The sequence below is a fragment of the Dromiciops gliroides genome, chromosome 4 (assembly GCF_019393635.1).
Source record: "Dromiciops gliroides isolate mDroGli1 chromosome 4, mDroGli1.pri, whole genome shotgun sequence".
In the NCBI taxonomy this organism is placed as follows: domain Eukaryota; kingdom Metazoa; phylum Chordata; class Mammalia; order Microbiotheria; family Microbiotheriidae; genus Dromiciops; species Dromiciops gliroides.
The window spans coordinates 234,815,727-234,956,799 of NC_057864.1; the positions used below are offsets into that span (position 1 = coordinate 234,815,727).

Genomic DNA, 141,073 nt, shown 5'->3' on the forward strand with positions numbered 1-141,073 from the left:
AAGAATTCAAGTACTGTGGAGCCCCAGTCAGGATAGCACAAGATCTAGCAGCTTCTACATTAAAGGACCGGAGGGCATGGAATATGATATTCCAAATGGCAAAGGAAATTGGATTACAACCAAGAATCACCTACCCAGCAAAACTCAGCATTATCTTTCAGTGGAAAAAATGGGACTTTAATGAAAAAGAAGACTTTCAGATATTTGTGATGAAAAGACCTGAACTGAATGGCAAATTTGACTTTCAAATACAAGACCCTAGAGAACCATAAAAAAAAATTTTGGAGCTGGGGGACATACCTGGGGTCATACAGTAGGCAACTGTCTTGTGTCTGAGGCCAGGTTTTGGCTAGGATCCCCCTGAATCCAGGGGTGATGATTTGTCCACTGTGTCACTTAGCTAGATGATAACATCTTTCTTTTTTTTTTTTTTTTAGTGAGGCAATTGGGGTTAAGTAACTTGCCCAGGGTCACACAGCTAGTAAGTGTTAAGTATCTGAGGCTGGATTTGAATTCAGGCCCTCCTGACTCCAGGGCCGGTGCTCTATCCACTGTGCCACCTAGCTGCCCCAATGATAACATCTTTAGGGTTAAACTGAGGGGCGAAGGGAATTCATTGGGGGAGGGGGAAGGGCAGAAGCAAAATCCTACATGAAAGTAACAGGAAAAGGCTTATGGAGTAGAGGAAGAGATGGGAGAGCAGGGCAGTAAATGAATTTTACACTCATCAGAAAAGGCTCAAAGATCTTAAATTCATCAGAGCTGCCTCAAGGAGGGAACAATGTACACACTCAATTGGGTGGAATAATCTCTATAACCCTGCAGGAAAATAGGAGGGGAAAGGGATAAAGAGAGAGGGGCAAAAGAAGGAAGGGCAGAGTGGGGGAGGGGACAGACAGAAGCAAATCCCTTTTGAAGAGTGATAGGATGAAAGAAGATGGATAATAGAATAAATATCATGGGGAAGGGAATAGGATGGAAGGGAAACAGTTAACAATAGTAATCATGAAAAAGAGAAAAGGGGGAAAAATTGCACAAAAAATATTTATAGCAACTCTTGTGGAGGCTAAGAATTGAGAATCAAGGGAATGTCCATCAATTGAGGAATGATGGGAAAAGCCGTGTTATATGATTGTAGTGGAATGGACTTGTACTACAGGAAATGACAAACAGGATGATCCCCGAAAAACCTTGAAAGACTAATGAACATTGATGTATAGTGAAGTGAACAGAGCTGAGAGGACATTGTGCATAGTGTCAGCAGTATTGTTCAATGAGTAATTGTGAATGACTTAACTACTCTCAGCAGTACTCTAAGCAGATTATTATCCAAGACAATCCCAAGGAACTAATGAGGAAGCTTACTATGCACCCCTATAGAAAGGACTGATAAAAAGAACACTTGTGGATTGTACATATATAACCTGGTTGTGATCTTGTGGAGGGTGGAGGAAAGGGAGGGAGGGAGGGAAAAAAATTAAAAAAAAAAAAAGAATTCATGTCAGGTTCTGACCTTCTAGTGCATCTCCTCTCTGCCAAAAGGTGTTTCATCCTCAGTCTTTTGAACCTACAATTTGTCAGAGTTCTGAAGTCTTCCAGATACTTGCCTTCACATGATTGCTACAGTCATCATGTACATTGTTTTCATGGCTCTGCATCGTGAAAAGAGACTCCATGTGTCTTCTTATATCCTCTGACCACAATAACCTGCATGATGATTATATGACCTCAACATATAGCTGGGCCTTGCTCAGAGTTATAGGACAGACCAGGGGTAGCCTGGTTAGCCCCTTATGAGTTAGTTTAGGCAAATTGGAAAGTGGGAAGATAAAAGTATGTTACTCAGAGTCAGAACCATGTGGGAGGAAGAAAGTGTCTGACAAGAGAGTCAGCAATAAGGTCATAACACAAAAGTTAACCAGGACCATAAAAACCATCTAGTCAACCTCCTCATTTTGCAGGTAAAGAAGCTGAGGCCCAGAGGAGCCAAGTAAACCTGCAACCACATCCTCAGACTCCCAATCCAGTTGTGGCAAGATATGTCCAGCTTTTCTCTTGGCTGTCCCAGACCTTGAGAAACCAGGACAATTCCTGAGTTGGTAGTCAAGGAAGTTAAGGAACAGCCAGGCATATTGGTCATATTGGTCCAGCTCTCTGCTTTTTTGTACCATGTTACATATATCATCAACTTTACTCTTTCTCTAATAATTTTTAAGGGGATGAAGACAGGGCCTAGGATTAAATTGATCTAGGGAACTCCCAACTGAGAGAGTTCTTATCAATGCAGGTCTCCATCTGCTTGGCAATTGATACATTAGTCTTAGAATTGCCTGGAGCACTGAGAAGCTAAGTGATTCACCAGGGTCATTGAGCCAATATGTGTCAGATTTGTTTTTGTTTTTGTTTTTGTTTTAAGTGAGGCAATTGGTGTTAAGTGACTTGCCCAGGGTCACACAGCTAGTAAATGTTAAGTGTCTCAGGCCGGATTTGAACCCAGGTTAGACGTAGGATTTGAACCTAATTTTCCTGACTTCAAGATCAGCTTTCTATCCACTCTGCCAAGCTGTTTTCCAATGACTCTATAAAACCTTTGCTAAACCTTCAACAGTGGCTCAGAATTGGCAGGGAAAAAAAGAGCCTTTAATCCAGTAAAGGGTTAATTAGATCAGGAAACTCTAGGAATTGGAGGCAGGTGATGGCCCCTAGGATGGATCATGTTAAAGGACTTCATGGACCTGGGGACATTTGGAGCCTTGTATTTTTCCCTTATAGTAAGACTATGGTATAAGCTTTTCTGTGGAATCCTTTGGTGGTATAGACACTTTCCCAGATTGTTTTTGTTTGTTTGTTTGTTTTAGTGAGGCAATTGGGGTTAAGTGACTTGCCCAGGGTCACACAGCTAGTAAGTGTTAAGCGTCTGAGGCTGGATTTGAACTCAGGTACTCCTGACTCCAGGGCCGGTGCTCTATCCACTGCGCCATCTAGCTGCCCCCAGATTGTTTTTAAGTGCATAAAATAAAATCACTTATGTTGAAATAAAGTTATCTATATAAATATTGATAATTTTATTATTTCGTTATAATTGGTATATATGTGATAAAACAAATTGTGGTGCATTAGTGTGTTATATGTGTGTTATATACATATATGTGGCCTTCTCATGGCGGAACTGTTTCCACTAACAGGAGAAGGGGCAAAGGCAAGTCACTGGCGCCTTAAAACCAGTCGCTTCTGGCAGGTGGGGCTCGTTAGCCTTGGCAGGCAACCCGCCTAGGGGAAGGAAACACTGCTTTTAAACCTCCACTGCCTTGAAGCTATACCCATATGTGGGAAAGGGTTTGGGAGTTAACCCCGAGGAAAAATCAGGAGTCGGAGTCCCTAAGGCAGTTGGATGTTGGACATCACATCCCTCTGGCAACTCCTGTGGCGGCACTGGTGCCAGACTGTATTGGCTCTGCTTCTCCTTTAGATCCACCAATGTCGAGGAGAGAGAAAACCTGCTGCATGGGCAACAGCTTGTTTTCCATATTGATCTGCCCAGGCCAGCACCCTGGAGAGTACACTCCAGCTACTCCTCATGGGGTAGATACAACACAGGATGCGGCAGTGACTGGTTATAAGTCACTCAGGAGCTTCGGCTCCCATATCAGACTGCACAACCACACTGTGGCCTGTGGCTCTTCAAGGCGCTGATCCATAGTTGTCCGTGACTGATGGAGGCCTACTATACTATGTATATATATGTATATAACAAGTTCATGGACCCCTCCAGGATAAAGACCTCTGCTTTACAGGATGATTGTTAGGATTAGGTATTAGTTAGGATAACTTTAGGGATAGCAACCCCAAAATTTATCTCTTACCCTAACTTTGGGGGTTGCTATCCCTAAAGTTATCCTAACTAATACCTAATCCTAACATCATCCTATAAAGCAGACATTGAATAGGAAAGCCGCTGGAACTAGAGTTGGAACTCACACATGCTTGTCAGTTTAAATTCTGCTACTATCTCAATATGTGACCTTGGGCAAGTCATTTATCCATCCATTTTATGGATCTCAGTTTCCTCATTAGCAAAATAAAGAGGTTGGACTAGATAGCCTATAAATTCTCTTCTAGCTCTAGAAATTTATCATTCTCTAATTAGAGTTAAAAATATAGTCAGATAGAAGGTTGTGTGAGAAAATAATGGGATTTGGCCGATACTCAAAGGCCCACCTGGAGATTAATCTAAACTGATTGAATTAAGTGAGAGTGATTGACTTTGCAGATTAGCCTACTTCAAGTTAATTAGATTGTAACCATACCTGGATGGCCCTTAAGGAGGTATTGTTCTCAGAAGCTAAGGACTTTGAACTCAGCTCAAGACCACCTTCAAGTCCAGTGAACCAATGGATTTGGATGATGCCTACAATCAGCTTGAAGCAGTGTGTAAGGACCGCCTCTGTTCCGCACTTATATAAAAAGCTTCCACACTCAGTTTGAGGGACGGTTTGTGGTTGAAGCAGGCTGGTGGTGGAGGACTTGAGGAAGAACCAGACCAGACTGGAACTCTAGGCTAGATAGGTCTTTTCTTAACTCCATGTGCTCTCTCTCTTTTTTTTTTCCTAATACCTAGTATGCTTTAATAAATGCTTAATGCCCAAAGACTGGTGCTAAAGCTTCTAATTTAAGGCAACCACACATTAGATTTTTTAGACAACACATTTAGATTTTAAACATCACAGTTGGTTGGGTCTTTCTATCTCTCTCCCTCTTAATGGCTCATTTCCTTATTAAGTTTCTATCCAGGTTCAAAGTATGAGGTATGAGTATAGCTAGAATTTTAGCCCCTTACAGTAGCAAACCTAGGACATATAGAATTGGACACAAATAGTCACAAATGATTCTAAGTCTTAATAATAATAATAAATATTTATATGTTATAATACATGGTTTATTTTGTATTTATTATTTTTATTTGTGATTATATGTTATATTTATTATATAATGAATTATATATGATATAACATAGAATAATATTTAAAATAAGACATTTACAACCTAAAATTTATATTATTACATAATTATATTGCAATATAACATATTACATATGAATAATATTGTATAATAATAAATAATAAATTTGAAATAACATTTAAAGATACAGGTTTTGGTTTACATATAATTCAAGTGGTATCATGGTGGTTATAGCAAAAGGGACTGAATCTGTCTCTCTACCCTTCCTCCAACTGGCTGGAGGGGATATCAGAATGAAGGAGTCAGGTAAAGTTGGGAATTCAGGATTTTCCCCTGGCAGTGCTTCAGGGAAGCACCTGCTGTGGACTAGGTTCTGGTAGTCTCAGAAACCCCTGTTGTTTCTGTGTCTGTTGATCTAGACGATCATATCTCTTCCCATATCTCTCCCCATATCTCGTGCACACTCTGCCACACCATGAGGTCATACCACCTGCTTTCCTCATTTTCTGTTGCAAAGGCATTATGCCCAGTCTTTAGCTCCTCAGTTTCCTAATGGCTTATCAGGAAGCCTTTATTCGTATATTGAAATAAAAATACAATAAAGCATGGATAATATTACATTCCAGAGCTAAGTCAGTATAAATTCCAAAAGATTCACAGTAAAAAATGCTGTCCACATCCAGAAAGAAAAATGATGAATTCTGAGTGCAGATTGAAGCATACTTTTTTCACTTTATTTTTCTTGCTTTTTTTTCCCATGACTTCATATGTATAATTGATATCATATTGCTTGTCTCTCAATTGTAAGGGGAGGGGGCTGGAGGGAGAGAGAATTTTCAACTCAAATTTTTAAAAATTAAAATAAATTATATTTTAAAAATAACTAAGTCAATATGTAGCTCATGGGGATCTTTCTGTACTGTTTAGTGGCTGCCATTTCTGTTTGAGTTTGCTATGACTTTTGTAAGGAATCATCTGGTCATTTATAATATGGTAAATATAGATAGATAGATGATAGATCGATAGATCGATAGATAGAACCCCCATAAACCAAAATTCTTGGTGGAGGAAGGTCTTCATTAATTTTTAAGAGTGTAAAGGGGTAAGTTTGAGAACTATTGTTCTAGTCTAATTTCCTCATTTACAAAGAAGGAAAGTGAGGCTTAGGGAGATTAAATGATTTTTCTGGAGGTTACCCTGCAAGTTAATGACAGAACTGGGAGCAGAACTAAAGTGTCATTCTCAGACTAGTGCTCTTTCCCTATACCAAGAAGCCTCTCGAACAGGGGTGAGAGAGAGATGGTAGAAAGAACACAAAAACAGATATCAGTACAGAGAGAGATGTTTTATATGTGTGTGTGTGTGTATGTATGTATGTATGCATATATGTGTATATACATATATAATATATATGTGTGTATATATATGTATGTATATATATATTTTTTTAAACCCTCCTTAAATATTCTATGTAGTCTAAAAGAATCCATCATTTGCCTGAGAAAAGAATAATCCAAATGTAACTACAAGATCACCCCAATAAACAGAAACAGAGCAAAGGACTCCAGAGCAGGAAATGTGGACCTGTCTAAGACAAAGGCATGAGAGGGAATTAGACATCAAGGAACAGAACTGAATGGAATTTGATCTAGGGGGCAGCTAGGTGGAGCAGTGAATAAAGCACCAGCCCTGGATTCAGGAGGACCTAAGTTCAAACCTGGCCTCAGACACTTGACACTAGCTGTGTGACCCTGGACAAGTCACTTAACCCTCATTGCCGTCCCCTCAAAAAAAAAGTCGTCTGGGGCAGCTAGATGGCACAGTGGATAGAGCACCGGCCCTGGAGTCAGGAGTACCTGAGTTCAAATCCGGCCTCAGACACCTAACACTTACTAGCTGTGTGACCCTGGGCAAGTCACTTAACCCCAATTGCCTCACTAAAAAAAAAAAAAGTCATCTAAGGGGAAGGGGAAGGAGTGAAAAATGGGTGACGGAGATGAAGAAGGACCTAGCATGGAGTCCCTTGGAGAGGCAATGAGGTGTCAAATGACTATTCAAATAAAATGGAACTAAATACTGTATAATTATAATAACCAAGTTTGGCCACAGAACACTAATTACTTGATTTATTTATTAACTAATTAATACCTCTCTCTCCTTTCATTGAAAAGGTAGGGGACTATAGATATAGAATATTGCAAGTACTTTTAGACATGGCTGATGCATTGCCTAGTTTTGCTGAACTTAAAAAAATCTTTGTCATAAGGGAAGACAAACTAAGTATGGGAGAAGAAAGGGGAGGAGCATAACTGGAAATAAATATAAAGCAAAAGACATAAATAAATGTTTTTATCACTTTTTTTTTAAATAAGGAAGTTAAGACTTGGATTTAGCAGTTGAAACTTGAACTCAAATAAAAAGTACCTCAATTCACTTAAAGTCTAGGTGGCTAAAGGAATTCATCTTTGGAATGTAAAACATATTCCCCCTAAATTTTGAAGCCAGATTCCTGAGTTCAGCTGTGTAATGCTGGATTCTGAGACTAAGTAGAATTCTTATACTTTTCCTACCAAGGACATTGAGATTTTCACATTGTATTAAAGCAGATTTAGCACTCTTTAAAAACAAAACAAACTAAAACCTAAGGAAGTATAACCCACCCTTTCTGTCAAAGCGAATTGCCAAAACTCAAAGACCAAACGGGAGCTGATCACATTCGAGTTTATTAAATCACCTTGGTTCAGGGGCTGATGGATAGGAAAATCCAAGAGAATTTGGACAATGAAGAGAGACTCAAGCTGATGAGTCCTCCAGATACCAAATAACTGTGACCCTCCAAGAACCCTAGGAACCAGACAAGACAAGGGACTGTGGTGATATGGGTTATCTAGTTCCTGATCTCTTCTAAAGATCAAAATGGTTAAAATAGACCACCTGACAAATAAAATTCCATAGAAAGTCAATCCCTTTTCTATCTCTTAGTGGTAGTGATGCTGGGTAGTGTCAAAGGATTGACCTGAGCCTCACTAGAGGAGGCCAGAGCTTTGAGTGGAGGGATATATAGGGAGAATATTACAGGGAAAGGACATGTAGTGGGGGAAGAGGCACAGAGAACTAAGATGGGAGAGGGAACATTTCAGGGCTAGGAGAGGAGAAGACTCCAGGGTAGGAGATCCATTGTTCCTATTCACCTCATAGGAGTGATGAGGGATAGAATACCCATCTCTCTGTGCATGCATGTGTGTATGTGATGGGAATAGGCCTGTTATTGAATGGCAGAGAGGCAAGGGGATAGACAAAATGACCTTTAGAGATCTGCTAGACCTGGGGTTTAGTAGATAGCTCCTGCTATAACCAACTCTGTGTCTTTCTCTCTGAAGGGCTGGAGAATGGAGGTATGGAGACCATCATTCAGAGATCCTGTTTACTACTAGAGGCATAAAAAGGTGGGGTACACTATATGGAAACACTGTTCTCAATGAGAGGAGGGTCTAGGTAAGAATAAGGTAGGGCCAGAGTCTTGTTCCGATTCCGGATGTCCTGGGAGATCTGGGCCAGGCAATTTTGGAAGGCAGCAATACTTTGCCTGGGGGCCTCTTCTGTAAAATGTTCATCTGGATATGTGCCCAGGGGCCTCTGGGAGAAAAAGAACAAAGAATCAGGAAAATGGACAAGGAGTGGCAGAGGGAGACAGAGACAAGGATAGGGAGAGATGGGAACAGAAAGGAAAACCGGGAAATGTTAAGGCAGGAATCAGGAAGAAGGGAGAAGGACAAGGATAGGTAAGGAAGAGTTAGGGACAAAAGAAGAGAGAAGGGAAAGACAAGGATGGAGTTATTGATAGGAACAAACTGGTACCCTGCGCCTCACCAAACATACCTCCCACAACACAGGGCCACAAACAAAACATGTACCTGGTCCTTGGGTTCTTGGCTGACCAGCCAGAAGAGAAGGAGATTATTACAAGAGATGTTCACTTCAGGTATGGTATCCAGGTAACTCTTAAGGGTGGTTGTACCCTTGGTTTGGGGCGGAGGGTTCCTCATGGATGATGGAGCATTGGGCATCCAGGCTCCAAAGTCATGCTGTAGAGAAATGGATTGAGCAGGATGAAAAGGATAGAGAAACCAGTGGCAGCAGAAGAAGAAGAAGAAGAAGAAGGAGGAGGAGGAGGAGAAGAAGAAAGAAGAAGATTTTTCCCTAATCACATTGGGAGAGTAGGTCAAGAAAAGGGTTAGGGAGGGGAAAGGATAGGGTAAGTGGGAGTAGTGGGTCAGGGGCCCAGTTCATACCTCCCCACTCTTCCTACCCAGCATCTACAGCTGGGTGAAGTGAGTCATTTAGGTAATGAGGAATCATCCTGGCAGGAGATGTTATTGGGAAAGGTCCCAGAAATGGTCTGTCATGCGGAGGAACCAGAAGCCCCACCCAGACTCCTGTCCCTCCCCTGATGCCTAGCAATAAATCTCTCAATGCAGCCTCAGCCCCAGTCACCACCCAATTCTGACCCCAGCCCCGAACCTAACCCCACCCTGATCACCACCCAGCCTCAATCTCCACCCCAGTCCTGACATCCCCAGAGTCTCATGGCCCCAAACTCTGACCCATGTGTGGCCTGACTCTTCTCCAAGGTCTCTCACCTGCCCACTATTGACAGCTGCATGCTGAGCAGAGCAGTTGAAGATGATGGCAGTGAGGAATTTCACCAGCTCTTCAGTGGTGCTCAGACAGCTTGGGAAACCTGGGGTCAGGAAACAAGTGATGAAAGAACAGGATATTGGGGAGGGAGGGACTTGTAACTTATGGTCATACAGATGGGATGTATCAGAAATTGGATTCTATCCCAAGTTTCCCTGCCTCTGGGTCCAATACCCAAGCCACTATAGTACCCTGCCCCTCTTAAAAATCACCTGATCTAACTCTTTTACAGACATGAAAACTAAGCCCAAGAGGGGATAAGTGACTTGCAAGACATCTGTCCAGAAGTAGGAAAAAGCAAAGACAGAATTAAAACTCAGGGCTGATGACTCCATTTTCAGGGTCCAGTAGCTAAATACATGAATATAATAAATAATTAAATAATTGAATAAGGCCTTTAATATCATTCAGACTCAGAGGATGCAGGAGGCATCATGGACTAGAGTGGTTAAGAGGTTTCTCAGAAGAGTCCTAAGTTCTAAAAGGTAGAGAGCATTTGGACAGCAAGAGGTGTCCAAATACCCCAAGAGGAAGGGTATTTTGGTTTCAGGGGAGGGGAAGAGACTAGGGAAGAGTGTGAGCCAAAAAAAGTAAAGAAGGAGGAACAAACATGAAGTGTCCGGGGTGGGGGTGAGGGGGTTGGAATGACTCAATTAGAATGAAAGGTTGAAGGACACTGTGAGAGATCAGGTTGGAGAGGAAAACCAGGCCCAGAGTATAGAGGACCTTGAATGCCAGGCTCCTTAAATTTATTCCATAAGCATTGAGAAATACTAGAATAAAATTTAAAGTGGGAAGAGACGTTAGAAATTATCTAGTCCAGCCCTTTTATTTTACAGAGGAGAAAATTAGTTCTAAAGTATCTGAGTGACTTGTCCAAGGTCACACAGGTAGTAAATACCATGTTGTTGTTCAGTCATGTATAACTTTTCATAAATCCATTTAGAGTTTTCTTGGCTAAGATACTAGAGTGGCTTGCCATTTCCTTCTTCAACTCATTTTACAGAAAAGTACCCAGAGTCACACAGCTAGTAAGTGTCTGAGGCTAGATTTGAACTAGCTACCCAGTAAATAGTATGCCCAGAACTTGAACCCAAGTTCATTACAACATTACAACATGCTGCCTGGAAAATGATAAGAGAGGAAATATTTTGGGAAGAATAATCTGGAATTAAAAATAGCACTAAGCTATATCACCCCTACCCATTCAAATGACGAAGGTGATAAAAAATGAAAACAGACAAGATAGACTGTTCCTTATAGATATTCACTGTTAATAGAGATGTAAACTTGTCCAACCAATCTGAAAAACAATTTGAAATTACATGAAAAAAGCCAATAACTGTTTATATTTGATCTAGCAATGCCATTACTGGGTTTATCCCCATAGGAAGTCAGTGAGAAAAAGAAAGTCACATGTACCAAAATATTCACAGCAGCAAAAAGTACCCCCCCCAAAAGCTTAATATGCTTTTAATATGGGCACTGATATGCCCATTGATAAGGGAATGACTAAATAAACGATGGCATATGAATGTGATGAAATATTATTGTGCCATAAAGAATGACAATCATGAAAAATTCAGAAAAACCCAAGAAGACTTATATAAACAATATACAACAAATAAAGCAGGGAAAAAGGATAACCCCAATGATGTAAATAAAGGTAACCCTAAAAGACAAAGTAATTCAGATCAAACAAAGTGGTCAATGTTGATTTCAGATGACTAAGGTTGAAATAAACGACAAGAGCCAAATTATATGTTCTCTCACCATAAATATATTGCATAGCTTTCTTTAGCATTTTTTTAAGGGAAAGATTTTATTAGGACTTGAGGCTTGGAGAGGTTGCTAATTGGGAAATAATTGCTATGTCAAAATAAAACGCATCTATTTGTTAAAAAGAGTAATCTGGCTATGGTATGAAGCCTCTTGCAATAACCCTAATTCCAAGATGATGCAATGAGGGTGACAGTGATACTAAAAAGGGAAGGGAATGAGGGACATTTCAAAGGAAGAATTAGTAGGGTTTGGTAACTAGTTGGAAATGATGCTCAAGGAAGAGGGAGAAGGATGAATCACAGATGACTTGAGATTTCAAACCTGGACTACTAAAAAATTAGTGGTGCCACTTATGGTGACAAGGAAGTTTGGAAAAAGAAGCTAGTTTGGCAAGGAAATAGGCTCTTTCAAACATGTTGAGTTGAAGATAATGGAATAGGAAGTTTGGTAAACGTCATATAGCTTTCAAGTGGCAGGGCTGGTCTTCAGATGATCTTTTTACTACACCTACCTACCAGATATAGAAGTAGTTTCATGGTAGTTAAATGATAGTTCGGTGGATCTATTCTATAAAGGATGGACGAGAAGAGACCACAGGCAAGAGTCTGTGGACAACCATAGGTTGCTGGAAGGAGAAGGAAAAGGAAGGAAACAAAAGGGTGGAGAACTAGGAAAGTACTTTTCAAGCCCAGGGAGGAGACAAAGAAAGGGTAGAACAAAGAAGGCACTTGAAAAGCCAAGGAAGAAACATTTAAAAGGAGAGGATGGTTTTTATTAAACTGAATAGCAACCGAAACCTAACCATTGGATTTTGTGATTGGGAGGTCCCCCCTGACTTTTGAAAAAGGTTCAGTGGAATGTTATGGGTAGAAACCAGCTTGCTAGGGATTAAGAAGTCCATCAAAAGGTTTTAGAGTTGAAAAGCATGCCAGAGATTTTCAAATCCTTCATTTTATAGATAAAGTAATTTACCCACAGGTAAAAAGCTAAGATTGACTCTATCCATTATGCCATATTGCTGGTAAATAATAAGGAAATAAGAAGCAGCAGGTATAGACGCCTTATTTAAGAGGGCATAGTAACGGAGGCAGTGAAATATCCCAGAAAGAATACTGGACAAAGATTCAGGAGACTTCCATCTCAGCTACCAGTTAGCTATGCGACAAAGAAGAGGTTTTGTTTCGTTTTATTTTAGGATTTGAAGACCTTGGAGCATTTGAAGGCAGGAGACTAATCAGTGGCAAAGAAAATACTGCAGTTGAGGAAGAGAGGATGATCAATAGACGAAGTCCTCTCCTGGAGAGAGGAATGGATTGGATTTAGAGCACTGGTGGAGAGCTTAGCCTTGGCAAAGATGGCTACAGCATCCTAAGAGAGGAGAAGAGGGGGGCAGCTAGGTGGCACATTGGATAAAGCACCAGCCCTGGATTCAGGAGGACCTGAGTTCAAATCCAACCTATGACACTTGACACTTACCAGCTGTGTGACCCTGGGCAAGTCACTTAACCCTCAATGCCCCCCACATACAAAAAAACAAGCAAACAAACAAACAAAAAAGAGAGGAGAAGAGACTAGACAGAAATACAGTAGGGTGGGAATGAAGATAGATGAAGAGCTCCCACTGGTAAGACTCAACCTTAGTAATGGAGGAGACCAGATCTGCAGAGACTGAGAAAGGAGCAGTGAGATTCAGGCTAGAGGAGAGAAGGGAAAATCTGAAACAAATACTCTGGGATGTATGCCAGGGAATCAAAGAAAGATGGATGAAAGGACTGACAGAGGCAAAGTTAATTCTGTCTTACATTTTTTCTCATTTCATGTGGGGTTCCTATTCTCTGCAGCAACAAAGCTGTAAATTCCTAAAGGCAGGACCCTGTCTTACACTTTCATTTCCCCTAAATCCAGGAACTGTTGAACTGAAATAAAGGGACAATGATACCATCAGAGTTAGGGACAGGAATAGGTCATAGATTGGGGATAAGAATAGGGTCAGAGTATATAGGTATAAAGTATGGTGAGTATAAGGACAGGAAAAAGGTCAGAATTATAGACAGTAGTAGGGTCAGGGTTAAAGACAGAAGAATAGGATCAAGTTAAGAGAGAAAAGTATGGTTAGGGACATCTATGTGGCCAAGATCAAGTTTGTGGTTATATTTTAGGCCTTGGATAAAGCCTCTAGAGGTGTGGTATGAATGGGAACTACCTGAACTTTTCCTGCTCAGGAATGCCTGGGCAAAAATTTCGCCCACCCAGGCCTGGAGTTCTGAATCCCGTTGCACAAAGATATCACTGGGGTAGTAGCAATTCACAATTTCATTGACAAAGCTAAATAAGAAGGAAAATAATAAGAGCTAGCATGTATATAGTACTCTAAGGTTTGCATATCACTTAATAAATGTTATCTCATTTTATCTTCACAACAACCCTGGTAGATAGGTGCTATACTTAATGCCCATTTTACAAATAAGGAAACAAAGGCAGGTGTAGGTTAAATGATTCACCTAAGGTGATATAGCTAATAAGTATCTGAGGCAAAATTTGAACTCAGGTCTTCCTGACTCTAGGTCCAGCATCTATCCAATACAATGCCTACCTGCCTAGAAGAACAGTTGGATTCCCCTACATACTACCATCTTTAGTCCTAAAACCCTTACCTTGTAAACCCCTTGTTATCCATTCTCCTACCTTCAAGGATCATCCCCCACCCCCAGGACAGAGGGACTTGGTTCTCTGACTCTCAGTTCACCTAAGGGGAAAGAAAGACTTAAAGATAATCCATCCCAATGGCCAGGACCTCCCATGATCTGGCTGTTCCCTTACTTCTCAATGGCTTCCCATATCTTCATGCCATCATCTCGGTAGTAGTAGTTGGGGATGTACTGGACCCCCCGGGCCTTCAGGTTGTCTGGGAGGCAGAACATGGTGTAGGTGAAATGTGCTAGGCCTGTACTCATCAGGTATAAGAGGCCTGGCCTCCCAATAGATGTAACCTAAGAAGTAATCACAGGTTATGTTCCTTCTTCCTCGAAGGAAAAGCATCATCCCCAGGCTCCCCAGATTTAGGGATAGGGTTAGGAAAAGATAAGTGAAAGGTTAAGAATAGAAATATCAAAAGAGAAAAGGTTAGGAGGACTAGGGATGGGTATAAGGAAATAGTATTGAGTTTGTAGCCAACACCACACAATAGGAAAGTGTTTGGTTTGATACTGATCTTTGGGTCAGAAATGGGATTTTCTGAGGGATGATTATCAGCAAAGGAGTTATGATTTAGTGGAGGGGCACTCTGGGAATTTGCAAATGAATATGGTTTCACATTTTGTTGTTAGTAACAAAGTGAGTTTAGGATTCTGTGACAGAGTCCCTGGAAACTAACCAACAGGCAGTCGATTTGTGAGTTCAACAGGACTACATAAGGGAGATCCCAACCCTCAGGAAGCCCAAACCCATACCTTGTCCACCAGACCTTCAGGGTTCAGCAGGGTGGCCCTGGCAATGGTGTTCACTTGGAGTGTGTATCTTGTGTGAGGGAGCAGGAGCTAGGCACGGGCACAGATTTGTAAATGAGATGGGTAGAATTCAAATTCACCCATCTATGCCCCCATACAGGCTTGAGTCAAGCTTGTCTCCCCCAGACCTACCTTGTAGATAGGGTGGCAGAGAGGAAGCTGGCGCAGGGTAGCCATGGCAAAAGCCTCACAGAGGAGATGTGTACAGAGGAAATGAGTATTGTTCTCATGAATGAGGAACTCTGAGTTTCTCACCCAGGTCTTAGCCAAGAGCCAGTCCCATTCTGAGTCACTGGGCAAGAATATTGGGGTATCTGGACCAGGGGTCTGGCTGAGCTGGGAGGAAGGATTGGAGGGAGGGTATTGAGTATGACTCAGAAACAGAGATGATCTCTAATTTCTGTCTCTAGTCCTTTCCCATTCCTTTAGCTTCCTTTAACCTCTCAAGCTTTGACTTCACCATCCACTATTACCCCCTCTACCCCTTCTTTCATGTCCCCCGTTTCTCCTTCCCTTCTTCCAGGCCCCCCTTCCCTTCCTTCAGCCCCTCCGTGGCCTAGACCCTCCCCATGGATCAAACCCAAGGAAGGTTCACCTGGATGGCCAAGGGTAAAAGAGCACCCTGAGGGTTGAGCCAAAGCAGGCAGAGTGGGGCAGCCACATACTGGGGCCTGCCATTCAGATGGCCCACAGGAGCGTCCCCAAGTATCCAGTAATCGGCCAGGAAAATCGATCCCTTCTGGTTAACACATAGCACACATGGAGAATCAGAGCAAGAGCTTTCCCTAGTTTCCCGCCACTTCCCCTACTCCACTTTTCAACTGACTTCCTCCAAACTCCTGCCCCTAAATGCCTCCAGTCTAATCTAGCCTACCTCTTTACTTCCTTAGCCTTCCCATCCACTTTGTATCTGCAAGACTCCCCATTTCCATCAGGCTCCAGTTTGTCTCTCTCTGCTCTCCATCTCCCCGAAAGCCTCTGGAATTCCTTCCCCTGCTTGGGGCCTCAGAGATTCCCCAACAATAAAGATCTACATTCTGATGACTTCACTCTACCAGCAATGCCAGGAATGTGACCTAATGGATTCCCAAATTCTGACTATGAATAAACTACTGAACTACTCCAAAGGCTCCTGGGTGCATCTTGGCTCTTACTTGCTTCCTTATACTGATCCACTGATCACTCTCATGAGACAGTGCTGCCTTATGGTGTCATATTTCAAACTTTCCAACCCTAACCCTGACTCCATCCTTATCCCTTAACTAAATCTAACTATTTTATTTTTTCCCTAAATCTAACTCTTAATCTAGTTCTAACCCTCTATTCCTACCCCCTAACCTCAATACCAGTCTTTCCCTCATATTAACTTTCCCTTCTCTTATCTGATCCCAGACCCTACTCTTAATAATAATACTTGCAAAGTGCTTTCTATATTTTATCTCATTTGATTCTAACAATAACCCTGGAAGGTAGGGTTAACTATTAACTCCATTTTACAGATAAGGAAACTGGTATGTATGAGGCACACAGAGATTAAATAACTTGCCTTGGGCTATAGAGCTAGTAAGTGTCTGGGGTAGGATTTGAACTCAGATCTTCTTTGACTCCAAATCCAGCACTCTATTCCCTAACTCTAAATCACATTTATATATAGCATTTTTAAGGTTTACCACAGTCTTTTCCTCAGAATCAGCCTGTAAATTAGATCCTAGCTTCTTAAACTGTGGGTTGTGACCCCATATGGGGTTGTGTAACTGAATGTGAAAAATTTGACAACAGTCAAAAGATTATGTATACCTACTTTATATACGTAAAAGTTTCTCAGAGGAAAAGGGGTCAGGAGTGGGAAAATTTTAGGAAGCCCTGAATTAGATAATATAATTATTATTCATCCTATTTTACAAATGAAGAACAGCTGATAAGATGGAGATCTGGGGTTTAGATCCAACCCACATCTCCTGATTCTCCTATCTATATAGTTACAGCCCATTAGACTGAATCAATCTGCCTTGTCCAAGAAGCTATTAAAACCAAACCAAACCAAAACAAAACAAAACAAAAAACCTCTCACATTAATATTTTAGGATTTACAAAGCACATTCTTTGAGGTAGGTATTGCATATATTCTCATTTTAAGAATAAGAAAACTGAAGCGCTGGAGGGTGGTCTATCCAAGGTCCCACAACAATTAAGTGTCAGAACAAGAACTTGAACCTAAGACTTCTCTGACTCAGGTCAAGTACTTTTTCCCCCATTCCAGAGGTGGAAAACATGACTCCAGCTGGGCACATTGAGGCTGGCTGCAAGTGGAAGCCTGAACCACATTAAAATATAATTGTGGGGAGTGGCTAGGTGGCGCAGTGGATAAAGCACCAGCCCTGGATTCAGGAGTACCTGAGTTCAAATCCAGCCTCAGACACTTAACACTAGCTGTGTGACCCTGGGGAAGTCACTTGACCCCCATTGTCCTGCTAAAAATATATATAATTGGGAAATATTTAACAAAATAAATAAGAATACAATAGAATGTGGATAATGGTAATATGTGGTTTTTCTAAGTCAATATGCAGCCAGGGATCTTTACTAGTAGCTTCCTTCTATTTAAGGTTTTTTTTTGTGTGTGGGGGGGGGGGCAATGGGGGTTAAGTGACTTGCCCAGGGTCACACAGCCAGTAAAGTGTCAAGTGTCTGAGGCCGGATTTGAACTCAGGAACTCCTGAATCCAGGGCCGGTGCTTTATCCACTGCGCCATCTAGCCGCCCCCCCTATTTAAGTTTGATACCATCTCCATATGCCCCACTGCACTCCAAGTGGCATGGTATGGAAGGACATTGGGGTCTAACAATGTTGTCTTTAAAAATGAAGGGGAGAGCCCCATATATCCCTAGTTTTACTTTCCTCTATGAATGCATGTGTCTAGATCCCTCTGGCCTACTAAAGTGTTTGGTCTGTGGCACCTCTTGGGATAAGGAGTTCTGTAACTGTATTGGTGAAGGAGATCTTCCTTCAGTCTTATCAATTACAAGGTATGTTTTTAAAAACTATGTCCACTTCTTCAACTATTTGTGTTTGTATCTCTCTGTCTCTGTCTCTGTCTCTCTTCTGTCTCTGTCATCTCTTTCTCTTCTCTCTCTCCTTTGTTTCTCTCTCTTTAGATAGCTATCTCTAAGATTGAAGGAAAAAGGAATGGCAGAGGATGGGGTGGATAGATAGTATCATGGAAACAACAAACAGGAACTTGGATAGGCTTCAAGAGATAGTGGGAGGTAAAGAGGCCTGGTGTGCATGGGTTCAGACAACTGAACAACAACAATCTATTTCTCTATCTAGATATCTCTCTCTCTCTCATTCTATTTAGAAATTTACTCTATCTTTCACTAGATATCTATTTCACCAACTAGGATAAGAGAGATTTATCTTGTGGCTGTGGATGGCTTCTTTACTGATGAAGTAGTATGCTATAGTAAATAGAGCACTAGACTTGGAAGTAGAAAGACCTATAAGTTCAAATCCCACCTTAGGTACTTACTAACCATGTGATGCTATACAAGTTACTTAACTTCTCTACCTCTCAAGTTTCTAAATCTGCAAAATGATTGGGATGGACTCTAAGATCATTTCCAGCTCAAAATCTATCATCCTATGATAGAGGGGTAGGGGGAACTGAAGAATGAAGCCACTTTCTTCCCATAGGTTTTGAGCTTATTCACTTTCACTCCCCGCCCCCCCCCCCCCATCAAAAGATCCTTTAATTTATCTTCAGAGCTGTCCAAATTCCTTCTTCTGGAGTTACAGTGCCCAGAACTATTTGAGGAAATTGAACTAGATTACCTCTAAGACCCCTTCCTGTTCTAAATACAGTGATTCTATGGTTATAGAAGCAATCACGTATTTTTTTGTCCCTATCCCAGATCCAAACCCAAAGCTTAATCCTTTTTTGCTCACACCCAACTAGATTATCTCCAATCCTAACTTCTCTCTTCCTAGGCCTCCCCTTACTTCCAATCCTATTGCCTACCTTATCTGTGGCACATTTTTTCCCTCTCCATCCCTCCTTCTCCATAAACCTCTCCTTAACTCTCTCCTCCATAATCCTAACTCTTTCCCTCACCCCATCTCCCCTTGGTAGCCCCAGACCAGGCTCAGTCCTGGAGGATGGCCCTAGCCATCCCTTGCCTCCAGCTCAGCCTGCAGACAGGTGCTGGGACCTAGGGAGGGAGCCACCATGGGGTCAGTGACAGGGAAGTTGCTGGGAAGGCTGGACAGTCGATGGATCATGACAGGATTCACGCCATTCAGGTATTGGTAGCCAAAGAAGTGATCCTCTTTCCAATGCTCTGTCACATACTCTGTAGATTGAGAAAGGTAGGAAAGTCATTTCTTCTAATTCCCTGGATACACAGGATAGCTAACTCCCCTCTACCTAATTTTCCAATGTAGGAAGTGGGGGAGCTGGAACTGCAGTTGAACCCAGTCCTCCTGACTCCCAGGAAAAGACCCCCTCCATTTCCATTGCCTTTCCCTTTTCTCCAACCACAAAATGCATAGATTAAGAATGTTCCTCAGTCTCCTTCTTCCCCATTCTATGGCTGGGAGGGGAGGGTGTCAGAGGAGACTGTTGATGCTATACCTGGGTCTCTGAAGGTGCCAGGAGACATGGATGTCTCTATGAGGCCAAGTGACTGGTTGGATTAATGGATCTAAGAGGACTTAAGGGTGAGTATAAGGAGCTGGAACACTTCCCCCATTCCTCACCAAGAGGGAAGCCTGAGGCAGGAAAAAGGGGAAGGAAGTTGGCTTCTCAAGGGCCTAGTGGAGCTAGGAAATTCTTAATACAGAACCTAGGATCTTTCCCAGACAAAAAGAAGCAGGAGACAGAGAACAAAGCCAGAGAGAGAATGAGACGTAGGCAGAAATTGAGCTTTACCATCAGACTCTCCCCAGTATCCCTTCCTCACCTGAGGTAGGTGTCTTGTGACAACAGAAGACCTTTCTCATGTCATCCAGCTTCTTCCAAGAGCCCTTTCGGTCTAAGAGACCACGGAGCTTCATGCCCAAGGACCTAAAAATGAGCAGATGTAAGTAGAATGTCAAGGTCTCTGCCCATGGCAGAGAGGGGAGAATAGGAAGTAGGACAGTCACCAGGAAGCAGAAGCTTTGGGGAAGTTATGAATAGACTAGAGTGTGGTCCTGGTAAGCTCTAAGAAGGGTATTCTCTAAATTATTATGTCACCCTCTCCCTGCTGTGGTATCTAAAATAGCACCAGTTTTGTTATTGTGCAGACATATTGTGAGACTAAGGAAGAGACTGAGGGTCAGAGAGAAGGAGACTGAAGGAAGGAGTGGAGAATAAGGGAGAGAGAAATGAGACTAAGGGAAAGAGAGGAGGGAGGCACAAGGACAGAGAAAGGAGAGAGTAAAAATAGAGAAGGGGAGATTGAGGAAAAGGCATGAGATACTGAAAGATAGAGAGAAGAGAGTGAAGGAGGGAGAGAGGAGGGATACTGAGGGACAGAGAGAAGGGAGACTCAGGGACAACGAAGAGGAAATCTGAGGAACAGGAAGGCTGAGAAATGGGGGTGGGGGTGTTGAAGCAATAAACTTAGAAGGTAGATTGAAAGTGGTGTGGTTTAACTATCACCGCTAAGTAATTGCATCTGCTGGAGGCACTATGGGATGGTGGGAAGAACACTGATTCAGGAGTCAGAGGACAGAGGCTCACATCTCACTTATGATGCTTATTACCTGATGTGTCAGTACTATGATGCCTACTCCTTGGGTCTCAGTTTCCTCACCCCTAAGAGAGTAAGGGATTGGCTTCCAAGTACCCTCCAGATCTAGAGTCTATGACTCTCCAATGTCCAGCTGTTATGTCTCCTGTTCTTCAGTCCCAGATTTCCAAATTCACCAACTAGATAACTCCTGACATTTCAAAATCATTTATGCTTCCTTATCTACTCATTCTCTAAACCTGCTCCTTCTTCTGACTTTCCAATTTCTAGGGAAGTTATTGACAGCACTGTACAATCCTGTCAGAATAATCTTCCTTATCCCCACTGCATTACTCTGACTTGATTCCATTTAACTGCTCAAAAACCTGAAATGGCTCTCCAGTGGACTATCGAATTAGTCTGGTATTCTCCACAATTGCCCCCAACCTGCCTTTCCAGCTTTATGTTTCACTTATTCCTTATGGGGAGGTGGATGGAGTAATAGAAAAAGTGGAAAGACCTGTATGACATCCTGGGCAAATCAACCTTTCCCAACCTCAGTTTCTTCTTCTGTAAAATGAGGGTAAAGTTAGCAACTCCCTCACAGAGTTGTTGTGATACGTTAAAATAACATTTGTAAAATACCTTTCAAATCATAAGGTTTTAGAGAAACTCTAGTTATTTTTGTCACACAAACTTTTTTCATTCAAATTGATCTCTTCATGGACCCTTGAAAACACCTGGGCTTCCTGCCTCCAATGTTACCCATGCCATTCCTTCCTTACTGTCCCGATCATCTGGAATGCTTCTCTGTCTTCTCCCCATCTACCCAAATCCCATTTGAACTCTCCAGATCTAATTTGCTTTATTCCTTGGACTCAATTTTTCTTTTTTGCAGGGCAATTGGGCTTAAGTGACTTGCCCAGGGTCACACAGCTAGTAAGTGTTAAGTGTCTGAGGTCGGATTTGAACTCAGGTACTCCTGAATCCAGGGTCGGTGCTCTATCTCCACTGCACCATCTAGCTGCCCCCTTGGACTCAATTTTTAAATCTTGTCTCCATACCTTTGCACAGGCTGCCTTCACCCTCCAATTGTCTAGAATTTCCCACCTCCTCCACTGGGATTCTTCCAAATCTTAGCTCCATCTCAAGTTCAGCTGATGTACCTCTTCCTAAGGAAAGCCTTGCCAGTTCTCCTCCCTCCCTTCCTCCCCAACCCCAGCATGTAATCTCTCTCCCTCCTTAAATTACTTGGTACTTTATTATCTGTATACACGTCACACCCTCCAAGCCTAAGTCCTTGGGAGCAGGGACTTTTCAGTTGTGTTATTTCCCCAGTCTCTGGCCCAGAATCTTGTTTGTTTTGGGGTTTGGTTTTTTTGTTTGTTTGTTTTGGTTATCTTTTCTTTCTTTGTTTTTTAACCAGAGCTTTAATTTCAATCATATAATGAGCTCACAATGAGGGAACTTCCACTCCCAATGCAGATCTGCATCTGCTCTGCAATTCAGTCTTAGAGAGCTACTGGGAACTCTGAAAGGTTCAGTGATCTGTCCAGGCTATAGGTGTCCCTAACTCTGAGGCTGCTATCCCACACTGCTTCATTCCTTTCACCTAGGCTTAATTCATCCTTGATAAATTGAATGGAATTGTGACCTCTCTTGCTGGCTTGAGCTGTTATCTAAACCTCATGCTGTTAACTTTTCATGTGTGCAGGTGTCCCCAACAAGACTGTGAGTTTGAGAGCAGGTATTCAGAATTATATTTCTGTCACACACAAAGCACTTAGTACATTGCTTTGCATTTGACACACCTTCAGTAAATATCATTTGATTTGATTTTGTTTTGGAGGAAAAGAAGGAGGACTGAGGCTTAGAGGTGAAGGTAGGGGCCCATAGAGAGACTAAAGATCTGGATTGGAATCTCTCCTCATACACACCACTAGCAAGTTAGAGGTTAAGCTTTCTTTGTCTTTAGTGGCTTCTGAGGTCCCTTACAACTCTAAATAAATAAATAAGAACAGAGGAAAGTAAGACTGAGGGAGAGAGAGACAGAGTCAGAGAGAAATAAGGTGTCCCACAGCCAAGATGGCAGAGTAGAAAGAAATAATCCAATTAACACCCCCCTACACACAGAATAATCTTCCTCATCCCCACTGCATCACATTAAGCTCCTTTCCAAAAATCTAGAAAACACCAAACTGAGTTCTGATTTGTAAATCTATGATGAGAAAAAAATAATAATTTTTGAAGCCCTTGTCAGCATGGGGAGATAGAGAGGTCTGGGGACACTGGGAATGGGATCTAGCTAGTAATCGCAACTTGAAGCATTCTAACTCTGAAACTGAAAGAATGTCAGCTGGTCCATTAAAGTAGGAGTCCCATATCTGGCACATAGGAACCTGACCTTATGCAAAGAACAGAAATAGTTGCCTACTATCCAGGATAACACATTACAGGGTCGCAGATCCAGTAGGGGACTGAGGAAGGGACCTCAGGGTCATTGAACTGGGCTGTGTACTGAGTGAGGAGCCAAGTACAGAAGCAGCTGTGTGACTCTGACCAAGGGATCAGAGTTGGGTCTCAGATCCAGCTACCAGACCAGTCTGAAACCTGATGTGGAATGGCCAGGGCAGGAAGCCCAAACCAAAATGGAGCCTGTGATACTGTCCCTCTGAACCCTAGGAAGTTTCCAGCTGGCTGATGATGGACGAGTCCAGCAGCAATCTACTGAAGCTCCGGCCAGGGGCAAGTCCATAGTTGTGTTGCTCAGACCCAAAACTAGGTTAAGAACTTGCAGATCTCAGACCAGGAGGGTCTGGATCAGACCACTTTGACCACAGTGCAAACTTAGAGATCTCCAGCCTGAGTTGTCTTTGAGATCCTTGAGATTTCAACACTTAACACCCTAGGAAAGCAATAGCAGGACCAAAAAGGACACAAAACAAGATCAAGCCATAGGCCTAGACATTTCCTCTAGAAGTATAAAGAACCTGGCCCTAAAACAAAGTCCAAAGACAGGAAATAAAAATGAAAGAATGAGAAAACAAAACAAAACAAAAATCCCACCAGGAACCCTCAAGACACACACTCAGAAGAGAATGACCCCTCCACATCTACAAAGCCGCAGATAGAAATACAATTTGGATATAAATTCAACTAGAATTCCTAGAAGCAAGAGGATTTTTTTAACAGCTAAAATTGACTTCCTGGATTCAGAAGGACCTGAGTTCAAATCCGACTTCAGACACTTAACACTTACTAGCTGTGTGACCCTGGGCAAGTCACCGTAACCCCCACTGCCCCACAAAAAAAAAAGGGGGCAGCTAGGTGGCACAGTGGATAGAGCACCAGCCCTGGAGTCAGGAGTACCTGAGTTCAAATCTGGCCTCAGACACTTAACACTTACTAGCTGTGTGACCCTGGGCAAGTCACTTAACCCCAATTGCCTCACTAAAAAAAAAAAAAGATATGGACTTGCAAGTAAGAATAACTTACCCAGGGGGCAGCTAGGTGGTGCAGTGGATAAAGCACTGGCCCTGGATTCAGGAGGACCTTAGTTCAAATCCAGCCTCAGACACTTGACACTTACTAGCTGTGTGACCCTGGGCAAGTCACTCAACCCTCATTGCCCCACAAAAAAAAAAAGAATAACTTACCCAGCAAAATTGAGTATAATCCTAAAGGGGAAAAAATGGATTTTTAACAAGATAGAGAACTTCTGAGCATTCCTAATGAAAAGAATGGAGTTGAATAGAAATTTTGAAATACAAATACAGGAATCAACATAAAAGGGTAAATATGAGTGAACAATCATAACAGACAAAACAAGAATGAGAGGGGAGGGGGAGGAAACAGGTATTCCCTCTATCATTATCAGAGATCACAGAGGAAGTTTAATAAGACTCTAACAGGACCTAGGAGTGGTGGGGTTTTTTTGTTTTGATGATCTTAGAAGAAAGGAAAAGGTGGCAGAAAAGAATACATGGGGGTAGGAAACAGAAGATGGGGGAGGGAATTATCTTACATAATTTGAGTGTGCAAATAGATTATACAAACAAGGAGGAAGGAGTGGAGGAAGAGATGACACGTGAACCTCACTTTCATTTTAACTGCTCAAAGGAGGGAAGATTTGATACACATATATACACAGATGGATGAAGAAATACATTTCACTTAATAGAGAAACAGGAGGGAAAGGGGAGAAAGGAGAGGAAGAAAAAGAGGAAGAGATTAGTCCTAAGTAAAACAAACTATAGCCAAGGAGTGTGGATCAAGAAGAGGGGTTTTAAATAAAGGATAAGAGCCTCTGATTGGGCTTTAGGTCAGGGGAGCAAAAGAAGATTGTACAAAATCTAGAGGATTGTGCTGAGCCCACTCCTCTTCCATGACCTTCTTTCTTATAAACAGTAAGAAAGAAACTCTGATCAATGCCATTTCCAACTTTTCATGACTCCTTTGTGGGGTTTTCTTGGCAAAAATACTGGAGCAGTTTGCCACCCCCATCTCCTATGGATGAGGAAATTGAGGCAAAGTCAGGCTCACACAGCTAATAAATATCTGAGGCTGAAAAATAAATGATAGATAAACAAATTAAATAAATGAATGAATGAACAAATGAATGAATGAATGAGTAAATGAATAAATAAATAGATAAATATCTGAGGCTGGATTTTAACTCAAGAAGATGAGTCTTCCTGACTCCAGGTCATCACTCTATCAGTTGTACTACCTAGCTGTCCCTAATCAATCTGCCCCTGATCAATGTAATGCCTAAATACAATTCCAGAGAACACAAGATGCCATCCACCTCCCAACAGAGGGGTGTGGGTTCAGGGGGAAAATTGAGACAGATATATGAACATATATATATATGTACACACACGTATATGTTGAGACAGATATATGAACATGGATATGTATATATATGTGTGTATATACACGTCTATCTATATATACTAATATATACTATACATACACATATACACACACATATGACAATACATATATATATGTGTGTGTATATATGTATATGTATGTGGACAGGGCCAATCCAGGAATTTATTTTTCTTTGCTATTGTGTTTTTAACAAAGGCTTTGTGTTTTGTTTTTTCTTTTTCAATGGAAGAGGAGGCAGGAGGAATTGGGAAGGAGAGAAGGTGGATTTTTTTGTTCATTGAAAAAACTAAAATTAAGTTTAACAAAAGAGATAAAGGTAGCTAAGAAAATAGGGAGGGGGAAGACATCAAGACCCAAAAAGATTGAGGGGCAATATGAAGAGAAAGCAGAACAGAGAGAACAATTGAGAGGAAAAAAGAAGAGAAATTGAGGGAACAGAAAGAGGAAAGACAGAAGGGCAGAGAGAAAACTGAGGGACAGAAAGAGAGAGAAACTGAGTGAGGAAGCAAAAGGAAATTGAAGGAAGACTGGAAAAAGAGGTGCCAAGGGAGAGGGAGGTTGTTGACTGAAGAATGCTGATGAGGGAACTAAAGCCTCACGCAGGTATAGCATTGGAGAGTAGAGAGGCCGTCTTGGTGAACGAGTATCGGATATTTGGCTCCATGTGTAACAGGGATGGGATGTCTATCTTCGAGGGGAAGCCTGGCAGGTAACGATTCCCACTTCTGTGAATGTCCCAGAGTGGGAAGAGGAAGAGGCAGAAAGAGAAATGATGAAGTCAGAAGGGTCTGTATATCCCCACAATCCTTTCTATTTCACCCCCTTCCCATTATTTCTGGAACTCCTCTTTCATCTCTACTCTAACTCTGTATCCCCCTATCTGGAGGCCAGTGTCACATCTCTACCTGAGACATCCTGCCCCCAATCTCCAATCAATGCCATCCCTCCCCTCTTTCCCAATTTGGCTCATCTCCAAATCCCTCCCTACCTGGTCCCACCCTGCTTTGATCACTGCTTTGCTCTGAGCCCCTCAGTGCTCATACTCCAACATCATCCCACTATAATTAACTCTGTGACTCTATCTAGAACCTCGCCATGACTCCTAGCTTCCATATTAGAAGAATTTACTAAGGGAAAGAGACCAAGTCTTCTCCTTCCTCTGTATGCTCTAAAGGGATTCAGTAGAGGATTCATTCTAGGACTAGCTACTAATAGACCCTCCTTTTCTACTGTCACATTCCACCAGCCCTGCTACTGGCCCTTTTACCTGGAACCCTGGTCGGCAGAGGGTGTCATCTTGGTCAAAGCAAATTTCCTGTCTGATTCCATTTCCTCAAAGCTGTTGACATCCAACATTCTGGGAAAGCCAGGGGCATAGATTTTCCAACTGTCCAGAAAAGGGAAAAAAAAATGGGTAAGAGGTTAAGGGTCAAAGTTAAGATAAAGAGGAGTCTTAGCATTTTCAGACTCATCCCATCCCAAAACATATCAAAACCCGTGTTCTGTGTACTCTACTCCTGGCATTAATGAAGACTAAGGCTCCAGGGTAGTCAAGAGACTGTGACCACAACCCATCAGATGAAGACCCCATTTTCCTTCCCCTGAACAAGTTTTGCCCATGAAAGGACTGGGCATTTAGATCAGAGTAATAGTTGGGGATGACCTCCTGACTTTGGCTTCAAAGTGAGAGTCAGGAGTCTGTAATAGGGCTCGGGTGGGTTTGGCTCAGACTTGAGGCTGACATTTCAGCCAAGATCTGTGTTAGGATCGAGATATGCAAAGATCAGGGGTAGGTTTCAATGTCAGAGTTGAGTTTGGATTCAATTAGGAACTGAGGTCAGAATCAACATTGTGCTCTCACCGATAACACTCTTGTCTGGCTCTGAGCTCCTTTTTCCGATGATCCAAGAGCAAAGGAAGGGAGTCATAGCAGATGATTTTTCCTGAAGGGGGTAGATAGCAGATATCAAGAACTTCAAGTCAATTCTAGTTCCTGAAGTTAAGATTTTCCTCACTTCGAACTTGAACATGAAGACCAAACCATAGCACTATCTCTCTAATCCCCAAAGTGACCAGCCCTTTCTTCAAGCTTATCTCTATCCTTAACCCTCATCCACCATCGCAGCTGCAGTCTTAAATGGCTTATTTCGCAGAGGATCCGAAAAGGGCCTCACACATGTCAGGTAGATGAGCTCTTAGCAACCATGTGGTCCAAGTCCCTCTTTTTTTTCCCAGGCCCAGGGAGAATTAGTAACTTGTCTAAGATCACATTCATATGGCTCATTTAGCAACTTGGCCTGAGCTTATAGAATTCTACAGAATAAGATCCACTTTGAAAACATCATAGAACTTCTCACTGGATGTACAATACTCATGTCATTAAACCCTCTACAAAAGAACAGGCCATCTCCACCTGCTGAAGCTTTATTTTATGCCAGAAAAGCGCAAAAGGTAGGGCAGAATATAGAAGAGCCAAACAGAATGAGGGATACAGCCTAACCCTCCACCTTTTCCCTCTTTAGGAGTGAATATTGCCCAAGTGTGATCAGGGGTGTTCTGGAAGCAGGGCCAAACCTAACTTTTGGGAGAGGATTGTTCAGTTTTCATTGTAAGCCTTTATACCTCACGAATCTGAGATCCCTCTAAATCCGGGCTTAATTTAATGTTCTTGTTGGTTGTCTAGATTTAAGAGAGTATTAATAAAGCAGATTCAATTTACATTATTCTCCTGCCTTGTAGGGAAGCTGGATATCTACCTATCTTCTCATTAGTAAAAGATTAAAAATGTCCTTTCTGAAGATGTTTCCTCTGGGACCCAGAGTTTCTAACTCTTCTAACTCTAATCAAGAATGATTTTGATTTCGTGAACTTTGTCCCTTTTCCCTAAACTAATGTTTCAACCAATCGACCAACTTATTAAGGGCCTCCCTTAATATGCTACTCCCTGTTTCAGGAGACAGAGATACAAAAATGAAAGTGTTCCTGCTTTCAAGGAGCTGAAATTCAATTGAGAGAGACAACCTATATACAAACATACATATACATATATGTGTAGAGAGTGTGTATATATGTGTGTGTGTGAATGTATGTAGGTATATACCAAATAAATTTAAAATAAAACCCTTAGGGGAGGAAGGGTACTAGTATTTAGGGGAATCAGGAAAGAGTTATGTCTGTTATGTAGAAGGTAGTGCTTGAATAGAACCTTGAAAGAGAGAGTGGGTTCTAAGAGGCTGTGAGGAGGGAGGAGACTGTCAGTACAGAGGAACAAATAGAAGGTGGAGGGCCACGTTTAAAAGGCCTGTCCCACTTAACTATAATGTATGGGAAGAGGTGCATGGGTAATGAGGAAAGGTAGATTGGGAGGCACTTAAAAATGATCTCTTAGCTGCCAAATCCAATAGCCTTTTCTTAATTCTCCTGCAGCTATTGACACTGTTGATCATTCTCTCCTCCTATTTTCTCTCTAGGTTTTTGGGACACCACTCTCTCCTGGTTCTCCCACTATCTGCTGATTCTTCTCCGTCTCCTTTGCTGGATCCAGGTCAGGCCCTCTAATCGTACGGGTCCCAAAGCTCTCTTCTCTTCTCCCTCTTATACTACTTCACTTGATGATCTAATCAGCTCTCATGAATTTAATTACTATTTCTATGCTGATGATTCACACATATCTACCTATCCTGCCCCCGTTTCTCTGATGATCTCCAATCTCACATCTTCAACTGCCTATTAGATATCTCAAAATGGATGTCCGGTGGACGTCTTCAACTCAACATGTCCCAAACTGAATTGATTATCTTTCCCCCTAAGCCCATCTCCCCTCCCACCTTGCTTGTTATTGTAGAAGGCAACGCCATCCTCCCAGTCCCTCAGGCTCAGAACCTAGAAGTCATTCTGGATTCCTCACTTTTTCTCACTGAATCTCACCCCCCCCCCCCAACCCCGGCCACATCCAATCTGTTGCCAAGGCCTGTTGATGCTACCTTTGCAAAATCTCTGGAACCTACTGTCCTCTGATACCGGGACAACTCTGGTTCAGATCCTCAATCACCTTACACCTGGGCTATCCTAATAGCCTGCAGATGGGTCAGCCTGTCCTGTCTCTCCCCACTCCATTCAGCCACTTAAAATTATTTTCCTAAAGCTTAGGTCTTGTCTGTACTCAATAAAACCCCGCGGTTCCTTATTCGTAGCCCTTTGCCCCTTCCTACCTTTCCATTCTTCTTACACCTTACTCCTTGACATGTACTCTTGAATACAATGACCCTGATCTTTATGCTCTTCCGAGAAGGAGACATACAGAGTCTCAGCTCCCTGAATTTTTTCTGCCTGTCACCCATGCCTGGAATGCTTTTCTTCTTCCTCTATGCCTGCTAGCTCTCCTGGTTTTAATAAAGTCCCAGATAGAATTTTCCCTTCTATAGGAAGCCTTTCCCAGTCTCTCTTAACTCTAGTGCCTTCTCCCTTTTATTTCCAATTTTCCCTGTATATAGTTCATTTGTACATATTTGTTTCTTGTCTTCCCCAGTAGATTGAGGGCAGAGACAATCTTTTGACTTTTTTTGAATCCCCATTGCATAGTGCCTAGCACATAGTAGGTACTTAATAAATGTTTAGCGATTAATTGATTGATTAAAATTAAAAGTCATACAGAGGTTATATTTTATCCTGGAAACAATTGGGAGCCACTGCGTTTTTAATGAGTAGGGGAGTGATATGATGAGACCTGAGTTTAAGGAAAATCTCCTGTCTCTCTAAGAACCCTAACCCTAGTTTCCCCTCCTTCTCTTTGCTCACCTGTGCCAGGTCGAAGCTCCACTGTGCAGTAACCCTCAATCCACTGGTAGCAGGGAAAGCAGGTGACCACTCCACCGGGGTCAGTGACTGTGATATAGCTGCAATACCAAGAGTCTTTGGGGAAGAAGGAATATCGTTCTTTGTGTAACCGAACTAGAAGGAGTTCCCCAAGCTCACAGGAGCTGTTTACCTTGTATTTATGGACCTAAGGGAAGTAAGTGGTCAAGAAAATCAGGATCAGAGACTATGTTCAGAATGAGGCCAGGCACAGTCAAGAACAAGATTAGTATAGAGTAGATGGGGGTTCAGACACAACAACGATGTTAAGAGCAAAGTAAGCAATCATAGATATGGTAGAGGAGCCAAGCTAGGCATAAAGTTAAAACTAGGAGCCGGGTTAGATAAGCAGTAAACTTTTAGAGCCAAGGATGGTTTGAGAATTATTTCCATAGAAAATTGTATTAAAAACTTAGAGAAATCCTCCTCCCCTTTCCTCGCACCACCACCACCAATCCAACCTGAGCCCTCGGTACTTACAGCCCCTGGGGTGAAGTCTCTGCCAATATGATCCAACAGCTGCTTGGGGCTCTCAGCATCTGTGCCAACCAGAGTGACAGAGATGGAATCCAGGGTCCCAGCCAGGAAGTAGGAGCCTGTGGCCACCCGAACTCGATATACCACCATGATTCAAGGAGAGCTTGGAGGCAGAAAGCAGGATGGATTGTGTCTGGGTTTAGAAATAGGGATGGGGATAGGACTGATGTTGGGGTTTGTTTTGAAGTAAGGATTAAGATTGGGATTTGAATGAGATTCCTTTGAGTGCTCGGAGAAGAGGTGCACTTGGATTTTGAAGTCTGTCTCACTTCTTGAGTGCTGTCGGGATGAGTACTCCACACCCACTTATTCAATTTCCTGACACCTGTTTTGCTCTCTGCCTCCCAGAGGGAGTGCCCACCCCATTATGGGCCGGGTGGTGATGGTTATCAGTGAAATGACAGGGCCAGGGAGGCCGTGTCTTGATGTGAGACATCCAGGACCTACAATGAGGTGTGAGGGGGTGAGAGAGAGAAAGAAAAGAGACAGAAACAGAGAGAAAGACAGAGGAGAGCAGACCCGAGGAAAGCAGATGAGGGGAGAGGAAAGGACTGCAGGAAGGAGGAGAGGAGGGGAGGGGGGGGGGGAAGGAGAGAGAAAAACAGAAATGAAACTCCGATCAGAACACACAGGCTCAGACCTGCATGGTGAGAAACATTGTCATAGAACTATGGGGTTGGAATGGAGTTCGTCTGGTCCACCCCCTTTAATTTTATAAATACCCAAGAGAAAGAAACTGGATCTCCTGGTAAACCTTGTGATGCTCTAACCAGCTCCCCAGGAGGTCCTATGCTCATACTTTCCCCTCCCCTCATCTTCTGGGCTCCTCCACGCTTCCCTCCAGGTACTCTCGTGGAGGAAGCCCAAATGTCATTGAAATCTCAGGACGCCAGAATTGGAAGGAACCCTAAAGATCTAGAACAATCTCCTTTTCTTGAAGCCCAGAGAGGTTGGGATGCGTACAGGCTAGTAATGACAGAGTTTGCACTTGGTCTCGGGCCCTAATCCTAACCGCCGGTTCTTTCCCTTACACCCCGCCTCAAGCCGGCGTGTTGCTAATCTTAGCGTCTCCCGGGGTTCTGACGCCAGTAGGATAAATGAACCCGCAAGAGATCTGCAGAGACCAGCAAAGGAGAGGAGCACTAATTGGTTTGCAGCGGCCTCTTCTGGCCGTGCGTGGCGCTGCAACCTCGTTTCATGGGCTTTAGGCCCTCGCTGGGAGTTCGCCTTTTGAGCTCCATAGGGCTCGGCCCCAGGCAGGGGCGCACAGCGTCTGCGCTTGAGTGAGCATCGTGTTGGAGAGATCTCCTGATAGGTAGTATGCAGAGTCCTGCAGAGAGAGGCACAGTGGGAACAAGAATACAGACACTCGTCACAAGACCCAGTGTCCCGCGCAGGCGCAATCCTTCGTTTGCTTCTCCCTTTCGCCGCTTCTTTGTAGGCAAATCGACGCAGGCGCAGCCTCTAGTATTCTTCTGGCAGAAACTTTCCTCAGGGCCCGGATAGCTCAGTCGGTAGAGCATCAGACTTTTAATCTGAGGGTCCAGGGTTCAAGTCCCTGTTCGGGCGCACTTTTTAGATGTATTTATTAGCTTAACCCAAGGCCTTTTGTTTTTATTACTTCATATAGAAAATGGTAAAAATTAAAACTTTAAGGTTAATAATTTTTAAAAAGCATTCATTTTATCTTTCCCCCTCCTACCCTCTGCAAAAAAAAATAAAATAGAAAAACAAAATTAAACATAGTGGAGCAAACCAGATTTTTGTGGATGTGTATTTCAAAGCAATTCTTTTTTTCTTTTTAGGAAAGTGCACGTCTGAGGAGCATATTGTCATTGAGAGGAAAAGCCCTTGGCTTGTCTCCGAAATAGAGGAAGAAATGGAGAGAGGGGAGAGCGGGAGAGGAGGAGAAGGGGATAGGGGGAGAGGAGGAGAGGGGAAGAGAGGGAGATGGGGAAAAAAGGAAGGGAAAGAGGGAAATAAAGAAGAAGGAGAGGTGGGGGAGAAAGAACAAGACAAAGTAACTGTAAAAGAGATCTAGGAAAGCTTGTTCCCGAAGGTGGTTCCATGGTGTAATGGTTAGCACTCTGGACTCTGAATCCAGCGATCCGAGTTCAAATCTCGGTGGAACCTACTTTTTTTTTTTTACACGGCTTTACGGTTCGTTCAAAAAAGATTCCCCCCCCACATTCTAAATTTCAAAATATGATTTTCCTTTCAACAAAAATCTTTGAAATCATTTCAATTGAACTGAACTGCATTTAAATTTAAATGACTACCTGGAAGGAACCAGTTTCTTGAAGAATTTTAAAATTTGACTATGTTTGGGTGATTGAGAGGAATGTGAAACGTAAAACTGGGTTTGGGGATTTTTTTAATTTAAGAAATTTGTCACAAATAACTGCACGCAAAGACGATGGATTCCAAACAAGCATTTATTGATTGCCTACTGTATACCAGACCCTCGGGATATAAATACAATGAAATAATCCCTACTTTCAGAGTTTACATTCTAACCTGGGGATAAGTATATATATATAAACACTTATAAAATAAATTAAAATAAATACAAAGTAGTTAATTTTAAGGAGGTTTGGAAGGACGGGCACTTGTAATTGAAGGGATAAGGAAAGGACTGAGTTGTTTTAAAGGAAGATAGTGATTCAATGGGCAATGGGATGGGAACCTTTTCAAGAATGGAGGAAACCAGTACACAGAGAGGAGATCCCTCGGACCTATCACAAAGCCCTGGAGAATAAATAACACACCAGAACGTTGGAAAAATAGTACAGCTATTGGGATGAAAAATGAAAGCTTTTAGATTTTAAACTAGAGACAAGAGAGAGCTGTGGGAGGTGATTGAATAAGGAAGTAACATGATCAGATTTTCACATAGCAATCTACTCTGGGATTACTCTCCCAATTTGTACACCCAACTCCTGATCTGAGGTTCCCAAAGTGTGACTGCCACTTCCAGGCCTAGGAGTGGCTCTGTGGGGCCCTGTAACTCTTTAGCCACCATCAGTATGTTTCTCTTTAACAGTTTCTAGGTAGAATAAATTAGCTTTTAGTAAGAAGTTGATATACAACTTTCCTCCCAAAGCCTAGAACTCTCTAGTGTGGCAGATACCCTATAAAGAGAACATCTGTACCAAAGGAATAACAGAATGCCTGGGATGCTGCAGGAAGTCTTTTCTCCCTTCATAGAATCCTTAAAAAGTTCCCCTTAGATTCAGCTCTCTGCTTCGTGAAATTGCACTAGATCAGGTTTGACAGGAATCCGTAGCAGAGAGTACAGGTAGACACAGCAGCAAAGCCTATAGAAGAGTAAGCCCTGGTGAAAGCAAAGTCTCTTTTGCTTGCAGAACACAGTGTCCCAGCTTCTGAATCAGTTCCCTGCTGGGATGGCTCATGAAGGATGCTTCTCAAGGTTGGCTTAGCTGCTGCTACCTCTGCCATGGAATTTGGTCAAAGGTCATAATTTGCAGAGACCTGCTCTTCACAGCTTAGCAGGGGATTGATGCCCGACCTTCCAACCCCCAGCCTAGATATCAAATTCCAGAAAGAGTCAGCCCCGTTGAGCAAGGGAGCAAAGGATTCCTATGAAGATTTCATTCACTGAAGCTAACTTGATGGGGACTCTGAGAAGAGAGAAAAGATCTCCTTGGAGTTCTTGGGGTATCTTTGAAGTATTATGGCTTCCAATATATAAGCCCCTATCCCATGTGATCCCTCTCATATCAATCAATCAGTTAATATCAATTAGCTTTTACAAAGAGATATTTACTAAGAAGGTAAAGCAAGAACAGAAAGAAGTTGCAGAAACAAAACATTTCCCCAAGCCAGGATCTTTATCTTAGCACAAGATCACTGAGGACAGTAAGCTCAAGCTTATAAGTAGTTGATACAGAAGATTGGCCCCAATGTGGAGCACACACTTTTTGGGGGGGGTGAGGTTAAGTGACTTGCCCAGGGTCAGTCATACAGCTAGTAAGTGTCAAGTGTCTGAGGTCGAATTTGAACTCAGGTCTTCCTGAATCCAGGGCCTGTGCTTTATCCATTGCGCCACCTAGCTGCCCCCACACTCTCTTTTTTACCCCTGCATGTTGACCTTCTGGGGAGGAAAGAGAGATCATGAACTTATTATACTTGTGAGGCACATGCTTATATAACACATTAAAAAAAAAAAAAGGAGTACCTCTAATTTCCTGGATCCAGGAGATCTTTTGGAATTTGATGTCTAGGCTAGTGGGGGGAGGGGGAGGAGGGGAGAGATGCCAATCCCTTGCTAGGCTGTGAAGAGCAGGTCACATCTAGAAAGCCATACCTTGTTCTGAGTTTACATTTAAAGGACAGTGATAATCTGGGATACATCCAGAGGAGGGGACCAGAATAAAGAAATAATATGAGAATTGATTGAAGGAACTGGAAATATTTAACCCAAAGGAGATATATTGGTGATTCAATAGTTGTCTTCGAGTATTTGAGGAAGAAATCTTGTGGAAAAGGGATTAGATTTACTCCGCTAGGCCCTTAAAGGGCCTGGTGAGAGGCAATGGTAAGAAGTTAAAATGAAGCAAATTAGTACTAAAGGCAAGTCTTTCTTTTTCTCTAAATTTTGTATAAATTGTAAAAAATATTTTCCTGTATTTCCTTCCTGCTCTAAACCTCATGAAGCCTTTATCACCTCGTGCTTGATTGCAAGCTCCTTTGATAGGGACCGGGGCAGATTAATATGTGGAGATGATCTGGTGCGGGACAGTGTATTACTATCCACTACCATAACGTGCCTCATATGGGCAGAGTGAGCCTAGAAGTCAGAGTTTGGAGCAACGAATTATTGAAGTTCTGGAAAGTAATATGAGCCCCAATAGTTCTTCACAGCAGAGTAAAGGAATCGGGTACTCTCGGACAATGAAATAAATGAAATAATTCAGTTAGCAAAATTGTACTCGACTTGGCAGCGGTGGGATTCGAACCCACGCCTCCGAGGAGACTGGAGCCTAAATCCAGCGCCTTAGACCGCTCGGCCACGCTACCTGCCTACACGCCAATGCTTCTTGCTGACTTCCTAGAGATATGCCAGGAGGTTTGCACCAGGAAAAATCAGTGTTGTAAGAGTGTCTTTTTATCCTTGATATTATTAAGTAATCTAAGTCACGGCTGTGACTAAGAAGCCGAAGAGGGAAGGGGACCTAAACAACCGAATCCCTGAGTCCCGGAAGTAAAGAAGGAAAAAGGAAAAAAAAACAGACATGCTCAAGAGCTTGTAAATTAAACCAATTTATTGGGAGGGGCGGAACGCAAAGAGATAAACTGGAGGAAGGGGTTATACCGCACACGGCCCCGGGGAGGAGACACAGGAAGACACCACCCCAGCGTGCCTGCGTCGCCGCGGGGAGGACTGGGGAGCCGGGAGAATCCTGGAGACCCAGAGCGCGACAGCTTCCCACGCCAACGTCGTCTACACCCGCGACCGACCAACCGACAGACGGACGTGTTCAGACAGACAGATACACGCAGACCTGCTCACAGACACACGTAGCCACGCAGACAGGCAGACGTGCGCAGACTCACGCACACCTCACACTACAAGCAGACACACGCAGACGTGCGCAGACACCACACACATCCTACACACACACCAACACACACACAGACACCCTACACTAACACATCACCTACACACGGACACACACCACCTACACCGACACAAAGGGATACAGAAACCACACACACACACACACACACACACACACACACACACACGCGCGCCTTCTTAGGTCGCCGCCCCCGCTCAAGTTGGACTCTGCTCCGCCCACCCCCTTCCTCTCTTGTTTCCCCTCTTCCTTCTTCCTTCGAGGTCTCTTTCCCTCCCTCTTGCCCACTGTCCCATAGGTGGCGATGGTGGCGGCTGTAGGGCGCGAGCTGCAGAGGCTCGGCAGGTGGCTCTGTGGCGCAATGGATAGCGCATTGGACTTCTAGTGACGAGAAAGCAATTCAAAGGTTGTGGGTTCGAATCCCACCAGAGTCGCTTTGTTTTTTCCCCCCTCTTTTCCCTTTGGTCTTTGACAGGCAGGGAGGGTGAGGAACCTGGAGGCCTATTAATATGTTCTCCTACTCCCTCCCATCTTCCCCTCCGCTCTCCTCCCGCCCGTCCTTTCTCCATCTCCGGGTTTCTCCGTGCAGCTTTATCTCTCTCTTTACTTACCTGTCAGCTCGCAGCGCCACCCGGCCGGGGGAGAGGGGGGGGGGGGGGAAGGCCGAGGGGAAAGGACGTCGGGAGAAAGGGAGTCGATCACCTCTTTATTCTATGCACTAGGGGGACCGGGAGGGCGAGGGCCGGGCGGGCGGAGGAGAAGCGGTGGAAAAGACTCAACCTTGGGACTTGGAGGGGTTGATGGGGAGAAGAGGAACGGGAAAGAGAGGGACGAAGGGGAAATATATATTTATATAGATACTATATATATAATATATATATAAACAAGAATCTCAAGACAACCACAGCACCCACTATCCCTCTCCGCCCTCTCCCCACCCTGCGCCTCCTCTCCCCAGGCAGCTCGCCTTCACGCCCCTGGATGCCTGGGTCCAGAGAAGGATGGATGCACCTAGACACGAACCCCTCCCTCGCCCTTGAAAACGGAGTCTTTTCTCTTTCTGTCTCTCCTTCTCTCTCTCGCCCTACCCTTCCCACCACTTTCCCGCACCCCTCTACTCCCGGCCCCACCCCTGGCCCCCATCGCCCTGCCCCTCTCCCCAAAAAGCTCAGGGCCAAGGTCTCCAGAAGGCGGGTGGCGGGGCAGGAGGGGACTTGCTGCCCGGTGGTGCCCTCTCTTGTCTCTGAGGCGGGCGCAGTCCTGTGTGGGGCGCCCGTGAGCCCAGGTTCCTCGGCCAGGTCCTGCTGAGCGTCGGGGACCAGGAGGAGCTGGGGCTGGTGGGGGGCAGGAGAGGGTGGTGGTGGGCAGGGGTAGGCATCGAGTTTGGCGGCAGGGCGGCGGGGTCCAGCGTGGGGAGAGGAGGCGGGCAACGGGGCTCCCCAGCGCCGGTCTCGGGCCGGCTCAGCTTGGGCCGGAGGTAGCTGTGGAGGGTGGAGAGGAGCTGGGCTCGGGCTGCCGGGCTGGCTTCGTGGACGTAGGCTGCCAGGCGGAGGAGGCACTCGCGGAAGCCGGACAGGTAGCAGCTGGTCAACGCCTCGGAGTCCTGGGTGGGGGATCGGGGGGTGCCTGGAGTCGGGGACGGGGGGAGCAAGGGAGAGGGGGAATCAGGGCAGGGAAACAGTGTAAGTATAGGGGGAAAGACACAGGGTGGGGGGACGCGTAGTGACGTGAGAATGGGGAGGCAGAAGGGGAACAAGGAGACACGGGAGTGGAGAGAACGAGGCCGACGCCGGCACAGAGATGATGGGGGCGGGGGGGACACCGCAGGGAGACAAATGGAGGCATGCAGACAGATGTGAGGTGCATGCAGAAAGATATGCGGTGCATGCAGACAGATGAAGATGCATGGAGATAGGGACGCGCGGAAACAAGACAAAGAAGAGAACCGAGGCCATAGAAGCGGGCGGTAGGGTGGGGAAAAGATGCCGAGAAGCGTGGGTAAGATGAAGAAGGAGAGATCGACAACAATGGTATTGGGCCAAGGAAATAAACGGGGCATAGAGCCGTAGGGAGGAGACCGAGAGAAAGGGGCGTAGGATCAAGGAGTAGGGAAAACCAGATGGACAGCGCAGGGCATCAGGACACCAGCGGATCGATGGCAGTGAAACACATAGAGACCGCGAGGGCGAGACACAGAGACAGACACACATGTGCGTTATTATCTTCACGAAATGCACCTTGAAGGGGGGAGCTCTTGGGGACACACCACCTTCCCACCCTTCAGGCCTTACTTTCCCCTCTAAGCTCTTCTGCCTCCACCCCACTCCCCACCTCCACCCCCACCCCCTTTTTGCTCTCCTCTCCTCTGTTTCTGCCCCATTCCATCCCGCTCTGCCCTCCCCGCTCCCGGAACCCTGGCCCAGCGCGTTGTACCCGTTGTACCCGGGGGCTCGGCCCGGCTCCGGTCCCTCAAGTAGCCTACGGCGAACTCCAGGATCTCAGCTTTCTCCACCTTCGGGTTCCGGAGATTCTAGAGGCAGGATGGAGCAAGAGGAGAGAAACGGGGAGGAGAAAGAGAGGGGGGAAAGTGGGAGGGGGAAGAGAGAAGCGGGGCCCAGGAACGGGGATTCATTCCACCGGGGTGATCTTCACTGCAGCAGAGCACAGTGGAGCAGTGGGGCGGGGGGGAGGGTGGGGGGGGGGAAGTAGGAGAGGAGAAGGGAAGGGACGCGCGAAGGGGGCGGGGGAGGTCCAGATTCCAGAACTCGGGGTGGGGGGGACTCAGGTCACTGAGACACTGATTTTTCTGGGGCGGGCTGGGGGACAGGATTAAATAGATTTCCCAAAGGAAGGAAGGGAAAGTGACAAGACCAGGACCATAAGGCCTGGTGGCTGGCTACTGAGGAAACTGGGAATTGGGGGGACACAAGTTGGGGTTCCTTGAGGGTCTCGGAGGATGGACATCTGGGTCCCTAGGAGATCTCGAAGGCTGGGGGACCAGACCTTTAGGTCCTTGGAAGTCTCAAGTGCTAGGATTAATGATCGGACCCATCGAACCCTGAAGGTTTTTGAGGCCAGGGCTAGGAACAAGACACCTGGGTCCCTTGAGGATCTTGGATTTTGAGGGTCTGGATGCCTGGGACTCTAAGGGGATAGGGGCTGAGGAAGGGAAGGCGACTTCACTAACCTGGTCCCGTGTCCTCTCCAGTAACAGCAGTCTAAGCTCCTCTAGGCTCCGATTGATGCGATCCCGGCGCCGCTTCTCCACTAGTGGCTTAAGCATCTGTGGGTGGGAAAGGGGGAAGGCCGGACCGAGCCATACCCGAGACTCAACTACAGACCTGCTGCCCCAACTACCCCCTCCGAAACTCCTCGGGGCCCAGCGGCCTTCCCACCTTACTAAATAACTAGTCCCATTATCCCATGCCCCTAGGCTCTCTATGCCCTGTCCACCTGCCTCCCCAAAGTCTCTCCCATTATGAGTCCAGGACTCGGGAGTCTGGCTCCTTCCTGGCTCCCATTCCCCCTACCTCTGCGCTTTCACCCCACTCTTTACTTTCCCCACCTTCTCTCTTGCCCAGTCTCCTCCATGGCTCCCTGCCTTATTTTTGAATTTCCTTTCTATATTTTCATCTTCATGTTTCTAGCTTTCCCTTCTCTTTTGTCTGCGCCCCCCACCTCTTTTTTCCTTTGGTTCTGCGTCTCTATTTTTTTTACCCCTCCATCTTTCTATTTTTCAACATGTCTTTCTGTCTCCCTGTTCCTATCTTCCTCCGTCTGTCTTTTCCTTCCTTAAAATGGTGATATTTTCTTCCTCTTCCTCCATCTCTCTCTACCACTCTTTCCCCTTTTCTTTACTCCGTATGTCTCCATCAATCAGGCAGCAAGAATTTGTTCTGTGCACAACACTTTTTCTCCCTCTATTTTTCTTTCTGATTTATTGCCTTTAGCAGGACTCCCCTCTCCCCGGTCTCTCCTTCTCTTCGATCTTTCTCTAAAACTTATTCCTAGTTTCCCATCGCCCACCTCCCTGATCCCAATCCCTCTTCTCACCCGGGCTCTCTACCCACCACCTCTGTCCCCTAGCCATCGTCCTTTTCTCTCTTTCCTCTCTATCCTCTGGCTTTGATTTTTTCCCCCTCGTTCTCCCCTCACCCCAATTCTCTGGCCTTCCTAGGGATTCTCACGTCTTACCTTGTGTTCCCCTTTCTATAACCCTCTGCTCTTCCTTTCCTTCCTCTCTTTGTCCTCTGTCCTCTTTTCCACCTCCATTACTTAACCGCAGTCTCTATGACCACGACCACCTTGCCTTCTCTTTTGGATCTTTCTGGCTCCTCCCCCCAAAAAGTTCCCTCAAAGTGAAGAACTTTTCCTCTGTCTCTCCTCCATTTGTTTTTCTCACTGCTTGTGTACCTCCTCTTCCCTCCACCGCCCCCTTACCTTGGGACTATCCCTGTTCTCTGCTCGATCCCGGGTCACCATCTCGCTTCTGGACCTTGGAATGAAGCTGGTCAGTGCCCACCCAGTGCTTTATATTAAGACCGAGGGTCCCTGGACACCGCCTCCCTCCAGTACCGCCTCCAGGACCCCATCCTTCTTCCCCCGCCCCTTCCACAGCTTATAGCGCCAGGCCAGGTGTGAACAACCAGCTCAAGACCCCCCCGGACTAAGGACACGAGGCTACCGGAAGGAGAAGGTGTGAGGAAGGGGAGGCAAACGGAGCTGAAAGGGAAAGCTTGTTGGGGACTGGTGTTTCCCCCAAGAGAATTTATGAGGGTAGGGTAGGGTTAGGTTAGAATCAGAGTCCTGGTTTCACAAATAGGACCCAGCGTGGAGTTATGGTTGCAGTGAAGGAAGGGTATTAGCAAGTACCATTATTATTGTCTCATCCTTTTTGGATGGAGTTCAAAAATAAAAGGACACGTCTCAATTCTGCTTTATTTTTTATTCTCAATCCTGCTATTATTCTTTTCTATTTAACCGTAGTGGTGCTCAGGGGAGAGGCAGCTTGCTGTAGTGGCTAGACAACCGACCTACAAACCCCAAGACTGTGCCTTCAAGTTCCCTCTCCTAGGCAATAGGATCTGTGTCAGTCACTATGTGGTCGGGTCATCCTCAAAGGTCATACATTGCAGAGAAAGTTCTCCTGGTAATAGAGAATTTCTCCTTTATTGGTGAAATCACAAGCCCAGCTCTTCTTTTTTATGTAGGCTGGTATGGATAGAGAAAGACCTGAATTCAAGTCCTGCCCATACTGGCTATGGGATCCTGAACGGAACAACTGGATTCTGCTCTAATGTGGTAGGGGGAATTTCTTAGTTGGAAGCTCCTGACACACACACATTAATACTTATGTGTATGTTAATATATTTCACATAATAACACTTCACGTTTCTGTAGCAATAGTCTCCCAACAACCCTGTGAAGTAGGTAATTTAAGTATTCTTATATTCATTTGCAGATGAGTGAATCGAGATGAGGGAACAGTGTCTAGGTGAAGATAGTGGTGGGTGCCACCTTCCCATGACCTTCCACCTGGGCCCAGGAGTACAAGCAGCCATACTGACCCTGATACAAAATGAACCCTTCCTTTTTCCTCGTCCTTCACTCCAGCCTTTTCTGGTACCTGTTCTTTAGTCTTGGAAAAACCTTACCCTTTCCTTGCTCCCCTTCCTTTAATATCTTTCTCTAGATCTTTTACTGAAAGTTCACATTTAAGATAATGCATTCTAGTTCACAAATAAGATGTCTCCAAATTACAGCTTCCCAATTCCATCCCGAAAAAATATCTTGCTTGTTTTCCCACTAGCAAGCCACCCTCCTCATTTACATGATTTTCACAGGACAGGTATGTGTTCTTGGACCCAACTGGGTTGGTGAAGACCCACTCTGGGTATGAGGTGAGAGAAGCAGTGCTTATGTCCTTACTGTCTAACCCATTGTACCCAAACTGTAAGCTCCATCAGGGCTTACCTGAACCTGTCTTACCTCTTCATGTGCTTAATAAATGCTGGCTGAATTTTATCCCAAACCTTTAAGATGGTATCAGAAGGAGGGACTGTCTTGCCCTTTCAATACACACATACCACTGGTAAGGATAGGAATAATAGCAGCTAAGATTTATATGCCAGGGCTTTACAATTATTATTTCCTTCAAGCCTTACAACTCACTTAGGGGACAGGTGCTATTTTCCCATTTTACAGATAAAAAAACTGAGAGAAGATCTAGAGCGCTAGTAAGTGTCTGAGGGCAGATTTGAATTCTGATCTTCCTGATTCTACCTGGCACCAAGATAGAAAGGTAAGACAAAACATATAGAATATCAGAGCTGAAGGAGATCTGACAGCTAGATCTGAGAGATCTAGTTCAGTCTGATCATTTTATACATGAAGAAACTGCCCCCCTCCAAAAGGGGCAGTGACTTGGCTAAAGTCACATAGTTCGTAAATGGAACAACCAGAAGTCAACAGAGGTTGACTGCCAGTTCAAAACCTTTCTGACTACCTTACCTTAGCCATTCAAACCAACTTTGTCCAAAAAAGAAAAATTTTGTTTTCTCCAAATAATTTATTTGCTCTTGTGGAAAGATAAAAGGAGAAGAAGAGACAGACAAACACAGATAAACAAAGAAATAGATTCAGAAAGAGAGGAAGAGAAATGTAAAGAGAAAGCCTGTTTTGCCCAGAACCCTCCTAGTGTTCTGGTAGGCTCCACAGCCTTGTAAATTCTGCAAAGAGCATCAATTTGGCCTCTTGAAAACATCTCAGCCAGTATAATCAGGGTGGGGTGCTCTCATGACTACAGGCTCAGACTCCCCAGTGAGGCCAAATGGGACTGCACAGATGTTAAGGGGGGACACGGCTGAAGCCTGAGACCCTCCCCGCCTCCCTGGGAATTTGGATCAGGTTTGTGGTTTCCTTTTCACCAGGCCTTGGTAGAGGAGGGAAAGGCTGTTCACAACGAGGTGTGGGCCCAACCCCTGGCCATATGGGGTGGCCTTAATGACCCAGAGCAGCGGGGTTGGGAGCAGGGGGCCAGGAAAGGGACCCTCCTCTCTCTCCCACCACACTTCATCAGTCCCTTCCCATACCAGTAGGCCACTTTTCAAAGTGCCCAGAAGGCTCTCTCTTTCTGCAGCCTAAGATCCAGTCCTGACTTGTGCTCAGTCAGGTCCTACCTATCAGCTGGGTTCCTCCTAAAAGGCATGTAGTCAAGATCAGAGTACCTACTGTCACCTCAATTCTAACCTTAACTTTGACATGTTACAACCCCAAATGTATATCCTATGTACAGTTTGCTTTGTATACATTTGTTTGCAAACAGTCTCCCCCATTAGATTGTAAGCTCCTTGAGGGCAGGAACTGTTTTTTGCTTCTTTCTGTATCCCTAGCACTTAGCATAGTGTCTAGGACTTAAGTGTTTATTGAATGAATGAAGCACCTCTCAAACCCCTAGCCCTTCTGTCAGGAAGTCCTGGACCCAGACCTAGCCTGTGGATCTCCTCCAACCTAGGTGTCACTGGAGGAACTTTGGGATCATTTACTTATGTAAGCAGCAGGTAGGCACTTGGTTTATTGGTAGGCAACTGGCTTCTATCCTAAAGGAGAGCTAGCTTTAGTTCTGCCCAGAATATCATCTTTGATCTCTTTTGTAAAAATTTTAAGTATCAACAAACCTATATTTTTAAATGAAAGCCAATCTTCTATCAGGCTCTTGAAAAAGAAGAATGCCCTTTTAACCAGTATATTGTATTGGGCAGAGCACCAAACATGGAGTCTGGAAGTATTGGTTAGAATTCCACCTCAGTAAGAGTTGTGTGACCCTGGGAAAATCAATTACCCTCTCTGAGTCTCAGTCTCTTCATTTGTTAAATGGAGATAGTAACTGCAACCAACTTTATAGGATTGCTGTGAAATAATAAATGTCTTGTGGGCAGCTAGGTGGATAAAACACCAGCCCTGGATTCAGGAGGACCTGAGTTCAAATCTGGCCTCTGACACTTGACACTAGCTGTGTGACCCTCAGCAAGTCATTTAACCCTCATTGCCCTGCAAAAAAAAAATAATAATAATGTAATCTTATGCTGTCTTGTGGAGGGGGGGATGGAGAACAATTTGGAATCCAAAATCTTATAAAAATAAATGTTGAAAACTATCTTTACATGTAACTGGGGTGAAAATACTATTGATTGGGGGGGAAAAACAAATGAAAAATAAATAAATGTGACCTTAAAGCCCTACAATAAAAATCAGCTGCTATCATTAACCTCTTCCTCCCTACATTTTTGACTGTGGCTCTTTTTCTCTTCCATCTCTTTCCCACCCTCGCCCCATGCCTTCCTCAGGTGCAATTCTGAGAAAATTCCTTCTCCTCTGATCCCTAGCAAGAGAGCAACTGGGCGGGGGTGGGGAGGGGTGAAGAAAGAGTGAGAGGAAGGTGATTAGGAGAGTGGGCACAGGGTGCAAAGGAACAGTTGACTTGACTGGGGCAGTCAAGCAGGAGTTTTGCCCAGACAAGGGGGGGGGGGTTTCCTCATTATTCCTTTTCTAGGGATTTTTCTCTGAATCTCTTTTCTCTCCTCTCCTTCCTCTATATCTCCTTTTCATCTCAACTCTCTCTGCATTTTTGCCTCAGTCTCCCATTTCCTTTTTCTCTCTTTGCGTTGTGGGTATCTTTCTATCTCCCCTCTTTCTCCTCTCTTTGTTTTCTCTCCAGGTATCTATCTATCTCCCAGCCCCTCTCTCCCAGGCTCTCAGCCTTTGGCTTCCCTGGGAAGGTTGTTGACACAGAGAAGTTATTGACACCTTCCCTACCCCCTGCTTTCTAGGCCTCTTTGATCCTGCACGCGCCTGGGCCCCAGGCCCACGGGCCAGATGTAGCAGCCACTTGTGGGAGCACAGCATGCATGCCTGTGTGGGGAAAGGAAGAGTTAGGAGGATCTGGGAGCAGAGACACCCTGGCCAAGGAGCATATTCTCTTTGTATTTCTGTCTCCATCAGCTTGTTTCTCTCTTTGTGACTATGTCTCTTTCTTTCCTATGTGTTTCTTTCACACAGACTGTCTTCTCTGCTGCTGCTACTTCCTACACTCCCCTTTCCATGCCGTGAGAACAGTTTATTTGGGCAGTTAGGTGTGAAACAGGAGGTCCTTGAACGAAGGGTGGCAGGGAGAAAGAATGGAGGGGGAGGTCACCAAATGGGGGACAAACAAATGGGGCAAACTAGTTGGAGAGAAAGGAAAGGTAGAATGAGAGAAAGGGAAGGAGCCCAATAGAACAAAAATAGAAACAGAAAAATGGAAACTGGGTTAGGCAAGACGAGCCATAAGACCTGACTGAGGTCTTCTGGGAAGGAACCCACAGACTGAGGCCACAGGAAACCAAACAGGAGCTGGACCTGGAGCCTCCTCCCTGATCCCGGACAGTGGAGGCCTGATTGAGTGGCTTCAGGGTCCTGGCTCCAGACTCTGAACTCTGGGACTGCCTTTAGCCAATCCATCTCCCTTTGGTCTCTCCCTGCAGAGCCAAGATAGAAAAGAGTCATTTAGCTCCAGCAGGGATAAGGTAGAAAAACCTCACTGAGGTCAGTGAGGGGTTAGGGAGTGACTAATGGGGTATGGACGGTCTCTGAGGTTCCTTTCAAGCCCCGAGATGCCTATCCACAGTTCTGGATTTCTGCCTCAATCGGCTTGCACGCAAAACACTGTGGATATATTGAAGCCTTTCTGGCTCCCAGACACCTGGTGGGTGTCTTTGGCTACTGGGGAGAAGGAGGAGGGGAGGGGAGGGCTGTAAGCTCGTGTCCTCCACGCGTAGGGCCCTGCGGGGCGGAAACAGAGCACAGCTGGTCAGGTGTCAGCGATTTCCACCCCCTAGCTGTGCAGCAACTATAGGCTTTAATTCCCAGGCCTAGCTGCTCCTCCTGCTTCGGCTCTTCAAAGGAAAGGAGATGTAAGGCTAGGGGGACCTTTTTCTCTGTCCCTAGAATCCTGTCTTCCCTGAAAGTCTTGGGAGCTGGGAAGGTAAGGGGTGGGGGTGCTAGGGGATGGGAACCTATATAGATTTAGCACCACATCCTTAAATGCTGACAGAATAAGTGCTCCCCCCTACCCTGTCATATGGGAATAATCCCCCCATCCCTCCTTCCCCATGATTCTCCATCCTTCTCTCTGGTTCTCTATGATCTCCCCTAAACTCTCTGTGGTCGCTCCTTCCTGTGGGATCCCACAGGACTAAGAGGCCTAAGAGGGGATAGAGCAAGGAGATGAAAGAAATAGTCCTCTCCACTGAGGCCAGTGGGCTGGGGTGGGAAGAATTCGCATCTCTATAGCAACCCCATTTTTTCTCATCTTACATTCAAATGAATGGGGATGCTTAGAGAGGTAAAGGTGACTTGTCTTGTGGTCAGTGAGCTAGTAGGTGGCTCCATGAAAATATTTTGGGGGCACATAAAAACACAATCACTGGGGCAGCTAGGTGGCGCAGTGGATAGAGCACTGGCCCTGGATTCAGGAGTACCTGAGTTCAGATCCGGCCTCAGACACTTAACACTTACTAGCTGTGTGACCCTGGGCAAGTCACTTAACCCCAATTGCCTCACTAAAAAAAACAAAAAACAAAAACAAAAAACCCCCCCACAATCACTGAGGCAGTAATGAGGGCAGAGGAGAATTCCAGCTGAGGCCTAGATACTCTCCCCTTCAAATCCCTCCCCACCCCCCATTGCAGTCCCCTATTATACTCTGGTGTGGACACAGTTCTGGACTGCCTTTCTTGGTCCTCTATCCCATCCCTTCCATGGGGAAGGGTCTGAAAGTTCAGAATTGGGAGATGGGAGTTTAGGATTTGGGTGCCTTAGATTGCAGGGGCTGGTACAGGAGGGCAAAGGCTCATTGGAACCCAAGGGATGAGACTGACCATGGGGGAGGGGAACCCAATGCTCAGTGGCCATACCCCTTTGAAGAAGGGTTTCCCACGGTCTGAGGGAGATCAAAGTCAAGGAGACAGCAACACTGGTGGGGTGCAGAGAGGAAATAGGGATCTGTAAGAATGTAAACAAAGTGATGGTCTGAAGACAGGGCAAGGGATTGTTTGGAGACCTTATATTCAAGATATTAGTAAGGTAGAAATGTAGATTCTGAAAGGAGGTACCACTTAATTGGAGAATACATAAAGCTAATATAATGAATTTCAAAGTTTACATAGCACTTTACAAATATCTTATTTTACCCTCACAACAACCCTGGGTTGTAAAGTACTGGTTTTTTTCCCTATTTTTTAGATGAGGAAACTGAGGCAGGCAGTGTTAAGAGGAGACTTGCCCATGATTACACATATATTGAGGACTGTTCAAATTCAAACTCAGGTCTTGCTAACTACAGGTCCAGTGACCTATCAACTTCTCCACCTAACTGCCTAAAATAAAGGTAAATATCCAAATTTTCAAAAGAGGGAATAGGGTATAATTTGGAAACTAAAAGACCTAAAAGTTTAATATTAGATTCTGGCAAAATTTTAGAACATTATTAAAAGGATTGTTTACAAGCATTTAGAAACAGAAGCAGTGATCACTAAAAGCCAGCTTCATTAAAGGTCATTAAAGGTTATTAAACCTCTGGACAGGTTTAATAAAGTGGTAGATCAGAGTTTATCTTTAATAATAACCTACTAAGGTTAGCAGCTTGGCAAAAAGCTCGCATTCTTAAGAATCTCATTCCTTCCAATGCATGAGTGAAGAATCTTTCTCAACTCTACAGCTTGCAAAGACAAAGCCAGAAATCTTTTTGAAAAGAATATTGCACCAGTTTTGCACTTATCTGGCATGGACGTGACTATAGTCAAGACGTTATGGACAAGTCACAAGGCTGCTACAATTGATGGAAAATTATAGACAAGTTCTTTTGTTATTGTTGTTATTGTTGTTGGGTTTGTTCCCTTCCTCCACCTCCCCCCTCAAATGCTCTGCTTTACTCCCTGGACAGTTTCTCACCAGATGTCTTAATGCCTAGTAAATACTCTCAATCCTGTCCATATCAAACCTCTTTCTAAATCCTGAACCATAATTATATCAACTTTGATCCTGGAGTCCTTCTATTCTTCTATGGGTTCAGCTACCACTCCTATAATTATTTTTAAAATTATTATAAAAAAATAGCAATCTTTTCCTACGATTCTCCTATTTGTATTGCCTGCCCAATGACACAGGGACTGATCTGTGTTCCTAGTGTTTAGCACATGGTAAGTACTTACTTAATATAATTAATCAACTAATTAATTAGTTCTCTCATGTGATCTTTGAGGACAGGCTGGACCAGTATGGACCAGGTTACAATTAGGTGGATCAGGTCTGATTCCCAATTAGAGGCATGTATATATAGTGATAGACCTCAGGGATCTGTCCTTGGTCCTGTGTTGTTCAATATTTGTAATGATGACTTAGATGCATATCAAATTTATAGCAGTTATAAAGCTGAGAATAGCTAACACTTTTGTTTTTGTTGTTGGGGGGGAGGGCAAGGTAATGAGGGTTAAGTGACTTGCCTAAGGTCACACAGCTAGTAAGTGTCAAGTGTCTGAGGCCGAATTTGAACTCAGGTCCTCCTGAATCCAGGGCCAGTGCTTTATCCACTGCACCACCTAGCTGCCCCATAGCTAATACTTTTAATGACAGAATTAGAACCCAGAATTATCTTGATAGCCCAAATCCAATAAAATGAAATCAGACCAATCTGCATTGGTAAAGAGACTTTCTTCAGTGAGAGATCTCTGTACCAGAGATATCACAAATCCAGCCCCTCCCCACCCAAATAGTAAAACTTAGATTCAGAAAATCTGCCACATATACAAAAACAGGCACCATGAAAAAGACTGGGGTGAAAGGCAGAAGGCTATAAAAAATCTGCGTAGATATTGTCAATACAGACAAAAAAGCCAATGCCATTTTATATTGCATCAAGCAAGTCATACCTTTTAGACCCGGGAAATAATTCCTCTGTAGACTGCATTGGTTAGGCCATATTTGAAGTGTTGTGCTCAGTTCTGGGGGCCATATTTTAGGAAGGAGAGAAATCAGTATGTTAGGATGAGAACTGATTGAAGAGATGATTTAGGGGAAACATGATAGCTGTCTTCGAAAAGTTGAAAGGCCGTCATGTGGTAGTAGAAAGGGTAAACTTGGTCAGCTTTTCCACAAAAGATTCCAAGTTGGAGGCGGGAAAGTTCTTAAGAATTACAGCTGTGTAAGAGTTGAAAGGGGCTTTCTCAAGCCATCAAGATGGTTTCCCCACACTGGAAGATTTCAAACTGACGCTGGATAACCACTTCTGAACTTTGTAGAAGTGGGTTCCTGTTCAGGTCCAGGTTGAACTAGAGAGATTCTGAATTCTTTCCAACCCTGATATTCTAAGGTTCTGATAAGATGGGTCGAGGAACTAGGAAAGTTTCCTCCTTTGTAAAAATTAATGGGATGGGGCAGCTAGGTGGCGCAGTGGACAAAGCACTGGTCCCGGATTCAGGAGGACCTGAGTTCAAATCCGGCCTCAGATACTTGACACTTACTGGCTGTGTGACCCTGGGCAGGTCACTTAACCCTCATTGCCCCACTAAAAAAAAAAAAAATTAATGGGATGTACAAAAATATGTATAGCACCTCTTTTTTTGTAGTGGCAAAGAGGTGTTCATCAACTGGGGAATGGCCAAACAAATTGTGGTATATGAATGTAACACGATATGTAATATTGGGACTTTTTTTTTAAACGAGGAAAGGGATGGTTTCAGAGAAACCTGGGGAGGTTAATATGAACATATGCAAAGTGAAGTGGAGAGAAATAGAACAATTTATGCAATAAAATCATTGTAAAGACAGACAACTTTAAAAGACTTAAGAAATCTGATCAGTGAAATGATCAACCATGATTTCTGAGGACTGATGCTGCAACATGCTATCTACTTCTAGATAGAGAGATGATGGACTCAGGATTCAGAATGAGATATATGCATTTTTGTCCAAGGCCAATTTAGGAATTTGCATTGCTTTACCATGCATATTTGTTACAAGGCTTTCTTTTTCTTTTTGCAAGAATACAGAGAGAAGGGGCAGCTAGGTGGCACAGTGGAAAGAGCACCAGTTCTGGAGTCAGTAGTACCTGAGTTCGAATCCGTCCTCAGACACTTGACACTTACTAGCTGTGTGACCCTGGGCAAGTCACTTAACCCCAATTGCCTCACTTAAAAAAAAAAGAATACAGAGAGAGTTGGGAGGGTAAACAATTTTGTTAATTGAAAAACATTAATTAAAAAAAGAGAAACACTAGATTTGAATTCAGAAGACCTGGATTCAAGTCTCTGTTACTTTTTACCTGTGTAACATGGGCAAATCACTGAACTTCATTCCTTAGTTCTTCCTCTGTGCAAGTATAAGGGTGAGACTAGATAGCACTGGTGTCCTTCCCAGCTTTAAATGAGTGATCCTTCTGGCAGAGAGGGAGGGGACTAGGGGAGCAAAATATTGTATTTATTTAGTGACTCTATAGGCTGGTTTTGGGGTAACTAGGATCTGTATGGAAATTACTGTGTGTTTTTTTAAAACGGCATCGATAAAAACATTAATACCTTTTGACTGGCTGAAGTATCAACATACCTCGAGGCTGCCGGGAGGAAGGCTCAGAGAAAGCATTGTACAAAGAAAGGTAGATTCAGGGATGGAGGTGCCCAAACGATTTAAATTGTCTGAAGTCTAAAGGACGTTCCAAGTGTACGATAAGAGTAAGAGACATCAAAGCAGAGCGCCTGTTATTTCCAAAACATCCTATAGACGCTGTGAGCAGGATTCGAACCTGCGCGGGGAAACCCCATTGGATTTCGAGTCCAACGCCTTAACCACTCGGCCATCACAGCTTAGCAGCTAGTTTTTTCTTCCCATCAATACCAACCTATCAATGCATCCTTTTTCCCCTCACCCCTATTTTACCTTAAGTTTCATTTTTTTCCCCCAGTGCCTCTTTTGGGGATCTCTGCACAAGCATCCCAGGTTTCTCTCACCTACTGAAATCCAGGCACCTGTGGTCCCCTCCCAGCTCCATCCTAAATGCTTTACAGATGCCTGTGCCTACCCACCGTTTTTAGTGCTTTCCCGCGTCTCCATCCATCCTCACGACGTTCCCTGGGCAACGAGGGACCACTAGAGGGGAAACAGGGGGGCGGGCGCGCGCGCGCCCCCCCCCCCACACACACGCACACACACGCACGCACACGCCATGATGTTGCCATGACAACGGAGAGCCTCGGAAGAAAGGCAGCTCGGGAGTCTGCATCTAGCCCTTCACTTGCGGCTGTCTCTCTCACTAGGGCCGGGAGTGTGATTCCTATACGTTTAGTTTCTGAGGTCCCAGACACAAGGAAGTAAAAAGAGCAGAACTTGGCACAAATGAACTGACTCACCCATCCGAGCGGGGAGCCCCTGCCCATCTCAAGCTGAGTAGGAGTGTGCGCAATTACTGCAGCAAAAAAACAGATGCAGCGCGGCTGGGATTCGAACCCAAAGAGCTGTTGTTTTTTAAGCAGGCGCATACAAGTTATAGAGGGGGAAAATGATTTTGCGGATTGGATGGTTAGGGTACCTGGAGAGCTCGAGAGAGAGGGGTCAAGGGCTCCGGGGAGCCTAAATGTGCCTTGCACACGGTTGGCATCCATTCAACGAGTGGAATAACTAGGCCAACCGGTCCTCTCCAAAGCTCCTCTCTGTAGGGGAGAGCTCCATTGTCAGTTTGAGACATGGGGTCATGTACTTCCACTCCCTCCCCAATATTCCTGCTTTTCGGTGACTCCAGCAACTATCATATTAAAAGAGAACCCCATCCTCCCTCCCTGCTCTCAGGCTCACATCACAGGCTGCAGCCTCAAAAATTCTGAGTTCCCCTTTTTGGGGCAGGGTCCCCTAGTCCTCAGCCTACCCCAGTCTTCTCCATAGCAGGTGTCAATTCTGAGAGTGTGGATGATAGTGGTGGTGTCAAGCACTGGTGTAGTTTTCATGTTTGGGTGATTCAAAGAAAAAGATGGCCCAGCATTGGGGTTATTAGATAATAGACCTAGAATCTGGGAGGCTCCTCTGCTTTACAATGGAGAGCCAAACCCTGTGAAGGAGTTAAACCTGAGAGTCCAGATCCTGTTAGGAAAGGAAGAGAGGCTACTTGAGGACAGGCCTCCTCACCAGCCTCTGGCTGCTTGCAATTATCCACCAGAGGCTGAGCAAATAGGCCAGCTTCTAGTCACCTGAGTGTTTGTGCTTAGTGTGGTGGGGGTGAGGGTGAGGTGGGAGACTTAAGATGAAGGTTGTAGTCTCAGTACTGACCCTCACTAGCTGTTACCTTGAGCAAATCACTCCCTGGGTCTCAGTTTCTACCTCCGGAAAAGGGGGGTGGGTGAGGACAGGAGGGGGAAATGGGAAGAATTTCAGGGTCCTTCCTGTTTCAGTAATCTGTGAGCCTATGAATCTATGAATATTAGGATGTGGAATCCAGTCTTTTTCACATACCCCTTCCCACAGCTAATTGGTTTCTTCTTTATGTAGCTGTATAGACAAGCCCCAGACAGCCCTGGATTGATGCACCTCTGCACACACCCGTTCCCCAATTAGATTATAATCTTGAAATTATCTGCCTGGTAGATACTTAAATGTTTGTCCAATTGAAGACTAATAGCATGACAACAGAAACACCCTGGTTCCCAACAGACTTCATGCCACAATGTCTAGTTACAGGTTTTCTGTTTTATATCAAAAGAGACAGACATGACTATCAAAAACACAAAAATATCACTAAGGGGATGGGGGGATGGGGCACAGTTGAAGACACCTGGGTCCCACCCTAAGGGGCGGCAGCACCAGGGACCCATAGTCCTCTACTCTCCCCAACACAAGGGAGCTAGGGATCTGGATACCTTGGGCCTGCTTGGGCCTCAGGTACTCATTCCCTGATGCCTAACCCCTCCCCATCCCCCACCAACAGTGGGGGATGGGGAGGGAATCAGGCCTTTGAGGAAAAGACCAAGGGAGAGTTCCCCAATAAATAAGTAGTTAAGAGTTCCCACACCTGAAGCAGCAATCAGTCTTCCTGCTCAGCTGGAATTTAGAAAGATATCCTACTCTTTAAGTAGGATTTATTCCTTTGTCAGTGGAATTGTCTCCAATGGGATGAAGAGGGAGACCTCTTTTTGGCTGGTCCCTAAGAAGCCCCAACCGCTTACCCTCGGCTGTCCCTTAGGAAGAGGCAGAACTGTGATTGTTCAATTAGAAAGGGCCAAAATTCAGGGTTATCTGTCCCTGGATGCCTGAAAGGCAAAAGCAAATCTCCTGTTGTCTTGAGGATGAAGCTTTTCATTTGTTCTTTCCCCTATTGCAATGACAGAGGTAAGGCCAAGACTCTCTCGATGGCCCGAGATGAGTGTTTAGCTGGTGGTTTTCAGAGCAGGTAATTCCAAAGTAGGTAGCTCCCCACCTTGTTCCTCTTCATTCATGGCTGTGTCTGGGGAGGGCCCACCACCATCCTCCTCCATTGGCTCCAGCCCCAGTCCATCCAGCTCAGGGAAGAGTGTGTCATTTGAATACTGGGGATCTGGTGTGCTGCTGCCACAATCTACACAAGCCTGGGGAGGGAAGAAGACAGTGTCAGGACCTCCCAAAACCTCTCTCACTAGTCCCCTTCACTTCCCACTTCTAGAGGTGTTACCTCTTCTCCCTAAGACTCTCTTGTGCCCTAACCCCTCTTTCTCACCATCACATCCAGGGCCTGGGGCAGCTGGCCTTTCCGCACCCAGGCATGCACAGCACCCAGCTCTCTACGTTGCTCTTCTGAAAACCGGGGCTGTTGCTTTTGCATGGCACGGAGCCTCTCTCGGTCCTGTTGCAGAACTGAAGCCATATCCCTATAAGAACGGGAAAGGATAGACAGAGGGAGGTTGAAAGTGTAAGGTACAGAAGCAGACTCGCTCATACCATCTGGTATTTAGAAATATGTGAGCATCTCCTCCCTCGAGGACTTAACTCTCTCTCTACCATAAAATTCCACTTGCCCCTGTCCTCACCATCCTCTAACTTTTCCCTCTTCCTTTATTCCTTTCTCCTCAACTCCTCCCTTTTCTGGGACTGACCCTCCTCTTTTTGCTGTGCCCAGGTGTCTTACCTGGAGGGCACTTGATAAGTCATCATGACCCTATGGTCAGCATTAGCCATGAGTAGCCAGATGGGATCCTGCAGAACATACTTAATGACCTGCTCCCCAGGTCCTGCCCCTGGGTCCACTCCAACCTGGGCCCCTGTTGGCTCAGCCTCAGAGGAGTCTATACTCCCAAAGTACTTGCTGGTGTGGCTGCTTTGGCTGCTGCCTGAGGAAAAGAGGAAAAGAAAAGTCAGAGAAGTCAAGTCTTCCTGTCTTAAAAGGGAAAAAAAAAAGAGAACAAGTGACTTCAGGAGAAAGTGGAGGGATGTGGTTGAGGGAGCCATGATTGTTCATTTTAAAGTAAGACGATCAGATGATGCCTCCCTCCTAAAAAAGGACTCCAAGGAAAAGGCCCCAGTACTCACGGGTGATGCTTGCTGAGGTGCTCCCACCACGGGAGCCAGAGCCAGAAGCCAGGGAGCCCGACACAGCTGAGCCAGTGCCAGATCTGGAGTCCTCCTGAAGCAACAGTTCCAGCAGGTCACTGGAGCCTGACAGTGCATCCTGATTAGAGGAGTCATTCATCTCCACCTAAGTAGTTGTGGAGAGGAGACCAGGGATCAGAGGCTCAGGCTTGGTGAGGGCATGGATCAAGTTCTTCCCCTTCATGCCTGTCCTCTCCTCCCTGAATACTCAAGTAACGCCAAAGTCAGTAACCCCTTCAACAATACTGCAGCATTGGTGACACATGGACAAAAAGAGAAACAGTCCATGACCTTGAGGAATTGACACTTTACCATCTACCTCCTCCAGATTCTGAGGCTAAGCAGAAAAGATAAAAGGACAAGAAACAAATGGGAGAAAAGAGGAGGGAGGCAGGGGTAGGAAACAGAGAGGAGAGTGAGTGAGTGAGTGAATGTGTGTGTGTGTGTGTGTGTGTGTGTGTGTGTGCATGAGAGAGAGAGAGAGAGAGAGAGAGAGAGAGAATGAACACTACAGGGAAAGACAGACTGACATGAGAGTAGAAGAGAAAAAATGGAAGGGGATGGAAAACAAGAAACAGCCATAGACAGACCCAAAGACCCAAACAAGTTAGTGACAAGCAGGGAGATGGAAACACTAGAAAGGGATATGGCAAAGAGGAAAATCTGTGGGAGATTGAAGATGCTTACCAGTCCAGTCTCTGGCTGTGTAGCCTCTTCTCCTGGAGCAGGTGGCCTGGAATTGCTCCCAGTTTCCCCAACTGCTCCCCCTTCCCCCCAGGTAGTTTCCTCAAGCTGCAGCAGATTCAGTTGGAGTGGGGAACTGCACCGTGAGTTGAACAGGGGTGAATCAGGGCACTCAGGGGGGCTAGGTGGCATAGGAGGTAATATTGGGGAAGGTGTACAGGCTGCTGGAGTGAGAGGCCTATCTGATAGAGCCTGAGGAACCCCACAGGGGTAACTGGTGGGGGGAGAAGGGAACAGATAGTTGGGTAGGACCAAGGCCACCATAGGAGTTACCAAAGGGGAAGAAAAGGGTGGGGATGGAGTAGGAGCTGAAGGTTGGGGGCAACCTCTGGATGAAAAAATAGGTAGTGGGTAGGTTTGCACCACTGTTGGGAAAGCAGCAGATGTGGGTGGGTTGGGTTGAGAGGGCCATGGAGTGTTGGGAGGTGTTGGGGAAGTATGAGAGCTATAGCCAGGGGTCTCAGTCAGAGGAAGCTGATGGTGCCTTGAACGTTTGGCTTTTGATTTGCCATGATGGCGTCGGCCAGGAGGAGTGGGACCATGGCAGCAGCCTGTGAAAGGGCAAGAGAGAGCAAGGTTAGCAGACTCTTTGGTAAATGCCCCCTCACCCACTACTACCAGCACAATGACCATTGATATAGCACATGGTGGTTTACAAAGCACTTTCCTCACAATAGCCCAGTGCAGTTGGAACTTCAAGTATTGGGTTTTACAAATGGAAAAACTGGAGCTAAGAGGGATTAAATGTCCTTCCCTGGGTCACAAAATGAGTAAGTAGTGGAATCAATATGTGGATGCTGGTCTCCTGGCTTGAAGTTCAGTGTTTTTTCCACTATAACCCACTGCCATTAGTCTGACAAGCTGGAGCCATCAAAAAGCAGCCAGGACACAACCCAACTTAGAGAAGGTCCAAAGAAACATCACTTTTCAGTCTAGATGGGTGAGAGGAGCAGTTCTAGGGAAATGAGGGGCTGAATTAGAAGAAGGCTTCAGGAAAAGAATTACAGCAGGCAGGGAAGAGAGGCATGAATGAGGATTCATTAATGTGTGTTTTAAAATTATTGCTGTAACTGTATTTTGTAAATTAATTGATTGCTCTTTATATATTAATGGCTATTACACCAGTTTTGGCAGTAAGCATTTATTAATAAATATTATATATTAGTAAAATATTGACCGCATGTCTCCCTAACTTCTCATGGTCTCAGTTCTTCATAGCTACATTGTCCTAAGAGGAAGAGTTCACACATTCAGAGCCAAAAGAGGCCTGATCTTAGCACAACCAAGGGTTTGATCTTCTTTTGATAGAGGCGGGTCATTATCCATTGATCAAAGCTAATTGGTTAGCATCATTCAATTCCATTGGTTGACATGACTTGAGGGTGGTCTAAATTAAAATGAACTCTACAGATGACATAAGGGAAGAGTATGCAAAAGTCCAGTATTTAGGTGTGGTTTGATCCCAGCAGTTCACTGAGCTAGACAAAAGAATCAATCTCCATTTCTTTTGTTCCCTGGGATTTGTCCCTACAAGATTTGCTGAAGTTCCTCAAGAAATGGACTTTCTGGGGGGGGGGGGGGAGGAGGAGAGAGGAGAAAGGACTGAAACTGATCTCTGGGTCCCCCCAAGAAATTCATTATTAGTAATTATTTTCTCACATTAAGAACTAGTAAGAATTGTGAGGTGTAAAATGGATAATTTTTATTACATTAAATTGAAAAGTTTTTGTACAAATAAAACCAATGTAGCAAAGATTAGAAGGAAAGCAGAAAATTGGGGGGGAAATTTTATAGACAGTTTCTCAGATAAAGGTCTCATATCTCAAATATATAGAGAATTTTGTCAAATTTATAAGAATATGAGTCATTCTCCAGTTGATAAATGGTCAAGGATATGAACAGGCAGTTTTTGGTTAAAGAAATCAAAGCTATATTTTGGTTATATGAAAAAATGCCCTAAAACACTATTGTGAAGGAATATTATTGTGCCAAAAGAAATGATGAGCTAATTAATTTAGGAAACCAATGATGAGCTAATTAATTTAGAAAAGACTTGCAGGAAATAATGAATAGTGAAATTAGCAAAAACAAGTGAACACTGTATACAGTAACAGCAATATTGTTCAAAGACAACTGAACACAAGTAGTACATATACCTTCTTCTTAGTTTTCCTCTACTAATAAAAATCCTTCCATTATCTCCTGCTGTAGCCTAGGATCCTTCTCTAATTGAATAAGCAGGAGAGGGACTGGGAGTGGGGCTGCTCTCTTTCCTCAAACCACACGTTCTCACAAGTTGGGGTTCTATCCTCTCCTCCAAATCCATCTAACACCTTTCTTCTTATCCTGGGCTAATCTATCTCTCTTCCCAACCCTACCACCCTTTAGTTCCAATGAACATGAAGTTATGTCATGCTTCCTAGGGCTGAAGGCACTGTAGGCAACATTACCATCTCCTCTTTCTGGGATGAATTCAAGAATTGGTAGTAGGGTGAGGCCTAGGGGTGAAATTACCTCTATTGACAGGGGGTGAAGGTCCCATGGAAGGGGTATCAAAGACACGGAGTCTGCTGAGATCCCTAAATCGGGTGAGGAAGGCCTGCTCCTCTTTCTGTGTATGAAGTGACAGTACAGCTTTGGTCAATCCCACAGGGCGGTAGGCATCAGGAGTGGGGTCAGGAATGGCCATTGTTGGACTGGGAGCTGGACCAGAGGTCAGGCCAGGTAACTCCTCCATCATGACAATATCTGTAAGAGGTCAAAAAAGTAGAGGAAAAGAGTTAAAACAGGATTCCTGCCTCATACATTCGTTCACCATTTTGCCTTTGCCCTCTCTACTCATTTCTCAAACGTCCCAGTCCCCTCAACTTCTGCTCATCCTTCCTTACTCCATAGGGCTCTCCTTTCCAAGACAATATCCTAGTTCCTTTTTTATCCACAAAAAGCCTGACTTTCCCTCCCACAAACATTTCAGTCTGAGTGTTTATATTGGTCATATGTGGGACAATGAACCTTGGGTCCAGCCCCATGGAGGAGGGTTTCTCCCCTGTGCAGAGCTCTCTAGGGAAAAAGAATGTTCTGGCTCATTCTAGCAGTTTCTATCCTATGGAGGTCTCCTTAAAGCATCATTTTTTCCACCTCACTATGGGGTTATACATGCTTTTCCAGTCATCACTGGAGGAGACCCTGGCATCATCATCATCCTGTTATCTTCTCTCCAGTTCTAGTCACTGTTACTTCTCTGATCTTTGATCTCCCTGCTCTTCTATTCCAACAGTTTTAATAAATTCATGAAGAAAGAGAACAGTAAACAAAATGGGGAAGGGGCAGAGATTAGGAGGAGAGAAAAACCACAAAGAAGCAGCCATAGCATACAGAGTAAACTTCTGGGGCTGAAAGGTGGAAAAACTCTGTAAACTGATAAGAAAATAAGAGTAAGGATTAACGGAAAGGTTTAAAAAAGGCAGAAAGTTTGGGGGAAATGCCAGTAAGGACCCCAAAAGGTTCCCGTTCCAATAAATTGATCCAGAATTGTATTATTGTTTATCAGAACACATGGGGCTGAAAGAGGAAAAACAGAAGGGCAAATACTCCACTCCCAAAGTATTAGAACCTAGAGCTTTCCCAGACAACCCATGGCTCTAGCCCACCCCCTTCAATACCCCACACCCCCCATACCCGACTCCGGGGGCTTCTTGTCTCCTACATGGACGATAGTAGAGCTGAAGCTACACTGACTGGTGATGGATACCACACTCTCCGCCTTATTGGCAAGAGCGAGTGGGGTCAGTGGACTTCCTACCACTGGCTCCTTCTGGAGGGGGGCCCCCTCCCGAGACAGCTCTTCTGGCGGATCTGTGCAGAGAGACAAGCACCAGTTAGGAGGTGCAATGGGATGCAAGTGAGTATGGGAAAGGGAAAGGCATTGATGGAAGAAGACAACAAGGAACTAGGGAGCAGAACCCAAAACAGAAATATAGAGGGACCACCAATAGGGTTGGAGGCAGTGTGGGAAAACCACCTCCATGAATGTATAGGGAAGCAAAAAGAAGCAGACCACACAGAAAGAAAATTGCATCAAGGAACAGAAAGGGAAGGAGCAAGGAAACAAAGAAAAAAGATGGCCACAGATCAGAGAGAATGTACTGCTAAGAAAAGAGGAAGAAAAGGGAGAGAGACTGACATGAAGTCAGGACAGGGTGGGTGAGTAGGGTTAGTGGAAGATGAAAAGAGAAACGAAGAGTCCCATGTTGGGGAGGCTGGGGAAGGGAAGAGAATGGTTAGAGACCCCAGGAAAGGCAAAGCTGAGGTATGTGGCTTCTTTACCTTTCTTGGGTGCTCCAGAGCTCTGGCCTGCCTTCTGTCGGTCATCATCAGAGGTGGAGGATGCCGTGTGGGAGGAGGCACATTTCCTCTTCACTGTATTAGGGACATTACAGCTCTCCAGGTAACTAAGGGGATGGAGAAAGAAAATAAACCAAGCTGGAGTTGTGTGTGGAGAGGAGGGAGTATGGTAAATGGACAACATAATATAATGATATAAGGATAACAGAGTGAGAGATAGGGACAGGAAAAGGAAAGCCATCGTGGGGGAGTTAGAAGCATTGAGAGATGTAGTGTCATACCGGATAATGCTGTCCAAACAATTGATCTGCTGGTAGGAACAATTGGATGGTTCTTTTCTCTCTGAATCCTCAGGGGTAGTATTGACCACAAGAGGCCGAACATGGTTCAGTCCAGGAGCTGGTTCCGAGGGTCTGCCTGGGAGGTCCCTGGTCTTGAAAGAATCTGGAGCTGAGAACAGCAAAAGTAGAAAATTATGGTAGGTGTGACTGTTCCTTTGGTATAGTCCCTCTTTGATTTCTGGGCCCCGACCTCCCAAGCCTAGCCATTTTCTCACCTGAGCATGGGGGCCAGTTGGGTTGGGACCGAGAATCAATGAAAAGCTGCTGACCCTGGTGCTTCACAAGATGTACATCTTTACAGATCTGCTGGAATGTCACCTGGAGGGGAGAACCATAGAACTGGGATTATTTGGGGTACACCAAGAAAGAATACAGTAGAGAGAGAAGACAGTGACACAGAGACAGGCAACCAAAGAGAGGCAGCTAGTGAGAAAAAAGACCAGGAGATAGAAAGAGGGAGTGGCCAAATGACAATGGTAACACTGATTATTTTATTATTATCCATTCTCATCATCACCATCACCACCACCACCACCATCATCACCATCATCAACATGCTAGGAGCAGGGAGGGCACTCACAGGAACAGGGGGCCCAGGATGATCAGTGTCTCCACCATTGCTGTCGCTGGATGAGCCAGGACTCAAAAAGGGACCAGGAGAGGTGGGAGGGCCTAATCCACACATCCCTGTGGGACTCACACTATGGACTGGCTGGGGAGGAAAAAGAGAAGTAATGAGAAAGCTTAAAACTTCCAAAGCCAGAGGGATTCAAAGCCTGAAGCAGCCCTCCCATTATAGTTCTATCTATTTCCTCTCACCTGTAACAGTAGTCGATGGATCTGTTCTGAGAGGTCCTGGATGTCTGGGTCCATAGCTCTTGAGGGGACTGGGACAGGGGCTGGGGGAGTGAATACATCCTCATTTAAGGGAGCCCTGGGGAGGGGTAAACAGAAAATCAATCTACTGGAGGAAATACAAGTTTGAAGATAAATACTATATACTTTATATATAAAATGCATACACACACACAATAAATGGCGATCAGGCACATATTAGGAAGGATTTGAGTCCACACAAGAGCCTGGGCACAGAGGTAGGAGATGTTTAGAGAACAGCAAGTTGTTTGGCCAGTGCACAGAGTATGTGAAGAAGAGTAATGTGCAATCATCATGGAAAAGATAAAGTAGATACAGGATGTAAAGGACTTTACAGATGAAGAACCTCTGTTCAAACCAATGTATTTGTACTTAACCCTATAGGCAATTTGGATGAGGGTCTGAATTATGGTGGCTATGGTCTAAGTATTGAGAAGGGGATGGATGCAAGAGATGTTGTAGAGGTAGAAACAAGAACACTTAGCAAATAATCAGATGTGCAGGGAGAGAGAATGAGTTAAGAAAGAGGAGTTAAGTATGACTCCTAGACTGAGAATGACAGTACCCTTGACAGAAGTATGGAAATTAGGAGGAAGAGTAGATTAAGGGGAGAGATAATGAGTGCTGTTTTGGACACAATGAGTTGGAGATGCATTAGTAGAGTTTCAGATAGAGCTGTCCAACATCCATGTTACTGAAGCAAGATTGAGGTCCAGGAAAGACATAATAGATTTAAGAGTCATCTTACATCAAATTAAAGTTGAATTCAGGTGAACTGCTGAGATTAATTGAAACAACATAGAAAGAAGAGGGAAGGACCAAAGATTGGGGTCTGTGTATACCAAGGAGTAGAAATGTCAGATAACAGGAATTACTCAGGATTGACAGACAGAAAGGAATGAGGGGTTACAGGACAATGCAACAAGAGATTCAAGAGAAGTCACCATAAAGTTGAACTGGTAGACTAAAGGCTAGTGCAGGGATGACAGCCTAGAGAAGCAGTGATGAGTACTGGTTAGAAGTTGTGGGGAGGATGGAAAGTAGGTCTACAAAGGGTGAAGGACAGGGAGAGGTGGAGAGATTGTGAAGCTTTCACTACTTGTTTCCCAAATTCTCCACGTCTGCTTAATTTTTTGGATCCTCTATCTACCTGTCTTAGATTGCCCCACCCCCTTCCAGCTCTCTTCCCTCCCTCTCTCCACCCCATCATTCCTTCAGACTAACAGGTTACTCACGTTCGAACTTTGTGTCTACCCAAGACAAAGGCGACTTTTCGGCTCCAGGGATGGACAAAGCCAGCCCAACTGGTGTCCATGGTGACATATTCCCCATTTCGGGCACAGAAGCGGATGGGGGAGTGGTCAAAAGGTTGGCCTGATAGCTGTAAAACTGTAGGATGATGAAGAGGGAAAACAGGTTGATGGAAGCAATAAAGGAAGCAGAGTTAGCTGGGGGCTGTAGTATAGGGGGAGAAGGCATGTCTGAGGCAGAGGCATGCAGGGAGAGGAGCTGCTGGAAGAATGAAAGGAAGAAAAAGCAGAGCTAGGCAGCAAAGAGCCCCACTTTGGGGACTTACTCTTTTTGTGGATTGCCAACATGAGAGGTCGGTCTTCAGGGTGCAAGAAAAGGAGCACTGGAGCTCCCAGTAGGTCCTGGGGCAAGTATCCCAGCAACGGGGCAGCCCTAGAAGGTGAGGAATCATTGAAAGAGACCTCAGTCCCAAAGGCTTTATACTCCCAATCCCTTGATTCACCATATTCCCAGGGGATGCTATTGTCCAGTCTTACTCAGCCCCAGGATCTATCTTCAAAGACCTTGGCACTAAGCCCCAGGCCTCAGGCCTCAGGCCTCACCTCTCATCTACATCTTGGAACAGACAGCTGGGTGTGTGCCGTGTCGTGAAGATCCTCTTGTCTGGGGGAATCCTGGGAGCTGGAAAAGATAGGAGTGAGCATCATCTGGAGTCTTCTCTGGCAACAACTCCAACCCCAGCCTCTCTTAGCAAACAAGTTCAGCCTTTCTAATCCTACATCATCTCCTCCAACCTCTGCTCTCTCTTCCTAGAGTCACATCTTAGAACTAGAAAATAACTCTGAGGGATTATCTGGTGCAGTCCTTTACCCTGAAGCTAGAAAGGGCTTATTATCCTCCTCTTACAGATGAGGCCACTGAGGCCCAAGAGACTATGACGCTTTCCCAAGGTCACAGAGCAAATAAGTGAGAGAGGGAAGAGTAGAAAATCAGGCCTCCTGACCTCTAGTGAAGTATTCCAATGACTCAAGGGAAAAACAACAACTAATGGAGGCGAACTGAGCACCTTTTAATGGTTCCTTCTCTGTTAGAAGTCTGATGCCTTTTCTTTTGTCACACAGAACTGGATCTCTTTGACCACAACATCTCAATTCTTTCTTGATTTCCCCATTCTCTTTGCCTTTTCACTTACCCTCATACCCAGAGTGAATGCGCTCAGCAATCAGCAGACAGCACGGCTGCGCTGGGGCTCCCTCCAAAAGCTGGATCTTAGTCACATAGGGGGTCAGTCGAAATGGCTGGTACCTGGGGTTTGGATCTCGATCTGGGCCTCCTCTGGTTTGGGGAGATGTGAAACAGAGCATCACGGGGGGAACAGGAAGAATACATGAATCCCTTCTCTCCCTACGCTCCAACCATGATGCTCATCTACCCAACCACCTCAGACCACAAGCCCACGGTCCCTGAGACAGACATAAAGAGAATGTCTCAAGTGAAGACAAATAGCCACTGAATAAAGAACCTTCCTGGTCTGCCCATCTTGCTCTATTCTTTTCTCCAACTTACCTGATCCTGCAGAAGACTGATTTCTCCTGTGTGAAATCCATGGGGCCTGAACCTGGAGAGAGACAGTGAAGTAGGGTCAGTGCCATCGTGCCTCTACCTCCCAGACTACTTCCCAATACTAGGATATTTCCAAGGCCAGGGATGCTCCTCCCTTGCTCTTTCATGCCTGAGGCTCCTTACCTCCCTGGCTAGAAATCTGAGTCTACTCACCCTCACTCCTGCTATGGTTTCTTGCCCTTGCTCTACTAGTTTATTTCACATCTCACAGTGGCCCCACCTCCAAGATTTTCACAGTCCTCACCAGCAGAGGCTCGGGAACCCCATGTGGGCAGACGAGAAGGGGCAGTGGATCCATAGAAGACACCGACATCCTGGGGGGCCAAGAGTTCTGAGAACCGGGCACCCCGGAAGACTTCTCTCTTACAGCGCAGAAGAACAGCTGCCTGATCCGAAATGTAGACAATCCGGCCGGTGAGAAAAGAGACAGCTACAGAGAAAGTATCCTGGGAAGAAGAGACAACAAAAACAAAAAAGGCCAAGGTTAGGTGGCCAGCTCAGTCATCAATAGAATGCTGCCCAGTGAAAGGAAGAGGGAGCCGGGCCAATGAGAAAGTAAAAGAGAACTGAGAGGCAGGGAGAGAAGGGAGGGAAAGGAAGGAGGAAACAAGCATTTATTATGGCAGCTACTATGTGGCAGGTACCATGCTAAGCACCCTGCAATATGATCCCATTTGATCCTCACGACAACCCTGGGAGGTAGGTACTATTATTATCCCCACTTTATGGTTATGAGAGATACCACAGAGGTAAGGACCAAAAATGTGTGAGAAGGGACAGTCGAGACAAGGAATGGATAACAGGTAGAGGGGAGGAGAAGAAGAAACTAAGGTCAGAACTAGGAAAAGGAAAAAAAGACTGGAAGGAAAAAAGAGAAGAGGGAAGGGGAAGAGAAGGAAAAGGATTAGATGGGTTTAGGGCTGACCTGATTTCGTAGAGTATACTCAGATGTGATGTGTTCTAACTCCTCCAAAGTGTAGCTGGACATGTCCATGGAACAAGACTGCCCCTCCTCTAAGTTCCACTGCTGGTAGTAATCTTGATTGGCTGTAGAGGAGGTTAAGGTTGAGAGTGTCCCCTTCCCGTTATAATAATAGTAACTAACATTTATATAGTGGTTACTACGTGCCAAGCCCTGTTCCTTTGAATTGTGCTGGCCTCTCCTATTCCACACCTAGCCTAGCTATTGATTCCCTTGTCCCCTGCATCCAGCTCCTTCCTTCTACCCGTAGGCCCCTCTTGAGCCCATTCTTCCTGTATTTCCTCTATGTCCCCTACTCCTTTCCCAGGCCCTGGACTCTTTGCCAATACAATTTCTGCTCTAAAGTCTAACATCAGTACCCCCAAGCAGCTTACCCTGGACTTGTTTAACACAGGCAAGTGCATATTGCAGGGTGGCCAAAGTCCCTGATCGACCCTTTCCTCGGCGTTCTGGTGGAAGTCTACGTTTCAGCTCTCGGAGGGCTGTCATCAGCTCCTTCTGAGTTCGTGCTCGAGCTGACTGCTCGCTGCTGCAGAGGGCAAACGAAGTAGAGGGGAACAAGACCTATCAACCACTAGGAATTCAGCATCCTATTACTTTCAGGAGTAAATATAAAGCTCTTCCTCCTGGCAAATGTTCTCCAGGAACCTGGGTATATTCAACTCCTATCCCCACCATTACCTGCAGCCACTGGTTGATGGGTTGTCTTGCTCAGAGCTGGCACTCAGGAGGCTATAGGCAATGGAGCTGCTTGGAGGGGATGGGCTCTGAGAGTTGGTGCTGGAGAAAAATAGAGAACATGAAAATATGAGTCCAGCCACTCATCATCACACGGTAGGTATCTGGCATCCTGGCATCTTGAGAATCTACTAACAAAGGCCAGCTTCTGCCCCTTCCAAAGTATCTGACTCCCATTTCCCCAAGTTTCTCTGATTCTTTCAAGTCCCTGGACCCCTAAGCTACTTCCATATCCATTATTCAAATTTCTCCTTATTCCTAGGTCCCATCACCCAATTCTCCTTCCTCTTACCTCTTGCTGCTCTCTGTCGTCTCCAGCAGGGCAGAATCTTTCCCATGACCAGAAGAAGAGCTGTGAGAACTATGCTGGGAAGTACCCTGGGACTCCGGTCCGTTGGACTCATTGCCACTTGAACCATTGCTGTTTGCATCTGTATCATCCGCTAGGCCAGGACCAGGGCAGGGTCTGTGTTCGGGGGGCCCAGGGGATTGGGATCCCCCTGAATCAAACCCTTCACCAAGCCCAGGGCCTGGGTCCCCTGCCCCACTGCCTCCCTCAACAGCGCCATTCATGGTGGTACCATGGGGAGGACAGGGGGAAAAAATCAGTGAAGGGGGAGAGGCCACCACGAGGGAATACAGCAAAGCCCTTAAGGGCAGGGTTTCCTTGGTTGGGGAGAGGAGAAGGAAGCAGTGGCAAGAGGTGAAGTCAGTGAGGACTGTGGGGAAGGATCACTGCTGGAACCTGGAGGATGGAGAAAGAAGGGGAAAAGGAGAGAAAGAAGGCTTCTCGCCCTCTAGCACTTGGCTTTTTCCACTGTACCTCTACTCTAACAGCTAATCACTCTTCCCACCACTACCATATAAACCCAGGTGAATCTTAGACTTGGGGTAGATGCCCCAAGGCCACACATGTACCCAAAGGTCTCCTAGTGTCTATTCCCATCAATGAACCTGGGGCCCAAGCTCTTAGTCTTCCCTCTCTGCCTCTTTTTTCTTTATTGGTATAGCAACAGATCCTGTTCTGGACTCCCAGGAAGGTTCTTCCCTAATATATATGTTCAGTATAGGTCATATGCTTTAGAGCTGGAGTGCTAATTCAATACCCTAATTTTATAGATGAGAAAATGGAGGAGTCTAAACAATTTGCTCAAGGCTATACAGCCAGTAAAAAGAGCTGATATTTGAACCCAGGTCTCTGGACTCCAAATCTAGTGCTACATAAGCCTATTAAGTACACATATGTATATAATGGCCCAAGAAAGATTATACCATCTATGATTAATTTTGCGAACCTTAAAGTATTATAGAAATGAGACATTCTTTCCCTCCTGATTTCCAGTAATGCTTGAAAAACTTTATTCTAGAAAGTTTGAGACTGAAGGGAGACAGGGGAAGGGAAGCTTAAAGTTGGTGGGTTAAAGGCTTTGGAGAGAAGTAAATGTAGCACAGTAGAAAGTTGGCTTTGGAGTTAGAGGAGCTGACACTTAAGTCCTGGGTGACCTCTTCACTGCCCAAATGCAAAACACTTCTCTTCTTCACCTCTCTGCATCTATTGACACTGATGATCCTCTGCTCCTCTTAGATACTCTCCCCTCCAAGTCTTCCTGACGCTGCTCTCCCTTGGTTCTTCCACCTCTCCTCAGTCTCCTTTGCTAGAGATTCATCTAGGTCACTCCTGTTTAGAGATCTCATCAGTTCCCATGGGTTCCGTTATGTTCTCCATACAGATGATTCCCAGATCCATATATCCAGCCTGAGTCTCCTTCCTGATCTCCAGCCATCCGCTGCCTTTTGGACACCCTGAACTGAATGTCTCCCAGGCATCCCAAACTTAGCATTCCAAACCTGGATGACTTTTCTTTCTCCCCAAATCTTCCCTTCTTTCCAATCTTGATCTTACTGTCAAGGACAATACCATCTTCCCAATCACCCAGGCTCATAACCCGAACAATCATTCTCGCCTCCTCACCCCCTCACCCCACAGATCCAATCTGTTGCTAAATCTTGTTCTTATCTTCACAATACCTCTTATGTGTTCCCTGTTCTCCACTCATTCAACAGCCATTCACAATACGGCTCCTCTGGAATAATCAGTTGTCTTGAGTCTTTCCCCCACTCCAATCCACCTTCCATTAGGTCTGTCCCTGTCACCCTGCCCCACCCCTAAACCCTGAAACAAATATAAAATCATCTGTTCAACAACTAAAACTCTCCAAAGGCTCCCTCCTACCTTCTTAGTCTTGTTATTCCTTCTGATGATCCAGCCACATTGGCCTAGCTGTTCCCATGCCTAGAAGGTTCTTTCCTCACCGCCTCCAAGGCTCTGCTCAAATCCCACCTTCAGAAGACTTCTCCTTCCCATCTCCTGCCCCATTCATATTATCTTCCATCTATTCTGTATATATCTTGTATCTACCTGGTTATTTACAGGTTGTCTCCCACAGTAAAATGTAAGCTCCTTGAGGACAAGGAGATAGCAGGCACTTAATGAATTACTTGCAGACCTCCTTGGGCCTAAGTTTCCCTATGTGTCAAATGAAGGGGTTGGACCAGGCGGTCATTAAAGTCCCTGGCTCTGGGATCCTAGGAGCCCTCTCCTGAGTTTCCTGAGATAGCAAGCCTGACACAGATGAGAGTTGAATGTGAGTACTTCCCCTCAATTCTCATTAAGGTACTGACTTCATGATTGGGTTGTCTGTGGAGAACAATCCACCTTTATTTGAAAGGGGAGTGAAACTGGGAGAAAAGATCCTATATTTAGGACTCAGGGGCTAATTTTATCTTGGGAAAGGGAAGGAGACTGGGGGTGGGGCAGGAGGAGGGTCCACCTCCACTGCACATGCGCACACTACACCAGCCACATACTTCAGCTAAAGGCTCTATTGTAGCCGGGGCAACCTACGTCAGTGGCTGAGCTCAGCGGTTGCTGGAGGAACCCAGAGGCCCTGAAGAAGGAATGGAAGAGGGAAAGGAGGAGGAAGAACAGGGTGATTGATTTTTCTTCTTTCCTCCCATTTTGTGCAGTAGAGGAGATCACACCCTAACCCATGTGCCCTTGCTGCTTTCAAGTAGAAGTAGAAATATGAGTGGGATATGTGATCCAAAAGCAGCCTGGATAAGACCCCAAAGCATTACTAAGTAACAGGAACGGACCTCGTACACAACCCTGACCTTCCACATCCCTAAACCACCTCAGCATACACACCATTTCAAGTGGGGAGCAGGAACTATGCTAGACTCTGTTCTCTGAGTCTCTAAAAGCAGAAATAATAGGGTATTGGGGGGGGAGGTTGGAGAAAGATGGGAAGAAGGGACAAGGTGGATGCTTGGGTTTCAAGAAACTCAGCTAAATCTCTACCTGAAAAAGATAACCTCTATCCCCTTTTCTACAAGATTCTCAACCCCAAACAACTGCTAGTGGCTATTTGCTCCCTATCTCCTAGGAATTCAGATTTTCCCTCTTCCTTTTCTCTACCACTTTTAAATTCAAGATACTACATAGCACACTAAATATCCCCACTGGAGTGGGAAGTAATATAGCAAACAACCATTTGTCTGTCTAGCCTCCCTTTCCGTCCCCCCCCCCCCCCGACCTTTTTTTCTTCTAACTATGCTTTCTCTCTCAACCCCAAGTATTTTTGAAACCAGAGCCAGGAGAAGGAAGAAGGCTGCAGCCAACAGCAAGAACTAGGTCTGGGAACGGGATGTTCTAGCCTTAGCCTGGGCTGACATCACAACCGGCACTGGGCCAGGGATGGGGGAGAAACTGCCAAAGGGAGTTCCTGGTGTGGTAACAAAGCCAGGGTGCAGAAAGGGAAGAATCCAGTGGAGGGTCCTAAGAAAAGTTGGGACTCTCATAAGAAGAAAAGTTGTGAGCCTGGGATAAATGGGCTTCCTGCAGGGGAATAAGGATCATCGAGAAAACGGCAAGGGGGGGAATCAAGAAGATGAGTTAGAGAATGAGACTAGATTCCTGAAGGAGTTGTAACTGTTAAAAACTGATGCTGTAGGGCAATAGATATCATGGTCTTAAGAATCTAGCAGGAACATTTGGGGAAGAGTCAGTCAGAAGGGTCGTACAGGGGGTAGTATGGGGAAGGAGGGGTGCTGAGGGTCCCTAGGCACAGATCAATCGTGCATAAGTTGGGGTGGGGGAAGGAGGAAGCTGGAAGGAAGCTTGTCAGGGATTGGGGGAAAATACTTGGGTTCAGAGAAGGGATAGAAAAAAAACAAGACTTACTTGTGAGGTAGACACCCTGGATTCCCAGAGGATCCTGGAAGCAGCCCAGGGAACAGAGGCCCCAAGGCAGGATGCAAGGGTGCTGCTGGGTGGGTCTAATCTCTAGTGCCCCTACCTGCCTAGTCCTTTTCTCTGCCGGGAAAGGAGAAGTTCTCTAAAAGCAGAGAGGCGGGTTGCATAATGACAGGCATTGGCCATCATTGGCTTCCTGCCTGCTGATGCATAAGCCCTACCTCTGATTGGCTGAGGATCCCGGCAAGGTGCCTGGTTGGCCAGCCACCCCCACTGAGGTCAGGGCTGTTACACACACGGCTGCACGTGGACCTGGGTGCTGGCACTTGGGCGGAAGGGATATTGGGATAATATATAGTTTTATAAAGCAAGGATGAGAAATGACTTGAGTGTGTGTGTGTGTGTGTATAAATGATCATGGCTTTGCAAAATTAGCTAGATACTTTGATCCAGAAAAAGGTCGTAGGGAAGGAGAATAGAGATTCACAATTAAAAAGGATAAGACACAGATTCAGGGCAGTATAGGGGAGAATACATCCCTTGTCATGCTAATGAGGCTGTACTCTTCCAGAGATTTCAAATACCACTTCAAGCCCCTTGGGCACCTGGGACCAGTGTACTTATTGGAGAGGCCAGGGGGAATGAGAGGTAACCCTAGCTAAGACCCCTGAGTCACCTCCACTCAGGTATGCAGCTGTGGGCAGAGCAGAAACAATGTAAGGGGAATCTCTAGCCAATCAGGAGTAAAAAAGGGCAGCTAGAACCAATCAGGATTTGATGTGTGGGGGGAAGGGGAAAGGTGAACATCAAGGGGCACATAAAACCAATCAGAATATAATGGCAAAAACATGCCCTCCACCCCCACTAGGAAAGGCAAGTGTCCCAATGGCCAATCAGAGAAAAGGTCTCTCCAGCTGCCCACTCAGTGACTTCAGTTCTCTAGTTCTCCTGGACACCACAAGGAGGCTGAAAAGGCTAGGAGGTTAAGAGCAGGATGTGAGATATGCCAGAAGGGCCCCTGGACAGGGGAAAGTGAATGGGGTCCGGAAAGTAACCAGGAAGGGTTACACTTATGGAATCTTTTTGGATTTTTTATTTTAATGTATTGATTGGTTTTGTTTTTTCTCTTCTTCCTCTATTAAAAATACTCTTTGCTATATGGAATGGTCCTCTGAAAGGGAGAAAAGGGAAACAAAACACACTGAAAACAAAAAGAAATCAATAAAATTTAATTTAAAAAAAGGAAGGGAGAAGTCAGTGGCAATACACATTTGGGTCCCTGAAGCTACAAAAGGTGGAGACCCAAGAAAAGGAGTGATCAGGAGTCTGGATGCTAGAAATAGAAGACATATGTATGTATGTATGTATGTATGTATGAATGTACATACACATACACATATACACACACACACACATATATATATATATATAAATATGTATTTTTTAAGACTGTCTGGGTACTAGGAATGAATTCAGGATTTGGAAGGTTGTGAAAAATGGAGGTTAAGAGATGGGGAGGGAAGTGTAAGTACAAATGCTAGGAAATCTGCCTTTAAGGATTGAAAGCATCCCACACCCCCACACCCAGGAAACATGGCCATATGTGGAGAAGGCCCCAGAACTGCTGACATAACTAGGCATGGGGTGCATCAATCCCTCCTTGTCACATGTGCTGAGCCTTCCTTAACAATGGTTTCCTTTTTATAATAGGGGGGAGGGATACAGGAGTCTGGAGGTCTCTTAAGAAAAAACTGAGGCTCAGAAGTTATGAAATAACCCTGTGAATCAGAATAGAACAAAGAGAATTCAGGATCCTGGAGGTTCGGTCTCCCCTTCAGGAAATTCCCTGTACATCAACACACACTGGCTACTACTGCTCCTCTTGACCAACTCCTCTTCTCTCTCGGGTCTTTCCCAATTGGAGTCTCCAGCTCCCCCCTCCCAGTCTTGGCTCTCTTCGGTAACCTTGGTTTTAGGAATCCTATCACTTTCCAGGCTGGATTTCTGCTCCCTCTCCCAGACTCCCCCCTACACCCCCCCCCCATCCTGTTATCAATTTGATAATCCTCGTCAAGTGCTTAGCACAGTGCCTGGCACATAGTAGGCTCTATAGAACAGCTTATTCCCTTCCCCTTCTCTTCCTCCCTCCTTATCCTCCTCCACATTCCCTCCCCGCCGCCGGTTTACTTCTATTCAGTCTCATTGTTCCCACAGTAACCGAGCCCTGCTGCCGTCAATGGAAGGAGAAGGGGCAGGTAAAGGAGTGACGTCAAAGCAGAGGAAGGGGGCAGGCGGCAGGCGGGGCAAAGCGGCTTGGAGAATGTGGGGCAGGGAGCCGGGAAGCCAGGAGAAGCAGTGGTTTGGGAGGCAGCCAGTAGGAGGGCGGTGGCCACAGCAGTGAGAACATCTTGTTCTCTTGGCAGTCAGCCTAGGACATGCAACCGTCCCGTCCCAGCTCCTTCCCGGCTCCCTCTTCACTCCCTCCCTACCCCCACCTTCCCCCTTCCTGTCCCAAAGCCAGGTGTTCCTGGAGAGACAGAATGGGGGAAATGGGTGGCTAGCTACAGGACCCAGTTGTCAATCCTTTTTCTCCTACAATGAACCATCCAGACCGTCAAGTTCTATCATCACTATCTCTAAACTGTACCCCAAATTTGCTCACATGGTCATAAAAGGCCAGGGTGTGGAAAGCTGGGTCCTATAAGTCTAACAAACATCTTTGCTTCCTTGCCTTCCAAATGCCACCCCGCCCCTGTCCCCCTTGGTTACAGTAGCAACCAAAGGTTAAGGGACAGAGGTATAAGTACAAGATAAGAAAACCAAAGCTAAATGCAGACAAAGCAATTGGAGAGACCTAGGAGACAGATCAAAGGAATCTTATAATATTCTAGCTGAAAGTGAACTGGGCCTAGATAGAGGAGAGATTTGGCAGTAGGGAGCATTAGGTTAAAACTGATACTAATTAAGTACCTGGAAGAAGACAAGTAGTTGGAAATAGGGCTGAGTTAAGGGGGTTAGAAGGGTTTTGGGGAAGAGAAGCCAAGGGCTTGCAGGAAAGCCTGAGGATTTTGGGGTCTTAGGTACTACCTTGATCTAAGTCCCTCACTTTATCATGTTTGCATATAAAGTTCCCAGGTGTAAGGCCACAAAGGAGTTCAGTACCCTGCCTTTGGTCCTGTTCCATATCTAGTACTCTGACAAAAGTTCTCGGCTCTAGTGTCCATGGAAGATATCACTCACCTCTCTAATCTGTATCTTTGATATATACCTGGGACTGTGCCATCTGCCTAATTTTTGGCCTAGTTCCTGGAGCCCAGGTGCCCAGTCCCTCCCAGCCTAGGGACAGTACAGTATGATACTCTATTTCCATCCTTCCCCAGACTCAGGAATATGGCCTTTGGCAGCTAGCTCTCCCTTAGCAGACCCTGAAAGACCCAAGAAATTGTCTGCTCCCTTCTACCAGGCTCCACTCTATTTAGAAGTTAAACTGTCCAATCTCTTCTCTGCATCTATAATCACTATCCTCTTTTATCTGGAACCCAAGCACTATTATAATAATTTTCTATGCATTGAGTATAGCCCCCTCACCTGGGTGTTCAAACAGGCCCTGAGATCTTGATATCATCACTCCCCCCCTCTCCCCTGCCAAAGCAAAGTAGCATACAGGACTAGGAGTTAAGACAAAGTTTGCCCCAAAATTTTCTGTGTGGCCCAGGTAACTTACTTTGTGTAGGGGGGAGGGGGGGAAGAAGGTTGAAATATTTTTAATTCTCCTTCTAGGTCTAATATTCTATTGATTCTATTACCTTTTCCCCTAAACAACAACATTTCACCTGGGAAAATCTACTCCTAATCCCATAATAACAGAACTGGGGTTAAAACGTTATTTAATTCAAAAAGTATTTCCTGTCTGTTCTCTAATCATGTCTTTCATGTATCTCCATTTTTCCCACTTGGTCCCAAAGATCCTGAGATTACCCCAATCAGCTCCAAACCTAAGACTGATAATTCCTCAAGAACCCGATTTTATTCAAGTCCCTACATGCTTGGATATTAGAACCCATTAATATTGGATCCCACTATTCATTCATCTCCAACTGTTTCCTGAATCTAATAGTATAATAGCATGCTTTTCCATGTTTCAGTTTTATTTGTTCCAATGCTTAGGAGATGTGTGTGTGTGTATACACCCATATATATATAGTCACACATATACTATATATGTATATACATTTATTCACACACAATTGTGTATATGACTACTTCCTATAATACATACATATACATATATGTGTGTGTACACACAAATATATTTTAAAGAGACAGTATGATCTCCTAGAAAGAGTACTAGACTTGGGAGTCAAGAGAGATCTTGGCTTGAATTCTATCCCCAAGGTTTACTAATTGTGTGTGGTCATATAGGAAAGTCAAAATGTCTCTGAACCTCGGTTTCCTCATCTATATAATGAGAGTAATACCTTCTATAGCACATATAACAAAGAGTTGTTGTGAGGATAATAACAATAGCTAGCATTTATATAGTGATTTGCAAAGTTTGCAAAATGCTTTACAAACATCTTATTTTATCAAATGAGATAACTGACATTTGTAAACCTTAGAGGCTACAAAAATGAACTATTATAATTATCACAAACTCTAGTTTGATGCTGAAGGAACTTTCCAAACTGCTCAGATGGTACAAGACACCCTTCTATTCCCCAAATTTTCCACTTTAATCAGTCCCTTATCTAGTCCACAGGCTACTCCAAGTCATTTATCTCTACACCTCTCTCAGCAGACAAGTACTTAACCCACTATCCAAAAGACCATCATACACCTGAATCACCAAATCCCACATCATAATAATTATGATAATAATAATTATTGTTATTATGGGGCAGAGGAGGAAGAATTGTATTGCTAGTAATCCTACCCTCAAACTTCACCTACTCCTTGAAGTTTCTCCAAACCTGACAGGAATTACCCGTCTCTGCACTTTATTCTTACCTCTCATACACTGATCACATTTAGCCTTGTATTATGTAATTAATTACCTGCTTACCTATCCCATCTTCCCCCACTGGCCTGCAAGCTTAATGATGGTGGGGACCGTAGTGTCTGGTTGTGTAGATCCTCTTCCCCCCTACCCCCTGCCAGGACAGTGCCCACATTATCACACAACCTGACTGTCACAGCCCCCACCCAGTGGAAAGCTCACCCCAGAGACAGACAGACATCAACGTTCCCCCGCCCCCTTCCCTAATGTCACACCTCAGGTTATCACTGCCTCCTACGGAAACACGGGCACCCATTGAAAAGAACATACAAATTGCGACCCTGGGACTGTGGGTACAAGTCATTCAACTACTTTGTGCCTCAGTTTCCCCTCCCCCAGTGGCTTGGAAGAAAACCTCGGCGGCTGTAATGAAGAACGCGTCCCCATAGGTGTAACCTGCTTCCCTCTGACCACACACTGGTTCGCGCCCTACTCACCGTTCCCCCAGCTTCAATCAGGTCCCAGGGCTCCGAGGTTCAAGGATCTGGGCTCAAGCATCCCTAGTACTCCTTCCCTCCTAGGGTTCTGATCCGTGGAGGCCAGCCCCCTACAGAGCCGGCGCGGGACTTCACCGCCCATCGGCCCAAACGCCACGCCCTTGACGCTCTCATTGGCCTGGGTGCGCCGACCCATGCCCCAATCCGCGTGCCGCTGCCCCGCCTTCCACCGCCCCAACCATGCATCGCTCCCATTGGGTCCCGTCAGCCCCCGCCGTCTCCTCATTGGTCCCAAAGAAGCCGAGCTGCGTATGCTCCACGTGCTCTCGAGCCCCACCCCCTCGCAGTGATTGCAAATTTCCCGACCGGAAATCGCGTATTTTTTACTTTCTCAATGGCCATTGGCAAATGAAAATTCCTTTGGCTGGCCTCGTCCCTTACCGCGTGAGAAGGTTCCTACCCTAGACGATTCTCATTGGCCATCTTTGGGAGGAGCTGGAGGAGACACGTGCAGGGCGCCTCACGCGGCCCCTTGTTTACCAGTACTCAGCCGAATTTTTCCGTGACGTTACCGGCACTAACTGCCAAAAGAATTCGCGCAGGCGCCGCCTCGAGGAGGGGAACAGAGGAGAACGAAGAGGGAGCGGAGGGAAGGGGAGCCACAGGACGGGGAGGGAAAAAAGGGCAGAAAGTGCTTAGGTGAAGAAAAAAATATCTGGTGGCTTAATTGGAAGGATGTGGTGGGGAGCGGTACTGGGATGGGCGGGGGCGGCCGCTGTGGCGTAGGAGCTTCTCCACCGGCCAGGCGGGGCCGCAGAAGGGATGCAGAAGTGGAGATGAAAAGCTTTCCAGACTGGATTGGGCGGGATGGGAAGTGGAAGAGCATGAATCCCTTTGCAAATCGTAGAAGGCTCCCTGAATACCACCTAACGATCAACAAGTCAACAAGCATTTATTAAGCGCCTACTGTGGTGCCACCCACCGTTCAGGGGATACAAAGAAAGCCAACCCCCTCCCCCCCACACCCGCAGTTCTAGCTCAGGGGAGCTCAGTCTAACGCAAATAACTATGTACACGCAAATTGTGTGCAGGATAAATTGGAGATAATCTCAGGACCCGAGATTGAGGGGATGCTGACACTGCTGCAGCCTCCCAGTTATGAGAGAAAGTGCTTTATAGATCTTAAGTGCACAATTATTATTGAGGTGAGATGTGATTCCCTGAGATTGGAGAGGCTGACAGTCACAGCTCTAGAGCTGTATGAATAAAGCAGTGAGGTAATATGACCTTGAGGTATATGGAATGTGGGGAACACTGATGATGGTGGGCAGCAGTGTGATAAGAAAGCGTGATGACTGAAAAATTGGGGGCTCCATCTCGGGAACGGAATTTTTAAAAAATCACCTGTAATTGAGCAAATTCCTTCTACTGACGCAGATACTTCTATCAAGACAACAATACTTAACTCTGCAACGTAAGGTCTTAGAGAATTACTCAGCAGCTACACTGAAACAAGTGTGACTGTGCCTGGTATATATAGTCAGTATTCGTGGGAAGCTGGATTGTCTTTAATGACTATTTGCTGCTGCTTTTGCATAGTTATAATTAAACTGAAGTGAGGTGTGACAACCTGGATTTTAGAGAGAGGTGGTGGAACTCAGAAAAGATCAGAAGCTATGAAATAATGACCAAAGGGTACAATGAACTAAGATTAGAGAATTGGAGCGTTGAAGACACCTTGTCAACCTCAACTCTTTACTCTCCCTAACCCCCAATCACTTGCCAATTCTTAATTTTTACCCCTGCAACATGGCCCGCATCAGTTTTCTTTTCATTCACACCACAACCACTCTAGTCCCTCATCATCTCTTCCCTGGGCTACTGAAATAACTTGCTGATTTGTCTCTCTGCCTCTTCTCTCCTCTTTCCAGTCCATCCTACACACGCTGCCAAAGCGGTACAGGAGACTGACCATATTATTCCTCTGATCAAAAAGCTCCAATGACTCCCTGTTGCCTCTAGTATCATGTACAAATTTTATTGTCATATACAAAAAAGTTTGACATTTAAAGCCCTTCAATCTGGCTCTAGTCTACTGTTCAAATTTTCCCTTACTTCCTTTCACATGTCCTGCCAAACAGGCATACTTGATGTTCTTCACAACATTCTAGCTCCTGCCTCTGTGACTTTCAAACAGCCTTTTTCCTATCCCTGGAATTCAGTCTCATCTAAGCCATGATAAGGGATTAAAGGGAAGGACTAGGCAATGAGGGCCTGGTTTTCCCAGAGCATGCTCTGCCTGATGTAATCACCTGAGGATGCTTGGTGAACCAGCTTGTGGGCATCTGTAATGGAAGGCTCTACTCTCTAGATCATGTGTAGCTACTCTGTAACTGCTTTTTGATCATTTACTATATGGTGAAGAGGAGCCTTTTGATTTGTTACTGAGCCAGAACTTGGTGTTTATACAAAAGGTACTATCTGGCCAAATGGACCTTTTTCTTTCCTTGGTAATGAGCAAGGAAGATGAATTGCCTTGGGAATGACAGCTACAGGTGCTAGAGATTACTAACCTTCAGCCTTACCTGGAGCTGCCAAAAACCCAGGGGCACATCTGTCTTTGTTTTGTCTATTTTTTCCTGCTCTTAGGTGAAAAGATATCAGGGTTGGCCGCAACCTTTTGAACAAGTCACCAGAGGTCTAGAAATTGGAGTCCATATCAGAGTTTGCCAGCAGCTGAGCCAGATGAAATGCTAGTACTACCCTGAGGATCAACCTGCCTGACTCAGCCCTAGCAGTGGATCAACTCGGAGTTGCCCTGTTCTACAGAAAGGGAGTGATTAGAACAGTGACTATAACAAATTTAGAAATAAATTTGGTGGGAGTCGAATGCTTTATAAAAACCATTTTGAGTTTGAACTTGTTCTCCCCAAGGACTGAGGTGATAGAGTATGCCTCTCTAGTGTTAGAAAAAGGCTTTCTCTGGTGTTTGGGGAAAATGTTTTATAAATTCTGTTTTTATGTTATCTTCTCAGTAAATAATTCCTTTATAAAAAATTAATTAGTGCTACCTGGTTAAATGATACTAGGATCAATCAGTGATATAGAGATGTTAATTGTAATTGTCAATTGATATGGAGAGAAACAACCTAGAATGAGGGTTTAAGATGATTAACATTTTAGAAGAATTTCATTTCCCTTTAGGGTAGTCCTAGAACTCTGAATGGGTAGGTGTTAGCTAGCTTCCTTGGGAACCCAGCTCATTGGCAAGAGTGAAAGTTGGGATAAGAATGCCAAGAATCTTTATATGGGCTACACCTCTTAGAATACTTAGCTTCCTTCAAATCACAGCTCAAAAGCTACCTTCTACATGAAATTCTCTTACTGGCAGCTAGGTGATGCACTGGATAGAGCAACAGAGTTGGAGTTGGGAATCCAGCCTCAGACACTACTATAGATGTATGATCCTAGATAAGTCACTTAACCACTATCTGCCTCAGTTTCTTCATCTGTAAAATGATAATAGTAAAGTACCAGGCATATAATTAGCAATTAATATTTTTTCCTTGCAGCTTCTAGTACTCCTTCCCCATTCCATTTTGTTTACTTATGCATAGTATATCCCCTGTTAGAATGTAAGCTACTTAAGGGTAGAGTCTGTTTTATGTTTTTCTATCTCTAACACCTAGTATACATACCAGAGTAAGTGTGTGTGTGGGTGTGTGTGTGTGCTTATATACACATAAATATGTGACACTTAAAAGCTTGATGAATTTGTGATAATGTGGCAAAGAGTAAGTGGGATAGAATATGAAAGAGTACACAGGCACAGCTTGGGAACTTTATGATAATGACGCAAGGCTTAAAATATAAAAATGATTGGATTTTGTCCAGTAATGGAAGGCACATATCAAGTATTAGTAAGGATATATTTACCTGGATTCTTGCACATCTAATCAAAAGAGTTTAAAACTAATGTAAGAGAAGAGGGAATTAGTGCCTTCAGTTAATAAAGGCCCAGAATTTGTAAGGTGTAAATGAGGTGTTTTAACTGTAAAAGATTCCTTTCTACCCTGGTTCCTTTAGGTGGTAACAAGGGCTCTCTGACTAAGTCAATAAGGGAACAATTCAATTCTGCATCTGTTAGAGAATAGATAAATACATTTCAGACAGAGAGATAGTCACCCACACTTTAAGGAGCAAGACATCTGACAATATGGAGTCAAGCTGAGGAAAGAAACTGATTCTGGAATCACATCATGAGGACTTTATGAAGAGAGAAAGGCTTTCCAAGCTTTGCAACAGATGGTATTGTGAGCTACCATTGCTACATGTGAATCCAGCAGGTGTACCTCACTGCCTTTGTACTCTAAGTTTGAGCCCACTCTTCCCTTGGACTCTTGTGTATTTGTGGAAGAGTGTACCCAGAGAAATATTTGCATGCCATATGAATAAATATCTTTGCTAAGATATAATTGGCTACTGGTGACTGTTAATTAAAAGCACAATAGTAGGGGCTTGTAAGCTATATTTGAGAGCATAGTCATAACTTGAAATAGCAGCTACTCGCTAAAGACATAGTCTTGAGTTGGAGTGCAAGTTGGGAGAGGAGCCAAGGGGAGGTGTTACAATGAAAAGGAGAGGGGTGACAGAGAGAGTAGATTACCTTCTAATAGTATGTACTAAGCTAGATACCACAGAGAGAAGCTACAATGTAGAAAGAAAAACATTTGGAGACACACAGAAATTCACAGGAGACAAAATTCAAGAACAGAGAACACAATAAAACTCACAGTATCAAATAATTATAAATGCACAAAGTATGGTTAATAGGAAAGAGGAATTAGAGATTTTAATGCAAGAAGGCAAATTTGACTTTAAAAGTTTCACTGAGACTTATGGACTCATGACTAGAATATGGCTCTGAAAGGACATTATTATGCCTTATTCAAAATAACTGGATTGTAAAGGGAGACAGAGTAGTATTGTCTATTAACATATATAGGGGCAGCTAGGTGGTGCGGTGGATAAAGCACCGGCCCTGGATTCAGGAGGACCTGAGTTCAAATCTGACCTCAGACACTTGACACTTACTAGCTGTGTGACCCTGGGCAAGTCACTTAACCCCCATTGCCCCACAAAAAAATAGATAGATAGATAGATTCTATATATTTATGAGGAAATTAAGAAACCAAAGAGGGAAGCATGGTGGAGAAATTTCATTTATGGGGCAGAGCCAAGATGGTGGAAGAAAGGCAGTGACTTGCCTGAACTCTCCCCAAAACTCCTCCAAATACCTTCATATAATGCCATAAGACAATTCCTTGAGCAGCAAAACCCACAAAATGACAGGATGAAATACTTTTCTAGCCAAAGACAACTCAGAAGGTTGGCAAGAAAGGTCTGTTGTACTGGGATGAGAGTGGAGCACTGTCCAGCACAGGTCACACCAACCCATACCAGCCCCAGCAAACCAGGAGCAGTACTCGGGAGCCTATGAATCAACAGCAGCAGCAACTGCTTCTGGAACTCTTAGCCCTCAGATGGTAAGGGGATCAAATAGTTGACCAGAAGGAGATTACATGGGTCTCTTTACTAGCACCAAAGCAGGACTCTATTGTTTTGCCCATATTCAGATCCAGGTCACAGTCTTGGTTAGCAGTCCCAGGCCTGGGAGGAGCACAAGCACACCAGAGCTTGCAGCCACAGTGGAGCAGGATTATAGTTCGAGGGCAGAAAAGCAAGCCTGTGGTTGTTTGCACAGGCCAGGAGAAGAGTAAACATACCTCTCCTTAAATCATACCAAAAAATAAATAAAAATAAATCATACCACCTTGGAAGAACTAAAAACATAGAAATTTCTAGAAATATTTCTAAATACCTCTGCACAAACCCCCTGAAGCTTGGTACAGTGCACCCTCCACCCTGGAAACAGTGCCCTACTTTAACAGAGAGTTAAAAGCCAGGAAATAGGTTGGGAAAGTGAGCAAACAGAAAAAATTTCTGACAATAGAAAGTTTCTATGGTGACAAGGAAGATCAAAATACACCTTCAAACAGAACCAGGAGAACATTGTACACAGTATCAACAACATTGTGTGTTGATCAACTGTGATAGACTTGATTCTTCTCAGCAATAAAATGATCCAAGATAGTTCCAAAGGACTCATGATGGAAAATGCTCTCCAAATTCAGAAAAAAAAGAACTGTTGAATCTGAATGAAGATCAAATCATACTATTTCTATTGTTTTGATTGTTGTTGTTTTTCTTTTTTGAGGTTTTTCCTTTTTAGCTCTGATTCTTCTTCCATAACACGACTAATACAGAAATATGTTTGATGTGATTGTACATATATAACCTCTATCAGATTACTTGCTGTCTTGGGGAGGAGGGAGGGAGAAAAATTTGAAACTAGAAATCTTATAAAAACAAATGTGGAAAACTATCTCTAAATGTAACTGGAAAATAATAAAAATATTTATATGGAAAAAATACACCTTCAGAAGAAGGTAAAGTCAAAGTTCCTACATCTGAAGCTTCCAAGAAAAATATGAACTGGCCTCAGGTCATAGAAGTACTCAAAAAGGATTTTGAAAATAAAGGAAAAGAGGTAGAGGGAAAAATGGAAAAAGAAATGAGAGTGATGAAAGAAAATTATGAAAAAAGGCAACAGCTTGGTAAAGGAGACAGAAAAAAATACTGAAGAAAATAACACCTTAAAAACAGACTAGGCCACATGGTAAAAGAGGTACACAAAGCCAATGAGGAAAAGAATGTCTTGAAAAGCTAAATTGGCCAAATGGAAAAGGAGTTACAAAAGCTCTCTGAAGAAAATAATTCTTTAAAAATTAGGATTAAGCAAATGGAAGCTAATGACTTTATGAGAAATCAAGAAACAATAAAGCAAAACCAAAAGAATGAAAAATAGAAGACAATGTAAAATATTTCATTGGAAAAACAACTGACCTGGAAAATAGATCCAGAAGTGTGTGAGAATATTATTAATATTACTTTTTTTTAATTCCCTTTATATTGTTAGTTATCAGTATATGTAATGTTATTGCTTCATTTAAGGAAACTCTGTTTCTTAATGAAGCACAGTGGGAAGTGTGAAAATATTATTAATATTACAGGGGTCCCCTGCTATGTGAGCATGTGACCACCCTCAGTCAATCAGCTTGAAGCAGTGTGTGAAGCAGTTGGTTTGGTCAGTTGGTTTTGGGAGTTGGTGGTTGGAACCTTGTGGAGTTGGCAGCTCTGATTTCTCCTCAAGAGTAGGTTAGGTTTTCCTATTCTTTCAGAGATACTTGTTTTCTCTTTGTTAACCTCTAATATATTTTAATAAATGTTTAATACCTAAACTGTTAAACTGTTGTCCTAGTTAGCTTTCCCCACAAGGGGACAGATAGGGTAAACACACACATTTAGTTTTACCTGTCAAAAGAGATAATTTGAAAATTATTGGACAAACCGAAAGCCATGATCAAAAAAAGAGCCTAGACATCATCTTCCAAGAAATTATCAGGGAAAATTGATCTGATATTCTAGAAACAGAAGGTAAAGGGGCAGCTAGGTAGTGCAGTGGATAGCGCACTGGCCCTGGATTTAGGAGGACCTGAGTTTGAATATGGCCTCAGACACTTGACACTAGATGTGTGACCCTGGGCAAGTCACTTAACCCCAATTGCCTCACACAAAAAAAAGAAAAAAAAGAAACAGAAGGTAAAATAGATATTGAAATAATCCACTGATCACCTCCTGAAAGAGATCCCTAAATGAAAACTCTCAGGAATATTATAGCCAAATTCCAGAGCTCCCAGGTCAAGGAGAAAATATTGCAAGCATCCAGAAAGAAACAATTCATGTATTGTGGAGCCACAGTCATGATAATACACGATTTAGCAACTTCTATATTAAAGGATTGTAGGGTTTGGAATAAGATATTTTGGAGAGCAAAAAAAACTGTCATTACAACTAAGAATCACCTACCCATCAAAACTGAGTATAATCCTTCAGGGGGGAAAATGGGAATTCAATGAAAGAGAGGACTTTCAGTAATTCTTGATGAAAAGACCTGACCTGAATAGAAAATTTAATTTTCAAATACAAGACTCAAGAGAAGCATAAAAAGGTAAACAGGAAAAAGAAATCATAACGGATATTAAAAGGTTAAATTATTTACATTACTACATGGGAAGGTGATACTTGTAACTCATAAGAACTTTCTCATTATTAGGGCAGCTGGATGGAGTATATTTAGAGAGCACAGGTGTGAGTTGAATATGAAGGGATGATAGATTTAAAAAATAAAATTAGCAATACCACTGCTAGGTTTATATCCCCAAGACATCCCCCAAAAGAGAAAAAGGCCTATTTGTACAAAATTATTTATAGCAGCTCTTTTTTGGGGGCTAAGAATTGGAAATCAAATGATACCCATCAATTGGGGAATGGCTAAACAAACTGTAGTATATGATAGTGATGGAATATTCTTGTGCTATAAGAAATGACAAGCAGGATGATTTCAGAAAGACCTGGAAAGACACGTATGAAGTGATGTATTGTGAAGTGAGCAGAACCAAAAGAACATTGTACACAGAAACAGCAATATTGTCTGATGCAGAACTGTGAATGATTTAACTATTCTCAGCAATATAATGATTCAAGACAATCCCAAAGGACTATTGATGAAACATACTATCCACTTCCAAAGAAATAACTGATATTGATGGAACAGATTGAAGCATGCTATTTTTCATTTTCATTTTTTTCTTTTAATCAAGTTTTCTTATACAAAATGACAAATATGATAGTTTTACATAATCATACATGTATAACTCATATATGATTGTTTGCTGCTTCAGGGAAGAGAGAAGGGGAGGGAGGGAAAGACGGATAAAAATTGGAACCTAAAACTATAAATAAAAATGTTTATTATTTTAAAATTAAATTAAATTAAGGGGTGAGAGAGGAATGCACTGGAAAAAAGGAAAAGGGAGAGGTGGAATGGGGTAAAGTACTTCATATAAAAGAAGCAAGAAAAAACTTATACAATGGAGAGGAAGATGGGGGAGGTGGAGGTACCAGGGAGTGAGTGAACTTTATTCTCATCAGAATTGGCTCAAAGAGTGAATAACATACGCACTCAATTGGGTATAGAAATCTATCTTACCCTGCCAGAAAGTAGGAGGGGAAGGAGATAAGGGAGGGGAGTGATAGAAGGGAGGGCAGATTGGGGGAGAGGGCAGTCAGAAGCAAAACATATTTTTAGGAGGGACAGGGTGAAAGGAGATATAAATAGAGTAAATGTCATGAGGAGGGAACAGGATGGAGAGAAATGCAATTAGCAATATTAACTGTGAAAATTTTTTGAAGCAAGTTTGTCCAATAAAGGCCTCATTTCTCAAACATATAGAAAACCGAATCAAATTTATTTAAATAAGAGCCATTTCCTAACTGATAAATAATCTTTTTTTCTTTTTTTGGTGAGGTAATTGGGGTTAAGTGACTTGCCCAGGGTCACACAGCTAGTAAGTGTTAGGTGTCTGAGGACAGATTTGAACTCAGGTCTTCCTGAATCCAGGGGCGGTGCTTTATCCACTGCACCATCTAGCTGCCCCTCAAGTGATAAATAATCAAAAGATATGAACAGTTTTTACATGAAATAATCAAAGATATCTATAGTTATATGAAAAAATGTTCTAATTCACTATTTTTTTAGTGAGGCAATTGGGGTTAAGTGACTTGCCCAAAGTCACACAGCTAGTAAGTGTCCAGTGTCCGAGGCCAGATTTGAATTCAGGGGCCAGTGCTCTTCTAATTCATTATTGATTAGAAAGATGCAAGTCAAAACAATTCTGGGGTACTACCTCATACCTATTGGATTGGACTGGACAGCAGAGGAAAATGACAAATATTGTAGGGGATATGGGGAAAATGAGACATTAATGCATTGTTGATGGAGTTGTAAACTGATTCAAACATTCTGTAGAGCAATTTGGACCTATAGGCACAAAAATATTTATAGCAACCCTTTTCTGGTGCAAAGAATTTTAAATTGAAGGGATACCCATCAATTGGGGAATGGCTGAACAAATTGTGGGATATGATTATGATGGAACACTATTGTGCTATAAGAAATGATGATTAGGATGCTCTCAGAAAAACATGGAAAAACAACATGAGCTGATGAAAAGTGAAATGTATTATATACAAAGTAACAGCAATATTGTAAGATGTTCAGCTGTGAATGACTTGGCTATTCTCAGCAATACAATGATCCAAGACAACTCTGAAGGACTTATGATGAAAAATGCTATCCATCTCCAGAGAAAGAATTGATGGTGTCGGAATACAGAATGTAGCATTAAAAAAAAGACATATGAACTGATGCTGAGTGAATGAGCAGAACCAACATTGTACAATGATCAATTCTGATAGACTTAGCTCTTCTTAGTAATACTATGACCCAAGACAATTCCAAAAGAATAACAATGGAAAATTTTGATGGAAAAAAAGAAAGTTCGCTCAGCTTATATTTTGGGTGCCAAAGCACTGTGCTAGACAGTGGGGTTCAAATTTAGAAAACTGAGAAAGAACCTGCCCTCAAAGAGTTTACATTCCAATTTATGGATACAACACCCAGGAAAATAATAGCAAGAGCAAGGAATTTTGGTCTAGGAAGTCATGGGATATAAGTGGAAACAAAACAGTAGCTTATCATGCAAGAACATTTAGGTACCAACAAATAATGACAGAAATAGAATAATAGTCTCATTATTTTATGCTATGAGACCATTGGGACAGAAAGATTACCAACAAAAGAGTAGTGTTCCCATTCACAGGAGCATCTGTAGTAGTGGTGGTGTTGGTGATGATGATGTATAATGTATAATGGCAGGAATGTTTGTTGAAATAGCTTATTGGATTGCTGAATCTGCATCAGCCACTAGATGGCAATCCACAGTCAGGCTGACTGGCCTCCCTCTGCACCGGCGGGAGTAAGACCTAATTAGGTCCTCTCAGTTATTCTGCACATAAACGAACAGACTCCACTCTCAAACCCCCGTCTTTGTTCCAAGCCAGGTTAGTTTGGTCTAAGTGTATGAATGTATTCCTGCTTGGTTCAGGTTCATAGATAAAACACTGATGACCATACTTCCTATATACTTGCATGAGCTTGCATTTATTCTAATAGAGGAAGGAAGGTGGGGATTTTATTCCCATCTTATTGAGATTCCAATCTCCTTTGCAACTTCCAATGACTCGCCCAGATTGCTTGCTTTTATATATATATATATATATATATATATATATATATATATATATATATATATATGTATATATATATATATGTATATATATTAGGATATAATTACTGAATAAAATGTAAAGGTAGATGTGAAATCTCAACTGCTCCTAGAAGGTCTGTATCTTTGACTTGCTCTACCCAGTCCTATGCAACTAGGAATGCTCAAAAACCATAATCATAGGGGATCAGTTCTCAAGTTGATAGAATACTGATCCCCTATTGGTCAGTCCCCTAAGTGCTAGGGAATTTGTCCTCAAAGGTAAAAGGGTGCTGGATAGTCTAATGGGATAGTCATATTTGCCTCCCATCATGTGGCTGGACTTGTATTAATGGCCATTTGAATTCTTTCATGGTATCTTTTTTTCTCTTAAGCTATTACAAAGGGATATTAACTTTGAAGATACAGAAAAAACATTTCTACCCAACCGCTTAGGGGAACACTTCCCTACTATGCCATGGTGATCTCTGGGGAGAACAGTCTCAGACTTAAAACAGTTTCTGCAAAACATTAGTTCCACCAAATTCACATATAAATGTTACATCCCTGGAGGTAAGTCCTCTTCAGGACTGATTGAAAAACCCAGTATGGGGGTGGGGGGCAGTGGATAAAGCAACAGCCCTGGATTCAGGAGGACCTGAGTTCAAATCCAACCTCAGACACTTGACACTTACTAGCTGTGTGACCCTGGGCAAGTCACTTAACCCTCATTGCCCCGCAAAAAAACAAAACAAACACCCCCCCGAAACCCCAGTATAGACTGAACTTCTGGACCCTCAGACTCATAGACTCAAAAAGGTCATAGCCTCCAACTTCCTTCACCTAAGATAAAAGAACAAACAGTGACACAAACAAAGGAAAAAGTCCTAAGGCCTTATAATATCTTTCATCTGATGTCATCAGCCAGGAAGTGAGCTAAAGAAGTCAAATCAAGAGCGCTCCTTCATTGTGTCCTCACTATCATGTCAACCAGATGAAGCATTACAGAATAGATCACTCACTAAATATTGCCATTTCTTTGCCCTTGTACTTGACCTCCCAGAAGCTTTTGACACTATGGCACATTTACTGTTCTTGAGTGCCCTCTCCTCCCTTGACTTCAATGGCACCAGTCTTGTTTTATCTGGTACCTGCCAGTACCTTCAATCTCCTTTTCTGCATGATGATCCATTTGTCCCCTGCCTCCAAACTGTGTATATACTAAAGGTGGAAACAGTGATCTAAGTCTATCTTATTTTGTTGTGTCTTTAGAGAGCTTGATATAATATAAAAGTAGACTAGGCACTGCTAAACTTAAAAAATTATGGGTAAGGGGGGCAGCTAGGTGGCACAGTGGATAAAGCACCAGCCCTGAATTCAGGAGGACCTGAGTTCAAATCTAGCCTCAGACACTTGACACTTACTAGCTGTGTGACCCTGGGCAAGTTACTTAACCCTCATTGCCCCACCAAAAAAAAAAAATATGCGTAAGAAAAATTTCTTTCTCAAGGGAAAGAAACATCTGTTTCTAGGCAGAAAATTACAAAGCACCTGGTCAACTTGCTATAATTATTCATTCATTTTACCTTGCTCAAAACATTCCCCCCAAAATCCACTTAGCCACTCATTGATTCTTTTTCTTTCCTTTTTTTTTTTTTAGTGAGGCAATTGGGGTTAAGTGACTTGCCTAGGGTCCTGATAAGTGTTAAGTGTCTGAGACTGGATTTGAACTCAGGTACTCCTGACTCCAGGGCCAGTGCTCTATCCACTGCACCACCACTCATTGATTCTTTTAGCAACTAATCAATTCTTTCAGCTTTATAAATCCTTATCAATCCCTTTTGTATAAATTTATCCCTCCCAGCTAACTTTGTACTAGTCTCACTTGATTTTTTTTGTCTTTCTACACATTATAAAAGTTCAGTTTTGCTCTATCTCAAAGAAGGGGATTCTTCAAGATACTAAGACTCTGTGATTTGAGATGTCTTGGTTAAGTCAGAAATGCGGAGTATCGAGTCAATTCTTCATTACCAGCTTAGTTCATGTGATGTCACAGTGTGTCTGTCCACAGGTTTCCCATATATTTTTCTTTCTTTTTATGGTTGGAGAGAGCAATTTCAGTGGAGTGGTGAATTTGGAAGTCATTATTGCAAGGTCTTAAAAAGTGAGCTGGAGGCAAGGAAGTAGGAAAGGAGGACCTTTTAGGAATTTGTTAATTAAAGGGAGGAGAGACATAGGACAATAGCTTGTGGTAATGGCAGATTTGGAGCAGCTACATGGTACCCCACCTAGCTAGGTGTTGATAGAGAGCCTGGCCTGCAGTTAGGAAGACTCATCTTCCTAAGATCAAGTCTAGCCTCAGACACTTAGTAGTGTGACCCTGTGTGACCCTGGGCAAGTCACTAAACCCTGTTTGCCTCAGTTTCCTCATCTGTAAAATAAACTGGAGAAGGAAATGGCCAGTATCTTTGCCAATAAAACTCCAAATTGGTTCACAAAGAGTTGGACACAACTGAACAACAATGACAAATTCAAAGGAAGGGGTTGTTTTTTGAAAAATTATCTTATTTTTAGTAATACCTTTCATTTTTACACACTCTTTCCAAATATATAGCTTCCTTCTACTTTTACCTGTATCAAGCTATCCTTTAAAACAAATATTTTAAAAGAAAGGGAAAAATATTAGGTACACAATAGTAAATGACCATAATTAGTGTTTGGCAAATCCAAAGATCCAGGATTTTGGGAAAGCACCATTTGATACAAATTGCTCGGAGAACAAGCAAGTTTGGCAGAAACTAGATATAGACCAACATTTCATACTGTATACTGAGATAAGGCATAAAGGGTGATATAAGCAAATTAGGGGAACATGGAACATTTTATTCATCCAAGTTTATGGATGAGGGAAGAATTTATGACCAAATGACATAGAGTGTTATGGAATGTAAAATGGATAATGTATTACATCAAATTTAAAAAGTTTTGCTCAAACAAAACCATTGCAGCCAAGATAAGAAGGAAAGCAGGAGACTGAGGGAAGTTGGATTTTTTTTTTTTTACAGAAAGTTTCTTTGATAAAGGCTTCATTTCTCAAATATATAGAGAACTGAGTCAAATTTAAAAGAATACAAGTAATTCCCCAATTGATGAAGGATATGAACATGCTGTTTTCAGGACAAATCAAAACTATCTATAGTCATATAGAAAAACGCTCTAAATCTCTATTAATTAGAGAAATGGAAATTAAAGCAACTCTGAGATACCACCTCACACTTCTCAGATTGGCTAATATGATAGTAAAGGGAAATGACAAATGTTGGAGGAAATGTGGAAAAATAGAGACCCTGCACTATTAGATCCAACCAAAGCGATTTGAAACTATGCCCAAAAGCCCAGCAATACTACTACTAGGTCTATACCGCAAAGAGATCAAAGAAAAAATGAAAAGGTCCTTTATGTACAAAATTATTTAAAGCAGCTCTTTTTGTGGTGGCAAAGAACTGAAAATCGAGGGGATTCTCATCCATTGGAGAATGACTGAACAAGTTGTGGTCTATTATTGTGATGGAATTCTATTGTGCTATAAGAAATGATGAGCAGGATGTTTTTGGAAAAACCTGAGAAGGCTTAAATGAACTGATGCAAAGTGAAATGAGCAGAACCAGGAGAATATTGTACACAGTAACAACAATATTATACAACACATGATCAACTGTGAATGACAACTATCCTCAGCAATTCAATGATCCAAGACAATTCCACAGGACTTATGATGAAAAATGCTATCCACCTCCAGAGAAAGATCTAATGGAGTCTGAATGTAGATTGAAGCATACTTCTTAAACTTTATTATTCTTGGTTTTTGGTCTATGTTTTCTTTTGCATCATGACTAATTTGGAAATGTTTTGCATGACTACACACATATAGTCTATATCAAATTGCTTGCCTCTCCAGGAAGGAGTATGGGGAGGGAGGGAGAGAGAATTTGGAACTCAGATTTTTAAAAAACAAATGTTTACAACTTTGGCTTACATGTAATTGAGGGGGGGAAGTATTGACTAAATAAAGAAAAAGAAATGGAAAAAAGCAGTTCAGTAAAACAAACATACTGTTTCTGACTTTTTTTTAAAGAATGGGGGGGGGGATACATGGGATGTTTGTAGGCAGCAAGGGGGAGCCAGTAAGTAAGAAGAGACAAAATGAGAAACTAAAGCAAAGTAGGACAGAATGGGGTATGATGTAAATAGGTTTTGCAATATGAAATAAGGAAGAAGAGGAAAGTAATGGCACATGATCTAAAATTGTTCAGTAATGTGAAGTTCTCTGCTGGGAGTGAGGGGAGATTGCTAATATAGGGGACTTGAGGAAAGAAGGTTTGGAAGGGGAGTGATATTCAACTAGGAAAGAATAAAAAGGATTGCCATGAAGCAATGACAGCCCAGTTGATAAACATTTGTAGTGAACCCATTTGGGATAGTTGTATGATTTTCTTCAGTAGAGCTCAAACTTTGAGTAGGAATGGAAATGCGAGTTGTTTGGGGGAGGTGGGGTACCTAGGGGTAGGGATTGGCAAAGTATATCAACATGAAGGAGGAGGCAGCAGAAGACAGCATATAGTTGAAATAGTTAAGACTATGAAGGGAATAAAATAAGGCCAGACCAGACGTAATGGTTTGAGAAAAGAGTAAAGGGTAGATAGGCTGGAGGTTTGAATGAAGACAGAAAGCCAGTTGAGGGAGAAAATAAAAGATGGGAGGTTGTGATTACAGAGAAGACTTTCAGAGTTCAAAATCATGTTGGCACCATAGTTATGTTTAATGATGGCATCAAAAATTATCACTTTGTGTATAGGAGGTTGGATCTTCTCTAATGTTACAGAAGTTGAAGAGCCTGATGAACTAGGAGGCTGAGGTATTTAAAAGGATATTAACATGTATATTGAAGTTGACCAGTAGTCATGGTGAAAATGAAGACTGAAGCAGGTACTAAGTTCCTTAAGAAAAGATATAGAATGAATTAGAAGCTGGTGTGTTTCATAGAGTATTTGGGTTTTGGGGGTTTGTTGTTTTTTTTTTTTTAGTGAGACAATTGGGGTTAAGTGACTTGGCCAGGGTCGCATAGCTAGTAAGTGTGTTAAGTGTCTGAGGCCAGATTTGAACTCAGGTCCTCCTGAATCCAGGGCTAGTGCTCTATCCACTGCACCACCTAGCTTCCCCCATTTCATAGAGTATTAAATTTGGAGTCAAGATAGATCTGAGTTGAAATCCTGCCTTATGTGCTTATTACCTCTGTTTCCCTAGGAAAATAACTTTTCTTAACCTTATTTTCCTCACTAATAGCACTTACCTCATAGAATAAGGATTAAATGAAATAACATATATGAAGCACTTTGTAAACAAAGTGCTATATAAATATGCTATTTATTATTATTAGGCCAAAGATCTGAATAGGGTGATACAGAAATATGGAATGAATTGCAAAGCTGGAAAGGCTTATGAGTGATGGAAGCAGTCTGAAAGTAGCAGTGGAGAATGAGGAGTATACCTTTCTTCTTCTTGACCCACTGTGACAATTAGCATGAGAGGAATATTCAGTCTTAGAAAGAGTGGTCAGGGATCAATCAACAAGCATTTATTGAGCACCTAATATTTGTTGAACACTATTCTAGGGAGCAAAAATACAAAATTAAGTAGTCCCTGTTTTCAAGGTGCTACATTTTATTAAAGATAGAGTGTCTTGAGGACAGAGATAGGTTTCTCTTAGTTCGAGAAGATCCAAAATTATGAAAAAGATAGCATGAACAGGATTATATTAATAGAGTGGGGGAGGTTCACAGAGTATAATGGAAAGGGAAAGCAGAGTAGTATAAGGACCAGGAAGCCTCAAGTCAATAAGGATGTTGGTTGAAGAAAAGGTTGTAGAAGAAGGGATTGTTCCCTCATTAAATAGCCATTTTGAATCAAAGGGAAGCGGAAGATTGGAATTTGCTTGCTTCAAGATGGGAGAAGCAGCAATTAATTGGGTTATCCAGCCTCAGGGGTCCTATGATGATCCTAGCTCCTGTGCTACATTTGCTTCCATTTGCTATATTTGCAGCATTTGCTTCCAAGGTCAGTCACTTCAAACACAGGGGAGTTAGTGGTAATAAGTGATCAGAGACACTAGATGATTCTCTTTGATTCTCAGGGTCAATAAATCATTCCTCATTCCTGAAGTGGCATGGGATGAGGCACACCTGGAATCCATTCTTGGAAATCCTCTATCCTCTAGTATCTTTGATGCCCTAAAGGCCAGTATCTTTGATGGACCTACTCAAGATTTCAAATGGATGTGGCTTCTTTTCAGTGAAAGCTCTCTATGACCTTTGGGCTCCCTGAGACTTAAGATCTCTTATTAGTTGAGACCCATGAATCAGCAAATATAGTCATGGTTATTGGGTCCTTAGAGACTAGACCAAACTTATACCTAGCACCAACACCTTTAAATATAGACACACAAGCCAATACTTTTGATGCCCTGAGATATGGGATTTTTTTTATTGATATAAATAAGTTCAGACCCTATATTGCCACATGAATTGTAGAGGATGCTGATCTAGAAGTCATCTGGTCCAAGCACTTTGACTTACAGATGAGAAAACCAAGGCCCAGATAGGAATGTAAGTATTATTTTCTCCATTTTACAGATGACAAAACTGAGGATCTGAGAGTTCAAATGATTTACTCATAATCATACAGCTATGAAGTTCTGAGGCAAAACTCAACCTATACCAGTCTGGCTATACCAGACTGACTGCCTTTCTTACCTCCTTTGTAGTGAAAGTGAAAAAAAAAACTGCTTTGAACCTAGTAGGGGAATACTTCAAGAACCTGAACTTTTCTCCCAAATCTACTTAGTTCCTGAATAATTTTGTATATTGTTTGTGGGGGTGCTTTAGGATATTAGTTTTGTCAAGATATTTTTAATGATGGGAATTGTAATGGGGCCTTGAGACATCTCTACCATCCCTATTTATAAAGCAACCAAAGAATGTTTTCATCATACGTAGGGACCTGAACTAGGCAAAAGATTATTCATTGTAGAGAATAATAAAACCAAAGCATCCAAGTTAAATAGGGTGTTAAGTTCCTTAACAAATCAGTAAGGAATGTTGTCTTCATCATATAGCCTTGATATTACCTTGAATATAGTAAGCACTTTTTTCTGTTTTTGGTGTTTTTTTGCTTTTTTTTTTTTTTTTTTGCAGGGCAATGGGGGTTAAGTGACTTGCCCAGGGTCACACAGCTAGTATATGTCAAGTGTCCAAGGCCGGATTTGAACTCAGGTACTCCTGAATCCAGGGCCAGTGCTTTATCCATTGAGCCACCTAGCTGCCCCTATAGTAAGCACTTAATGTTTAATGACTGAATGAGTTTCATCTAAGATATGTAAACGATATTGTGATGTGGAATACTTTCCTTGTGGTGGGATTTGCCCCTATGGAAGAATATGGTTTAGCTATAATTGGTGGCTCTAAAGTCAGGGAAGCCAGGTAAGAGGCCACTGTAAGAGTTCAGGCAAAAGGTGATAAAGGCCTGAACTAAGTTGGAGGCGATAGGGTTAAAAGGAGGGGAAGGATTCCTATTTTCCTGTTCCCAAGGAGTTTTCTTGCTCTCAAGGGGTTTTATCTTATGGGTATGTATTTGTGTGTTCATTCAACATGTACATAAGTAGGTAAATAGAAGTTACTTTTTGAAGGGAAAGAACACTGTGAAAATCAGGAAATATTTTCAATAGGGGATAGTACCTGAGTTAATTCTTGAAGAATATGAAGGATTCTTTTTTTGAAAGTCTTAATCTTGATGTGTTTTGTTTTTACATCAGAAAAATTTATGTTTTACTCCTACTCCACTAGATATCTCTTGTAATCTAAGAGGCAGTCCTAATGAGGGAGTGATAATAACTGATATTTACAAAGCATACATTTGATCTTCACAAGAGTTCTGTTATTACGGATTGTATTTCCATTTTGCAGATGAAGAATTTAAGAATCAGAGAGGTTAAGTGATTTACTTGCCCATGATCACACAGTTAATGAGAGAATGGGATTCCAAAATATGTCTCTTCTCCAGAACCAGTACTATCAAGACATTACCCTATGTTTCCTATACATTAACCTCCCTTGTGCACAGCTCTGATCAGGCCACTCTACTGATTAAAACATTAGACTCACTGCCTACAAATTCAAACCTAAACTCCTTAAACTGATGTTCATGGTCCATCACTATTTCACTCCAGTCTATTTTTCCAGCCTAAACTCCCTTTCCCAAATCTTATGTTTTAGTGAAATATCTAAATAATAGCCTTGCATTTTTCTACCTTTGTATAAAAACTCTAACATGGTTTCTTACTCTTGTAATGTTCTTCCCCGTCTTGCATCCTTCTCTCCCAAATCTCTGCTTGTAAAAATACTACCTCCTCTGATGTCATACCTTCTCTATGAACCCTTCCCTAAATCATGTAGCAGAAAGTACTCTCTTCTCTGACCTACTGTGACACCCTCCCATATTGTGTGTATTATTGAAGGGTTTCTCTTACCTCCCTGACGAAACCAGTAGGCCCTTTAAACACAGGGGCAGTCTTACACATACTTGCATCCCTGACTATCTAGCAAAGTGCATATAGGTATCTGCTAAAGGTAAACTGAATGGAATTGAGGTACTCATCAACAGATAAATAGGTATCTATATATTTTAGTCCAACAACTTAGAAACTGGGTAGTTAGGTTGAGCAATGGATAGGGCTTGAAGTCAGAAAGACTCGTCTTCCTGAGTTAAAGTCTGGCCTCAGATACCTACTAGATGAGTGACCCTGGACAAGTCATTTAACCCTATTTGTCAGTCTCCTCGTCTGTAGAAGTAGATGGCAAACCACTTCAGTATCTTTGCCAAGAAAACCCCAAATGGGGTCATGAAGAGTAGGACACAACTGAAACAACTGAACAACAACAAAACCTAGAAATTACAGATTATTTGGTGAGAAGGATCTGAGAACCAGGAACCTAAGACTAAATACTTAGGCCCCTGAGGAAAGCAGTTGCTCAGTGTCCTAAGGGCCAGGTTCCCTTACCTTAGTCTTTCCCCTGTAAGACTAAGCTATAGACTCTACTCCTTCTGTTCTTGTGTACAAAGCAGCCTGTATGTTGTGGATGGGGGTGGGGTTAGTGGTTCTCTATTACACAGAGAGGTACTGTGATATCATGGAAAGAACACTGAACAAGGCATTAAGGAGCCTACTTTGGAACTAAAAACAATGGGTAGAAGCTTCAGATGTAGATTTCGATTCGATATAAGGAAAACATTGCCATATTTAGAGCTATGCAAAAGTGAAACAGACTGCCTTAAAAGACAGTGAGTTTGTCTTCTATGGAGTTTTGGGTAATACTGTACAACAAGGGTTCTTGATCTGGGGTTCATGATACTTGTGTTAAAATATTTTGATAACTATTTCATTATAAATTGGTTTCTTTGAATCCTAAACATTTTATTTTACCTATTTAAAAACATTATTCTGTGAAGGGGTTTAATGCCTTACTAGACTTCCAAAGAGGTCTATGACACAAAAAAGGTTAAGAATGCCTCTTCTGGAAGATTCTTGTTCAGGTATGGATTAGACGAGATGGTCTCTCTCTGTTAACTTAGAATTTGTTAAAAAAAAAAATACTATGGGGCAGCTAGGTGGTATAGTGGATAGAGCACCAGCCCTGGAGTCAGGAGTACCTGAGTTCAAATTCAACCTCAGAAACTTAACACTTACTAGCTGTGTGACCCTGGGCAAGTCACTTAATCCCAATTGCCTCACTAAAAACAAACAAACAAAAATACTGTAAATCTTTTCTCTGCCATGGGTGACCTGTTTGACCTTGGATAAATTACTGTACATCTATGAACTAGTTTCTTCATCTATAAAGGGAGAATGGTAGACTAAATTATCTCTTAAGTTCCCTTCAAGTTTTAGATTCTATCTGTTATTCCAAATCCTGGTTTTGACAATGACTAGCTATGTGATCTTGGACCAATTCTATCATCTATATGTGGCTATTTCCTCCCCTAAAAAGGATAATGCTCTACAAACCTCAAAAGTTGTTGGAGGGGAGTGAAGAAAACATCTAAGTTAATGGCTAAACTTTTTGAATGTGGGGAATTTTTTTCATTACACAATTCTCTCTTCTTATGGCTAGCTTTGGAGTTACATTTCCCCCTGGCCTGGGTCAGAGCTTCAATGCCTTGCTTGCCCTGTCTTCTCCTTTTCCCACTTTCTCTAGCTTTCTTGCCTAACAGCCCTCTCTCCTAGCCTTAAGCTAAGCATCCCTCCCTCCTTCTGCTGGAGTCTAACTCTTCTCACTCTCTCCACATGCATAGTCAACCCATGTCCTCCTCATTTTAGAAAAGCCAGGTTCCCCAGCCTGAACAAAGAGATACACACAGTATTTGGTTTCTCATCACACATTTATTTATTGTACATTTTCACAATCTGGATTTGCCACAGAATTGGGGGCACTGAAGGGGGCAGGGTAGGGATAGGGAATGGGGGGGGTCTAGAACAAAGCCCCACCCCCACATCACCACCCCCAACCCAGTAGGCAGCTCTCTTTCTCCTCAACCTCCCAGAAAGTGGAATGGGGGAACACGGAGATCTAGTGGCAAGTAAAAGGACTATATCCTCCCCTCCATGTTCCCCCCAAATTGTGCCATTTAAAGAGACTCTTTGACCCTCCTCCTCCAACGACCAACTCCCCTTAGCCTAGAGGACCTCACAGAAACCATTCCCTTCTTCCCTCGGGGAGAGGAAGGGATAAAATTTCTCTTCCTCCCCCAACAACACATTCTGGCAGTGACTATTTCCCCCTTCCTTGAATTCAGGGGGCATCCAAGGGAGGTGGGCAATAACAGGACTTTGCAAACCCTCCCTGGAACCCCAGGGTGGGCTATCAGCTCTGTTCCTCACAAGGAGGTGGCTCAGAGGGGAGGAGGTCCATGGAGGACTTGTGAGGTGTTCCTCAGCCCCCTTACCAGACTCCCCACGGCAGTGACAGCCCCTATTGGCTAGTGGCCTCCCCTCCTAGATAAGAATCGGAATGTTGCAGGGTTCCCCAATTCATCCCAGCTGGGGTGGGAGGGGCAGGTGAGGGGGACCCTTTTGAGAATGTCAGTGAGCCCCCCTACCAAATATGGGGAGTAGGAATGTGGAGACCCCCAAGTGGCAGAATTATTGGTCCATCAAAACATTTAACTTTAAGACACTTACATACCAGCTGTGGGGTTGAGAGTTGGGGAGGCATTTGTAGGAAGGAGGAATTGGGAAAGGGTGATGACAGACAAGAGTTAGAATGAAATGGATGGTGAAAAAAATGGAATGGTAGGGAGGAGGCCACTAGCCTCCATGTGTTAAAAGCAAAGAACCCCTCACTTATGTAAATGTCGTGCAAATAAGGGTACAATTGGAGGATCCATAGTATGTTTAGTGGGTAAAAGGAGGAGACCCAATACGGGTCAGGAGGCAGGAATGACTGAAAAACAAACCAAAAAGGGTGTGGTTATGTAAATGACATGCTAATTTAAATGCTCAAAGCTCCCAGGAGACACTGGGGAGGGAAAGGTGGCTAAGGGAATCTTTGTCACAGTCCATAATGATTGGATAGTCCATAAATAAGGGGGAGCCCCAGGCTCCTGGGAGGAGAGAGATGGGTGGGAGAGATGAACAGCTAAATCCAGGCAAAAAAGAAGATGGAAGGAGAATAGAGAATGTTGCATAGCAAATGCACATGAGGGGACTGTGGGTCAAAAGAAAAGGAGAAGAATGAAGAGTTAGAGGAAAGAAAAGGGTGATGGGCAGGGAAGAGAATTTAAGAACAACCAGAAAAAATCTCCTAGTAATAAAACTACAAACAGACCAAATATATATAATATTATATATGTATAAATAACAGCTGGCTATTTACAAGGGGGGACACACACGCAGACACACCGGAGATGGGACAGGAAGGGACTGGAAGATATGGCTGAGAGAGGGAGAGCCATGGAGGGGAGGGGGCCCTCTCCCGGGCAGGGGCAGCTCCTGCTGTGGGCTTAGGTGCTGAAATAAACTGTGGAGAGACCCAAAGAGTGTTAGGGTCAGGTTTGGTCCATATCTCTCAGCTGGGGGAATCTCTCACCTACACTTAGCCATCCTCCATTCTGCCCAACCCCCCACCCTCAAATGAAGTTTCATCATCCTTAATCAGGAGGGTAAGTTCTGGGGATGCTGGTGGGACTCAATGATCCTACAAGGGGTTGATGGAAAAGACTGTTTCTTTTTCCTCCTAGGCCATAGTATCTGAACCTCCTCCCTCAACTCCCCACTCACCAATGATGAGGATGAGGATGATGGCGCATATCACTCCAAGGATGATCATCATCTGGGGGTGGGGGTGGAAAGAAGGAATGGAGGAGAGAAGGGGGAAAATGGTGAGATGAGAAGGTGGAGAAAAGATAAGGAAAAGAAGTAAAGGAAAAAGTAAGAGAAAAGAAAGATGAAAGGGAGAGGAAGGAGAAAAGGAAACAGAAGATGTATTGGGGAGGGGGTGATAATCAAGTTAGTAGGGGCTAAGATCAGAGCTCTGTCCACTTCCCACCCTCCATACCATTTCTTGAAAGAATTACAGTTAATCAAGGAAGTAAAAAGAACCTTAGTGAACACCTAATATAGTCCCTTCATTTTAGAAAGGAGGAAACTGAAACCCAGAAATAAGTGATTCACCCAAGGTCACACAGTTTTGATTTAGTGTTTATCAGGCCTAGAGAACACTTTACCCCATTCCCTCAGTTTCCTCTCCTGGCTAACCCACCCTGTAGAACCTCCCTTATGCCCTCCTCAAGCCCCCTTACTTTGAGGTTTTTCCACCAGTATTTACGCTTGAGCTTAGCAGCGCTTGTCTCAAACTGGGAAGCCCCAGCCTGGAGGGCATCTGCACGATCATCTAGTTCTGATAACTTCTGGTCCCTCTCTAGGACCTTGTCCACATTCACCCGCATGATATCCACCACCTAGACAAAGGAGGGGAAGAGGGTTGACATGTTTAGATGGATTCACATAATCAACATACCAATGATATGTCACAAACTATGCCAGGAAAAAGCTTCAAGCATCACACAAATAGGACAACCCCCAAGGACATACATCTGTTATATGCTGGGACACAAACCTTGGGCTAACTGTAACCTGATGTACAGAAGCTGTCAGACACAGAGTAATTAATAGCAGGGACACATGCTTAAGGCATAATGCATAGATAGGACCCACCAGGGACACAAAGCAAGGGCATGGCAACAGCTGATCCAGAAACATGCCTTGGACATACTAGCAGAACTCACTGGCACAGTGGGTGTAGGTCAGAAGCCTCCCCTTTACACAGAAAGGCATAAAACAAACAATGAGACTTACCCACTACCTACAAACCTCCAACATGCCTAGTGTACAACAGCACAACACACCAGGCCCAGACCTCGAAGGGTAAAGCAAAGGAGCAACGCTAACTGACTTACCAGGTGGCCAGGGGCATGACAACAGTGACACAGGTCGCTGTCCAACACTGCTGACACGAAACATTTGTGCCTCTTACCCTAACCTCCCTCCCAGCCCAAATGCTATACCTCAAGGCACACAGCAGTGAGCTGTCCGTGGTACTGATCACAAGGCAGACAGTCCTTACCCCCCTTCCCTTTCTTTGACTTCTCCTTCCTCTAGGCTCACCTCATCCACCTGGGCCTGGGTTTGCTGCAGCCTCCTGTTGCTAGTGAGGTTTGGGGGGGCAGCAGGAGGGCCCCCTTCTCCTGCTGGAGCAGCAGGGGGCATGGCAGTAGCAGGAGCAGACCTGAGGGTGTAAGTGGCAAAGGTGTCTTGACACAAGGACATCCAGCCCTTCACAGCAGACTCTGCCAAGCCTCCCCTCTCCCTGGTCCCCAGTTCTCCCCCCAAAGAGAAGACCTCAGGCAAGCCGTTTCAGACTCATTCTGAGTCTGAGTTTCCTCTCTCTGGGCCTCAGTTTCCCTCTGAAGAATGAGGAATTGGGCTCGAGCACTGTGGTACTGAGACTCCTCACCTCCTCCTCTCTGGGTCCCTGCCAGCCTGAGGACTGGGGGCAGGCCCCTAATCCTCAGGCTGGAGGGTGGGGGGGTGGGGGTAGGTTGGTGGAGATTGCCAAGACCAGTGAGACTTTGCGGGGCGGCTGGGGCAGGCATGTGAGGCAGAGATGCCGGGGTCCACAGTGCCGGGGCGGGTGACAGGAAATCTCCAGGGGCGGATGGGGTTGGCTGGGCTCGGGGCGCCCCTTCTTGGTCTCCGCTCCGCATCGCGGCTCTGCAGCCCCCGGGCATCCCTGGGGCCCGGGTATTTTTAGCTCTTCGTCCCCCATTCTCCTGAGGCTCCGACAGTCCAGGCCCAGCCCTTCCTCTAAAAGCAAAAGGGACGCCCCCGCGGCCGGCCGAGCTAGAGGGGACAGGACCGACTAGGCAGGGTCGGGCAGGGACAGGACGGGGCGGCGGCGGCGGCGGCGCGAGAGACTGCAGCCCCCAAGGCTCCCACCGCCCTGGGGCACGGCCGGGCCCAACTCCCGGAGGGCGCCCGGGGAACGAGGGTGGGGACGGCCAGGAGGGTGGCGGCGGCGGCGGCAGCGGGGAGAAGGAGGAAGAGGAGGAAGAGGAGGAGGAGGAGGAGGAAGAGGAGCAGGAGGAGGAGGAAGGAGTGACAGCGGGAGGGTGGCTCCGGGCAGTGCACGGAGGCCCACGGTAGCCCCGGGGATGGCGCCAGGCGCCGGGCGGTGCAGACTCACATGGCGGGGGCGGGCGGGCGCGCGGGCGGGCGGGGACAGCGGCGGCGGCGGCTCCGGCTCGCGCTGGCTCCGAATGGTGCTGCTGAGCCTGGGGACGGGAAGATGGCGGCCGCGCGTCACCCACATCCGGGCACCCGTGGCAGGCCGGGCGGGGGAGTGGGTAGGAAAGGAGGGGGGAGCTGGGAAAAGGGGTTGAGGTGCCGCCATGTTGGATGCCCTGCTCCTTCCCTCACCACCACCACCTTTCTGAGACCCTGACCTGGAAGGCGCTCAGGACCCTCTAAAACTCCCCTCCCCAAAGATGCTCAGGCTGTCCCTAGACTCTTGTCTCCAACCTCCAAAGTTTCCGACCTCCAGATCTCCAACCCTAAACCCTCAAACGTCCAACATCCCAACCCCCAAAATTCTTCAACTCTACCCTCCTACTCCGAAATTTCCAACACTCCATTCCCCAAAACTACCACATTAAACATCCAACACCCCAACCCCTAAACTACAACATCCCAACAATCAACCCCTACAATTTTCTCAAGTCCCAAACTTCTCTAACCTAAAACACCTAAGTCCCTAACCCTCAGCTTTGAATTTCTAACCCCCAAACTCAAATCCCCAGCCTTTAACACTCCTTCAAATCCCTTTGATATTTCAATACTTCAAACCCCAACAGTCCAAAAGGAAACTCTAACAACCCTGACCTTCCAAACAACATGCCAAACCTTAACCCTAATCCCGAACTTCAAGTACCTAAACCTGCAATATCCCAACCCAACTTTACCCCAAACATAATATACTCCAATCTTCAATACCTTAGGGTACAGCACCCTAATGTCCAGCACTTCAAACCCTTAGCACCCCAACTCTCAAGCCCCCAACAATTTAATCTTTCATCTCCTTAAACCTCCTATACACACCCAACTCTGACATGCCACACTTTAATTTCACTCCAATGCCTAACTGATAATACCTTAAACCTTGATCTTAACTAGAACCCTAATATTTCAATTACCATGGAATGATAAGACTTCAATTTCAGACAGTCCAACCCCTCAGCTCCTACCTCTGACGTTCTAACACTATACACCCTAACTTCAACGTTCTAATCCCAATATATGAACCTCCCAGAGCATAACCCAATCTGACAACATAATTCCCCAAATTAGAGCATTCCAACCTCTGACCTCCCTAGTGCTCCACCCTGGATACCCTAACACAACAGACCCCAACCACACATTCTTCTAATTCCTAACTTAATTCCAACCCCCAACTCCCAGACCTAACATCCAAAACAAAATGACTACTACCCCAGTCCTTGCAGAAAGAGGTAGGTTGCCTTCAAGGGGGTACAGAAGGAAAAAGAAAATCCAATTTGTCCCAAAATCTACCCTCAGCATCCCTGTAATCTTGATCCCCATTCCTTGTGACTGTGACTACATTGGCACAAAGAGGATTGAGAATTGAAAGGAATTTCAGAGATCATCTGAGTGACTATAGAAATCCATTCATTTTGCAAATGAGGAAACAGACTCAGTAGTTAAGTGACTTGTAAGTGACTAAGTAAGTGACTCTAATAACTGGCAGCTTCAGGATTTATATCTAGTGCTTCTGACTCATAGACCTAGTCCTCTTGGCCCCAGGAAACTCAGATGAGAAAAGGGAAGGCAGAAAGTGGGTAAGGAGAGAAGCTAAGAAATTGGGGGGGGGAAGCAGCTAGGTGGTGCAGTGGATAGAGCACCAGCCCTGGAGTCAGGAGGACCTGAGTTCAAATCTGGCCTCAAACACTTGACACTTACTAGCTGTGTGACTCTGGGAAAGTCACTTACCCCTCATTGCCCAACCAAAAAAAAAAGAAAGAAAAGAAAGAAATGTATGGGTTTGAGCTTCTTACTGGCCAAAGTATTAAACCAGGGCTGAACTCACAATCAAAGCTCAATATTTCTACTTGCTAGGTGGTAAAGGAGGCACCTATTACCTTCAAACCTGCTCTCAAGTTTCACCATCCTTAAATCTTCAGGCTATGATCCTTTATCAAAGCAAATTCCTTGAAAAATCTGATCACAAATAGAAATCTTTATTTCCTGTCTGTGTACTCACTTCTAGACACTTCACATTCTGGCTTCCAACTTTATCACTGGAATAGAACCATTCTTTACAAGTTAACAATGATATCTTTTTTTTTTTTTTAGTGAGGCAATTGGGGTTAAGTGACTTGCCCAGGATCACACGGCTAGTAAGTGTTAAGTGTCTGAGGCCGGATTTGAACTCAGGTACTCCTGACTCCAGGGCCAGTGCTCTATCCACTGCACCACCTAGCTGCCCCAACAATGATATCTTAATTGCCAAATATAATACTTTTTTCAGTACTCAACTAATCTTCTCCATTTCCTCTCAAATTCCCAACTAATATGCTCCATTTGATATCAGTGTCCACTTTCTCCTCCTGGATACTCCCTCCTTTCTTGGTTTTCTTCCTCTTTGAGAAGAGTATTGTACCTTTTTTGTGTCATGGACTCCTTTGGCAGTTTGATGAAACCTAAGCACCTCTTCTCTGATTAATGTTTTTGGGCATACAAAATAAAATACATAATGGGGCAGCTAGGTGGTGCAGTGGATAAAGCACTGGCCCTGGATTCAGGAGGGCCTGAGTTCAAATGTGGCCTCAGACACACGACACTTTCTAGCTGTGTGACCCTGGGCAGGTCACTTAACCCTCATTGCCCCACAAAAACTCCCCAAAAAACAAAACAAACAAAATAAAATGCCTGGATTACAAAGGAATTTAGTCATATTGAAATAGTTATTAAAACATTTTTAAAAACAAGTTCACAGATACCTTGATGTCTATCCATTGACCATCTGTGGACCCCACATAAGGAACCCCTTGTCTAAGCAATCCTACTCAGTCTCCTTTACTGATTCATCATATCATAATAAATAGCTAACATTTATATAGAGCTCACTATGTGCCAGGCACTGTGCTAAGTACTTTACACATATCATCTCATGTGATACAAGAATCTTGGGAGGTAGGTGCAAACTGAGGAAACTGAGGCAAACAGAGGTTAAATGACTTGCCCAAGGGTCACACAACTACTGAGTGTCTGAGGTCAGACTTGAACTGAGGTCTTCCTGATTCCAGGCCTGGTGATTTGTCCACTTTGTCCTTCCTCTATATTCCCTCTCTTGGAGATGTCATCAGTTTCTTTGGGCTGATTTATCTCTATGTCGATTACTCACAGATCTATATATCTGTTCCTAATTTCTCCCCTGAGCTACAATCCCACATCACCACTTGGATACTGGACATTTCACACTGGGTGTGAAATAAGAGACATCTCAAATTCAACATATTCAAAATATGTATTAGCTTTCCCCCAAAATCCACCCCTCTTCCAAAACTTTCCCATTTCTGCAAAAGACATAGTAATTCTTCCAGTTTCCCAGTAACTTAACAAGTGTTATTTTTGATGCCTCATGCTCCTTTCCTCTATATATCCAATCAACGGTGAAATCTTGCCATTTTTATGTTCACGATATCTCTTTCCTATGGGCCCCTTTCTCTCCTCAGAGCTACCATCATAGATCACACCCACAAAACTTCTCACCTAGATTTAAATAGATTTTCATTTCTACCTTTTTAAAAAAATCTCCTAGATTAACCCCATCCTTTCTCCTACTCTCTGCCACTTCCCAGAGCATCATCCCTTATAACAAAGAATAATTTTTTTTAAAAAAAGAAAAGGAAAGAGAGAAAAAAATCAGCAAAACCAAACCACACATAAAAAACAAACCAAGACAAACAAACAAAAACCCTGGCATTATAGACAATTCTCTTCTGCTATGGACCAAGAATAGATGGAAGTATTTCCTCATAGTTCTTCTTTGGGACCAAGCTTATTCTTTTTAATTTCACATTTATTTTCTATTGTTTTTTAGTTGTTGTACATTGTTGTCATTTCAACAAGCATTTATTAAGCACTTACTATATTCTAAGCACTGTGCTATATGCTAGGGATACAAAGAAGGGGGAAAATAGTCTGCCCTCAAGAAGCTTGAATTCTATTGGAAGCAACAACATGCAAATAAGTAGGCACATATAAAATATTATAAGGATAGATATAAGGTGATCTGGGAGGGTAATATATGAGTATCTGGGTATCCTGGAGACATCTAGTGGGAACTGGGAAAGGTCCCACTGCAAAAGGTGGGATTTGAGCTAAGTTTTAAAGAAAACCAGGGGAAAGATAAGGAGGGAGACTCAGTAAGTAGGTTCCCCTTGAATACTCTCCCTGGCCCAAACAACTTCTGACCTACATTTTTTGTTTGTTTGTTTGTTTGTTTTAATTGAGGCAATTGGGGTTAAGTGACTTGCCCAGGGTCACACAGCTAGTAAGTGTTAAGTGTCTGAAGCCGGATTTCAAACCAGGTATTCCTGACTTCAGGGCCGGTGCTCTATCCACTGCACCACCTAGCTGCCCCTGACCTATATTTTAAAGTAATTATGAAAGAAAAGGTGAAGTTACACCACAAAGTAAAACAAAAATACATAGCCCATGTCTACGTCTTTTTATTCATCAAAAAGTAATAATAGGGCAGCTAGGTGGCTCAGTGGATAAAGCACCGGCCCCAGATTCAGGAGGACCTGAGTTCAAATCTGACCTCAGACACTTAACACTTACTAGCTGTGTGACCCTGGGCACTTAACCCCACTGTCTCACCAAAAAAAAAAAAAAGAGAGAGAGAGAAAAGCAACAGTTAATGCTTTTGGCATGATGTAATGTCATGGCTGAACTTGGAGTTAGTAAGACCTGGTTTCAAATTCTACCTCAGATACTTACTAGCTATGTGACTCTAGACAAATCATTAAACTTCTCTTGGCCTTAGTTCCTTAGTCACTGTGCCATTTAGCTGCCCGGTAGCTAGCATACATATACTGTATTAAGGTTTGAATAGCACTTCCATATGTTAGCTAATTTGATTCTCAAAACAAACCTGAGAGTTAGCCGCTATTATTAACCTCATTTTACAGATGAGGAAACTGAGGATAAAAGAAGTCAAGTGACTTGCCCAGGGTCACATAGTTATCGTGTGCCTGAGGCAGGATTCAAACTCATCTTTCTAACTCCAGGTCTAATACTCTTACTATGCTACCTAGCTGCCTGCATAAGACAAAAATTGCTGTCTACGGTTAAAATTTAATTTTCTGAGGGTAGTTAGGTGGCACAGTGGATAAAGCACTGGGCCTGGATTCAGGAGGACATGAGTTCAAATCTGGCCTCAGACACTTGACACTTACTAGCTGTATGATCCTGGGCAAGTCACTTAACCCTCATTGCCCTGCAAAAAAAAAAAAATTCAATTTTCTGACTACCAGAATGACTCTTCCCACAATAGATACATGTCTTGGTCTTCAGTTTCTTCTTTCTGTGTTAAGTGTAATTAACCAAGAAGCACTTGTTACTCCTAATTGTGCATAGTATAGTGCTGTGCACTATACAGAGAACATAATATCAGGTTGCTGCTGTTGTGAGTGCATAAATAAGGCCCTTAAAACACTATTTAAATGAGTTGTTAATATTCACAGTTGATAATAATTTACTAGTAATACTATAGTCTCAGTGCTGATCTATATGCTAGGTATATTGGTAAAAATTAATTCCTATCTCAATATATTGTAATTTGTGAAATGTAGCTATATTCAAATTTGAAACTGTTACCCTAGAATCTGAGAGTTGGAAGGGCTCAAAGACCCTCCTCTTAGCTGGTTACATGAACTCAGCCTAAAACATTCCTGACAAGTCATCATCTAGCCTCTATTGAACATCCTTAGTTAATAGGACTTTCTGAGGTAGTTCATTTTTAGCTCTTGCCAATAGAAAGTTCTTTCTTCTACTGAGCTGAAATCACCAGTTTGTATGTGTGTATATACATATATATGTATTATGTATGTATGCATGACTCCTAAATCTATTACCCTCTCTCCTGATTTCTAGTTTGATCTTCCCATCTATCTGTGGGACAGCTACCTGGATAACAGCCTAGCATCTTCCCATCAAAATTAGATGATCTTCATTACTTTCCTGTTTCTGTTAATGATATCAGCAACTTTCCTACTACCTAGGCCAGAAACATTTACTGCCCTCTTTCAGTTAAATTAACAATGTATATTAAGTGCCTATGATGTGCAAAGGTGCTATGTTAGTTCCTGAGGGGACAAATAGATGAAAAAAGACACAATTATAAGATAATGGGATACTAGTGTTGGAATCACCTTAGAAATAATTTCATCTAACCCCTCTCTCTTTTTTTGAGGGGGGGGGGGCTGGGCAATGAGGGTTAAGTGACTTGCCCAGGGTCACACAGCTAGTAAGTGTCAAGTGTCTGATGGCGGATTTGAACTCAGGTCCTCCTGAATCAAGGGACAATGCTTTATCCACTGCACCGCCTAGCTGCCCCTAACCCCTCTTTTTTACACAAGAAACCAATTCCCAGAGAGTTTGTTGTTTACTCAAGGACACATAGGTATTGAGTGGCAGAGCCAGGATTTTCCTCCACATATTTTGCCAAATCCACTGAAGTCTACATTATCTTGAGTTTATAATCAAATGAGTGCAAGAATAAAACACATGTTCAAATAAATATATTTTCTTCTCTTATATAGTTTTCCATGTACTCTGTATGTTTCTAATTGTTTATATGTTATCTCTCCCATTAGACTGTGAACTCCTTAAGAGTTTTTGCCTTTCTTTGTACACCTAGGGTTGGTACAGAGCCTTGTATAAAGTACTTGATGTTTGTTGATGACTCAAGAATGCAAATGTCAGAATTTCTTATCTCATGCCTGACTCCTAAATCTAGTATTCTTCTGCCACAAAGCTTATATACCTTGGAGGGTGATCGTAAATCAGGTAACTATCTGAGGCATTCTAGAAAACAATTTTGAGGGATGAAGTAGCTTAGAGAGGGCTTTCAGGGTAGCAGACAGTTTTGTATGCATATGTGTAGAGGCAGACAGCTACTAGCTGAATGACTCTGGACCACTCATTTCTGAAAGCTCTCGTTTCTGAAACAGGGGCTAATAATAACATCAGTTTCACAGGGTTGTCTTGAGGAGCAAATGAATATTGTGTAGAGAGAAGTGTTATATAGACACAAGATATTGAGAGTATAGAAAATTCAGGAATGGATTTTTTTTTAAAGAAAATTCAGGAAGGACTGCTATATAAGTCTCAGCATTTTTATCAGGATTCCTGCTCTGCACATAGTTAACATCTAATGCTTGTTGATTATTGATTTTATTGGCAACTTGTTATTGTTAATGTTTTTATATTACCTCTATTTCCCAAGGTATCCCTCTCTGCACCCCTTTTAGATGGGAATATAACAAATTACTATTCCTCAAAACAAAAATTGAAAAGGTGGGGGGAGTTCGGCAAAAAAGTTCCAAACCCATAGTTCCCAACCTCTTTTTTTTGGGGGGGGTGTGAGGCAATTGGGGTTAAGTGACTTGCCCAGGGTCACACAGCTAGTGTCAAGTGCCTGAGGCCAGATTTGAACTCATGTCCTCCTGAATTCAGGCCTAGTGCTTGATCCACTGTGCCACCTAGCTGCCCCCCCCAACCTCTTTTTGCTTTTATTTTACATTTGTAATATTCAGGGATAGAATAGTGTCATGCTTTAACGTTCTTTTTTATATTTATTTTCATTTCGAACCTAAGATTTGGATATTTAAATCTTAGAGCTGGGGCAGCTAGGATAGAGCATTGGCCCTGTATTCAGGAGAACCTGAGTTCAAATCCAGCCTCAGACCCTTGACACTTACTAGCTGTGTGACCCAGGGCAAGTCACTTAAGCCCAATTGCCTCCAAAAAAAAAATCTTAGAGCTCATCTAGGCCAATGCCTTCCTTCTGGGGGGAGGGGGGGAAGGAAACCATGACTATAGTAATAAGATGGTTTAAGGGGGCAGCTAGGTGGCACAGTGGATAAAGCAGCCCTGGATTCAGGAGGAGCTGAGTTCAAGTCCAGCCTCAGACACTTGACACTAGCTATGTAACCCTAGGCAAGTCAAACTTAACCCCCAATTACCCAGAAAAAAAATACAATAAGATGGTTTACCCCAAATCCAGAAGATAACAAAGAACAAAACTGGAACAAATTCAGACTCTGACTCCGTTGTTTCTTGTGATCATATCTCATTGGCTCAAGGTACTAAGCTCCCTTCCATCTTTTTTTTCAGTCACCATTAGTTCCTTCTAGTGGGGTGTCACTCTTACCTTTAAAAGTGGCATGTCACACTTCAATCCTGTTGGAAAGAGTGAAGATTTGGGGTACAATACAACAATGAATTCTTGACTCAGCTCCCTGGTGGGGATAGGATACCATTTGCCCATTTCCCCACAAGAACTCCATTTTACACACAGATGAGGAGACTGAGGCTGAAAAAAAGGTTAAGTGACTTTTCCAGGATCACACAGCAAGTAAGTATTTAAGGGTTCCCTATTTGTCCACCATGACTGTAATTCCGGTAGTAGTTTTACAGATGGGAAGAAGTCACATCCACTCAGGGCTCGCCTAAAGAATATGTTCTGGGAGCCAAATGCAGGACATTTTAACTCTGATCTACCTAATGGAGTGATACTCTGCACTGCCTTTCCCCAAATAATGAGGGTCTGTTCCACTCATTTTCACCCCAAACAGAATCTAAAGAACCCAGCCTCAGCTTCTTCCAAAGGGTAAAAAATAAAAAACTTCATGAACCACATTTAGTATTGTCCCCAGAGTGATGCATGTTGTCACTTGCATAAATCAGCCTTGTCCCTTCCTGGGATTTGGACAGTAATCATCAAAAAAGGAGCACCAATGACTTGGTGTGGATGAGAAAGGACTAGGCTCCCTTTCTAACGAACTGCTCTCCTAGCTCTTCCCTTCTCCTGTGTATGGCCAACACTGAACGTTCCCTGTACCTGGTTTCACCAGCTTTAGTTATGATACAAAAGTTGGGTTTTATTAAAAAGTACTATATACAATGTCATTGTGCCAAAACTCAGGGGGATAAGAACACTGCCAATAGTCCCCAGGCCCTGTTGAGGGCAGGCTTCCCATTTTTTTCCCAAGGACTGAGAGCCAACTTCAAAGCCTTCTCGGTCTTCTGCCCCACGTTTGTGGAAAGATGGTCAGAAGGATTTTTTCTTTAACACGAAGACAGTGATGAGCATTATTATTTCAGTAGTAGCTGGGAGGACACTGCGAAAGGAAGGAGGTGTGATCAAGGACTTCCTTGTAACAAAGATTCCCCAGTCCCAGCACCCAGCACCCAACACCCTACTCAGAATCAGCCCTTAATTCTCGAAATCCGGAGTGTTGCCTTGAAGGGGGGAGCCTCTCAGAAGCCTAACGTAGGGGCCCCTCGTGCCGCACCTGCAGAAGGTGAAGATGTACCAATAGGTGGAGGCCTCCCAACCCTCGAAGACGAAGAAGGCCAAAGACACCGTTGCAGAACAGTGCACCGCGATAGCTTTGGAGGAGTCAGGGAAAAGAAATACTGAAAACTACATTTCCCAGCATGCTTGGGAGAGATGGGCGGTACCCAGGTTGGACCCGGTCCCCGGGCTAGGGAGAGAAGGGAATCTGTGCTTACCCTTGGCTGCAAATTAACCCAGGTTAGGAAACAGAGAAGTTCAGTTCTCCTTCCTCCCTCCTCCCCGACCCCTCCTCAAGTCATCGCCATTTTAGAAGGGGTTCCATCTTGTGCTATGCTCAAGTTAAACTTCTGAGATCCATACCCCGCCCCACGAGGCCCAGAACCCCTCGATCTAGGGAGCCAAGTTAAAGGCCACCGGAGGAAACAGTCGGCCAAAAGGATACAGAAGAGGCTCTGAGTACTGTTGAACATGGTCACGCCTGAAAAGAAACCTATCAGTTCTATCAGGAAGAGGCACAGTGTAATGGAGAGAGCAATGACCAACCTATGTAGGGATAGAGGGAGCCTGGAGTCTACCGTTGCCAACCAGACCCCCACCCCTCCTCCAGGCTCTTTCTCCAGGAAGGCTCGACTCCCCTTCTCCACCCCAAAGAAGGGGAGGGGGAGGCCTCCTACATTCTCCCACCCACTCTGGTTGGCTCACTTAGATTCCTCCTTCTCAAAGTCCTCGGGGTCGAAGTTGAGGGGCAGATTGGCCTGGATGTTGATGTCCTAGGGGAGGGAAGTAGACAAGAGCAGGAGTAAACAAGGATTTTTGAGCCAGGGTAGAACAGAAGTGATAAAGTTGCAGGACAGCCAGGGTCTCTGCCTTCCCCTCCCTTCCATTCAGCCACGGAGTGCAGAAGCTAGAGAAGGGGGCCTTAGGAGACCACCTATTCGTTAAACAAGACAACTTCTTCCTTTTGCTGGTGAGGAAACCGAGGTCCACGGACCGGGAATCCTCAAAGTCACACGACGGAAATACTAAACCCTAAAGCCAGATTTTTTGACGGTAGGAGCGGTTCGGAATGCTCTTACAGGCGGCCCTTCAGGACGGCGCTTGGGGAAGGCACAAAAAGTGACTCATTAAGGTGGGGTGGGGAGACTTCTAAAGACAAGTGGCTAAGGGATGCTGGCGCGCAGGCGCAGGAGAAGCTATGGATTGGGGTATAAAAGATGAGTAGGCGCAGGCCGGGGGACTGCGGTAGCTCGGACCAAACATTGGCGCGCGTGCCTTCTGCTACCCACTCAACCCCTTGGCCAGAGAAAGGGAACGGGGCGGAGTGGCCCGGAGAAAGTGAAGGGAAAAGGCTGTGGTGGGGGTTATTTTACCCGCGTCCAGAAGATGGTGATAACGATCACCAGATGAGCTAGCAACGTCAGAAAACGAGAGGGCACCAGCCCAGAGATCTGTCCCATCTTTTCCGAGAGAGCCTGGGTCGGACTCTATGGATCGACAATTCTTTCGGCCGCTCGCTGCAGCCTCTCGGTTGCCTAGGGCAACTACAGGATTTTTTTTTTTCTCCTCTCCCGTTACGGTTGGCTAAACTATCCAAGAAATATCGCGAGAAGTAGCAATACACTGCGAGATAGTGAATTTAAAGGGACCTTCCTGTAGTCAGTTGCAGACGCCATTCTTAACTCAGCATCCCGACTTGAGATGAGATTTTTTTCATAGAAACGAATGTACGTGACTTCTCCCTGTTGTCCTTTTATAATTTCCCCGGGTCTCTATAAATCAGTCCAGCTCTATGGCTACCCTCTCCATAGACTCTTCCCTTGGCGCTGCTGAGTCCTTTTTGAGGCTTCTCCTCGGTCATTACAGCCTTGGCACTCATTTACATACCATGTTACTGTCACCTTCCTCCCAAACTAAGTTCCCGGAGTGCTGGGAGCTTTCTCATCCACACACATCCCTAACTCCTAGCATCCGGCCTTGTTCATGGGTTTAATAATTGCCGAACGAATCAATGAATATTAAGCTTTCATCAAGTACGAAGGCAAAAAACTTGACCACTTGCCTTTAAGGAATTTGATTCTAATAGGTGACGACATTACGTTATGAATGAATGAATGAATGTGCGTCACGTGCTTACTTTGCTAAAAGTGCTAAACGCCAGCTGGACAAATACAAAAATCAAGACAGTCCTATATCTCAAGGAGCTTACATTTTCTTTAAGACTGCTTTTTCAGTTTTCAAAAATGACCCCATTTGGGGGGTTTATTTTTAATTGATGTGTCCTTCCCACTACTCTCCCGCCTTGGACAACTTAAACACACACACACAATCGGGCCAAAACCCAAATTGTTCAAAATATATCTACATGGTTTGACAAGACAAATTTCTCACATTAGTCATGTCCTTAAATGTATGTCTCTTTAATGCTATTTTAAGTTCATCATTTCTCAGTGGGAGGTGGGTGGCTTGTTTTATCTTCATTCTTTTGAACTGGTGGTTTATAATTTGTGTTGATCAGAGTTCTAAAGTTTTTAAATGTCGTTTTCCTTTGATGGTGTTTGCAAGGTATATACATTGTTCTCTGGTTGTGCTCATCATCTCAGTCTTCATCAGTATAGAGAGGTCTTCCTACTTTACTCTTAAATTTTCCATTTCACTATTACTTATGGCACAATAATATTCCATACATTCATATACCACAATTTGCCTAGCCATTCTTCAATAGGAGGACCCCCTTCCAATTTTTGTCTTCCATAATAGAACCGCTATAAATTTGTTTGTACATAAAGATTCTTTTTATTTTCTTTAGTGTGCCTGTTTTCCCAAAAGCCTTTTCAATATTTATCATTTTTCTCTTTTGCAATTGTTGTCAATCCGATTAGACGTGAGATTGAATCTCAAAGTTGCTTTAATTGTCATTTTTCTAAAAAATAGTAATTTAAAGCATTTTTCATGACTCTCGATAGCTTGGATTTCTTCCTGCGAAATCTGTCTGTTCATATCTTTTGATATTTAATAAATAGTTCTTAGTTTCGTAACTTTGAATCTGTTCCTTATATATCTGAGAAATGAGACCTTTTTCAGAGAAATAAATGCTTGTTTCCACCCTTTCCACCCCCACAGCTTCCTTTACTTCCACAGAGAGGAAACAACTCTTGTGAAGAAGAGGCCAGTGATGGCCACCAACTGCTACCCATAGATCAGATTAGCCAGTCTAGCTGAAGCATCAAGGCAGAGAGACAGACAGACAGACAGACAGCACGTGCTGGACAAATCAGACAACTTCCACCATCTTTACCACCTTTTCCCCTCATACTTGAATGCAAATGGCCCAGAACCCAAACCCAAGAGCCATTGCTGCTATTGCCATAATAATGCTTCCAACCTTGTGCCCACAGCCATTATCCAAGGAAGCAAGGATGTTGAAATGCAACCTGGCAATTGCTCCTGTTACAGCTCCTGAATGCTCAAAAAAGAAAGTCCTTCCCACCAAAGTCCTTGGAAATATCAAATAACTCAGCATCAGAAACAGATGGGATTTTATTGATGAAAATGATATTAAAGAAGAGGAAATACCATCTGCCATACTAGTGCACTCTAAGGATCATAGGAGCTATTTGATCTGCAACTAAAACCTTGTGTATTGTTTCCCTTATTAGAATGTAAGCTTCTTGTTAACAGGAAGTCTTATTTTTCTATTTGTATCCTCAGCATTTAGCACATTGCTTTGTACTTAGTAAGTTCATGATAATTCATTCAGTCTATAAAATATTCTCTGAGGAGATTGATACATTCATTAATTTTGTCATTTTTATTATATTGACTCAACCTCCCCAGGAGTAATTAATATTTATGTATTTAGACCTGTTTTTATCCCTGCAAAAAGTGTTTTATAGCTAGATTTATTTTATTTCTGAGTGAATCGTTTTTTTCCTGAGTGAATCTTAAAAGATATTCTCCCAAGTAGCTTATATTTTCTTTTCTTTTTTTTTAAGTGAGGCAATTGAGGTTAAGTGAGTTGCCGAGGGCCACACAGCTAGTAAGTGTTAAGTGTCTGAGGCTGGATTTGAACTCAGGTACTCCTGACTCTAGGGCCAGTGCTCTATCCACTTCGCCACCTAGCTGCCCCATAGCTTATATTTTCTGTGGTTATTTTGGTTTTTGGTATTTTTTTTCTTGTGGGGCAATGGGGGTCAAATGACTTGCCCAGGGTCACACAGCTAGTAAGTGTCAAGTATCTGAGGCTGGATTTGAACTCAAGTCCTCCTGAATCCAGGGCTGGTGCTTTATCCACTGCACCACCTAGCTGCCCCCTCTGTGGTTATTTTGAATGAATTTCTCATTCTAGACCTTCTTGGTGGTTTTCATTGATTACATATGAGAATGCTGATTTATCTTTTATCCTACAACTTTGATGACATTATTGATTATTTCAGTTAATTTTCAACTGACTCTCTAGGGTTCTCTAAGTATACCTGCATCTGCATATCACTTTTAAAAATTGACAAAGTTTGGGGGTTTTGCCTGTGATCAGGTGATGGCTATGGAGACTGTGCTAAAAGTGAAATTGTCGGTCTATGGGATGCTGCCACTCCCAGTATTCTTGTATTACCTGACAGTTGCTCAACAGTTGTTGCTGGTAGTGGTGAGGAAGGTCTCCCCTTCTCCATAATGATTTCTGTCCTTAATGGTGGCTGTGGCAACTAGACTGGAAGCAGTCCTGCTTAGGCTTATTCCTCCAATTTCTTTTTCTTGTCTTCATTGCCCTGGTTAGCATTTGAGACTTTGGTTCTGAAAGTAGTCAGGATAGTGAATGGGGTCATAGGACAGGGTTGATTTGATGGTGGTTCACAGTACCCAAAAGGGAGAGTGAAGGATGCCTGATTGGTTGTCGTCCTTTGTTTTCCAAGAGGACCAAGATAACATCACTATGTTAAGGTCAAGTTACAGTGTGGCTGACTGTGACTGATCAGACCAATATGAGCTCAGAATGCTCTACCACAGGGTCAGGTATAAGTAGTCCATGTGAACATTTGGGCTGGGTTCTCTAAATTTGCATATCTTATGTTGCTTTTGAGCTACTTAACTTTTACTTCACACACCATGCTGAGCAGTCTTGTACCAGTGTCTCCTATGTCATGCAATCAGTTCCAAACTTCTTAAAAGAAACCTAGAGAGTCTCTTGTATCACTTCTTCTGATCACCATGTAGGCTTGCCTTCTGTACATTTGGCATTCCAACAACAGGACCAGACTATGGAAGTTGCCCTCTCTGCAGTAGAGTTTGCATGCTTGGCAATTCAGCTTGACAAAGAACCTCAGTGTCTGGTGATCTTCAGAATTTTCCGAAGACAATTCAAATGGAAGTGATTCAGTTTCCTGGCATGTCACTGGTATACTGTCCAGGTTTCACAGGCATACAACAATGAGGGCAGTACATTGGTTCTATAGACCATCAGTTTGGTAGCCAGTCTACTACCTCTTTTCGTCTGCACTTTCCTTTGGAGCCTCCCAAATGCTGAGTGTGGGGATATAGTCTGAGTGAAGAGAGAATTGACTGATTGGGAGAGGAAATCAAACAGTTTGTTGTGGGAAAAGAAAATCTTTTTGAGAAGGTTGTGGAGGAGGGATGGGAGAGGATGACTGCTTGGTGGTCAGTGTGGGATGTTCTGGTCATGAAAGTCATAGTGTTGGTTATTGATTGAAATAGCCACTATGTGCTATTAAGAATCTCCCTGTAGACTCTTATACCTGATTTTCCTCTTGCCTTCCATTTACATCTGCCCATCTGAAATGTCTTTTGCCCTTCTCCACTGGGGATGCAGAAATGTTTATTACCTCTCTCTACTCCCCTGTTCCCAACTCCTGTGGGTGGTTGCCTCTCTTCTTTCAGGCATACTCATCTTCTATAGTCTCTGCCTTGGTCTCCATCACTCAAGGAGGAGTTTCCTTGAATCTGTTTCTGGAAACATGACAATAGGAAGATGGACCTGAGGCCAGTAAAGTACTTGTCTCTGAAAGTATTCAGCTCCCTACTTACCAAGCCAATTTCCCCACCCCTCCCCCAGCCCAATACCATAGAGTTCTAGGTCCTAAGGGACATATATAGCCTCTCTGGCTGTGTGATGTAGAGTTAGCATGTGTATGCTTTTGTACACTTACACCATATTTGTTCAGCCATTCCCCAGTTGACGGGCACTCCCTTAGATTTCAATTATTTGCCACTCCAAAAAGATATGCTATACACATTTTTGTATATATGGGTCCTTTTTATTTTTCTTTGATCTCTTTAATATCAAAACTTACAGGTATTGCTGGGTCAAAAACATTCACTGCTTGGTGACTTTTAGGAGCATAGTTCCAAATTGATTATCAGAATGATTAGACCTCAGTGATCTCTTAATTGCCAAATTTGACAGACTTTTAAAAATTCCCATCCTTCTTGACCTCTGTGCCATTTAACTTTATTTTATCTTATTTTACCATTTAACTTTAGTGACACTATTTCCCACCCCTGCCTTTTCTTCTGGATACTTAATGCTTCTGTTTGTTGAAGACTCTCTGTTGCCTTTACAAGCTTTCCCAAAAATTTTCCTAATCTGGTTAAAGATCTTCCAAATAGAAAATTTCAGGGAGTTTTGAAGCTATCTGTTAATATAGAAATGCAATACTTTCTGTTTAGTTTATGACATTGACAAAAAGGTTTAGCACAGTATCTGTCATATAGTAGGCAAACAACAAATAAAAAGGATTCTTAAAAAAGCTATGTACCCAAGAACTGGAGACAAAATACATGCCTGAATGGAGAATAACCAAATGATTTGTGCTGTGTGAATGCAATGGAATGTTACTGTTCTTTAAAAAATGAAACATGGAAAGACATATGAATTGATATGAAATTAAATATGTCAGACCAAGAAAACAATATAAACAATATCTATAACAGTAAATGAAAAAACTATTTTAAAAAACCCTCACAATTGGCAGTTATGAAATTATGATAAGCAAGCTTGGGCCCAAAGAAGTCACCTCCCCACATTCTTTGCAGAAGCAGAGGACTACGGCTTTGTAACACTACTTAAGTTGGACTTCTCTGTTATGTTGGCTGGTTTTCCTTCAACAATTTTCCCGCTCTTTCTTATTCTTCCTTATCACTGCTGACTCTCTGGGAAGGAAAGGGAAAAGGGAGACACTGAAAAATATGGGCGATCTAAAAATAAAAGATATCGGGGCAGCTAGATGGCCCAGTGGTTAAAGCACCGGCCCTGGATTCAGGAGTACCTGAGTTCAAATCCGGCCTCAGACCCTTGACACTTACTAGCTGTGTGACCGTGGGCAAGTCACTTAACCCCCATTGCCTAAAAAAAAAAAACCCAAAAAAACAAAAACATAAAAATAAAAGATATCAAGAGAATATGCTCTTCAAAAAGTTACAATAACAAAAACAACACAGTAAAAAACAACTTAGAAAGGTTTATGTGATTGTATGACCATTCATGGTTCCAGAAAACCAATGATAAATCTTACTTGCTCATTCATCATCTAGTTACCACCAAAGTATTTGCTTTTGAACTATCAGAAGGATTGAAAGCATAGGTATAAAAGTATTTTTCCTTAAAATGATGAGAAATATCTACCTAATACCATTAGCAAGCATTATTTGTAATAAGGATAAGCTAGAAGCCTTTCCAAGTAGATCAGGAATAAAACAAGGATACCCATTATCAACAATATTATCCAATATTTTCTTAGAAATGCTAGCAATAGCAATAAGAGAAGAAAAAGAAATTGAAGGATCAGAATGGACAATAAGACTATCTCTTTTTTGCAGACAGTATGATGAAATACTTAGAAAATCCTAGTGATTCAACTAAAAAGCTAGTTGAAACAATAATTTTAGCAAAGTAGCAGGATAGAAAATAAACCCACATAAATAATCAGTATTTCTATATACCACCAACAAAACCCTGCAAGAAGAGATCGTCAAAGATACCCTATTTAAAATAATCATAGACAGCACAAAACATCTGGAAGTATATCAGCCAAGACAAACCCAGGAATTACATGAACATAATTATATGATATGCTCTTTTGTGGGGGGGGACAATTAGGGTTAAGTATCAACTGTGTGAAGAGGGACTTGAACTCAGGTCCTCCTGAATCTAGGGCCAGTGCTTTATCCACTGTGCTACCTACCTGCTCCACAGGAACATCATTATAAAACACTTTTTATGCAAATCAAATCAGGCTTAAATAATTGGAGAAATATTAATTTTCATGGGTGGCCAGAGCAAATTAAAAATGACAATTTCTAACCTAAACTAATTTATTTTTTCAATGCCATCCTAATTAAATCACCAAAAATTTATTTTATTGAACTAGAAAAAATAATAACAAAATTAATTTTGAAAAACAAAAGGTTAAGAAAATCAAAGGAATTAATGGGGAAAATTGTAATGAAATGAGGTCTAGCAATATCAGATCTTAAAACTGTATTACAGGGCAACTAGGTGGAGCAGTGGATAGAGCATGGGCCCTGCATTCTGGAGGACCTGAGTTCAAATCCAGATCATACACTTAACAACTCGTTAGCTGTGTGACCCTGAGCAAGCCACTTAACCCCAATTGCCTCACCAAAACAAAAACAAAAACAAAAACACCCTGTATTACAAGGCAGTCATTATCAAAACTATCTGCTACTGGCTAAGAAATAGGTGCATCAGCAGACGAAGGAACGGGCAAGGCTGGCCGGCGAAAGATGGTGTCCCAGACGATGTTCGGCCAAGTGTACTGGCTCTTCTTCTGCAGGTCGTCCACCTTTGCACTCACCATCGCCGTGGGCATCTTGTTCTTTGAGCGAGCCTTCGACCAGGGCGGCGACGTCGTCTATGACAGCATCAACCACAGGAAATTCTTGAAGCACATAAAGCACAAGTATGAGGAGGAATAGCTGCCAGCGCCAGACCTGGGCTTGAGACCGAGGGGATCCGATTGTGCTGTCCATGACGGCAGCCCCCAGCAGGGAGAAGGCCCAGTCAGATGCTGCATGTGACGCGTTCATGGCATTCGAGACTCCACTTCGGCTACATAGGTTCTGAGAACCTACAAATAAATAGGATGTGAATTATCTGTGAAAAAAAAAGAAAAGAAAAGAAATAGATGTATCAGTGGAATAGAGCAGACTTGCAATATACAGTAGTAAATGGTTATAATAACCTTCTGTTTGACAAACAAAGATTTAAGCTTTTGCTATAAGAATTCACTATTTGGTAAAAAATTGTTGGGAAAACTGAAAAACAGTCTAGCAGAAACTGGGTATAGAACACTGTAAATTACAAGAATATGAAACATGACATATCAGACTTATGGATAGAGGAATTTATGAATAAATAAGAGATAGAGAACATTGTGAGATATAAAGGATAATTGTGATTATATCAAATTAAAAAGGTTTGGCATAAATAAACTCAATGTAGTCAAGATTAGAAGGAATGCAGAAAATGGGGGAGGGGGTATAGACAGTTTTTCAAACAAAAGTCTCATAACTCAAGTATTTTATAGAGAACTTTGTCAAATTTATAAGAATATGAGTCATTCCCCAATTGAAAAATGGTCAAAGGATATGAACAGGCAGTTTTTAGATGAAGAAATCAAAGCTATATATGAAAAATGCTCTAAATCATTATTGATTAAAGAAATGTAAATTAAAACAACTTTGAGGGGCAGCTAGATGGCGCAGTGGATAGAGCACTGGCCCTGGATTCAGGAGTACCTGAGTTCAATTCCGAACTCAGACACTTAGACACTTACTAGCTGTGTGACCTTGGGCAAGTCACTTAAACCCAATTGCCTCACCAAAAAAAAAAATAAAACAACTTTGAGATATCATCTCACACCTATCAGATTGGCTAAAATGATAGAAGGGGAAAATAACAAATGTTGGATAGAATGTGGAAAAATTGGGACACTGATGCACTGTTGGTGGAACTATGAACTGATCCAACCATTTTGGAGAGCAATCTGGAATTACACACAGAGTTATAAAACATTTGACAGAGCAATACCTCTATTAGATCTGTTTCCTAAGGTGATCAGGGAAAAGGGAAGCGAACCTATATGTTCTAAAATATTTATAGCAGCTCTCTTTGTGGTGGCAAAGAACTGGAAATTGAGGGGATGTCCATCAGTTTGGGAATGGCTAAAGAAATTGTGGTATATGATTGTGATGGAATACTACTGTGCTGTAAGAAATGATAAGCAGGGTATAGCTAGGTGGCACAGTGGATAAAGCACCTGCCCCAGCTTCGGGAGGACTTGAATTCAAATCTGGTCTCAGATCCTTGACGCTTACTAGCTGTGTGACCCTGGGCAAGTCACTTAACCCCAATTGCCTCACCACAAAAAAATATGCTAGTAAGTGTCAAAGGCCAGATTTGAATTAAGGTACTACTGATTCCAGGGCTGGTGCTCTATCCACTGCGCCACCTAGCTGCCCCAATCCATTTTCGTTTTAACCAGTGTCCCTAGAAGTTGTCAGATGATCTCAGTGCACTCTGGGCTGGTCTCTATAGGTCCATTTTCACGCATGTTCCAAGGCAGAGCAACGCAGACTACACGCGTGTTAAAGACAAGTTAAAGAAAAATACAAGGTTTTGTTTGTTTTGTTTGGAAACTACTACCATCAACTTACAAGACCATTACAAGAGATCTCCAAAAGGATTATAAGTAAAACGGTAAGTGATATGCATTCAGAGGAAGGAGAGATCAAGGTGGGCCTGAGTGGTCAGGGAAATCTTCCATAAGAATCTCCTTCCCTTCTATCTACACAAAGATTCACTTGGAATCGGGCAGTCACATTTCGTTCACGGTTCTGGGGTGTCGACTTTAGTAGGATGTGTGGACCAGGGTTCCTATTTCACAGTCCCTGTATATTCTTTTTTTAATTTCTTTCTCGGTCCCTATTTTTGTACTCAAAATCACTTCGAGATTCAGGAGGACCTGAGTTCAAATTCGACCTCAGACACTTGACACTTACTAGCTGTGTGACCCTGGGCAAGTCACTTAACCCTCATTGCCCCCCCCCTCCAACCAAAAACAAAAACAAAAATCACTTCGACATCACCCTTCCCCACCCCTTCTCCCTTCCTTGGCTCCAATCTCTAAGGGAGAGGGGTCCTTCTTGCAAGAACCAATTGCTTTGGATCCCTTACTCTAGATTGTACTGATTCCTTTCCCAGGTAAAGGTGATTTAAAGTACAGCACTGAGAAGGGCGGGGGTGGCAGGCTGGTCTCAAACCCTGCTCCTGCAGGCCAGGGAACGGAAGCGAGAGCGATGGAAAGAAAGCACAGCGTTCTCCCTCCGAGTAAATGCAAGATCTCCTTTCAAGGACCTCGCAGCCCCTCTTTTAAACACACGGTCCCAGCGTCCTCGGTCATTCCCAGGGCGCTCTAAACTCTTGGCGGGAAGAGAGAGACATTGCCTGCTGGGAGCCTCGCTACCCTCGGTGGAGATGAGAGATGAGAGATGAGAGATGAGAGGCTGAGGGTAAAATGAACGAATGGTTGGATCAGGTGAACAGGCTGAGGGAGAAGTCCTGCTCCTTCCTTGCGGGGAGCCAGCCCAGCCTCTCCTTCGCTAGGGAGAGATTCTGGGAGGGAAGAGTGTGGGATCGCTCTCTTTGCTTTCCGATCTGAAGGCGGAGTGAATGAGGCGTGAAAGACAAAGAACAGCCCTTTGGTGCGGCGGGATGGTCAAGGCTTCGGAGGACCCAGGTAGAAGGGGGCCTGGACCTCTGGGGATTTCCGAGAATTTGGAAACTTGCAGCCTCTCAGTTCAGCTCGGCTCGGAAAGGGAGCGGAGACGCCTCTGTCTCACGTTGCCTATCTACCTACTTATCCATCTATCTATCGGCGTGGCCGAATCCACCTGACTCACCAATCTTGACCTCTATTCACATCCCGGCGACCCGCCGACATTCTGGCCGCCTAGTAGTTATAAGCTGACACGTCCAAGCTCCTGTTCGAAAGACCTCGTGGCGCAACGGTAGCGCGTCTGACTCCAGATCAGAAGGTTGCGTGTTCAAATCACGTCGGGGTCATAACGTATGGTATCATATATTTTCCTTTTCCTCCCCACTTCTCACAACCCTTTCCTGTCTTCAGAGGATAAGACTAGTAATTCTATTTTTCAATCTTCCTCTGGGGCTGGACGCAGGAAGAACCCGGTTGTTGAGGGGCAATAAAGGGGAGGAGAAGAGTGCCCAAATTCTTGGGATGGTCCTAGGACCTAGGTCCTAGGTCCAGGACCGATTGACCTGCACTCTCGGTGAGTCAGAAGCATTAAGAAGTCTCCAAACAGGCTCCGGAGTCAGACTTTGGGGTCAAATACAACTTTGTGATCTTGGACAGATCATTTCGCCTCTCTGGGCCTCAATTTCCTCATCTGTAAAATGGGTTGAACTAGATGGCCTCTGAGGTACCTCCCTTCCAGTTCCTAGTTCTACCACACGCATTGGAGGGGAAATGGGAAATGTTTTTATTTTTCTGCACCTTACCTTCCGGAGAATACAGACTACGAAAAGTTAATGGATCAAGGAAATTGTCCCCACCCCTCCCACCTTAACGAGACGTTGTTCTAAGAAATATTATTCTTACTTAACTTTTTCCCTGTCGAGACAAGGGAGGGCATTTCAGCTTCAGAGGGACATGAGAATAATAGAAAAAATATCACTCCCGTTCATTTTTCAAAAAAAAGGGCTTTTCAGACTCCAGAGAGTAGAAATTGCTTCACAGATGCAAGGACGAGGTGGCCGAGTGGTTAAGGCGATGGACTGCTAATCCATTGTGCTATGCACGCGTGGGTTCGAATCCCATCCTCGTCGATAGCAATGGGTAGTGGAGTGTATTTTTAAAAAGGTGAATGATTGCAGGCAGTAGTTTTCACACCTAACTCAGGCAGTCCATTCCTCTTTGTCCTCGCGGCAATTGACTGAGTATTGTTTCTTGATTATACAAATTACTTGTTCTCCTACTCGACACTGACTATGTTCTAGATCCAAGAGGGGTCACAAAAGTTTTGTTAAATCGAGTGGCGCCGTGGCTTAGTTGGTTAAAGCGCCTGTCTAGTAAACAGGAGATCCTGGGTTCGACTCCCAGCGGTGCCTCAAGAATTTCTTTTCGTTCAATCCCACAATTCTTTTTTCGATTGGAGGAATGAATCTAGGTGTTGCTTCTGCTTATTATAAATGCTCCCGCCCCCTCCGCCCAGAATTAACTCCTGGCGGCGTCCAGCCTTGCCATTCTCCAGGGGTTTTAGAAGACAGTCAAAAGGGGCAGGAGACTCAAAGAAGAGCAGAAAGGGGCGGGGTTCGGGAGCCTGAAAAGGATCGCGGGAAAGCAGGGAAAGGAGTACCTTCTCCCTGTAGAAGCACAGGCGTCGGGGTTCCCAGCCCCCAGTCAATTATTCTCTGTCAGTAATCTCGTCCTCCAAATTTGGGTCTTCTTTCACCGCTTTCACTTTCTTCAGGAACCCAGAAGTTCGGATAACCAGATAACTCTTTATTCTTAGTCCCACCCACTTTAGGGGGCCACGAAGCCCAATATTCCTACTTTGCAAAATCCAGGAGATTTTCAACATCCCTGAACTTTTTGTAAACGGACTGGTGTAGTTGGTTAGTGCAGAGTTTAAAAGTTTGTGATTTATTAGGTTTGGTTTCCCAGAATGGGAAAGTTTGGGCCTTTTAATTTTTGTCACCTTACTTAAATGTCCCTCACGTTTTGTTGGGATCCATACCTTATCTTCATTCAGGGATATGTATTCAAATAAGGATCCAAGCCCCTTGGGTCAGTTTAGCTCCTTTCTGCTGATAGCAGTGTTTCCCAGCTTCCTCCCAGGAGTAGGTGGAGACTCCAGAAGTCCTCTAGGTGAGTTGTGATAGACTCTGAATGTGGATTACCCTGCTTTTGACTAGAAAATAATGGAAAACTGGGCCTAGTTATATTGTGTTTACTGCTCTTCTCTGCAAGAGGCTGAAGTGTTCAATTAGCCCAACACTAGCTTCTCTTGGCTCCAGGGGTTCAATTCCCCATCCCAGAACTAGTGACCCCTTCCCTTTTGCCTGAGGCAGGTGTGTTCATCTCTAATTTTCACTTGTTTTCTTTGTCCTATTTTCCCCATCACTGAAACTCACATTTTACTCCTCCCACAACACCCTACAGAGATACAGTTTCATTGTTAAGAGCAGCAGCATTTTAATTCGACACAACTCAAAGTCAAAAATGTTGGCTCCTAGGCCAAGATCAGAAAACTCCACAACAGGTTCAAAACTATCAACAATTCTTATATGAATTCAAGAAGAAATGAACCTAGCTCTTACTCCCTGCAGGAATCCAAATATTCAGGACTTAGTATATAGTAAGATCCTCTCTTCACCATTGTTGGAAGCACACCTCATATGGGCGAAGATAAAGTTTTGGGGTACAGTGGAAAGACTGGGACATTCCTTGCAATTAATATAAGTTCATCTGAACACACTAGCTTCACCAGCTGTCAGTCAGTCCCTGCAGTAGCTATCACAATATGGTGGTCACAGCTGGGGCTGAAGTCCCTTTTTTGTTCCCCCTCTAATGGCCACATCTTTTTACCTTCAAACCTGATCCCAAAGCACTCCTAGGTGTATGGTGCCTCAGCTAGAGAGTCAGTAGGAGCAGCACTTCGGGACAGAACAGGACAGAGCAGGACTGGCCTACCATCCTTAAAAGGACCTAGATCTCATATGGAAGATACTCCCTCCCCAACATACAAGAAAGCTTCCCTGCACATATCTGTAAGAGGCTCTTATCCACATAACCAGGAAATCTCAGAATGAGGAGAGGCTCGATGGACACGTGAGAAGGAGCCGTTTCTCTACTTCTTCCCCCCCCCCCCCCCCCCCCGGCAAGTGTCATCTTCTCCCGAAGGGTTTGAGGTTGGGGGAGGGGGGGTACAGGAAACTGCAGACCGAACCCTTATGGTCTAATCCCATCGTTATACACACCAAACCACCCCTTCCCTGAGAGCGTAGGGGTGCTCCCAACCCTCTCCAGTCTCATTTGCAGAGAGCTTCCAGCACTTCCAGGGTGCGGCGGATGTCCCGGACTTGTCGGGCCAATCCCTGGACTGGCTGCAGGGCCCGCTCCAGCTCCTCGCATCGGGCCAGCAGCGTGTACATGCCTTTGATGCTCATGTCCACCGCCTCTCCCAACGAGTCCACCGCGTCTCGATAAGTCTGGATGCAACCCACGCTCAGCGCCGTCAGCTCCTGCACTGCGCCGCCGAGCCCGCGAAGCAATCGTTCCACGCGGGCACCCAGCTCCCGGCTCAGCCGCTCCAGATCCCGCAACACCTCTGGATCTATCGGCGGGATGGACGGTGCGGGGACCGGGGCTGACCGGGCTGAGGGCTGCGGCGGTGGCTGCGGCTGCGGATTCCCGCTCAGACGGATCTTGAGCTGCAGGTTGTTAGCCACGAAGTGAGTGAGGTCTCCATGCCGGCTGACCGTACCCTCCAGCTCGAGGGCACTGGAGATGGTGGCCCGACGGCCTCCTCCTGCCCCCTGTTCCGGGCCGCCGAGCGGAACCGCCCCGCCGCACGCTCCGCTCAGCCCATCCAGGCTGCGGCTGTCCTGAAGGCGCCCGGCGAACGGGCGGCTCCCTTTCTCGGGCTCGCGCTCCTCTTCCTCCTCCTCCTCTGGGTTCATTCGGCTGTTTGCCCGGGAGCCCCGGGGGGCGCTGCCTCCCGGCGTCTGCTTCGTCCCTTGGGGGTCAGAGACGAGTTGGCCCACCGGCCGAAGGCTCGTACGGGCCGGTCCACGAGGACCCCAGCCAACCCCGGCTCCGGGTGGAGTTCCACGGGGCCTGGGTGTTTCATAGGCTGGCTGGCTTGGTGTCTTCCGGGTCCCTCCCAGCTGGGCGCCCCCGCCCACTCCGGGCTCCTCCTCAGGGTTCTCCCCCGATCTGAGGCCCGGGGGAGGAAAAGAGGGCTGCTTTCCGGGTCTAGGTCTGAGCCGAGAGTTCCGGGAGCACCCGGAAAGTGGGGTTCTGGAGTCTAACCCAGGTTGCCCAGGGGCAGGCTCCATGATGAGCCCGAGGGGAGGGGCACGGCTCCATCAAAGCCTATGAAATTGTTCTTCCGGAGGAGTAGGAACTACGATAGGCTGTTCCTTTTAGAGATGAGAGCATGGGAGCCCCTATTGGTAAGGGATGACAATAGTAACGGCACACTGATTGGATACAGGGGAAAAGACTCAAGAAGAGGAGGAGTTGATTGGGCGGTGTAGTGCACGTGGACGCTAGAGGCAAAGGGGAGGAGCAAGAAATGGGTCCGGGACTGCGTAGGCGGAGGGAGCACCGGGGTCATCACTATGATTTAAAGAAAGCCGATGTTTTCAAAAATCGTTAAACCCTACTTGCAGTTGAACTGCAGGCTTTCCTTGTTTCTGTCACGTACTCTCTCGGGAATCCTGGCTTCCAGACCTTCCGCTTCTCTTCCTTGGTGGCACCTAGACGTTTAGTAGGCGACCTGTGACTTTGCACTATGTGATCGGAAAGCCCAGCTGCGGAGGCAGAGAGCGTGCACTTTTTGGAAAAAGGCCAGGGGAGTTTGGAAACAAACTAAACAAAGTCAGAAATTTACTAATAGAAGATATACCATGCACGACCTCTTCTATAACTTGGTTAGCCTGGGTTCCTTAGGACCGCCTTCCCAGCATCAGCGTTTGATGGGAAAGGAGCTTTGGTGTGCAACTAGGGGATGGAGGGTGACTCAGCTGACTCAGCTGTCTGCTTGCCGCGGTAGCATCCTACCTTTATCTCCTTCCTACTTCCTTATTAGTCCCCTCCATCCTATTTCACTTTTTTCTCTGACAATGCACCACTCTTCTCTATCTCTGTCTTCATTTTTGTCTGGTACCACCCTATCTGTCTATGGTTATCTCACAAATGATTTTATAAGGCCTCTTCGAACTCCAAATCTTATAATAATGTAATCCCTGTTTCCAATGGAACTCCTACAGAGGCTGTAGAGACTAGCTCTAAGACTTAAGGATGTGGAGAAAAACAGTCAGTTGAGAAAATGGTTTGACGTATGGAGTCAGGGAAAAGGTATGTGTTTCATCCCTCTGAGCCATGAAGATCTATGAAAACCAGTTTTGAATTCACAATTTTTAAAAGTCAGTTGAGAAAATAGTTTGATGTGAAATATGAAGTCAGGGAGGTAATTTTACTTGTGATCCATAAGAATCTGAAAAAGGTGAGGAGAAATCTTCCTTAGGAATTATTTTAATTGTGATGATACAAATATACACAAACAAAAAACTATAAAGCAAAATTCTATATAAAGTCCGAGAAACTTAAGTACAGTGGATTTTGGAAAAATTATTTCCCGTAAGTAATGAAGAGAAGACAAAGATAAAGGACTAATCCTTCGAAGAAAAAGATGCTTTAAGAGACTTTAATCATTATCTGAAATCTGATGAATGAATTGACACTGCTTTTCCAGACAAGAAAGGGAAAGTCAGTTACTGATATATTGAGGTTTGTGACATTGGTCATGACCAGAATAGTGTAAATGTTCTTTAAGTATATTATTTTTATTATTGATTCTATTTGTTTATATATACAGTAATTTTAATATTTATTGAAATATTTTAAGTATTTACCATTAGTTCATTAAACAGTTAATATTTTGATGAACTAGAGTCAAGGTTTGAGCTTTTACCTGATGAGGAGATCATAGTAGTTAACATATATATAGTGCTTACATTTGATCCTCACAACCACCCTGGAAGGGAGGTGCTATTATTATCTTTTTTTTTTTTTTGGTGAGGCAATGGGGGTAAGTGACTTGCCCAGGGTCACACAGCTAGTAAGTGTTAAGTGTCTGAGGCTGGATTCTAACCCAGGTCCTCCTGAATCCAGGCCCGGGGCTCTGTGCACCTAGCTGCTCCAGGTGCTGTTATTATCGACATTTTACATGTGAGGAAACTGAGTGAAACAAGGGGTTAAGTGGCTTGCCGAGGGATACACAACTAGTAAGTGTTTGAGGCCAAACTTGAACTCATGTCTTCCTGATTTCAGTCCCAGCAGCATTATCCAGGGTTCCACTTAGCTGCCCCTAAGAGACTGTAAATTATCAATGAGAAATACATTATCTGAACATACCCATAGTTCAACCATTTTCAAAATTCAGATCTCAAGGTTAAGATTATTTTCATAATCCCAAGACATTATTTGCTTTTTTCACTCTTATTCTCTCAGTAGTATATAATGGGGTTTTCCAAAGGCTACTTACTATTAACCTGTGAATTAAAACTATGGCTGCAAACATGAAGACCGAGTTAATATCTTGTTTGCAGAATTGTACTTTGCCTTACAAATGAATCAATCTACAGACTGCCCAGACTTGCTGTTTTAACTAATAACTAAACATTGAAATTCTTTTATGCTTGACAACAAACACAAATAGTGCTGAAATATTCAAAATTTTGAACAACTTTTTTGACTGTCATAGTTTATCCTGGCATGACTGTTGACATATGCAATGATGGTGCAAAAGCAATTTGTAGTTTATATTTGCAAAAATGTAAAACAATGCCACTTTTTTGTTTTTGAAATACATTAACTTTTTAGTTAAATATTATCTATGTTGACATATAATAGGTTTACTATTGTTACTTTAAATGAATCAATAAATGTTTTTGCTCCCCACCCCCCCACCCCCCCCAGGGCAATGAGGGTTAAGTGACTTGCCCAGAGTCACACAGCTAATAAGTGTCAAGTGTCTAAATCCGGATTTGAACTCAGGTCCACCTAGCTGCCCTCAATAAATGTTTTAATATTTATTAGTTTTAATTTCTAATATTATGTTGACAGATATAAACATATAAACGAAAGTTCTTTAGGCTCTTCATTAATTTTTAGGATTGTCAATGTATCAAGAGACCAAAAAATTGAGAACCATGGCTCCAGATGAATGGAGAGCTCTGGTGTACAAATGTAACTATTTAGCAACTAGTCAAGTGGAAGATAAGGGTTCTATGCCCTATAAGTAAGTGTGACCAGACACTATAAACCTTGCTACACATAAAGTTGCATCTTCTCTCTAACTTACTCCACTTGGAGGTGCATCCCTTCCTTTTGTTTTGTTGTTTTTTGTGGGGCAATGGGGGTTAAGTGACTTGCCCAGGGTCACACAGCTAGTAAGTGTCAAGCATCTGAGGTCTGAATCCAGGGCCAGTGCTTTATCCACTGTGCCACCTAGCTGCCCCCATCATCCCTTCCTTTTAAACATAATAATAATCATTACTGTATTTATAGCCCATTGAAGTTTGCAAAGTGCTTTATATGCATAATACATATTTCTTTTTTAAATTAAATGTATTTTTTGGTTAATTTTAAATTTAACCTGTCTTCTCCCATCCCTCACTAGAGAAGGCCACGATTTCACACAGACATCTATAGATATAGATTCTTTATATACATATAGACACAAATATATATATATATGTATATGTAAAACCATATTAGGCATATTTCTGTTTATCATTTTTTTCTCTGGAGGTGGATAGCAGATTTCTTCATGTTCCTTTGTAGTTCATTTGAGTATTTATAATACTCAGAATAGTTTAGTTGTTCAGTTTCTTCTATTGCTGTTACTGGACACAGTGTCCTCTTGGTGTTGCTCATTTCACTCTTCATTATTTTCTCCAAGTCTTTCCATATTTTTCTAAAATCAACCTGCTCATCATTTCTTACAGCACAGTAGTATTCAATCACAATCATATGCCACAACTTGTTTAGCCATTCCCTAATTGATGGAATCCCTTCAATTTCTTGTTCTTTGCCACCACAGAGAGAGCTGCTATAAATATTTTAGAACATATAGGTTCTCTTCCTTTTTCTCTGATTACCTTAGGGCAACTAGGTTGTGTAGTTGTGTAGTGTAGTTCTCCCTGGCCCTGAAGTTGGGAGAACCTGAGTTCAAATCTCACCTCACACACTTACTAGTTGTATGACCCTGGCAAGTCACTTAACCCCAATTACCTTAATCCTCTGGGGCCATCTCCAGTAGTCCTGATATAGATCTTGCCACTGGACTCAGATGGCTCTGGAGGAAAGAATGAAGCTGGTTGTTTTGCATAGCCCTTCCTCCCTTAAATACAATTCACTGCAAGTCATGATATCACCCTGATGTCATGATCCTCTTGGAGAATGAAGGGCCAACAACAACAACGATCACTTTAGGGGGCATCAGCCCTGAATTCAGGAATACCTGAGTTTAAATCCAGCCTCAGATGCTTGAGACTTAGTAGCTGTGTGACCCTGGGCAAGTCACTTAACCCCTCATTGCCTTGCCAAAAAAAACCCCAAAAAACCCAATGATCACTTTAGGAAACAGACCAAATAGTTGTATTGCTGGGTCAAAGGGTATACACTGTTTTATAGCTCTTTGGGCATAATGCAGATTGATCTCCAAAATGGTTGGATCAGTTCACAGTTCCACCAAAACTGTATTAGTATCCCAGTTTTTCCATATCCCCTCCGACATTTGTCATTTTTTCCTTCTATCATTTTAACCAGTACAATAGGTGTGAAAAGATTTTATTTGTTTTATTTGTACAAAATGTTTTTAATTTGATATAATCATAACTACCCATTCTATATCTCACAATGTTCTGTGAGAAAATAATGGGTTTGGGGGCTCTCAGAGGCCTCCCCACTCAAGGGCTTAACTACAGTCTTGCCTGACTTTTTAAAGATAGGCCCAGAGTCAGTCAAGTTGGACCTTGGACTGTGAATAGAAGCAACAGAGATGAAAAGCACACCTCCCTAAAAGCCTTTCTCTTCAGAGGGTCTGTCCTTTGAGACTCTGACCTCTGCACATACTGCTCATGGACCCCCCACTTAAGTCCAGTAAACCAATCGATTTGAATGATGCTAGCCAATTAGCTTTGAGTAGTGTGGAAGGGCTGCCTCTCCTCCAGACTGCAGGAAGCTTACTCTCACTCTTGCTCTCTTGGCTTGGAACTTGGAAGGAGCAGCCATGCGCCTTGCTCCCTCTCTTTACTAATATTTAATATGCTTTAATAAATGCTTAATGCTCCAAACTGGTGCTATAGCTTCTAATTTCTAAGTAACAATATATTAGAAACCCTAGCTAAATTCCCTAAAACTTGGGACGGAGATATGCACCCCCATATGATTACAAACAACACAGCTATCTATATATTTTCTTAATAAATTCTTCTCCTAACCATAATTCTGATTAGGTCATATGTTCCATTTTCTATTTTACTTAAGATATCTCCCATTATATCTAGGACATGTATTCATTTTGACTATATCTTGGTAAATGGTGTAAGATATTATTCTATATCCAGTTTCTGCCAGACTGCTTTCCAGTTTTCCCAGCAATTTTTACCAAATAGTGAATTCTTATCCCCAAAGCTTAAGTCTTTACATTTGTCAAACACAAGGTTACTATAATCATTAACTACTGTGCATTATATGTCACGGCATGATTGACACAGAAAATACTCAGCCAGGTACTCGAGGTGGAAAGAGAAAGAGAGAGGGGGAGATTTTATTACACTCAGGCCCACTAGGGTCAGACCTCCAACAATGGGCTCCAAGTCTTTTAACCCACTTGGTTATATACAAAAAGAGTAGTCATGTATTCAACAAGATACATACAAGTGTATCAAACAAGGATGAGGACAGTGATTTCCTTACAAAGGATGCATAGTGGTATAGTCATCATTACAGGAAAGCAAGATACATACAAATGTATCAAACAAGAAACAGGAAAGCAAGATATGTACAAATGTAGCTATAGCTGGAACACAGCAAGGCCAGGGCCCATCTGAGATAGACAAGGCCAGATGCTACGCGTGATTTTCCACATCAATATGTCAGTAATACTGTTTCAACAGCCTTTCCTACAGAGGCTATAGGAACTGTTATTTTCTCTTTAAGAACATAGACACCAGGAATTACACCACTAATTGTCATTAGATGAGATTCTTCTCCTTAGAAGTTCAATGTGTTTCTTCTATCTTTAATCTGTGAGGATCTTTGAGATTAAACTATGGAGAAGACAGAAAATAGAAAGAGGTAAAATTTATTTCCTGTGAGAACTGTCTTAATTATGTAGCAAGGTTTACAGAGCTGACCACAGTCACTTGTAGGTCACCCTTTGGCCTACTACTTGATTTGTTTCTATACTTAATTTTTATCAACTGGTCTTCTAGGACAATCTAGGAGGATTTCTGTATATTTTCTTATTTAATAACAACATTACAACTTTAGCCAGAGCCCCAACACCAGTTTAATAAACCAGAGAAACTTCCTTTCCCAAAAGCAATTATCCATCTCAATATATTAGATCCCTTAATTTTAATGGTAGGTAACACAGTACATAGGAAAATGGACCTGAAATCAAGAAGACCTGATTCAAGTCCCGCCTCAAATACTTATATGACCCTGGGCAAGTCACTTAACTTCTTTAGTCTTCAGTTTCCTCCTACTATTATTATTACCTTGACTAAAATGAGAGTAATAATAGCAACTATCCCCCAGAATTGTGAGGGTGAGTTAATATTTGTAAAACATGCATATATAAATGCTAGTTAGTATTGTTAGCAATTAAAATCAATATTAATATTAAAATGCTACTCATATAATTTATTATTAAATTAAATTTAAAATATATGCATAATAATTTACAATCTTTTAGCTATGAGAAAAACTACAGCCAGCATCATCTCAAACTTTCACTGTAATAGCCAATAACTTCCTTTCCCTTGTGCTCTGGAAACACATTTACTGTTCAGATCACTCCACATACTGATTAAAAGTGTCCCAAGGGCATCTAGGTGGTGAAGTGGATAGAGCACTGGCCCTGGAGTCAGGAGAACCTGAGTTCAAATCCAGCCTCAGACACTTAACACTTACTAGCTGTGTGACCCTAGGCAAATCACTTAACCCCAATTGCCTCACCAAAAAACAAACAAAAAAAATCCAACAACTTTCTGGGGCAGCTAGGTGGCTTAGTGAATAAATCACCAGCCCTGGATTCAGAAGGACCTCATTGCCTTGCAAAATACACAAAAACGAAAAAAAAAAGTGTCCCCAAAATTATCTTCATGTTTCTTCTTAAGATAAGAATGCTAATTCCCCACAGATTTCATATATTTCTTTTTACAAAGTTGGGGAGGGAACAGTTGATAGTTCTCTGAAGAAAGAAACCTCATCTCGACCTGATTCCAAAATGTTAAGGACCTCATAAAGTGATATGTTCAGTCAGTTAACCCCAGGGCCATAGTTATCTCCACTTGATTTTGCAGACTACCTAGTTATATGATATGCTCATCTTAAGTAAATTATGGTAAGAAAGTTAAACCAGAAGTTATCTTATGGCACTGTCTAAAGTCTCTAGGACTCAGTTAAGAACATCAAACCCACATTAATATTAAATACGAAAAAAAAATATTAAATACGATACACTTAATCATATGTGTTAAGCATATCATTAAGCACATTTGACAGTGCTTTAAGTAATGAGAAAATGAGTGTTTTGGGGCAGCTAGGTGGCGCAGTGGATAGAGCACCGGCCCTGGATTCAGGAGTACCTGAGTTCAAATCCGGCCTCAGACACTTAACACTTACTAGCTGTGTGACCTTGGGCAAGTCACTTAACCCCAATTGCCTCACTAAAAAAAGAAAAAGAAAAGAAAATGAGTGTTTTAAGTGATGAGAGAATACAATAGCATCGATAGTAATAACAAAAGTTAGACTAAAAATAGGCATGGTAATAGTAACATAAATGTGAAAACATGTATAACATTGTATTTGAGAATCAAAAAGCACATAGTAGCAACAAAAATAATTCATTAACAGGAATATCTGGCTACATAAGTACCTATTTCTCCAGTTTTCCCTAGGAGATCATGTTAGTTTTGTTGCTGATCAAATAGACCAATTCTCTCCTACAGCCTTGTAGAAGCATACTTGTCTGCTTCTATCCTTGAGCTTCTTGATGATACAAGCCATCATAATTCTCATTAGACCTATAGCCCTGTCTTCTTAAACCTGAACTTGTAGATAGCCCAGGCTAGCTAGAAGTGTTATTACTGTTACTGTATGGGATATGACTATGTATGCCTTACAAATGCAGCTGAAGTACAAGGTAAGTAAGATTTAATCCTTCCACTACCACCACCTTCTTGTTTGAACTAAGGTCATCATCAACTAAGCAAAATTACTGGGTTTCTATGTATAGTGCCTGCTTTACTTTCTCAGCAGTTCTCTTTGCTGACTGGGAAACATGCTAGATTTTCTTTGGGCAACAGCTTCCTCTGAATCAAATAATAATTCTTCTCATGACTGCAGCAGATACATTTATAGCCAACAACTCTATGGTTGTAATAAAAAAAATTCCTACCTCCCTGATCATATATTGATGGTGTTATTCTTATATCAAATTGTTGTCATCTAACTGATGATGAGTTCTCAAGGTCTAGGGAAATCTCCAAAAGTTGGTTCTTTGGACCTCCATGTCCACAGTTTTATTTTCTTTGTTTGAGCATTCAATTTGCATGTGACCATCTATTCTGCAATTGTGGCAGAAGGTAGTTTTGGTTTTCTCATGATCTTCTAGTAGTGGTTTTTTGGGGGTATCCTATATTCATGGCCTCAATTTCCACTCCCAATTCCAGGTACAATAATTTTTCTACTATCCCATCTTTCAAAAGACTGTAAACTTTTGTCTTTGAATCTGTACTATCAGTGTGATTTTGGCCTATTTGCATATAAGGCTTCCCAATAGAAATTATTCTTTGCAGTTTGTAATCACTTTTTATTACTTAAAATGTTTCTAACACTTCAAAATCTGGTGTATTCTGTAGAAGTCCTTGATTGCCTAACTGTGACAATACAGAATTGGCAAGAACCTAACCCAGAAAAAAAAGACACGTCATGAAGAATCTCAAAGGATCAGCCTTTGAGCTTGTAGAGTGCCTAATGAATGCCAAACTTGATGTCACATCTCATGATTCTGAGTTCTAGTGTAATCCAGGGGTACACTTGTATTTTTAAAAATTCAGCTCCTGCCTATGTTCTTAGAAGTGAAAAGAAATAATCTGCTATTACAGTGACTCTGGTTTGGATCATCATAATAGTTAAACTATTAAAAAATAATTATCTATGTCTTTATTTCATTATTGATTTCATTACTAATGTTGGGAGGGCTGTCTCCGACACATAATATGACTGTCATTATATGACTTGAAGTGAGACAGAATATACATCTCCTTCTACCCTTCTCCAAGAGAGACTTTATTTCCTGCCAGAAGGGAAAGCAGGAAGTTGGGAGTAGATAGAGAAAAGGCTAGAATTATATCTATATGCTCCCTTAAATATTATTAGTCTAGAGGATATTATTTATACTCAAATTAACTTCTGATCTCTGTTTCATTATTTGGGAGGAAGGAGGAACCCAAGCTTTATATTTAAGGCTTGACTCCCCCTCCCATTAAATACCAGTTCCAAAATGAACACACTTAGCAATATTTTTAAAATCCATTTATCCAATTTGATAGCAAAACAGAAATCATAGAAAGTATACATGTGAGAATATATATCAGACAACACAGATTGAAGGAGCTTTCCCAATGGGAGTGAGGTGATTCAGGTCAATCAAGAGAGTCCTAGATCTCACCCAAAGGAAGTCCCCTGAAGTCTCCAGCAAGTTTGGGATAGGGACATGATGGAAACAGCCAATTCTTCTCTCGTTGGCTTCTTCCCAGTGTTTTTTCCTTTAGCAACCTAAAGTGGAGTTGGCATCTTCCATCTTTTCTCTTGAAGCTGGAAGACAAAGGTATCCAAAGTGATTGCAGAACCTGAAGAGACTCAAATTCTGAGAGAGTTCCACAAAAACTACAAACTCTCTTCTCACCTGTTCTCATCAACTCTACCCTGACTCTGGTGTAGACCTTGGTTTCCACCAATAAGACATAACAAGGGTTTGAGGACTAGAGTTATACTAAGATTATGCATTCAGTAAATTAAATATTTAATCCTAGGAGATAAAGGGATTTAATATATAGTGAGATGTAAAGGCTGCTACCATTGGGAAAGGTTTCTCTGGTTTACTAAATAAATAAATAATATTCGATGGAGGTTCTGAAGTTTAGTTTATTGAGAAACATATTGAGATTATATCAATGTCAATTTTAAATTATATTTTATTATTAATAAGGAAATATAGAAACAAACACCTGGATTATATTAGATCTTGAGATGATAAAATTAAATGTGGGAGTGAGTCAGGGAACACTCTGAAGGTTGATCTATAAGTGAGGTGTGATTCCTCAGAAGCCTGTTACACATTACAGTTGTCCTTCCTATTCTCGCTACAGGTATATCCACATATAGGGCCTGGGATCAACCAATCTCAAATCCTCACTGTGATGGCAGATGCCTTTACTCTTGAAAACACTGTCCTATACCATTTAGTTCATTTAGGATAAGAAATAAATTCTCTCCCCCAAAATCTTCTTCATTGTCTTCTCAATGTAAAAGTTACAATAATTTTATAAGGAAAGATAATATCTCCATCTCTCTTTTCTCCAAGTTATCTCAAGACATGACAAGAAAATACTCAGTTCTCTCAAGATTTCACATTTAAAATTTAAATATGGTTTTTTGTTTTTGTTTTTGTTTTGTGGGGCAATGAGGGTTAAATGACTTGCCCAGGGTCACACAGATAGTAAGTGTCAAGTTAGTGTCAAGTGTCTGAGGCCAGATTAAATATTTTTTCAATGGTCAAACATTTATTTTTTTTCCTCCCTCCCACCTCCCACATAATTGGGGGCAGGGGAAGAAAAATAAAAGAAAACCCCTGTGACAAATAAGCATAGTCCAGCAAAGTAATGTCCAAAAATTTTTCTCATCTCATTCTCATCACCTCTGTTAGAAGGTGGGGAGCCTTCACAATCAGTCATTCGTAATCATGATTACACAGAGATTACAGAGAGATAAAGACAGAGAGGCAGAATCAGAAACAGTGAGAGATGGAAAAAGAGACACAGGAAGAATGTGAGGATAAACAAATAAAGCATTTATTAAGCACTGGAGTAAGATATGAGGATATAAAACAACAAAACCCCCTAAAACAATACGGTCTGTACTCTTAATGGGAGAATGCTATACATTAAAGAAAAGATGGGGGATGGGGTAGGGGTGGAGATGAAACAGAATATTCAAACTAGGCTAAACAGCTGGTATGTCACTGGGGCAGATGGACATTCGAGGGAAGTGGCCTGTATGGCTGGAACTTGTGATAATCTGACTATTCTGAGCAAGGAATCACTAATCATCTAATAATCACCAGGGTCGAGTCATCCTCAGCAGGCAAGGCAGCTGACATGTAGGTGGCACAGATTGAAGGATTAGCTGGAAAAGAAAGAGTTAACAAGATGACCCAGTAACAGAGAAGGAAATGTTACTGTTCTTAGTGCAGAACACAGCAAAGAGCTATATGCAGGGCTCTTCTGGAATGTTTTGGGTTTTTTCCTTTATGGTTTTTTCCTCTTTCATGATGAACTAACTGTATTTCATAGGGCTATACATTCAAAGTATCTATCGCTGCTGTGCTGGATAAGATGGTGTTTATGTGCATGAGTGGATTATGTGGATTTAGTGGAAATTGTTTACTTATTAACCTATTAATTGTTAGACTATGTAACACAGTACATATGGTAGGACCTCCAAATGATTCTGTGCATGTTATTTTCTTAAGTCATTCATTTGTTTCCTATATGTTAATTACATACAACTCTTGCTTCATTTTTATTATTGTATAATGCTGTATATCTAATGCTTATTTTAGCATGACTGATTTGTGGAACACACAGTATGAATTTTATGATTACTTGAAAATAACAGAGACTGGTTTATCTGATAAGTATTGTGATAGAGGCCTAGAACTGAGTGGAACCAAAGTGAAAAATAATGACATTATAAGATCATTGAAAATAGCTGGGAAAGAATTGCAGGGAGATAGATGTATAGTGATTTCTAGGAGAAACAGAGCAGGAGAAGCCACTTAGTTTCTATTTTGTGAATGACCAGACTCAGTTAATCATTCAAAATTACTGATCCAGTAACAGTCAGAGATAGCAGCTAGAAATATATATATCTCCAGACCCTCCTCTTCCAAGGATGAGAAGTTAATTAGAAAACAGGAAACTTTAATGGACAAGGAAGGCAGAAACAGAAACACAAGGAGCACCTAATCAGGAGTACCTAAATCAGGAAAAGATGTCTCACCTCCTGGTTAGTGGAGAGTATAGATTTCCTACATCCAAAAATATCCTGGTTCTCAATTGGGAATTCTCTCAGGACAGGATACTTCCACCCGGGGAAGAACCAGAAGTTTGGGCTGAATGTGGCAGAACTGCTAAAGGACTGGCAAGCATCTGAGCTAGATCAAATGCATAATTTGGTAGAAAGTATTGAAGACCTATTTTAAAATTTGTGCTGTATTTAAGAGTAGAAAAAATTGAAATCACATGCTTAAAAAGGGGAGAGTGGTTAAACAGACCTGGCCTAAATGCTGATGTTACACCAGTTTCAACAATCTCTTTCTTTCCATGGAATTTTTTTCCCCAAAAAATAAATGTTTATGGGGCAGCTACGTGATGCAGTAGATAAAGCACAGAATTCAGGAGGACCTGACTTCAAATCCAGCCTCAGACACTTGACACTTACTAGCTGTGTGACCCTGGGCAAATCACTTAACCCTCATTGCCCCACAAAAAATAAAATAAATAAATAAATGTTTGTTTGCTGTCTTGGGGAGGAGGCACAGAGAGAAAAAATTTTGAAATTCAAAATCTTATTAAAAATGAATGTGTGTTTTTTTACTGCAACTGCTCGAATGTGTTTTTTTTAATGAATGTTGAAAAAATAAATATTTATTGATAGCTTTTGTTTTTATGTTACCTACATTTTTTTTTTGGCATGGCAATGAGGGTTAAGTGACTTGCCCAGGTCACACAGCTAGTAAGGGTCAAGTATCTGAGGCTGGATTTGAACTCAGGTCTTCCTGAATTCAGGGCCAGTGCTCTATCCACTGTACCACGTGGCTGCCCCCTCTACCTGCATTTTTTAATGTATTCCTCACCCCCTTCCCAGAGAGCAATCCCTTATATCAAAAAGGGGAAAAAAGTTTTAAATTTAACAAAATTATTCAACATATTTAAAAAGGCTTGACATATATACAATGGTGCACATCCAGAGTCATCTAATTCTGCAAAGAAATGGGAGGTAGTAGGGGAAGCTAGGTGGTGCAGTGGATAAAGCACTGGCCCTGGATTCAGGAGGACCTGAGTTCAAATTTGGCCTCACACACTTGACACTTACTAGCTGTGTGACCCTGGGCAGGTCACTTAACCCCCATTGTCCTCAAAAAAAAAGAAATGGGAGGCAGCGTCTTCATATATTTCTTCTTTGGGGCCAAGCTTGACCATTATAATTACACAGCATTTAATTTAATTGTTTTGTAACTATAGATCTTTATCTTTACTGTATCAGGGGCAGCTAGGTGGCACAGTAGCTAGAGCACTGGCCCTGGAGTCAGGAGGACCTCAGTTC

The 141,073-nt window shown here is 43.4% G+C and overlaps 7 protein-coding genes and 8 non-coding genes across 21 annotated transcripts; 7 read left to right on the top strand and 8 right to left on the bottom strand.

Annotated features, from left to right (window-relative positions):
• Window positions 1-7,831: 7,831 nt before the first annotated feature.
• ALOXE3 (arachidonate lipoxygenase 3) lies at window positions 7,832-31,132 on the bottom strand. 2 transcript variants are annotated; one of them, XM_044005198.1, is made up of 15 exons: window positions 30,887-31,132; window positions 30,350-30,554; window positions 27,414-27,495; window positions 26,820-26,939; window positions 26,152-26,274; window positions 19,904-20,007; window positions 19,122-19,294; window positions 15,541-15,684; window positions 15,078-15,281; window positions 14,889-14,975; window positions 14,260-14,429; window positions 13,643-13,764; window positions 9,600-9,700; window positions 8,874-9,044; window positions 7,832-8,595 (listed from the first exon to the last, which is right to left on the bottom strand). In XM_044005198.1, exons 1-15 carry the CDS (start codon window positions 31,031-31,033, stop codon window positions 8,416-8,418), a joined length of 2,133 nt encoding a protein of 710 aa, XP_043861133.1. In that variant the 5' UTR covers window positions 31,034-31,132; the 3' UTR covers window positions 7,832-8,415. The 2 variants fall into 2 exon arrangements, with proteins under 2 accessions (XP_043861133.1, XP_043861132.1); XM_044005197.1 differs by having other exon boundaries at window positions 26,152-26,277.
• A 1,307-nt stretch (window positions 31,133-32,439) lies between these two features.
• On the top strand, window positions 32,440-32,512 carry TRNAK-UUU. The gene has a single exon. It is a non-coding gene; the product is annotated as a tRNA-Lys (tRNA).
• Window positions 32,513-33,004: 492 nt separating this feature from the next.
• TRNAQ-CUG lies at window positions 33,005-33,076 on the top strand. Its single transcript has one exon. It is a non-coding gene; the product is annotated as a tRNA-Gln (tRNA).
• A 2,825-nt stretch (window positions 33,077-35,901) lies between these two features.
• TRNAL-UAG lies at window positions 35,902-35,983 on the bottom strand. The gene has a single exon. It is a non-coding gene; the product is annotated as a tRNA-Leu (tRNA).
• A 262-nt stretch (window positions 35,984-36,245) lies between these two features.
• HES7 (hes family bHLH transcription factor 7) lies at window positions 36,246-41,123 on the bottom strand. Of its 2 annotated transcripts, none has more exons than XM_043964536.1 (4): window positions 40,984-41,123; window positions 39,731-39,826; window positions 38,986-39,073; window positions 36,246-38,169 (listed from the first exon to the last, which is right to left on the bottom strand). In XM_043964536.1, the coding sequence occupies exons 1-4, from the start codon at window positions 41,023-41,025 to the stop codon at window positions 37,712-37,714; spliced, it is 684 nt and encodes a 227-aa protein (XP_043820471.1). In that variant the 5' UTR covers window positions 41,026-41,123; the 3' UTR covers window positions 36,246-37,711. The 2 variants fall into 2 exon arrangements, with proteins under 2 accessions (XP_043820471.1, XP_043820470.1); XM_043964535.1 differs by having other exon boundaries at window positions 38,977-39,073; window positions 40,984-41,109.
• On the top strand, window positions 36,891-36,977 carry TRNAR-UCU. The gene is given in 2 exon segments: window positions 36,891-36,927; window positions 36,942-36,977. It is a non-coding gene; the product is annotated as a tRNA-Arg (tRNA).
• Window positions 41,124-51,355: 10,232 nt separating the features above from the next.
• On the bottom strand, window positions 51,356-51,437 carry TRNAS-CGA. Its single transcript has one exon. It is a non-coding gene; the product is annotated as a tRNA-Ser (tRNA).
• Window positions 51,438-53,292: 1,855 nt separating this feature from the next.
• Window positions 53,293-75,967, bottom strand: PER1 (period circadian regulator 1). Of its 4 annotated transcripts, none has more exons than XM_044003747.1 (23): window positions 75,827-75,967; window positions 66,371-66,823; window positions 66,022-66,120; window positions 65,715-65,869; window positions 65,284-65,405; window positions 64,603-64,804; window positions 64,302-64,353; window positions 63,928-64,070; window positions 63,338-63,416; window positions 63,061-63,167; window positions 62,720-62,873; window positions 61,428-61,542; window positions 61,189-61,320; window positions 60,824-60,926; window positions 60,549-60,717; window positions 60,250-60,374; window positions 59,602-59,778; window positions 58,438-58,671; window positions 55,867-56,474; window positions 55,120-55,285; window positions 54,719-54,920; window positions 54,311-54,461; window positions 53,293-54,182 (listed from the first exon to the last, which is right to left on the bottom strand). In XM_044003747.1, the coding sequence occupies exons 2-23, from the start codon at window positions 66,649-66,651 to the stop codon at window positions 53,985-53,987; spliced, it is 3,774 nt and encodes a 1,257-aa protein (XP_043859682.1). In that variant the 5' UTR covers window positions 66,652-66,823; window positions 75,827-75,967; the 3' UTR covers window positions 53,293-53,984. The 4 variants fall into 4 exon arrangements, with proteins under 4 accessions (XP_043859682.1, XP_043859683.1, XP_043859684.1 ...); XM_044003748.1 differs by lacking the exon at window positions 75,827-75,967 and adding an exon at window positions 70,322-70,478; XM_044003749.1 differs by lacking the exon at window positions 75,827-75,967 and adding an exon at window positions 68,312-70,261.
• A 21,619-nt stretch (window positions 75,968-97,586) lies between these two features.
• VAMP2 (vesicle associated membrane protein 2) lies at window positions 97,587-102,058 on the bottom strand. Of its 2 annotated transcripts, XM_044005420.1 has the most exons (5): window positions 101,967-102,058; window positions 100,889-101,009; window positions 100,024-100,182; window positions 99,503-99,554; window positions 97,587-99,242 (listed from the first exon to the last, which is right to left on the bottom strand). In XM_044005420.1, coding segments are annotated over exons 1-5 (351 nt in total). In that variant the 5' UTR covers window positions 101,969-102,058; the 3' UTR covers window positions 97,587-99,225. The 2 variants fall into 2 exon arrangements, with proteins under 2 accessions (XP_043861355.1, XP_043861354.1); XM_044005419.1 differs by lacking the exon at window positions 101,967-102,058 and having other exon boundaries at window positions 100,889-101,050.
• Window positions 102,059-106,387: 4,329 nt separating this feature from the next.
• Window positions 106,388-113,307, bottom strand: TMEM107 (transmembrane protein 107). Its single transcript, XM_043964373.1, has 5 exons — window positions 112,757-113,307; window positions 112,089-112,156; window positions 111,829-111,929; window positions 111,382-111,478; window positions 106,388-111,207 (listed from the first exon to the last, which is right to left on the bottom strand). Exons 1-5 carry the CDS (start codon window positions 112,841-112,843, stop codon window positions 111,138-111,140), a joined length of 423 nt encoding a protein of 140 aa, XP_043820308.1. The 5' UTR covers window positions 112,844-113,307; the 3' UTR covers window positions 106,388-111,137.
• A 6,420-nt stretch (window positions 113,308-119,727) lies between these two features.
• On the top strand, window positions 119,728-120,505 carry LOC122725650 (cytochrome b-c1 complex subunit 9-like). Its single transcript, XM_043962859.1, has one exon. It carries the CDS (start codon window positions 120,141-120,143, stop codon window positions 120,330-120,332), a length of 192 nt encoding a protein of 63 aa, XP_043818794.1. The 5' UTR covers window positions 119,728-120,140; the 3' UTR covers window positions 120,333-120,505.
• A 2,903-nt stretch (window positions 120,506-123,408) lies between these two features.
• Window positions 123,409-123,480, top strand: TRNAW-CCA. Its single transcript has one exon. It is a non-coding gene; the product is annotated as a tRNA-Trp (tRNA).
• Window positions 123,481-124,181: 701 nt separating this feature from the next.
• TRNAS-GCU lies at window positions 124,182-124,263 on the top strand. Its single transcript has one exon. It is a non-coding gene; the product is annotated as a tRNA-Ser (tRNA).
• A 208-nt stretch (window positions 124,264-124,471) lies between these two features.
• TRNAT-AGU lies at window positions 124,472-124,545 on the top strand. Its single transcript has one exon. It is a non-coding gene; the product is annotated as a tRNA-Thr (tRNA).
• A 1,062-nt stretch (window positions 124,546-125,607) lies between these two features.
• BORCS6 (BLOC-1 related complex subunit 6) lies at window positions 125,608-128,946 on the bottom strand. The gene has a single exon (XM_043962858.1). It carries the CDS (start codon window positions 127,495-127,497, stop codon window positions 126,469-126,471), a length of 1,029 nt encoding a protein of 342 aa, XP_043818793.1. The 5' UTR covers window positions 127,498-128,946; the 3' UTR covers window positions 125,608-126,468.
• Between the last annotated feature and the right edge of the window lie 12,127 nt (window positions 128,947-141,073).

Bases quoted from the DNA above. Each gene is read 5' to 3' on its own strand.
- TMEM107 (XM_043964373.1), bottom strand. From the start codon at position 112,843: ATGGGACAGATCTCTGGGCTGGTGCCCTCTCGTTTTCTGACGTTGCTA. The intron at 112,157-112,756 runs GTAAAATAACCC...TCCCTCCCCTAG, and splicing joins TCACCATCTTCTGGACGCGG to GACATCAACATCCAGGCCAA. The intron at 111,208-111,381 runs GTGCGGCACGAG...TTCCTTTCGCAG, and splicing joins TACATCTTCACCTTCTGCAG to TGTCCTCCCAGCTACTACTG.
- LOC122725650 (XM_043962859.1), top strand. From the start codon at position 120,141: ATGGTGTCCCAGACGATGTTCGGCCAAGTGTACTGGCTCTTCTTCTGC.
- PER1 (XM_044003747.1), bottom strand. From the start codon at position 66,651: ATGAATGGCGCTGTTGAGGGAGGCAGTGGGGCAGGGGACCCAGGCCCT. The intron at 64,071-64,301 runs GTAAGTTGGAGA...TCCCCAAACCAG, and splicing joins TCAGTCTTCTGCAGGATCAG to AGGAGGCCCAGATCGAGATC. The intron at 61,543-62,719 runs GTGAGTAACCTG...ACCCCTCCCCAG, and splicing joins GGTAGACACAAAGTTCGAAC to GGCTCCCTTAAATGAGGATG.
- HES7 (XM_043964535.1), bottom strand. From the start codon at position 41,025: ATGGTGACCCGGGATCGAGCAGAGAACAGGGATAGTCCCAAG. The intron at 39,827-40,983 runs GTAAGGGGGCGG...TCCCACCCACAG, and splicing joins AGAACAGGGATAGTCCCAAG to ATGCTTAAGCCACTAGTGGA. The intron at 38,170-38,976 runs GTACAACGCGCT...CCCCGACTCCAG, and splicing joins CGAGCCCCCGGGTACAACGG to GCACCCCCCGATCCCCCACC.
- BORCS6 (XM_043962858.1), bottom strand. From the start codon at position 127,497: ATGGAGCCTGCCCCTGGGCAACCTGGGTTAGACTCCAGAACCCCACTT.
- ALOXE3 (XM_044005197.1), bottom strand. From the start codon at position 31,033: ATGGTGGTATATCGAGTTCGGGTGGCCACAGGCTCCTACTTCCTGGCT. The intron at 15,685-19,121 runs GCAAGGGATGGC...TGTGTTAACCAG, and splicing joins GTCTGCAGGCTGAGCTGGAG to AAGGGATCGATTTTCCTGGC. The intron at 14,976-15,077 runs GTAGGTCTGGGG...GCCCGTGCCTAG, and splicing joins TCTGCCACCCTATCTACAAG to CTCCTGCTCCCTCACACAAG.
- VAMP2 (XM_044005419.1), bottom strand. From the start codon at position 101,050: ATGTCCTTGTGTCAAGACACCTTTGCCACTTACACCCTCAGGTCTGCT. The intron at 100,183-100,888 runs GTGAGCCTAGAG...TCCTTTGTCTAG, and splicing joins CCCAGGCCCAGGTGGATGAG to GTGGTGGATATCATGCGGGT. The intron at 99,555-100,023 runs GTAAGGGGGCTT...CCCCACCCCCAG, and splicing joins ACTGGTGGAAAAACCTCAAA to ATGATGATCATCCTTGGAGT.